General features: G+C 36.4%; 1 long non-coding RNA gene across 1 annotated transcript; it reads right to left on the reverse strand.

Annotated features, from left to right (window-relative positions):
• Window positions 1–18,498: 18,498 nt before the first annotated feature.
• Window positions 18,499–111,626, reverse strand: LOC123385056. Its single transcript, XR_006597056.1, has 4 exons — window positions 111,296–111,626; window positions 39,393–39,552; window positions 39,072–39,144; window positions 18,499–18,552 (listed from the first exon to the last, which is right to left on the reverse strand). It is a non-coding gene; the product is annotated as an uncharacterized LOC123385056 (long non-coding RNA).
• Window positions 111,627–144,179: the final 32,553 nt, after the last annotated feature.

Below are 144,179 nucleotides of genomic sequence, written 5' to 3' on the forward strand. Positions count from 1 at the left end.
GAATGTGTTCCTTTTTTATTTCCATGGATCCACGTTGATCCAGTCTAATCCATCCTTACTACCATCAGATTGAACTTCCTAAAAGGCATGTCTGATTTTGTCACCCCCTTCATTAAGTTTTTAATGTCTTCTGGATCAAGTTCGAGAGCCAACAAAGTGCTCTGTGCTCTAGATGTTACTTGCTCTACTGTTTCACCTCACAATTTTTTTTCTTTTCTTCTTTATGGTCCAGTCACAATGCTTGCTCAATGAATGACAATGAACTATTTAGACCAGAGAAATACTTAGCAATTAATTATTATTCTATCAGGACTCCAATGTTTTTAAACCGTGTATCACATTGTTAGAGCTGCCCTAATGAAATACCACAGACTGGGTATCTTGTCTCACAATTCTGAAGGTAGATGTCTAGGATCAAGATGACAACACTTTTAGTCCTTCTGAGGCCTCTTTCCTTAACTTGTAGATGGACATCTTCTTCCCATGCCTTCACATGGTCTTTTGGTAGCTAATTGTGTCCAAATTTCCTCTTATAATAAGGCCACCAGTCATATTGGATTAGGGCCTGCCCCCTAAGGAACTCATTTTAACTTAGTCACTTCTTTAAACACGTTATTTCCAAATACAGTTACATTTTAGGGTATTGTGGTTAGGACTTCAAAATATGAATTTCAGGGGACAAAATTCAACCCATAATGAACTTGGTCATTATACTTTCCAGCTTGGTTATGAAGATTTAGTTCTTTCCCATCAAGAAAAGTAACCCTAATCTAGGATCTCACTGATATCCATGTGGCATAATTTTCTCCTCAGTTTACACATTCACAGAAATATAGACATTGACTGAAAAATTGCCTGCTAGAAAATAAAGTACTTAAGAAATGTATGCAGAGGAAAAAATTCTATCTTCTTTTCTGAATCACTGAGCTTTGGAGGATTTTTATTTGTCAAAATTGATTCAGATAATTCAAGCTCTATTAGTGGATAAAATATACTATTTATTATTGATATTTTGCTTGCTCCCTCTGGAACTATTTTAATGTTATTTTAAATAAAATAATGTGTAGACAATATGTTATTTTCAACTAGCATTGGTAGCAGTCCTGGAGAGTATATGTCAAAGACACTTTTTTAACGACTACATAGATGGCTACTTAATAGGTAACGGCATTTTAAAATGTGACCTATGTCAATACAAAGGAGAATGTTTGGACCATTTAAAGGTAGATAACTACTGGAATAGTTATAATCACTATATCATATTCAAACATTTCCTTCTTGAAGTTGGAAAACTTTTTTGCTTAATAGCTGATCTTTGAAAAAATAAATATTATATCATGCATTGTATGCCCAATAATTTCCTACTACAATTTTCTCTTTCTCAAAATCTTAATGTCCAAAAGATCAAATGATGCCAAGTTGTCTTCTTTTCAAATACTTGCTAAACTATTCCTTATGCTGCTATCTTTTTGTATTGGGTCATTTTTCAACACATTTCTTTCCTGAATCCTACAGCATATTAAGGATGGGAAGACTATAGTGAACATCTGTTGTTTTTGCTGCCCAGAACTTTCTGATAACCATATCTCAATTTTATTAGTTCATTTGCTTCCATTAGAGTTGAACCTATCTCCCAATACTGTATGACTGACACCTGGAAATTTGGAGTACTGCATTTGCCTGGCAACAGTAATGGTTAGGGAACGGACATATAGCCCAGACTGAGTTGTCAGATGGCAGGAGATGTCGCTCTAATTTCTGGAAAATATATTCCTGCCCCTTTCTGTGAGGCCTGAGATCATATAAGAACTGGAGATCCTGCAATCATCTTGTTACCAGTTGGAACCAAAAATGTGAAAGCAAGCCAAGAAATGACGAATGATGAAATGAGTTCTAGTGACATTGTTTGAATCCTAAAGCCAGCCCTGCCATTGGACTTCTCCAGTTATGGAACCCAATAAATTTAATTTTGCTTAAGCCGATTTTGATTGAGATTCTGTCATTTACAACATTAAGAGTCTTGACTAATACAAAGAAAGATACTCTTTTAACCTAAAAATGTATTGGAGATGTGCCAGCAAATACATCTGCTTTTGGTTATATATGAAACAGAAAAAACTTCTATGACATGCAGGTGTAGGACCAGAAACTGCAAAAAGAACATTGAGTCTCACAACAGAATTTCAGCAGACAAGTGCAAGAAGATCCACATTTGATATTAGACCAGTTAAGAGTTCTTGCTAGTATATAAAGTATATAATGTAAAGTCTGAAGCCATAATACCAAGGAATGTTAAGGCTGTGTACAGAAACATCTATGTATTCACAAACTTGCCCAGAAGGGAATGTTATGTCCCCTCATAATTTGGCAATAATCGTGGCATATCCAACACACAGTGAAAGCTGGATATTTAAAAAGAAGAGGTTGAGGGGTTTAGGTACTCTCAAATGTGGATTGAGATAGAATATTTTTTTGAGAGAGAGAGAGAGAGAGAGAGAGAGAGAGAGAGAGAGAGAGCGCGCGCACAGGGCAGGGGCAGAGAAGGGGAGACAGAGAATCCCAAGCAGGCTCCACACTGTCAGTGCAGAGCCCGACATGGAGCTTAATCCCATGAACCATGAGATCACGACCTGAGCCGAAATCAAGAGTCGCATGCTTAACCAACTGAGCCCCCCAGCTGCCCCTGAAATGGAATATTTTCTATCTCAGTGTGTGCCAGAAGCAAGTTCTCTTTGGTAGAAAATATTCAAAGACGTGGGAGGCTTTGCATGAGATCAGTATATCTCAGGGAAGAAAACATCCAGGACCACTGCAGAAGGATGAGTACATTCAAAGGAAGATTTATAAAGTAGCCAATTTCTAAATCAAAATAATAAAGGACAGCTTCCCACATGCAGCTGACCTAAGTGTGCATGGGAACTATACACTCCCTGCTTTGTGGCAAGCAGTGGTTCAAGTGAGTTTTTTTAATCTACTATGGAGGGAAGGTGTGGAAAGGACTGAAGGGATTCTACCAGGGCAGGAGGGGGTAGAGCAGTTTTTGGTCCTCTCTACCCTCTTCTTGGACATAGGACAACAGAAGGAAAATGACATCATTTTCACAACATCCAGGCAACATGACAGCAGGAACTTCTGGGCAATGAAAAAGCTGGGATCACTTTTTATCTATTCTACTCGAAGTACAGCCCATGGTCAGAGAACCATTTCCAGCCTCCCTTCCACCTTCCACTTCCAAATAGCAATAGAAGTAGAGGGACCTGAGTGACCAATATAGGAGCAAGATATAGAGTGCCAGAAGTAAGATTCTCAATAGGACAAAACAGAATTTAAGTGGGCAGAGAGTTAATAGGAAAAGAGAGAAGTTATATAGAAAGAGGGCTTTTGCTTACAGGGAAGGTATGGTTAAGTAGGTCTTTTATTTTTTTAATGTTTATTTTTGACAGAGAGAGAGAGAGAGAGAGAGAGCGAGCGAGCGAGCATGAGCGGGGTAGGGGCAGAGAGAGAGAGGGAGACACAGAATCCGAAGCAGGCCCAGAGCCCAACGTGGGGCTCAAACCCACAGACCACAAGATCATGACCTGAGCTGAAGTCAGATGCTGAACCAACTGAGCCACCCAGGCGCCCCAGGTTAAGTAGGTCTTGAAGGTATAGTGTTAATATCCTAAGTTCTCTGAATGAAAAAGGCCTGGAAGGTGTCAGGGTGTGGAATGTCTTACGGTATTAAAAAAAAAAAAAAAAAAAAAAAAAAAAAAAGTACTCCTACATCTCTAAAACTCTGTGGACACAATGGATAATATTTTTTCATTTTAACCTACAATAAAGGAATGCCTTTCTTTTCTTCCAATCCAGAGTCTCTCTAGGATCATTTTCAAACACAGACTGTCCTTACTTAACAGATAATGTACTATTCTTTCTTCTGGGTTTTTAAATAAATGATATTATCTGCCTGTATTAGTACTGTTTAGTTTAAATTATTAGTTTATAGAAACTAGAAATGTTTGCCATATGGCTTATATTGTACAAATTCTAGAATCATGATATATAAATAGGTGCTTTTGGTGCTAATTTTGATGTGTAAAATCAAGGTAAGCATTCCTTTTATTTTCAGGAAAAGAGTGATGCTCATTCTCTAAAAGAAGGATAAAATGAAAAGTCTGACAAAGGTATTATAAAATATAACTTCCTTTTAATTTCACCTTACTGACAATTTATTATCAAACAAATTCCAGTGAAAATCATGTCTGCTTAGGATTTGGGTGACTCAGTGAGGCAAGCTGTCATAAACAGATTGTGTTTCAGAAATAGTTATTTTTGGTGTCTTATAAAATGAAACTCAATAAAGTATAGTGTTTTATATCATCATGCTGTGGGTAAGGAGCAAAATGCTTCTTTAGTATTCACTGACTCATACTAAATAACTTAGACTTTGTTTTTTGCATGAAAAATGGCAGCACTTATATTTGTATAGAGTATTACAGGTAACAAAATCCTTATATATAAGTAACAAGGTTACCATGAGTGAGTTTTAACCTCAAGATTATTAAATCATTGGTGAAATGAGACAAAAAGAAAAACACAGTAAACTATGTTTTATCAGCTTATGGGAGAAGAAGGCTCATGTTCCATATACACTACTATTTAAAACCAAATAACCTAGACCCTGAGGAATATACTGATGTCTTACTACTCTGCCATATTGTTTTGTTGGCACCATGGGAACAGATCAAAAACTCTGAAAGGAGATCAGGTTTTTCTTTTCTTTAAAAATTTTTTAATTTTTGTTTACCTCTGAAAGAGAGCATGAGCCAGGGACGGGCAGAGAGAGAGGGGGAGACACAGAATCCGGGGCAGGCTCCAGGCTCTGACCTACCAGCACAGAGCCTGACACAGGTCTGGAACACACAGACCACGAGATCATGACCTGAGCCGAAGTTGGACGCTTAACTGACTTAGCCACTTAGCCACCCCAAGGTGAGGTTTTTCTTGAGGGTAAGTGGACATATGCTCTTATCATACAGGCTTCAGAAAGAAATCAGGACTCAGGGTGCAAGCCTTAATTGGAGGTGTAGAAAAAAATTTCCTTTTTCTCTTTGGAATTAAAAGGGGATTTAGTCTGAATGTAAGGTGTATGGACATTAGAAAATTTTCATGTGGGAGTTCAGATACTCCTGATCACGTGAAAAACAGCGGGCAATGAGAGAGGATAAGGAAATTCTAGAATGAGATGGAATCTACATATTGTTGTAAATCAACTTCTTTATTGTATCTTTCTGGAACCTGGCTTTCTGCACCCTCTTAAAAATATTCTTGAAGGCTGGTCTTATCTGTGCTTTATAAAGTTCACATCCCCGAATTAGATGCTGTCCTATGAAATCTGTTATAGCAGCAGAGGCATGAAAGACAGAGCAGAGGACCCTGTCTAGGGCCAGGATGAGGACAGCAACAAGTAATCCAGGAGCAGGCCTGTGTGATCAAAGATGAGGGTATAGGATGGCCTGCAAAACAGCCTTAGGGTGGCATGACACAGGGACAGAGCAGGAGGACTTCTAGGACTTGGCCTTGAGCACACAAGAGGCAGCACCCTGGAAAACTCCTCTGGGCTAAAAGACACTTTGGGGAGGATGGATTGCTAACAATTACATCAGTGAGAGCTCAACTATGATAATCTGGGCATTAAACATAATTTTGCAGGGGGCACCTGGGTGGCTCAGTCGGTTGAACATCCAACTCTTGATTTCAGCTCACGTCATGATCCCAGGGAAGTGGAATCAAGCCTGGCATGGGGCTCCATGCTGAGTGTGGAGCATTTTTAATATCCTCCCCCCCTTTTTGGCGCTCTCTCTGTCTCTCCCGCCTCCCCCCTGCACACGCTCTTTTTCTCTCTCAAAATAAAAATAATACTAATTTTGTAACTATAGGCTGGCACAGTATGGGAAACTGGTGTTAATTAAATTTTCAGTCATACCCTGTTATTTTCCAAATGCCATTTAGGCTGTACTCTGATCACCTCAAATCTCTACTTCTTCATCTAGTCCACTGCCCTTGTCTCAGTTTGTCTCTTACTACACTATCACAACTCCCAAAATATAATCCCTGCCCATCTTATGTAACACAGACAAATGATCTTCACAAAGTATGAATCTAATTGTGCCAATGTCTTTTTAAAATGTCTCTCTGCTGGTTCTCATTCCACAAGTTATGGTGTATAAAGCCCTTACGAGTTTGGTTGCTGTTCGCATGTCCATATTTATCTTTCAGAACTCCAATATTGCCTCAGCTAGCACATCAACTACTTGAAGTACCATCAATGCTCAATGCTCTTTCTGCCTCCAAGTTTTTGCATGTTATTCCCTCTACCTAAAATGCCCTATCAACCACCCACTTCCATTGTAGAATTTTTCTTCCTACTTTAGCTGTATCTTACTCTCAACAGAACATCTCTCTGGAAAGTCATCTCTGATTTTTGCCCACCACTATGGACAAAGAATGGGTTATGTCCTCAGCTTACCCCCACAGCAGCACTCACACATTAATGAAATTGCCTATTATTTTTTTTTAATTTTTTAAGGTTTATTCATTTTTTAGAGACAGAGCATGAGTGGGGGAGGGGTAGAGAGGTAAAGAGAGAGGGGTAGAGAGAGAGGGAGACACAGAATCCGAAGCAGGCTCCAGGGTCCGAGCTGTCAGCACAGAAACCGATGTGAGGCTCGAATCCACAAACTGTGAGATCATGACCTGAGCTGAAGTCTGATGCTCAACCAAGTGAGCCACCCAGGCACCCCACCCCTAAGATCTAGGCCTTATTCACTTGCTTACCTATAGCTTCTTGCACCATACCAGACACATGGTAGGTACTCAAGAAATATCAGTTAAATACATATAATTTTGTCCTTAGTAACACAACCACTCTGAGTTAGAAGAAATTATTATCCCACTTTAAAATCAGGAAAACTGAGTTCAAGAACATGAAATAACTTTTGCAATGTAGCAGAGATCGTCAGTGACCCAGTCGGATTCAAAATTGGATCTTGTGACTACAAACCCGGTACTTTCTCCATTGCATTGAACTGTCTTATAGTATTCATGTATACTATATCAAAGCATTTCTCTACAAAAGTGTCATTTTGCTAGAGGGCTATAACGTAGGTGTGAAAATTCAACATTGCAGAAATTCCAAACAGAAGAAAGTACATATTTGAACAGGGTATATCAATCTATGTGGTTCTCCCTTAATTGTGTATCAAAATTACCTGGAAGACTTGTTAACACACAGATTGCCCAAAGATGTTAAAAATAGATTAAAGAGGAGCTTTATTTAACTCTGTACCTCTGCAACTCCATTTACGGGAAATCTAGAAGAGAGCTTCTTTACATATTTTCTTTATTTCTGTATGTTCCTTATACGGTATCCTGGTGATAAAAAGGAAATTCTGAATCAAACAGATACTCAGAAAATTGATCCAAAAAAGGCTCAAATCTAGCACTGGCAAGAACCCATTTTGCTACTGCCAAATTTATTCTGGCAGTCCAAAGACATAAAGTAGGGGAACCACAAACATGGCCACAGTGGCCACATTCCAGGCTTTGCTACACTTACTTGACATCTTGAATATTAAATGTCCAGAAACCTTGGATGGGTGGCAATACTCCTCCCACATCCAGGCGTGAATGAGATCTAAATTTGGGAGAAACTCAGAGCTGGAAACCCGGTAGTCTTTACCCTGATCACAGATGCCTAAAAAATATTTGCCAAGGAAATGAACGGACAACACTTCACCACACCGGATATTTTAGTTTAGGACCATAGTTCCTTTTAATTTTATTTTTTAATTAAAAATTTCTTATTCCAAATGTTTGTTTGTTTTTCTGGTTTTGTTTTCTCCCATGCATCTGTTCATTTGTTTAAGTAAAATCATCTAATTTTTACTTGTGTTTCCTCTAGTTATAATGTCACATCTGCTTACCATATTTATTTTTAATTGATTTGTGATAAATGACAATTTCATGCCTTAACCCTTTAGCTTACAGTCTGGACTATGTACAATCAAAAAATCTCCTGCTTTTGTCTAAAATTCTAGGGTCACAAAAAAAATTAACCTTTTTCATGTATGTGTCTTTCTTCTTTTGGCTTAGATACCCAACTAAGAAATTTGTATTGTTTATCCAATGCCTAGCTCAGTGTAGACCTTCAATCGGTGTTTGTCAGGCAGTATTAATGGTGTACTGGGCTGGCATCTGTAGACCAATTTGCAAGATGCTAGCCACGGTGGATTAGAGGAAAATTCTATCAAAAGTCAATAAAAGAACAAATGCTACACATTTTTCATCAGACAGATCACAGGTACCATACTGTCCCCTACACCAAATATTTTCCAACAGTCTCTGAAGAATCCTTGCTTAATAAGCATTAGAATCAACAATTCTCAGGGTGTCAGCTCAAATATCCTTCTGTCAAATGGTCTTCTCCCTGAACCATTTCATGATCTCCCCCCAGGCATGACAAACCTCTGCCCTCCTCAAATGTGCTCCTCTGCTAGGAGTCCTAATTCAATGGATTCTCTCAATCTTTGTTCTCTGCTGATTTCACACATATTAGCAAGAAAAATCTCCTAGATCTCTTTTCTTCTAGCTTCCTACACTGTGATTACAATGCCTTCAGAGAAGTGTCATCAGGACAGTAAGTATCAAGCTGAAACTAAGTATCCTAACATCAATTTCTTTCTTGGAATTTCAAATGCTAAATAATATAACAGCAGTAGATAGATAATATAGTGCAAGGGGTCTCACTGTTAAGTGTGCATCAAAATTACCTGGAGAACTTATTAATACACGGATAGCCAGGCCCCATCCTCAGAGATCCTGATATGGTGGATCTGGGTTGCAGCCTGAAATTTTCCATTTCTTGCAAGTGATATCCATGCTTCTGGGCCAAGGACCACACTTTGAGAACCAGTGTTAGAGAGGAGTACCAATTTTAGAAACAGAGGCTTGAGTTTCAATTACAAGTGTGTTATTTGCTAGCTGTGTGAAATTAAGCAAATACTCAATGTCTCAAGTTCTCAGCGTCTTCACCTACACATATGAAAGATGGCAATTACCGCTTCTTACTGTCATCGTGAGGATTCAATTAAAATGAGAAATATACATGCATATGACAATAACCCACTATCTAACTAAAACAAGTTTATTCTAAAAATGTCCACTCTCTTTTTTTCCCCTTTTTCTCTGGATCAAAAAGGATTCATCTCAAAGCCAGCCCAATTGGTTTCCTCCCAAAGAAAGAACTCTCCATCCTGGGCTACTGCAAAGCCAGTATCACTGACTCAATACCAAGGTAGGTGCTCTTTCCCTTAAATATAGTAATAGTAATCCTTTCCCAAAGAAATCCTGCTAGTTTCCCTGAGAGCTGTCAGAGGACTCCAGCTGCCTCCTAATTACTCTTAAATTCACTATGAAAATAGCCAAATGATAAAAGGTTTCTTTCTAATGACAAACACTTATCAGTAACTACAAAACCACTCGAAGGTGGGTTGTTGAAAAGTTCCCAAACCCAGCCTATCTCTGAAAGCCTTCTTATGTAATGAAAAATTAGCTTGAGCAGAAGGAGACTCTTGTGGGTTAATTCTTAGGAAAAAATAATGTAGGCAAGCAAGTCTTCATTTTCTTTTTTTCTTTTGGGAGTAGTTTTAAATTAAATTAAGTGAAGATATGTTAACCAACAGAATTGTACCTTCTTCAAACTTTTCTTGGGATTTCTGGATTTCCACATCCTATCTTAATTTGATTTCACACTGGCTGTGAGAATGTAATAATTGAACCATAGTAATAATGGGCAGTGAGGGAAGGATGAAAACAGAGGGAAGTAGCTAATAATAATGCCACTTTTCTACTGAGTACTCATTTTGTCCAAGGGATTAGACTGAAACATTTTACATATATTCTGTCATTTGATCTTTCAATAATGCTGTCAGAAAGAAAAGCATTTCATTCCCACTTTGCATATGATGACACTGAGGTTATAAAAGGTAAAGTAATGTCACATAGCTAGAAAGCAGCAGGGCCAGGACTCAAACTTAGCTGTCTAATGGTTTTGCTCTTGATCATTATACCAAACTCTCTCTTCTTCTTGACATTGAAAAAGAGCCTTTCAAGGATCCTTTATTCCCAATGACACCTGCTGAAATATTCAAGGATGAATTTGAACACACACACAGGAGCATATACACGAGCAAATATGACAAACCTTAACAATTGCTGAACCTAAATGAAGGGTACCAAATCATTGTACTATTTTCTGTTGTGTATTTGAACATTTTTATAATAAAAAGCTGAAAGAAAAGAAGCACTCATCACACTCCATAAGGTGATAGCATTGAGATGAAATCAGGATACGGATGTGAAAAGAACAGAAGACAGAATGCAAATAATTCAGAAAAAAGTTCACTGAATGAATTTAAATGTTTTGAATTAATGCCTGTGTGCAACTCTTCACTAATTCCCTTAGCCTTAGTCATTCACTTCCATAACTCTATAGCTTTTAATACACACCCACACGTAAGCAAACTCATAGATACAGAGAACAGATTGGGAGTTGCCAGAGTCAGGTAACAATACTGTATTGCATATTTGAAAATTGCTAAAAGAGTAGATCCTAAAAGTCTTCATCACATGAAAAAAAAATTTTTTTTATTTTTTTTTTAAATTTTTTTTTTCAACGTTTATTTATTTTTGGGACAGAGAGAGACAGAGCATGAACGGGGGAGGGGCAGAGAGAGAGGGAGACACAGAATCGGAAACAGGCTCCAGGCTCTGAGCCATCAACCCAGAGCCCGACGCGGGGCTGGAACTCACAGACCGCGAGATCGTGACCTGGCTGAAGTCGGACGCTTAACCGACTGCGCCACCCAGGCGCCCCGAAAAAAAAATTTTTGTAACAATGAATGTTGATGGATGTTAACTGGACTTGAGATCATCTCCCAATATATACAAATATTCAATCAAACTATGTTGTACACCTGAAATTAATATAATGGTGGATGCCAATTATATAATCAAAATAAAGAGACAAATAAATAAATATCTTCCTACACTTTCCTCGGGGCATCTGCAATCATCATGAAAGTTCGCTTATTCATCTCAATAATAAAAATATTCGTCTAGTGGTCCTAGTGAATTCCCGGAGTACATCCATCTATCTTTTAGGTATAACTTTGCAATTTACATGTTATGCCAAATTGATGATTGTTTCAGAAAATATAATGAACTTTTCTGCTCAAGCCAAGCAGCAGTTTGCAGAATATTATTTTTACAAAGTAAAGCAAAGTCAAAATAAACCAATTTCAATGGTATTGGCTTACCACTACTTGGGTCATAATTTTTTCAGCAGCATAATTAAGTAAAAGTGGCCCTTTTGTGTACAACTTCTTGTAACTGAAGATCCTGGATTTAAATAGTCAATATTATAATCTACTTAAATGAATGTGAGATACATCACCCAAGAGGCTTGTACAATAATGGCTGAATTAAACACTAAAAACAAAGCCTGTCTTTTCCCATATCTATCAACAACATATCTTACGTATAATTGATTCACAAAATATAATAATTCACCAGAAAATTTTAAATGTCTGTAATTATCTTCTAGGCTGTAGGCCCAGTCATGTAATTAGAACCAGAATTGCCTGGTTACAAAAATGTTTAGGGCAAAGAAGACAAATTCAAAATTCCTGAAGACAATGCCCAATTATTTCATTTTGAAAGCTGGTTCTCTAAGAATAATATGGAGTGAAGATAAAAAAAAAACTTTGAGTTTTGGAAGCAGTTTATTATTATTATCCCCGAATCACTCTCTGCCCTTTGGGCAAGTTCTTTGATCTAATACTCAGATTATTCATTTTAAGATGGAAATAATGAAAGCAACTATTAGATAATATTATTACAGTGACGAAACAAAACAATCCACGTAGAATGCATCAAACAAAGCCTGCTGATAAGCGCTTACTGTATGCTACTTCTTAGTATTATCATCACTGTTATTTTCATTCAGATGGACCAGGTCATCTCAAACTCGAAGTCCAAGGCTCAATTCCTCCTCATCCTCTCCATTTTTTCTCCTTCCTCTCTAATCTATATCCTAATTATCAGAACCGTGGTCCCCTCACTCTTGCAAGACTGAAATCCAGGAGAAAACTCATTATTGAATCATAATATGTATTCAGCAATCACACTGTATCAATAACAGCCCTCAAATTTATCTTCTCTTTTTCACGTCCTCTGACACTGACTTAATTCTGGCCCTCGTTTCTCATCTGAATCTTGCAATACTTCCTTTCTCCCAGTCTTGTTCCTGCCAGTGTGTTCCCCACAAGTTTTCCAAAAATACATCTTTAAATAATTATCATGTTGCTGTCTTTTAAAACATTATGCTCTGACTGCTATGAAGAGCCTTCAGGTTTCTGTTCAAACCTGACGAATCAAACGCATGTGATAACCTCCTTCCTTGCTAAAAAGCTCTCTATATTCGTTATCTATGGCTATGAAATGAATAACTGTAGCTTAAAACAACCAGCATTTATCACCTCACAGTTTCTGTGGGTCAGCATCTTAATCCATCCAGGTTGCTATGACAAAATACCATACACTGGATAGCTTACAAACTACAGAAATTTATTTCTCACAGTTCTGGAGGCTAAGTCCAAGATCAAGACACCAGCAGTTTCTGAGGATGGTGAGAGCTGGCTTCCTGGTTCACAAACAGCTTTTGGCTGTGATTTCACATGGCATATGGGGTTAAGAGACCTCCTTGGGTCTCCTTCCTAAGAATGCTAATCCGCATTCATGAAGACTCCATCATCATGATCTAACCATCATCCAGAGACACCGTCATCACCTAATAACATCACTTGAGGAATTAGGATGTAAACATGTGAATTCAAGGGGTATACTAACACTTAGTTTCTAGAAGTTACAAACTTGGGGGCAGCTTACTGGAGTAACTCTGCAGCAGGGTTCCCCACAAGGCTACTTCTGAGCAGGGGCTGCAGTGTTATCTGCAGGGGTAACATTGGCCTTGAAGCTCATCATTGTGGCAGAGTTCAGTACCTCCCAGCCTCTTAGACTGAGGGCCCATATTCCTTGATGAGTATAGATGGGAAGAGGTTTCCCTTTGCTCTTTGCCATATGGGCACTTATAAGGCAGGTTACAATATGGAAACTTGCTTCCTTCAGAGCCAGTGAGAAAACAAGAATGAAAGTGAGGGCTAGAGAGGGGGAAAGTAAAATAAAATTCTAGGTGTTTTGTAACCTAATCTCAGAGATGAAATCCCTCTATATTTGTCATATACTGTTAATTAGAAGTCAGCCACTAGGTCCAGTCCAAATTCAAGGGGAGGAGGTTATATAATAACATCAATGCCAGCAGGGAGAGATCACTGGAGGCCATTTCAAAGACTGCCTACCAAACCCCTTAAATTGATAGCAAAAGGATGAAACAGGAATTAAGCCACCAGGAGAAAGTGAATAGTAAAAGCAACAGAGGCAGACAAGAAATCAAGAAAGTAAATGGACTAACAGTATATGATTTAAAATCTCAGAAAAAGCAGGGCACCTGGGTGGTTCAGTTGGTTAAAGGGCTGACTTTGGCTCAAGGAACAGTTCATGAGTTCGAGCCCCACGTCGTTGGGCTCTGTGCTGACAGCTTAGAGCCTGGAGCCTGCTTTGGATTCTGTGTCTCCCTCTCTCTCTGCCCCTCCCCTGCTTGTGCTCGCTCTCTCTTTTTCTTTCTCTCTCTCTCTCAAAAATAAACATTAAATTAAAAATAAATAAAAGCTGAGAAAAAGCTAAAACCTAAACCCTTAAGATGATTTAGTAACTTAATGAAACTAAAACTTACATCCTTAAGAAATAAAGTCAAACAAGCTATCCAATTCATAAGTCAGAAATTTTCTTCAGCAAACCAATGGTGAACGTACTCCACCAAAATAAGGGCATAAATCATTAAAGAAGAAACAGGAATAAGAAACAATGGATTCAATACTGGCCAAAGAAAGGGATTTTCAAGATGACCATGAGAAACAAGCAAAAGAGCAGAGTTCAAACTAGACCAGGACAGGTTCCGAGAGTACCATGTGCTAGGAGAAAACTAAATGCAGAATGTCTGATGTGCTTGATCATATCCTGGACATGTTCATATTTGTATATACATTTCCATATTTTCCACTCGATCAGACAACTTAGGGATAAAGTGCTAGGGTAGACAGAAAGCTAAGCAAATGAAAAAGTATTATTGACTATATTCAGTCAATATTTAAAAAGCGAAATGCAAAATAAGGAGAAAATAATCATAGCAATGGTATGTCTCAGCTGTAAAAAAGCCAGTTTTTAAAAATAACTATTCAAACAAAAATTGTGGCATAAGTATATTGGACCATAGAAGGAAGTGAATTTGTATAAGTGAGGGAGGGAGAATGAGAGACAGATAAATCTTTGTCTCACATCAGAAGATGTCAATGTCCCAGGCGCCTGGGTGGCTCAGTCGGTTAAGCAACCAACTTCACTTCAGGTCATGATCTCACGGTGAGTTCGAGCCCTGAATTAGGCTCTATGCTGACAGCTTGGAGCCTGCTTCAGACTCTGTCTCTCTCTCTCTCTCTCTGACCCTCCCCCTCCCCCACTCACACTCTGTCTTTGTCTCTCTCTCAAGAACATTAAAAAAAATTTTAAAAAAAGATGTCAATGTCTGAAACATTCTTTTAATCTTGAGTAAAATTATTAAAAATGTTGAGAAATCACATCAACACATTCTTCAAACCCTCCTGAAATCCACTGTGAAATCTAATCCCAAAGACTCAACACCATGTTAATCCATAAAAGCAAAATTAATTTCAAATAAATTTTAATGCAAAACAAATCTTTTTAGACACATTCTCTTTCATTCCAGAGGTTCATTATTGGATGCAACATACTGTACTTGCAAATTTATGTAGGATTCATCATGAAATACAAATGGAACTACTGTCCTACAGGAAAAAAAAAATGATGATATAGTTTTCCCAGTTCTTATACGGCCTTCCATTTGCTTTGTGTGGAAAATTCCCTAGCTTTACTTAAAAGATTTGTTATGACTTTAGGCTAATGATTTAAACTCTTCATATCTTTATTTCTAAAAGACAAGGCAGGGGAATATGCAACTCAAACTTAGGGAAATATTTTGAAACATGATAAAAAGATTAAACGTACAAATTTTAAAAAGAAAGAAATGTTGGTTTATGCATATATTTTGAAATATGAAAATAAATGCCCAAAATCATAGAATAGAAGCTTGCAGGAAGAAATTAGACAGGGACCTGCTATTATATTTTTCTAATCCTGATTTTACTTTTAAAACTTGATGTATGTATTATTTTAATGGAAATAATACTTAATTTTAATAGATCCATCAGAATTAAGCCCATTATAGAAAAGATGGATTTTGACCATCAGACTTAGCTCTTCGGACTTTACATCTTGCATCAATGTCCCACATATACTAAATTATATAGAGTTTCTTAAAATTCATCCTCCCATGTCTCTGTGGCTTTTCTCAGGTCATTCAGTTACTTGGACACTCTTGCTCTCCCTCTGCCCTGCACCTTCTCCCTTGTATGAATCTTGATCCCTTGGCTGGACACAGCTTAATTTCACTTCCCTTGAACTGTGAAGGGTGCAGTGGACCTATGTGTCCTCTGTGCATGACACAACAGGAAATAGTTACCACGTGGTGAATTCATTTAACTTTTATTAATATGTTTCATCTTTGTCAGAAAACATTGGCAGTTTGTATTGATTTGTTTTCAATTTATTGAAATCTGTTTATGAGAGGATTCTTTAAATGTTTCCATTGATCCTTAGGCCAATGCATTTAAATTTCTGGAGATCATATTTGAGACAATTATTAAATAAATCATTATGTGACCTACAAGTTTTGTAATGTAGTGGATAGGAGTGTGAATTCTGGAGTTCAGTTGCCTGCATTCAAATTCAAGTTCCATGACTGTTAACAATGACTTTAAATAAGTTATGTTAGGGTGTCTGGGTGGCTCATTCGTAAGTTTCTGACTCTTGATTTCAGCTCAGGTCACAATACTGGGGTCTTGGGATTGAGCCCCACATGGGGCTCTCACTGACAATGGAGGCTGTTCGATTCTCTCTCTCTCTCTCTCCCCTCCCCCCCGTCCCCCTCCTCCCCATTCATGCTCTAAAATTAAAAATTTAAATAAGTTATGTTAACGCTGAGCTTTCTTATGTGAAAAATCGGGATGGTAATATGACCTAATGGACAGGGATATTTTGAGGATTAAATAAATACATGCAAAGCACTGAAAACACTGCATAGCATATAGAATGTTTATATACAAAACTGTTACTTTTAATTTTGCCTCCATGAGTCATAACATTTCATAGAATACTGTTTATCTCTTTCTCTAGCATGCCTCTGTCCCTTTATACATTTGGTATTCTCTATTATGTTGCAGAGTGCTTCAGAGTTTCAGGAGAGACCTAGCTTATTTGTGAACTATACTGCTTATAAATATGAATGGTCATCTTTTTCAATTGAATGTTTTCCACTTTGAATTCTACTTTGTCTCATAAGAATATACTGATACCTGTTTTTTAAAGTGTTCTTTTGTTTTTCATTTTGGATTTGCTTTATGCCTTCTTTGAATTTTAGCTTTCTGTATCATTTTAAATGTAACTCTGTAAGCATCATACAGATGGGTTTTGATTTGGAAGGCATTCCAAGAAACTCTTTGTTGCATAAACAAGTTTAACTTTTTACATTTATTGTCAACGCTAGTACATTTTTCTTCTTTTATAGTTTATTGTACTTGCTGTCTTTTGAGCTTCTTGGCACTTGTTCATTACATGCATTTTCCTCTGTGTACAAATTCTTAGATTTTTTTAATTTTTGATATTTTTATAATATCCATGCTATGTTTACTTTACAAAGATGTTAAGATATTAAATTTATACTTAGACTTATAATTCTCAATCCTGATTCCCTGGACACTATAAAGAAATTAATACTCACTTCCTGTTTTCTGTGTATATTATCTGGAATTTCATTATTAACATTTTGTATTTCATGTAGTTTTTTCTCAATTAGGTTTTTGAAATTTTAGTAATAGACATAATATTATGTATACAGAAATGTTATTTATAAGGTCTTTTTAACTGAAATTAGTCTTTACTTAAAACTCCCATGCCATGTGACTACAAAAAAACTGACTCTAGACATGATTAAGTAAAATCAGTAACTTCTGAGCTTTATTAGTAATTTCAACTTTAAAATTTATTAGTAGAAAATTGTCCTTTACTTGTCCTTTTCCGTATCCCGGCTTCTAAGGGCATAATGGGAGGAGGGAGCAGGTGTATGTAGCCTCACTCCATCAGAAACAAGTTGTCTTTGGCAGTCATTGAAATTGGTATTTTTGTTTGGCATCAGATTTTAGTTTTTTTTTTTCTATTCTTCTGGGGGAACCATGCTAAAGCAGTGTCATGCAGCCCAGAAGATCATTCATTTTCTAGGCACCACTTGAGAAATGAGATGTCTCCTTTCTGTGCTCAAATCCCCACCATCTTAAAGCGCCCATCCTAGACTTGGCCTGGCTGTGGATGCAAACTTCTAATGTTTGCACTGTTCTCCTATCTGGTCCCTTCATTACATATACAGCAGGAAATCTTGTTGTGCTTCACAATGCATTTTTCCCAAATCTATTGATATGGTATGTATTTTGATTCTAGGTACTCTAAAGTCAAACTATTATTACCTATGCCAGAAGCTTCAAGAATGCATTTTAAAACATAAAATCTCCACATACAATATTTAATGGTCTCCTCTTTCCATGTGCTCGTCCTTCACAGAAGTCTAGGTACTCATGTAGTTTCTAGAAAGCATGGTACGAATGTCATAGAAGTGCCAATAGAGGGACAAAAAATTTAACGTCAAAATATTAACTCAGTGACCATTTTTTATAATTACATTTTATAAGTGTATTGACAAAGTCTATTTTCACTTTATTTGGGTTTGGGTTTAAATGACAGGAGTTTGTCTCTAATTGATTTCTTTTAAGATGACTATTTGAGTACTGTATTTGACTATTCGTGATCATATTTATCTTAGAATGCTTCTGTACTAGATTCATCCATGAGAACCACTAAGAATACATTTTTCCCCCTTAGGGTCTTACTAGTCTGCTAATTTTTGCCTTCTAAAACTATATATGCAGATAAGTCAAGGTCTCTAAACCAAATAAATTGTAACAAAAATTAAGCAACAATCCCATATTTTTATGCATTTACAGATCAAATAAAAAAAGATAACTTATGTTTAAGAATACATTGGAGGGGCACCTGGGTGGCTCAGTTGGTTAAGGGTCCGACTTCGGCTCAGGTCATGATCTCGCGGTCCGTGAGTTCGAACCCCACGTCGGGCTCTGGGCTGATGGCTCAGAGCCTGGATCCTGTTTCAGATTCTGTGTCTCCCTCTCTCTCTGCCCCTTCCCCATTCATGCTCTGTCTCAAAAAAATAAATACACGTTAAAAATTTTTTTTAAAAAAGAATACATTGGATACTTGTTAAGAAAAACCTACGGACAGACTCTTCTTGGCTCTTAGTGCCCTTTATTAAGGTTAAAATATCCTTAATAATTACATAGTTATTTTTTTCTTTTTAAAGAAAAAAAATTATAAATACTAAAGCTTGAGTTATTTCCACTTATATCCAGGTACACATTTAAATATCACACTATTGAAAAATAAACTGCAAAGCTTACAAAGTTCATAGTAAAATTTTATCCAAATATTTTTTCTGTATGAATTATAATAATTCAACATAGCTCAGTGTATAATGTTGCTAATAACAAGTAGAGATAGGCCTGCCCATTAAACCTGCCCTTAATGGAGTCAGAGTTATGATTGAATGCTATCAGTGCTATCATTTTCAAAAATGTGCCAGAACACTTTCCTCTAGTTGAGGGACACAGTTACAAGCAAAAACCCATTTTATCTACCTTTCATAAAGATGACAGCTCCAAATCTCCTCAAACACATGAAAGAAGATGGAAAACAAAAATGTTCTGAGCACTGAAACAAATGTTTCAATACTTAACTTATTTGAATACTTAATGTTTCTTTCTTAAAACTCCAAAATAAATATTAAATTTTAAATAAAAAATGCTTTAAGATTTGCTTGTAAAAATTTTTTTTTTCACTTTTAATGACCACTTTTATTTTTTTTATATGAAATTTATTGACAAATTGGTTTCCATACAACACCCAGTGCTCATCCCAAAAGGTGCCCTCCTCAATACCCATCACCCACCCTCTCCTCCCTCCCACCCCCCATCAACCCTCAGTTTGTTCTCAGTTTTTAACAGTCTCTTATGCTTTGGCTCTCTCCCACTCTAACCTGTTTTTTTTTTCCTTCCCCTCCCCCATGGGTTCCTGTTAATTTCTCAGGGTCCACATAAGAGTGAAACCATATGGTATCTGTCTTTCTCTGTATGGCTTATTTCACTTAGCATCACACTCTCCAGTTCCATCCACGTTGCTACAAAGGCCATATTTCATTTTTTCTCATTGCCACGTAATATTCCATTGTGTATATAAACCAAAATTTCTTTATCCATTCATCATAAAGCAGTGTGGAGGTTCCTCAGAAAATTAAAAATAGACCTACCCTATGACCCAGCAATAGCACTGCTAGGAATTTATCCAAGGGATACAGGAGTACTGATGCATAGGGCCACTTGTACCCCAATGTTCATAGCAGCACTCTCAACAATAGCCAAATTATGGAAAGAGCCTAAATGTCCATCAACTGATGAATGGATAAAGAAATTGTGGTTTATATACACAATGGAATATTACGTGGCAATGAGAAAAAATGAAATATGGCTTGTAAAAATTTGAAGTGAGCATAAAAGTCTACTTTCCTCTGAGTTTCCTTTGCAAATGATCAAATGAAAAAAAACTACTATAAACACTGAAAACTTAGTATATCGATTAGTATATCCATGTCTAAGACCTCCGAATATTGTTTTCACATGTTGAAATTATGGGACAGTGAACATTACTGTATGAAGCAATATTATGGGGAGACCCTTAACTCACTACCAAAAACAAATGGAAGTGTTTAAGTAGAAATTGTTTTTCACAAATAACCTGCTACTCAAAAACATTAATGGTCCAATATGACTCAAGAGATACCACTGGCTGCAAGTTATGGAATAACCTATTCAAATACTTTAAATATTTATTGTAAATACCAAGAAGTCTAGAGGTAGGTACTTCCAAGGTTAGTTCAATGTCTCCTTGTCACCAAAGATCCAGACACCTTCTACTCATCCATCCTGAAAAACTGGCTTCTGTTTTCATGGTGTGGCAACATGGTTGCAAGATACTGTATCCACAGTATCTTTATAGCATATTCTTAAACAACAGCAACCAAATGAGAAGTGAATGTAAGGTTCTATCCTCATAGAAATGTCTTTTCATTAGGGAGTGTATCTCATACTGCATGTGTGTGCACATGCACACACTTACACACACGCAGTTTTTATTTTAGTTTTTGGCTAGAGCTATGGCCTAGCCTTTCCGTAAGGGAAGCTGGCAAATGAGAACTTGACATTTTCAGCCTTTATAATGAGAGGTAAACTTTGGCAGAGTAAAATGGGAAAGGAAATGGTTAGATCATCAAGGCACAGTGTCTGGCATTACATTACTGCATTGAATCAAGTTTTTAAAGTAATCAAAGAATGTAATGGGTTAAGCGTTAAATCATCAAAACATACATTCTGTGGGGTTTTAGTTTTAATTTATTTGGAAGATAATGTTTAACTTTTTTTTTTATGAAATTTATTGACAAATTAGTTTCCATACAAAACCCAGTGCTCATCCCAAAAGGTGCCCTCCTCAATACCCATCACCCACCCTCTCCTCCCTCCCACCCCCCATCAACCCTCAGTTTGTTCTCAGTTTTTAACAGTCTCTTATGCTTTGGCTCTCTCCCACTCTAACCTGTTTTTTTTTTTTTCCTTCCCCTCCCCCATGGGTTCCTGTTAATTTCTCAGGGTCCACATAAGAGTGAAACCATATGGTATCTGTCTTTCTCTGTATGGCTTATTTCACTTAGCATCACACTCTCCAGTTCCATCCACGTTGCTACAAAAGGCCATATTTCATTTTTTCTCATTGCCACGTAATATTCCATTGTGTATATAAACCACAATTTCTTTATCCATTCATCAGTTGATGGACATTTAGGCTCTTTCCATAATTTGGCTATTGTTGAGAGTGCTGCTATGAACATTGGGGTACAAGTGGCCCTATGCATCAGTACTCCTGTATCCCTTGGATAAATTCCTAGCAGTGCTATTGCTGGGTCATAGGGTAGGTCTATTTTTAATTTTCTGAGGAACCTCCACACTGCTTTCCAGAGCGGCTGCACCAATTTGCATTCCCACCAACAGTGCAAGAGGGTTCCCGTTTCTCCACATCCTCTCCAGCATCTATAGTCTCCTGATTTGTTCATTTTGGCCACTCTGACTGGCGTGAGGTGATACCTGAGTGTGGTTTTGATTTGTATTTCCCTGATAAGGAGCGACGCTGAACATCTTTTCATGTGCCTGTTGGCCATCCGGATGTCTTCTTTAGAGAAGTGTCTATTCATGTTTTCTGCCCATTTCTTCACTGGGTTATTTGTTTTTCGGGTGTGGAGTTTGGTGAGCTCTTTCTAGATTTTGGATACTAGCCCTTTGTCCGATATGTCATTTGCGAATATCTTTTCCCATTCCGTTGGTTGCCTTTTAGTTTTGTTGGTTGTTTCCTTTGCTGTGCAGAAGCTTTTTATCTTCATAAGGTCCCAGTAATTCACTTTTGCTTTTAATTCCCTTGCCTTTGGGGATGTGTCGAGTAAGAGATTGCTACGGCTGAGGTCAGAGAGGTCTTTTCCTGCTTTCTCCTCTAAGGTTTTGATGGTTTCCTGTCTCACATTTAGGTCCTTTATCCATTTGGAGTTTATTTTTGTGAGTGGTGTGAGAAAGTGGTCTAGTTTCAACCTTCTGCATGTTGCTGTCCAGTTCTCCCAGCACCATTTGTTAAAGAGGCTGTCTTTTTTCCATTGGATGTTCTTTCCTGCTTTGTCAAAGATGAGTTGGCCATACGTTTGTGGGTCTAGTTCTGGGGTTTCTATTCTATTCCATTGGTCTATGTGTCTGTTTTTGTGCCAATACCATGCTGTCTTGATGATGACAGCTTTGTAGTAGAGGCTAAAGTCTGGGATTGTGATGCCTCCTGCTTTGGTCTTCTTCTTCAAAATTCCTTTGGCTATTTGGGGCCTTTTGTGGTTCCATATGAATTTTAGGATTGCTTGTTCTAGTTTCGAGAAGAATGCTGGTGCAATTTTGATTGGGATTGCATTGAATGTGTAGATAGCTTTGGGTAGTATTGACATTTTGACAATATTTATTTTTCCAATCCATGAGCAGGGAATGTCTTTCCATTTCTTTAAATCTTCTTCAATTTCCTTCATAAGCTTTCTATAGTTTTCAGCATACAGATCCTTTACATCTTTGGTTAGATTTATTCCTAGGTATTTTATGCTTCTTGGTACAATTGTGAATGGGATCAGTTTCTTTATTTGTCTTTCTGTTGCTTCATTGTTAGTGTATAAGAATGCAACTGATTTCTGTACATTGATTTTGTATCCTGCAACTTTGCTGAATTCCTGTATCAGTTCTAGCAGACTTTTGGTGGAGTCTATCGGATTTTCCATGTATAATATCATGTCATCTGCAAAAAGCAAAAGCTTGACTTCGTCTTTGCCAATTTTGATGCCTTTGATTTCCTTTTGTTGTCTGATTGCTGATGCTAGCACTTCCAGCACTATGTTAAACAGCAGCGGTGAGAGTGGGCATCCTTGTCGTGTTCCTGATCTCAGGGAAAAAGCTCTCAGTTTTTCCCCGTTGAGGATGATGTTAGCTGTGGGCTTTTCATAAATGGCTTTTATGATCTTTAAGTATGTTCCTTCTATCCCGACTTTCTCAAGGGTTTTTATTAAGAAAGGGTGCTGGATTTTGTCAAAGGCCTTTTCTGCATCGATTGACAGGATCATATGGTTCTTCTCTTTTTTTTTTGTTAATGTGATGTATCACGTTGATTGATTTGCGAATGTTGAACCAGCCCTGCATCCCAGGAATGAATCCCACTTGATCATGGTGAATAATTCTTTTTATATGCCGTTGAATTCGATTTGCTAGTATCTTATTGAGAATTTTTGCATCCATATTCATCAGGGATATTGGCCTGTAGTTCTCTTTTTTGACTGGGTCTCTGTCTGGTTTAGGAATCAAAGTAATACTGGCTTCATAGAAGGAGTCTGGAAGTTTTCCTTCCCTTTCTATTTCTTGGAATAGCTTGAGAAGGATAGGTATTATCTCTGCTTTAAACGTCTGGTCGAACTCCCCTGGGAAGCCATCTGGTCCTGGACTCTTATTTGTTGGGAGATTTTTGATAACCGATTCAATTTCTTCGCTGGTTATGGGTCTGTTAAAGCTTTCTATTTCCTCCTGATTGAGTTTTGGAAGAGTGTGGGTGTTCAGGAATTTGTCCATTTCTTCCAGGTTGTCCAATTTGTTGGCATATAATTTTTCATAGTATTCCCTGATAATTGTTTGGATCTCTGAGGGATTGGTTGTAATAATTCCATTTTCATTCATGATTGTATCTATTTGGGTCATTTCCCTTTTCTTTTTGAGAAGCCTGGCTAGAGGTTTGTCAATTTTGTTTATTTTTTCAAAAAACCAACTCTTGGTTTCGTTGATCTGCTCTACAGTTTTTTTAGATTCTATATTGTTTATTTCTGCTCTGATCTTTATTATTTCTCTTCTTCTGCTGGGTTTAGGCTGCCTTTGCTGTTCTGCTTCTAGTTCCTTTAGGTGTGCTGTTAGATTTTGTATTTGGGATTTTTCTTGTTTCTTGAGATAGGCCTGGATCGCAATGTATTTTCCTCTCAGGACTGCCTTCGCTGCGTCCCAAAGCGTATGGAGTGTTGTATTTTCATTTTCGTTTGTTTCCATATATTTTTTAATTTCTTCTCTAATTGCCTGGTTGACCCACTCATTCGTTAGTAGGGTGTTCTTTAACCTCCATGCCTTTGGAGGTTTTCCAGACTTTTTCTGTGGTTGATTTCAAGCTTCATAGCATTGTGGTCTGAAAGTATGCATGGTATAATTTCAATTCTTGTAAACTTATGAAGGGCTGTTTTGTGACCCAGTATATGATCTATCTTGGAGAATGTTCCATGTGCACTCGAGAAGAAAGTATATTCTGTTGCTTTGGGATGCAGAGTTCTAAATATATCTGTCAAGTCCATCTGATCCAATGTCTCATTCAGGGCCCTTGTTTCTTTATTGACCGTGTGTCTAGATGATCTGTCCAGTTCTGTAAGTGGGGTGTTAAAGTCCCCTGCAATTACCACATTCTTATCAATAAGGTTGTTTATGTTTGTGAGTAATTGTTTTATATATTTGGGGGCTCCGGTATTCGGCGCATAGACATTTATAATTGTTAGCTCTTCCTGATGGATAGACCCTGTAACTATTATATAATGTCCTTCTTCATCTCTTGTTACAGCCTTTAATTTAAAGTCTAGTTTGTCTGATATAAGTATGGCTACTCCAGCTTTCTTTTGGCTTCCAGTCGCATGATAAATAGTTCTCCATCCCCTCACTCTCAATCTAAAGGTGTCCTCAGGTCTAAAATGAGTCTCTTGTAGACAGCAAATAGATGGGTCTTGTTTTTTTATCCATTCTGATACCCTATGTCTTTTGGTTGGTGCATTTAATCCATTTACATTCAGTGTTATTATAGAAAGATACGGGTTGAGAGTCATTGTGATGTCTGTATGTTTTATGCTTGTAGTAATGTCTCTGGTACTTTGTCTCACAGGGTCCCCCTTAGGATCTCTTGTAGGGCTGGTTTAGTGGTGACAAATTCCTTCAGTTTTTGTTTGTTTGGGAAAACCTTTATCTCTCCTTCTATTCTAAATGACAGACTTGCTGGGTAAAGGATTCTCGGCTGCATATTTTTTCTGTCTAGCACCCTGAAAATCTCGTGCCAATTCTTTCTGGCCTGCCAAGTTTCAAAAGAGAGATCAGTCACGAGTCTTATAGGTCTCCCTTTATATGTGAGGGCACGTTTACCCCTTGCTGCTTTCAGAATTTTCTCTTTATCCTTGTATTTTGCCAGTTTCACTGTGATATGTCGTGCAGAAGATCGATTCAAGTTACGTCTGAAGGGAGTTCTCTGTGCCTCTTGGATTTCAATGCCTTTTTCCTTCCCCAGTTCAGGGAAGTTCTCAGCTATGATTTCTTCAAGTACCCCTTCAGCACCTTTCCCTCTCTCTTCCTCCTCTGGGATACCAATTATGCGTATATTATTTCTTTTTAGTGTATCACTTAGTTCTCTAATTTTCCCCTCATACTCCTGGATTTTTTTATCTCTCTTTTTCTCTGCTTCCTCTTTTTCCATAACTTTATCCTCTAGTTCACCTATTCTCTCCTCTGCCTCTTCAAGCCGAGCTGTGGTGGTTTCCATTTTGTTATGCATTTCGTTTAAAGCGTTTTTCGGCTCCTCGTGACTGTTCCTTAGTCCCTTGATCTCTGTAGCAAGAGATTCTCTGCTGTCCTGTATACTGTTTTCAAGCCCAGCGATTAATTTTATGACTATTATTCTAAATTCACTTTCTGTTATATTATTTAAATCCTTTTTGATCAGCTCATTAGCTGTTGTTATTTCCTGGAGATTCTTCTGAGGGGAATTCTTCCGCTTGGTCATTTTGGATAGTCCCTGGCGTGGTGAAGACCTGCAGGGCACTTCCCCTGTGTTGTGGTGTATAACTGGAGTTGGTGGGCGGGGCCGCAGTCAGACCTGATGTCTGCCCCCAGCCCACCGCTGGGGCCACAGTCAGACTGGTGTGTGCCTTCTCTTCCCCTCTCCTAGGGGCGGGATTCACTGTGGGGTGGTGTGGCCCGTCTGGGCTACTTGCACACTGCCAGGCTTGTGATGCTGGGGATCTGGCGTATTAGCTGGGGTGGGTAGGCAAGGTGCACAGGGGCAGGAGGGGCAGGCTTAGATCGCTTCTCCTTAGGTGATCCTCTTCAGGAGGGGCCTTGTGGCAGCGGGAGGGAGTCAGATCCGCTGCCGGAGGTTTGGCTCCGCAGAAGCACAGAGTTGGGTGTTTGCGCGGAGCGAGCAAGTTCCCTGGCAGGAACTGGTTCTCTTTGGAATTTTGGCTGGGGGATGGGCGGGGGAGATGGCGCTGGCGAGCGCCTTTGTTCCCCACCAAGCTGAGCTCTGTCGTCAGGGGGCTCAGCAGCTCTCCCTCCCTTTGTCCTCCAGCCTTCCCGCTTTCCGAGCAGAGCTGTTAACTTATGACATCCCAGACGCTAAGTCGCGCTTGTTGTTGGAACACAGTCCGTCAGGCCCCTCCGATTTTGCAAGCCACACTCGGGAGCTCTGCTTGGCTGGCGAGCTGCCCCTCCGCCCCGGCTCCCTCCCGCCAGTCCGTGGAGCGCGCACCGCCTCGCAGCCCTTCCTACCCTCTTCCGTGGGCCTCTCGTCTGCGTTTGGCTCCGGCGACTCCGTTCTGCTAATCCTCTGGCGGTTTTCTGGGTTATTTAGGCAGGTGTATGTGGAATCTAAGTGATCAGCAGGACGCGCGGTGAGCCCAGCGTCCTCATAAGCCGCCATCTTGCCGCTTCTCCGATAATGTTTAATTTTGAGGAAATGAGAAATAAAGTTCTTAATCTTATGTAAATATATCAGATTGTTTTCAGTAACTTTAACATGTTTTTATAGTTTAGGTATAAAATTTATCAGCTTTCAAATCCCCCAAAGATCATCAAAAATCGGTTTCTCAACCCAAGTTAGATTTGTTAGTTTCACTGCAAGGGAGAGCACCACATTGACAGAATCCTAGTTGCATCCCAAAAGTGAGAGATCAAGGAAGGAGACTTAGAAACTTGAGACCAGGATTCAGGCTCAGACAAGAAACCAACTGGTATGAAGCATAGCTTGTGACATAGAATTGGTGGATGCAGCAAGGTGAGTGTTTTGTTATTAGATCTTATATAATATGTGAGTCCTTGACACCAGCAGTCATTCTGTTTTTCTGATAGGAAAGCTGTTTGCCCACAGGAGTAAACTGTTTGCCCAGATAAATTGGTTTACAGCAATTTCCTGAAGTAAACGGTAAAGTGGTTGTGTGTGTGGTGTGGTTTATGCTCTTACCATCCTGGAAAAGTATCTCCTGAGACAAAGAGTTGTGTCATAGCATCATGATTGCTACAAGTTCTCCATTCTCCCTTGTAATTCTTATACCTGTGCTGAATAATAAATCACTATCATCTGGGGACACAATCAATCCAATTCTGGACCATTCTCTGTGGAATATGATCACATAACAAGTTTCTGCTTGTGGTCATTCAATCTCCATGAAGTTTATGCTTTCCTATTCTTTTTGGAATATGATTGTTTAGGGACAGTGGCTGTGTACCAGCATTCGAGACTCCAGAGAGCAAACATTTGAGGACCTCAACATAGCAAGTACTAAGAAAAGATCATGAGCAGAGTTTTTAAAATTTCTTCCAGCCCAGAAGATAAAAGTGCCCAAATTAAACCAGGAGAACAGATCCTTTCACCAAGCTAAAAAGCTCACAGAATGAGATATTGGGGTATTAACCAAACCATGTTGAGCATTTTGTGTGCATGTATTATGTATACATAAATATGTATGTATATCTGAATGTTTGGAGCTGAATTGGTTCTCCCTAAAATTCATATATGAAAGTCCTAACCCTAGTACCACAGAATGTGGCCATATTTAGAGATAGGGCCTTTATGGTGGTAATTAGGTTAAAATTAGGTCAGTATAGTGGGCACTAATCAAACAAACCAGTGTCTTTATAAGGAGAGGGGACTTGAACCCGAACAGCTGCACAAGGAGGATTTGTGAACACACAGGGAGAAGATGGCCATTTACAAACCAGGGAGAGAGGTCTCAGAAGAAAGCAACCTTGTTGACACTTTGATCTTAGACTTCTACCCAACAGAATTATAACAAACTAAATTTATATTACTTAAACCATCCAGTATGCAGTCTTCTGTCATGGTTAGGTAGCCCTGGCTAACTAACAACATATGCTGATATTTTTCTTTAACCTTTTTTTTTAATGTTTATTTTTGGGGGGGAGGGGCAGAGAGAGCAAGAGCTAGACAGAGAGACAGGGAGACACAGAATCTGAAGCAGGCTCCAGACTGTGCGGTCAGGACAGAGCCCAACACAGGGCTGGAACCCATGAACCATGAGATCATGACCTGAGCTGAAGGCGGATGCTTAACCTACTGAGCCACTCAGGCACTTGAGTATTTTTAACTCTTAAAACTTGATTGCTGGATACTTGATTTATTTTTCCAAACTCAAGAAAAGAAGGGAGACACCCCCATCCCCATTTCCTTTTCAGTGAAATATTTCCTCATGTTTGTTGTCAACATGTATTTTGCCCTTCTAGGTGGAAGGGTTGTTTAGGATGTGTTTACTATGGAGTTTTAAGAGGTCTTTGTATATTCTAGATACGGATCTTAGTCAGACATGTGGGTTGCAATTAGTTTCTCAGTTTGTAGCTTGTCTTTTAATTGGCAGTCTTTCTCACAGTAAATGGCTCTAATTTCAATGAAGTCCAATTATCATTTCATACATCATGCTTCTGGTGTCATCTAAGAACATTTGACCCAAGCCTTAAATTTTCCCCTGTTATCTTATAAGAGGTTTATAGTTTTTGGTTATCTATTTTGAGTTAGTTTTGGAGAAAGCTGGAGGTGTGGATCAAGGTTCATTATATTTGTCTACAGATGTTTAATTACTTGTGCACCCTTTGTTGAAAAGACTATCGTTTCTCCACTAACTGACTTTTACACCTTTGTCAAAAATTAAAATCTGTATTTGTGTGGGCCTATTACTGGGTCTAGAGTGCTTTTAAATAAGTTACTGGAAGTGGTTATATTCATTTTTACACTAGTTTTGTCACTTTGGTATAGGTAGGTATACAGTGTCTATATTGTATTCAGATAATCCTTAAAGACTAGTAAAATTACAAAATATATAATAAGTTTCTAAAATAACCTCTTTAAGATTACTAAGCAACCTTTTAGCACCTGGACTAATTTTAAATGTTTGTTCAAACCTTTTTTGATCACTCTCTTCTCCATCCAAATAATGAAATAGAAATTATATCCTACAACATGAGATTACATTCACAACATAAAAGTTCTGTTCTCCAATTAGATGAAATATTCAAAACAGTGATTGGGAAAGCTTTCGTATTCTACTGGAATGATATGATATCATTTGGAACATCATGTAATTAAATACTAGAAATGAGCTATTGTTGAAATAAGAACACTGTCTAAATGAATAATCTTTACTTATACAATTCTTTGCAATGTTCAAACATTGGCCAGAAAAGTTTGGCCTTGTAAAAATGATCAGAAATATAATTTTTGCCATTTAATTCTCTATGCAGAATGAATCTAAAAGGACAGAGAAATTTTTTCATTGATCTTAACATAGAGGAACTTTAACTGAATAACTCTAGGGGAAAAAAAAAACAGCCAGCACTATTAAAAATCAAGTTTTATCTACATTCCCCAGCAATTTATAAAGTGTACCATCTAACTCTCTGCAGAGGAGAAGAGAGACAGAAGCAAGAAGTCTAAGCACTGTCCTTCTCTTCTCCACCAAGTACATTCCCCAAATGCATCGTTTAGTTGATGCCCAGGTTTAGGACTGGTTGTTTTCAGTTTTCTTTACTTCGATCTCCTTCTAAAGAGTTCAGATTAAGGAAATACTTGTGCAACTCAGCAAATGGAGAACTGCTTACTCTCTTTGAGCCCAAGAGTCAGTACAAAGCTACATTAATAGTATGTAAAACATGAGTGACATTTACAGGAATCCTTCAACTTATATAAGAGGATTAGAACTATCACTGCAATTCCTCCAATTATTACCATTATTTATCTGTGACAGTGAATTTTATGTGTTGACTGGCCATGGGGTGCCCAGATTAAACATTATTTCTGGGTGTGTCTAAGAGAGTGTTTCAGGATGAGATTAATATTTGAATCTGTGAACTCAAAGTCGATTGCCCTCACCACTGTAGAGGAGTTTCATCCAATACGTTGGGGGCCTAAATAGAACAAAAGATGGAGAAAGGAAGAATTGGCCCTTTATCCTAGATCACTGCTTGAACAAGGAAATCTTATCTCATCTTCTCTTGCCCGTGGACTAGGATTTACAAGTATCAGCTCTCCTGGTTTTCAGGCCTTCAGACTCTGACTGAGTTACACTACTAGCTTTCCTAGGTCTCCAGTTTATAGATGGTAGATTGTGGGAAGTCTCTACATTGACAATCAGATGAGCCAATTTCTCATAATCCCCGTGTCCCCTCTCAGAGCAGGGTTATGTTTCTCCAAAGTACCCCAACAAACATATTGCCCTTTTCAAGTCACCTCCAACTGTTGCAAGTTCCGAGCAAAGTTCTTAAGTTACTCTTTTATATTATAAATGAATATGGTAAGAAATAATTAAAGTGATAGTTTCATCGAGATCTCATTCTTCATACCACACTGCTAAAGAAGCTCTTAAACAGATAAATTCTATAGTAATTACAGAACAGGAACTATCTCAGCTTTTATTACAATTATGGTCAGATTAACTGTGCCAGGCACTGTCTGACACCCCTTATCCGTACTTGACAGGTAAGAAAATGAGTGCCCAAGATCACACTATTACTAAATGGCAAATCCAGTTTGCTCAGGCAGTCCATCTCAAGAGTGCATATCCTCAAACTATATGCCTCAAACCACATAGTCTCTAGTGGAAACTGTTCCTTTTATAGATATGAACCAATCCCTATAGACGTTTGGATTTTTAATCTTTTGTAGCAGAATTTATTATTATCAATACCAAATGCTCATTATATTTTACCCTAGTATAATATGCTAGAAACTACTTAATATAATTTGAGTTATTCATTTTATAAGTCACTATAATATTAGAATTTGATATCTTTATTAGGCTCAAATATCACTTAGGTTCAGAATGACAACTTAGAGTTTATAAGTAACTATAAATCAGAAGTCTGCAATGATTTGAATCTTTCCAATGCTTGAAGGATAAATGTATACACACACACACACACACACACACACACACACACACACACACACCAACCATTGCCATCATTGTATCCATTCCTCATGTTAGCTGTATGTATATATCCAATGTATATGAGTCTACATACATACATGTATGTACATACATATGTGTTCATATGTGTGCACATTTATATATGCCTATATATACAACATATATACGCCTGTATATACAACATATATACATATATACTCACCTACTTGGAAAAGTAGTATCAATGACAGCCTATTTTCTAATATGTTGATAAATGCACGACATATAAGTGTTTTTTTCTTTTTGTATTGATGTCCAAATAATTTGGTCTCACTATATATTCAAATGTGTTAGAGAAATCTGGTAGACTTGAATAGTGCTCTCTCCCCCGGTCTCCGCAAAGTTATCCGATTAGCTGGAAGTGATTGGCACGTATGGCAAACCCAGTTGCGGTATGTTTTCTAAAGAGAATTGCTAGTTCTGTAAATACAGCACTTAATCTTCTATACTCTGTTATTAAACTTAAGCTCCGTGGACTACAAACTTGAGATCTAAAATTTCCTCCCAGCCCAAGAATTAGCAGTAATCAAATGCAAGATTTTCACTAGGGAGAATATACTTAGTTATATTGGAAATTTTTCCTAATTTCTCATATAGCTACTTAAAATAAAGCATATTTTTTTTATGTCAAGATGATACACTAATGATGTTTTAGAGCTGTGATGGACTTTAAAGATAAATGTCCACATTATATAAATGAATAAACTAAGACCTCCACATAGTAACTCATTTATTCTGGATGCACCACTAATTAATGGCACATAAAACAATGCCTAGCTAGAAAAGTGCTTGTTCCACAAAGCCTGCTCTTCATCCACAAAGAAAAAGAATTTATAAGTCCCTGGACCCTTAGCAAGATGATCAGAGAAGATTTTCTGCAACTGGCCTTTGGGACTGAACTGGCGTATTAGAAAAATGAAGAGCAGACACATTTATTACAGGGCAAATCAAAGGTGGGGTCTGTTTTAAATAACTAGAATCATGACTAATATTAAGTATTCATTACGTGTGAGGTGCTGTTTTAAGGATTTTACAAATATTGTCAGTTCACATTAACAATTTTCAGATAAAGTAACTAAATTACAGTGACTTTAAATAACTTGCCCCAAAGTCACCCAGATTTAAGGGTCTGGCTCCAGAATTCATACATTCAACTACCGTACTCTGCCACTGTGAGTAGGTTACAGCCTTTGTCAGAACAGAGGCCTTGACATCTTACGATGTGTCAGAAGCTGGTTCCTAACCTTGAATGTGATAGGCACATGGAAGACATTAATTTCGTTTCCACTGAAAAGCAATGGCTGGGTAAGCCGAAGCCTAAACCAGCGGTCTAATACGTTTTCAAGCATCTTACAGTCCTTTGGCTCTCTGGCCCCAGAGTGGCAAGGATGCCTCAGCATTGTAATTCTCTAGGACTCATTTTGATCCACTGATCCGTCCAAATTAAAGTAGATCAAACAGCCTTGACTCCTTTCTCCTAGGCCAAACCCAGGCTCTGGGAGTTATTACTCTGTAGGTAATCAAGGACAGTATTTGTCCTACATTTGAACAGAATTTTCCTAAGCTGCCACTCTGGACCTGATTTCCATCAGACCCTGCCCTGGCTCCTTTTGGCTTGAAACATGGAAAAAGGAAGAAGTGGAAAAATCTCAATTCAAAGAATGTAACATTACAAAACAAGAAAGTTCTTCAGACAAAGAAATACCTAGCAGCCTTTTTTAAACAGAAACTTGTAATGCTTCCTTCTCCCTCTGCCCTCTTAATATACACAATAGGCCTGAGATTTAAGTATTCCATTTTGCCATTAGCCTTTTATCCTTGAGATGGAAGAAAAGGCCAAAATATTTTCATTGCTTTCTCACATCCTAAATTTCAAAGTGATCCACTATTACTAGATAAATAACAAGTTTGCTAAATTGAATTAAAGAGACCATAGGCCATATTAAAATATCAAGAATGAAAAAAAAGTCTAAAGTCTACCTTTTCCAAATTATGAAAATATTTCACAGACTATAAGAGGTCTTTTACCAATTTTTCCATTTATGGCTATAGGATAAAAATCGTTCTATAAAGTATATTCAGATATATTACAATAGGTTAAAATTTTTCAAAGTATTTAAATTAATGGTATTATCATTATATTTTCTTTATCAAAATTATCTTGATACCCAGGAAACAGCAGCTGTGAGAATAACTTTTCAGGTTAACCACTGCTTATTTATATATATATTTTTATTAAATCAAAAATCATTGCTCAATGGTCACACAGCATAAAGTTATCTCTTCTGTATGGTCAACCTAATTTCTAATAAGAAGTACTATTAAAAACTATACCGAGATGGCATTTCTCAACTCATAGGCAAAAACCCAAAAGTTTGACAATCTACTCTACTGGCAAAGCTCTCAGGAAACAAGCATACTAAAACCCTGCTGGTAGAAATACAAAATCGAACAACATTAATGGCAAAGAATCTGGTAGTGTCTAGCAAAATTTCATATGCATTTCCCTTTGACCCTACAATCTCAGGTCTAGGTATCTATCCAAAATACATACTGGCAGAAATACAAACTGAGTATTCACAAAACTATTCAATGCAGCACTATCAAAACAGTAAAGAGCACAGTCCACTCAAAAGTCTCCCTGTAGCAGATATGTTGAATAAAATATGACAGTGTTACTCAAGGTATAATTCATGCTCTGAAATCAGCAAAATCCCCAGGGCAGTTCATTTTATAGGACAAATACTCTGGCCCCTTTAGCAAAAAAAATTAAAAATGGAGATGAAAACTATTACTGAAAAGGACTCAAGAAACATCAACCATTTATCTATATGCACAGGGTTTAATTTCATCCTTATTTAAACCAATTGTATGTTGTAAAACACTGAGGAAATGTAAATAACAATATATTTGGATATTAGATGGATATTTGGATATTTGAAGATGTTAAAGTTATCAATGATTTAGATGGGAAACTTGATTTGTCATGATTTTTAAAGATCAAACCAGAATATTTACAAATCAGCTGACAGAATATCTGAGATTTGCTATTAAATAATCATGTGGGAGACACTGGATGGGGCTATCACTAATAATAAGTGATCGGTCCTCCTCATTATTGAAACTGGCTGAGGGGTATTTCACATTCTTTTTACTAGTACCTTTAATATTACATACGCTTCAAGTTTTCTATAATAAAAGTACTTTTATCTCTATGTAAACTACAAAAGTTTCTTTCATGCACTTTTATTGTTCTATCTAAAGACCATGCACATATTTCAAAAAGTTGGTAATTTTGGTGGTTTGTTACTTTTCAGTTTGGCATCAACAGTCCCATACACATGAAATAATTCAGAAATATTCTATGAGGAATAAACAGCAACTGAGCATTCAGTCTTTAACATTTATGATGAGAGACCTTATATGATAGGAGTTATGAAGAACCCTATGGAAATTTAGAGTCCTCAGGAACCTAGGAAATATCATACAAAAAACACAAGATTTTGTTTTATATTCTTTCACATAAAGCATATGCAAATATTTAGAATAACCAGAGTATATTAAACAGTAACAAGCAAGACTCATGGCATGCCACTGACTTTTATTCCTAATAAGCTCAAACACAAGAAGTAATCAAAACGGATAGACTCTAGCTGTATCTTCACACTGTTACTGGAGAACCAGCCTGTATAGATTGCTTGTGACTCACATTAATCAATGATTTTGCTATTGGGAGTCATGAAGCACAACTAGATCACGGAAGAGGTGCAGTATGTAAACAGATCATTCTAAGAAAGTAAATAGCCCTTATAAAAAGCTAAGTAAGGTCACAAGCAAGCGTATCTGTATAGTACTCAGCTAGCAATGGGCCAAAGAAAGGTGTTTACCTTTAGAGAGACAAAGAAATGCCATGTACCTTAGATACTGCACTTTTTTCTTTCTTTTTGCACTGTCACTTTTAACAAAGTCCGAATCAGTTATTTCTTCAGAAAACAAAGATACTGTGGCCAGTAGTCACACGCCATATGTGGCTATTTAAATAAAAATTTCAATTAAAGTTAAATAAAATTTAAAATTAAAGTTTTGAGTTGAACTAGCCACATTCCAAGTACTCGATAGACACATGTAGGTATAGGTGCAGCAACCCTACTGGATGGTACAGATACAAAATATTTCCTTCATTGTAGAGAAGGTTCTATTATACACTGCTCCTATAGGAAGTTCCCATAAACAAAACATTTTAGGACTTGTAAACTGTTTTCATTCTTGAATCTAACTAACTGCTTAGTATTTTTACTTACTCCATTTTATTGTTAATAACCTGATTTGCCTGATTATAACTCAAAGTAGCCATTTGGGTGAGGAGAGTACTTACCTCTTTTTAACATGTATACATGTTTTATTGGTTACTGTAAAACTTTGTACATTCTGCTTTCATATATTTATGTGTGAATGCGCATTTAAAAATATACATATTTATTACAAGCAAAAGATGATGAAGTCCTTGAATCTCCTTTACTGCTCTCATCATGAGCTCCATCTCAGCTCATGAATTCGCTCATTCTAAAAATCAATGGAATCGTCTTTAATGGCTCTCTTTCTCATACAAGACTTTCCTCAGCAAACATTGTTAACCCGCTCTCCAAAATATACCCTGAATTGCACCACCTCAACAAAAATCACAATGATCCAAGTCAAAATATATTTTTTAATTTACTTTTTAAAATGAGTTAACATTTATAGATGGTAAAGCACATAAATCTTAAGTTTACAGCATGGTTTCTACATATATATATATATATATATATATAAATTGTATATAAACATATAGGTATAAATTCTATATAAAATACAAAGCTATATAAATTCTGTAAAAACCTATATAGATACCATTCAAATCAAGATCTATAACACTTCTAGCACCTCAGCAGGCTTCCTCACACCCCACCCAATCAGCAGTCTGTGTCCAAATGCAAGGCCTATTTTAGGATTAATGTTTTGCTTATTCTTAATATCACTTAAATCATACAACACAGACTTTTTTTTTCAACGTTTATTTATTTTTGGGACAGAGAGAGACAGAGCATGAACGGGGGAGGGGCAGAGAGAGAGGGAGACACAGAATCGGAAACAGGCTCCAGGCTCTGAGCCATCAGCCCAGAGCCTGACGCAGGGCTCGAACTCACGGACCGCGAGATCGTGACCTGGCTGAAGTCGGACGCTTAACCGACTGCGCCACCCAGGCGCCCCGGACACAGACATTTTTTAACTAGCTCTGTTCAGTTGCCACTAGGTCTGAGATTTATGTTATACATAGTTGTATTTCCTTTTTTCCAAAAACGTAATCAAAGTGGTAATGAAGGTCCAAAATGAAAAAAAAAAAAATCCTATTTTAAAGTTCCATTTTGGAAATATGGAATTTATTTATTCTTGTTGTTGTTGATGGGCTATTAGGTTGTTTCCAATTTGGAAGATCTTATGAATAAAGCTTCTATTAGCATTCTTGAGCATATCTTTTGATATCCAAATATATTCATTTCTCTTGGGTAGGTAAATAGAAGTAAATGTCTTGGTCATACGACATATATAGGCTTAGCTTTAGTAAATACCACCAAGTTTTCCAAAGTGGTCATGCCAGTTTACATTCAACATCACTGTATGTATAGGTCTATATGAAACTGCCCCAATATCCTGCCTGAATTACCTATAGCAGTCTCCTAATTGGTCTCCCTTCCTCAACACTTGGCTTTCTACCATCCATTTGCCACACAACAATCAGAAAACTGACAGCATACCTGAGGAAAGATTTTAATAGAAAAGTAAACCATGTGGATAACCAGTCAAAGAAAGAGCAAACGTGAGTAAACTGAGGCCATCTCATGACCTATCCCTTTGAGGAAGGCAAGGAGGCCTCTGTGGTTGGTGGCAAGTGGACAAGACAGGAAAACAATGGGAGATGCAGTCACAGTGGTAGCCAAGTCCAGATCATGCAGGTCATATTGAGAAATTTAGAATTTTTATGAATGTGATGGAAAGTCATTGGAGAATTTTGAGTGTAGGAGTTACTTTAAATCAACTGCATAATTTTAACCCCCAAAACTACACCTTAAAATATTCACTTTACATATGCTGTGATTTCCTAACCCATGCAAATTAAAGAAACTCATATTTTCAACTTATCTTTGTGAATCAATAGTCCTTCAAAAATTGAAGAGATAAAAATCATGCATATGGAAAATCACCCTGAATAGATCACTGAAAGAGATTAACTTGTATATATTCCCATATCAAGTTGGTCAATTACTACAGCAATGGCTACTCAATTTCAGTATAGATTATTAAGGTTAAAAATTTCCTAAAGCAGTGGTCCTACTGTGGATTTTAGAAACAATTAACAGGGCATCTGTGTGGTTCAGTCTGTTAAGCATCTGACTCTTGGTTTCAGCTCAGGTCATGATCTCACAGTTGTGAGATAAAGCCTAGCTCAAAGAGCTGAGCCTATGTGGGATTCTGCCCACCCCCCACCCCCAACGCCGCCCCTCCACTTGTACACACACACACACACACACACACACACACACACACACACACACTCTCTCTCTCTCTCTCTCTCTCTCTCTCTCTATTTTTTAAAAATGTTTACCTATTTTTGCGAGAGAGAGGGGGAGGGGCAGAGAGAGAGGGAGACACAGAATCCAAGGCAGTCTCCAGGCTCTGACCTATCAACACTAAGCCTGACACAGAGCTGGAACACACAGACCACGAGATAATGACCTGAGCCGAAGTCAGATGCTTGACTAACTGAGCCACACAGGCACCCTTCTTTCACTTTCTCAAAAATACATAAACATAAAATAATTATCATGTGGATTACAAATATCTATTTACTGATATTTTCAGTTTGCAGCTGCCACAGATCCAGTCTACCTTTCTCTAAACAGAGAAAATGTACCTACCCTTTAAAACTCCATCGGTACTCTTAGCCAACAGTTCTTAAACCCTTCCAGTATCCAGAGTCAACGGAGGAACACTTAAAAATAATTTATACCATTAAAAACTTGGTCCCAAAGTTCATATGGGAAGAAAAACATGCAAAAATAGCCAAGAGGGACACCTAGGTGGCTTAGTTGGTTGAGCACTGGACTCTTGATTTCAGCTCATGCAGTGGTCCCAGGGTAGTAGGATCAAGCCGTGTGGCAAGCTCTGAACTGAGCATGGAGCCTGCTTAAGATTCCCCCCCCCCAACCCCGCCTTGCTCACACTCCCTAAAATTTAAAAAAGTTTAAAAAATAGCCAAGAACATACACCCCCACCCCCACCCCCCCAAAAAAAAATAGAAGGACTAGCCTTACCAGAAATTAAGGCATACTGTGACACCTCTATAATTAAAACAGTGTGGTGCTGGAGTACAAATGAAAAATACACCGGTAGAATTGAATAAAAAGCCCAGAAGTACACTCAAGTGCATATGAAAATCTGATTACGGTAAAGGTGACAGCTCAAATTACTGGAGCAAAATAATAGCAACATAATAATAACAATTTCTAATCCCCCTCCCATATCTGAAAAAATCTTACTCTCTGAGGGTGAAAACCTACAGTCTTTAAAATTCCTCAACAACCACCCTGATATAGCCATCCTGATATAGCTCCTATGTTGTTTTTTTTATTGCAATTATAACAAATTGATACAAACTTCATGTCTTAAAACAACAAAAATGTATTACCTTACAGTTCTGGTGGTCAGAAGTCTGAAATGAGTCTTAAGAAGCAAATCAAAGGTTGTCTTCTTTCTGGAGGCTTTAGGGGAGAACACAGTCCTTGTTTTTTCCAGCTTCGGGAAGGGGCCCATGTTCTTTAGCTCTTGGCCAAATCACCCAAACATCTAATTCTGTTCTCACATCTTCTTCTTTGACGCTGACCCCACTGCCTCCCCTTTATAAGGCACTAACGACTCTAGTGGAGCCACCTGGATAACCCCTCCATCCCAAGAGCCTTAGCTTAAACACACCTGCATGCCCTTTACCCACTTAAGGTAAAACACTTACAGGTTTCAGGAATTAGGACCTGGCCAGCTGATAGCCATGAAATCTGTTGTGAAATGTTGTTTTGCTCAAGGTATATGCAGACAATCTGGCCTCACGCAAAAATGTAGTTAGAGAAGGCAGACCCCAGACATCCTTGGAGCATACTTTGAAATTCCCCGGCCTAGAGAAAATTCAAAAGAATGAAGATTAGAAATTAAAGGATTGTCTTCATTTAGAAGGGAAAACAACAAAAGCAGGAGGAGAAGAAAGAGGACATAGGAGCAGAAAATTAAAGAAAGGAAACAAAATAATCAGAAAAAAGGGGAGAAAGTAAAAAAAGAAAACAGCAGGTGGAAAAAGAGACAAAATAAGGAAATAAGGAGAAAGGACAAATAGAAGTGGAAGAAACACAACCGAGGAAGATATAATAGACTGAAAATAAGCATAGTATGGTAAGACTATATTAAAGTAATGGTGAGAGAGAGTTACAAGAAGATTTCAATAGTATTAAATGCTAGAGAATACTTAAGTGTTTTTAGGAAAGTTCAATTGATTTGGTGACAAATATTATAATGATTATTACTATAATCAATATTATTGGTAATCCTGAGACATAAGTTCGTAAAATGGGATCATAATAACAAAATGAAAACGTTGCATTCTGTAAAGATATAAGCATAGATTTTTAAGCTATATTTAATTATGTTTAATTCATTTAAAAATTTTAGTTCCAATTAAAGAGTTAGACGTGGCAATCGCCCAGTGAGTTAAATGAAAATAATTTGGCACAACTTCAATATCCAATAATATGGCTTTAACTGGGGAGTAAAATTAACAGTCCAACAAGAGGGAATTAATTGAAACAAACTAAATGTTTTTCACACCTAAGTATACACTGAAAACAGAGCCAAAACAGTAGGAGATAAATAAATGGTTTATAATTTTTAAGTATAAATCACTGGGATCCCTAAATGCACTTCCCTTTTATAATAAATATTACTTTCAGATTAATTCTAAACTTGACTTGTTATAAATGTGAGGCTTAGTACAAAATAATTAAGGTAAAAACATGTTGAAAAGAGGTGTAGGAAAATCACATGCATCCAGATACTGTCATATCTCCAGATATCCTTGTCACCTAGCAGACCCTAAGACCTGACATTTACTACCTGCTTGTACTCACCGATCTTTGTCCCACATATTCCCCTAAGTTCTTCTTTCTAGCTTATCTCTTTTTAAAAAAAAGTTTGTTTATTTTGAGAGAGAGATAGGGAGAGACAGAGAGAGAACACAAGCGAGGTATGCATAGAGAGGGAAGGACAGAGGATCTGAAGCGGGCTCTGTGCTGACAGCAGAGTCCGATGTGGGGCTTGAACTCACAAACCATGAGATCACTGCCTGAGCCAAAGTGGGATGCTTAACCAACTAAGCCACCTAGGCACCCCTCCAGCTTATCTCTGAACTCAGGCAAAAGACTCAAGGGGCACAACATCCCCAACAGAAAAAAAACTACCGTTCAAGCAATAACAGCTGCTCAGACCACCCAGATCAGTTTGAATTTCACCCCCGACTCACATCTGCACCGATTCCATAGAATGATCTCTAAAATGGGTGACAATTACCTTTACTTCATTATAATATTAACATCTCCCCCAAAGAGGAGCACAATCCTTATTTACCTAACATACAGTGTACGTATCAGCATATTTCTTTAAGGTCCATGCATGACCTTACGCTTGCTGCCACATATGATGACAAGGCTTCCCTATCTAAATATGCATCCTGACCCTAAATAATAGGAACCCCGTCACCCTTGCGTGGAGAGTCATGGCTTTGTAAGTTATTCCCCATGATCTCCTTATTTGCCACAGATAAAGTTTACTTTGTGTGACAAGTCCACAAGTTTTATCTATGACTCACCAAAGAGCAAACTCATGTTAGTTCAATTACACTACCGCTGGTAAAACTTTGACGTTAATATTTCCAAATCCCATTCTATGTGTAAGTTTTATTTATTTTATTTATTTACACTATCATATTTTACATAAGGATTTCATCAATTGTGGGATCTTCAAAGTGTTCTCCCTTGACACACTACTGTTAAAGTTGTTCCTTCCAGTGCACTGGACTTAGATATTCTGGGTTTTCCAACTAATATCCAGCTGTTTGGTAGTAAAATTGGCCTAAGTTTATGTTACAAATAGCAACATACATATAATAAACTTAAAATTGACTGAAGTACAAAATTGAGGGAAATCTAAAACTAAAATAAGTAGAGATCCATAAAAATTTACAAAAAGCACAACAGGATACACCCAATATGCCAATACTCAAAACACTAGTAACTGAGACTCAGGCCTCAACAATAATTATCATGTTGATCAATTTGTTTTCTCCTAAATTGCTTTAGGCAATTAGCAGGGGAAAGCGTTAGGAGGCTGGAAGAGAAGCAAAAGTTAACTTCACAATACTGTTCTCTCCCAGGGGATGGAATAAATGATTTCTCCAGGAACTAGATTTATAGGGAAATAAATTGCACTCTATCACTGCCCAGATTGCATTCTCTTAACCTATGGGTCTTAACAATTAACCCTTTATAATTAAAAACAGGGATATGGCTGTACCCCTGGGTGGAGAAAACCATCATTCTCTCAGGCTACTCCTACTCCCACTTCCTAATTGTCCTATACCAGAGAAAGCTTTTGTGAATATCATCTGGGGACCACTGGATATGGTTTCGCTTTTGCCTCAAGAAAATATTAAATTATTAAGTCAAAATATTACACAAAATTAATTTCAAGGCCACACTGCCCTCATAGGCAAATAGAGTAAAATAAAATAAAATTGCTTCCTACAGTAATTCCTACCCTACTGTTATATTTTGTCACAAATACTGATAATAGCGTCTTAGAAATTAGATTGAAATTTGTTCAATGATGGCAGAAATACCTAAAAAGACAATATTTCACTATTTGACAGTTAAATACTATTTTTTTATGTTTATTTATTTTTGAGAGACAGAGAGAGACAGCATGAGTGGGAGAGGGCAGAGAGAGAGAGGGAGACACAGAATATGAAGCAGGCTCCAGGCTCTGAGCTGTCAGCACAGAGCCCGACGTGGGGCTCGAACCCACGAGCCGTGAGATCATGACCTGAGCCGAAGTCAGACGCTCAACTGACTGAGCCACCCAGGCGCCCTTGACAGTTAAATACTATTAATTACTCTCCCCTGTATCAAAGCCCAAGAAGAAGTTTAAGTGTCCAGAATTTAATTCCACTTCAAAATTACTAAAAGTTCAAGAAATAAAGTCCACAATAACCATCATCAATTTCTTACTGGTCACTCTCAGCCAGAGGGGTCTCATAGAATCCCCAGTAATTATTCTCTAGACTATTTTTCCTAGGAATGGAAAAAAGTTGTCTTAAGATTCAAAGCTGAATTCATTGAACCCCAAATCTATTTATGTTTTAAATTATAAAGACCTTAAAACCATAGTCCCTGGCACATACTAAGAATAATCAATAAAATTATCATTATTATTAGATGTATGTATTGTTGAAAACAGTCTTAAACAATTCCCACAAAATTTAAAGAACAAAAGCAATTCCCAAGTGTCCATAGGCACCATTATGTTATATTCTTAGTATTATCTTTAAGCCAATATTGACCAAAATTCCTGTTATTCAAAGGAAGTTTCAGACCACAAATGTCATGAGAATAAAGGAAAAATCCTCTTGGTTTCACCTCAACAGCATGTAAATTAGTCCGTGAAGACTGATGGAGCTCACCATCTATTAGTTTAATATCAACAAATAGAATAAGTGGTTAATTATGCCACCATGTTTATCCTATGTCAGGAGGTGGAGAAGGATGGTGGGGACTCCTGAAAAGTGACACTCACGATGACTCATTTTCATGTAAAATGTGGAAGTCTACGGTGCCGGTGCCGATGCCCACAATCCCCGTGTCTTGCATGGTAAGGTCCCTGCTTCCCCATCTGGCATTCTAACCCACTTACCATTGCTTCTTGCTCCATAAATTGGCTATCCCTGATGAATCTCCCAACTAAAGAATTTTCTCCTATTTTTTTTTTTCCCAGCTGGAAGATTGTCATCAGCAGAATCCTGAATCAAAGTTCAACGAATCCTTCTGAAATTTGTGTTTCGAAATTCTGAAGAGGACCATAAATCTACCTCAAAAATTTCCCTTTTGACAACTTTTCCATTTTCCATGCCTTGAATAATTTCTACTACTTCAATAGTAGCAGAAACATCTAATTTTGCCGTATCTTTTTTCTGCTTTAATGGGATATCCTCCGTGTTCTGTTTTTCTCTGTTGTTTCTTTTAGGCAGACTTCGCATTTTAATCTTTTCAAGTTGTCCCTTCTCTTCTAAGTGTATGTTTTTTCCCCCTCTTTGCTTTTTGGTCAAGATAATACTTTTTAAGTTATTGCTAATATTAAATATTCAACTAACCCAGGATTAGATTCTGTTAATGTCCTGCCTGGTTTCCCTTTAGTATATTTCACATTCCCTATGCCTTTCCTTAGAGTCCTAACTACATACGTTCCCCTGGTGTGCTATCAAAGGATGTACGTCATATTGAAACGAATCTAAAACTCATAAGGTAAGTCACAATAATCTTCTTAGTCCCCTTTCAAATCTATCCCATTTTTTTCTTATCATGTTAATATGTACCATTCCTTGATGAATGATTAGCCTAGTGCTATATTTATTGACTTCATGCCTAAAGTTTAACAGGGAAAAATCTCAGTCCTCCTTTGAACCAGGCTTTCTTGGGAGAATCACTTCAGTTTACTTCATGAGGTCACGCCTTTTCTATTAGGTTTCTCTGACCCAATTCAGCCCAGTAATAACTCACATATTGCTGTCTTTATAATATCATTTTAAAAGGAGTAAGTTCTGAGTATGTCTGTTAGAATATGAATTCTATGAAGAGCAGGGATTTTTCTTTTTTTTTTTTTTTACTAAAAAGTATTGCAAGTCCCTAAAGAACTATTTTTCCAATGAATAAATAAGTCTTTATTTTTAGTCTGTCATATAGATCTAGTGTGACTTCAATGACCTTGCCTCCCTTTAAGTATGTCTCTTTAATAATCCTTATTACTTCCCAGTGTGCTTACTGCTATTTCCAGAGTTAAAATAACTTCCTAAGCTTCGTTCTTCTAACATCTTGAAATTCCTCTGGTGTCCCAAGTTCTTGTACTCTTTGGTGCCAATGGATTCTCCACAATAAAGCATCCACAATGGGGTTTTTTTGGTTTTTTGTTTGTTTGTTTGTTTACTAACTTTGACCTTGGCATGTGTGGTGCTCTCATTCAAAGTTTATTCTACTCATTTCAAAAAGAAGCAATATTAATATTGAAATAGAGCCCCGTTTCATTTACCTGTTCAATAAACATTCACCACTCCTCTATGACTGAATTTGCTAAATGTCTCCTAAAGTCAAGGTCCACAGTCGAGGCATATATAATCAATAAATGACACATGATTTGAAGCCATGTGCCAAAAGAAAGATGGGAGTGGCCCTACAACTAATGGGCGGGCTACATAAATTCAGTAAGTTATCTAGTCTACAGTGTTTTCTTCTTCAGTCCTAAATATAGCTAATAATGAGATGAAGTGGGACAATCATTTTGGCTACTTATTAAATATGTCAACTTAACGCTCAACACTAAAATTATACAGCAAAAGCTTCAAGCTCTAATTATTGCTTTGTAGCCCATGTGACATATTGTTTGTCTTTGTAGTTTAAAGTCATAGCTTGTGGGCTTTGTTGAGAAAATACAGTGAGGAAAAGGTATCCCAACAACCAAGCGTCCAAAACCTACATACTGCTCCCTCAGAGGTAAGCCTCAATGAGACTAAGAGCCTCTCTCTCTCTCTCTCTCTCTCTCTCTCTTTTTTTTTTTTTTTTTTTTTTTTTTTTTTTGGTTCTCTGGTGCCTGGCTCAGTTGTACCCACTTAAGCTACTTCTGTTATTCAAAGTCAAACACAGAGGCATGGCTAATCCAGTTGGATAAAAACAGCCACCATTTTCTCCTCCTTTGAAAAAATGTATCTTGAATCTTATCACTAAGTACTTAGAAATGTTGCACATACTTATTTATCTCACTGATATTTATGGAACACATCCTAAATGCCTGAAAGCACATTAGGTGCTAGAAATTAAATGGTTCCCCAAACCACATGGCTTTCAGTCCAGTCAAGAGTGAGGCACGGATGGCTGGGTGTCTCAGTCAGTTAAGCAACCAACTTTTTTTTTAATTTTTTTTAATGTTTACTTGTTTTTGAGAGAGAGAGAGAGAGAGGCAGAACATGAGCAAGGGAGGGGCAGAGAGAGAGGGAGATACAGAACTCGAAGAGGCCTCCAGGCTCCATGCTGTCAGCACAGAGCCCAACATGTGGCTCCAACTTATGAAATGTGAGATCATGACCAAACCCATGACCTAAGCCAAAGGCGGATGCTCAACCGACTGAGCCACCCAGGCGCCCATGACCTACTCTTGGTCTTCGGTCTCACTGTGAGGTAGAGCCCTGTGTCAGGCTCTGGGCTGACAGCACACAGCCTGCTTGGGATTCTCTCTCTCTCCCTCTCTCACTGTCCCTCCCCTGCTTGCTCTCTCTCTCTCTCTCAAAATAAGTAAACTTAAAAAAAAAAAAAAGAGGCATACAGGGGTGCCTGGGTAGCTGGTTAAGTGTCAGACTTCGGCTCAGGTCATGATCTCATGGTCTGTGAGTTTGAGCCCCGCGTGGGGCTCTGCACGGACAGCTCAGATTCTGGAGCTGCTTTGGATTCTATGTCTCCCGCTCTCTCTGCCCCTCCGCCTCTTGCTCTCTCTCAAAAAATGAATAAACATTAAAAAATTTCAAAGAGGCATACATTAAATAAATAATAACACAATTATCTATAGTATTTTATCAGTGTAGAACACAATTTTTTTTTTCACATTTCATTGTAACTCACTTTTCTATTGTGTCTCACAATGAATGGTGTTTTACAATCTTTGAAAGCCAGGCAGCAGTCATCATGTAGTTGTCATGATCAGCACAGGACACAGCTGCCCACTGTTGTCACTCAGGTTGGAAAATGTGTGTTGTTGGAAATACACTGGTGATTTCCAGTGACATTTTAAATGACTCCCAAAAATCACACAATGATTTGCCCTAAAATTAAAAATGTTATTTTTATACCAAAAAAGAAAGACAGAGAGAGACAGGGTAAAACAGTGTAAATGTAATATGAGAGAAGAGGTAGTCAGGAGTCAAATAATGATAGTAGCCTATAGGTACATGTTAGTGAATTTGAATTTCATCATAAGTGCAATGGTAAACCATTGAAATAGTTTATTTAGGAATTAACATGATCCAATTTATATTCTAAAAGTTCAATCTGTCACCACTGTAGAAGCTGACTGAGAAATAATACCAGAAAGGGAACCACTTAGGAGCCTATTAGTAATGTAGGATGGTTGAGCAGAGGAACGATCAGGAGAAGTGTACAGTTTGAAATACATGTGGACACAGAATCCACAGGATTTGATGGTGAACTGAATTTAGGGGGAGAGAAAAAGGGAAGTGTCAGGATGACTCCCAGGTTTCTAGACTCAACAGTCGGGCGTATGATTTATTGCACGGTTATGTTTACTGAGATGGATCAGATTGAAGGAATGCCTAAGACCTGAGTCCACTAATATTGAAAACTGAGGACAAAAATACTTACAGTAAATTTTATCACTTCCTCATTATGTTAGTCAAGGCAGTTAGGAGATGGAAACTAAACTGGTTATTGGAAAAGATAAATTCTACTATACAAATTATTAACCAGTAAAATGGGGTTAACTACTGAAAGTAACACAAGTGGACTCTGAGGGAATCTAGAGACATATACAAAAAAGCAGCCTTTTCCTCTAGACTGAGGATGAGAAATAATAAAAGAACTAAGAACCAGGAGACGCCACAGCCCAGCCAATGCTGAGATTCGGACTTCCGAAAGAGCGCGCGGCTGCCACAAAACTCACAGCCCACGGGTGGTGACGAAACTTGTCAGAAGTCTCCGGCTGACAACAGTCTGTACAGGCGACCAGCCGTCAGGATGTGGGCAGACTGGAGCCCTCAGAAGGGCTGCCGATGAAAGAAGATGGCCTGAGAGTATAGCTGGACCTGTCTGTATAGGCCCCTAGAAGACCGGCTCAATCATAAAAATAGAGACCTTAAACCTGAGTCTTCGATGGCTATCACCTGCAGGACCACTCGAGGCTCTCTATTGGTGAAGCTTAGCATTTGGTCAGCTGGCAAAGTGGCTTAGAGAGCCCAACTCCAGTATCACGAGACAAGGTAAATAAGGGTAGATGAAAGACAATACATTTATAAATGGTATAGTCATTTACGTTTTAATTCTTTTGATAATAATTTACTACAGATATATCAGTTACCTTAATTTAATCTACCATAATTAAGGCGCCAGCTGAATATAATGCTATCCCTAACTAACAAAAACAGATGTCAAACACAAACAACCCTTGACATTGGTAAGGAAAGACTTTATTAGGAAAAAATAAATATTGTAAGGGAAGGCAAGAAATTATCATAATGTGGGGAGGGGATTACAGCAATGGGAAAAAGCTCTGACCACAGATCAGCAAGTGTCTCAAAGTTCAGGAAGGAAAGGGTTTTTCTGATATAAGGAGTAAATAAGGCTAAAAGGGAATCAGAATGAAAGGATAGGAGATAGTAAATCAGAGTGTGTTTTACCATTGGGTCCTCAAAACAGCTTGAGAGAGGGAGTTAAGAAAGCTTGTACGATGAGTCAGGCTGAGGGTAGCAATGTCTAAGGGCCTGGGGGAAGGAAAGAAACTTAACTGAAGTTTGGTTAACAAGCATTTTTTTCTGATTGATCAGCAGGACAAGAAGTTCAGCTAATCATTTAGAAGACAAAAACATATGGGAATTTGGAGAGTCTGTGTCTGGCCCTGTGATAGGTAAACCAGTCTTATCCAAGTCATGGGGGGAGGTATGGTTCTCTGCAGTAGCCCTTTCCAGAACATAAAAAGGTTGGAGGACCTCTTTAACCTTCATTCTTCCATGGTCATAGTGCTCAAAATTCAACACCATCAGTATTGATCTGTTTGGAAAATAAATACTGTCCTTTTTAGGATTGTTTCTATAATAAACAACTAAACCAAGTAAATAATTTATCTTAATTCTTCCTAGTAAACATATATTAAATTCTTAAAGTTAGAATACACAAAAAGGGACACTTTCAAATTACTTGAACCATACAGATCAAAAAATGTAAGAGAAAAAAAAAGCTAGACCAACAAAATTATACATAAGACTTTCCTATAAAAGCATTCTTTTGTACCAGATTTTAACTAAAAGAACTATAAGCTAAGTATTGCCTACTGCTTGGGACTCAGGACAAATCCTAATGTCACTTATGCAAAACAATGTTAAGAAAATTAAATCCATAATTAGAGCTCAGAAAAATAAAAAAAGAAAGTTAAGTTCAGAGTTCAACCAGGAGCTATATTACTCAGTGCTTCCTTAGCTCAAATTCTGAATGACATCTCAAAGGAATGGCTGTCCTTTTGCCTACCATGCCTCTCTTTTTACTGTTTTCCCACACAGGCTAGAACAGAGAAAGCCCAAACTGCACCTATTTAGAAGCAGCCTATCTATCATATCCTATCAGTATCTGGAGAGTGTTACTAAGAGTATTTCCATATAGAATGTTAATGTGACTAGTGCTGTAGTAACAACGAAAATGCTGATGATAATGTTGTTGGTGATGATGATGTTGGTGATGATGATGATGATACAAAAGGTACATGCCCTAGGAAACCATAACTCTGAAGAGTGTTATCTTTCATAGGGAAGAAGAGATTTTAACATCAATCTGAAAGCCCACTATAACGTTAATCCTGATTTTTCCCCTTATTTATTTTAAACTGCATCTCAATTTTAACTGTCATTTATAAGAGGACAATATTTTTCAACCCAGAGAGGCTATAGCCAGGGAGAATTAACTTAATTTGTGAAGCCCTTTGTAATTTGAAATTATCCTTAAATCATCCCTTTCAACCACTCTGGTAAGGAGATATATCCAATGTCATGCTTTAAGAGCCAATTAATTTTTAAAGTCAGAAAGATATAAAATAGGCATGTACCTGCCCTGAGAGAATTTTGTTTACTACTCTGCCTTACAGAAGGTTCCAAGTTTAGAATTAAAATTATGCTTGCCTTACTGTCAAAATATATTTAAAGTCACAAACTGTAAATTAGCCAGAAAAATGAGAATACTGTTTACCTCTCTTTGTTTAATCCTCAGTAATAGGCTTTTATTCTGTGTGACCGAAACCCATAAAGAACTTTATTTCTTTTCCTTTGTCATTACAATTAGCCACATACGCTCAAATATACCAATTAATCAAAAGCAAAGGCCGTGCCCTATTCCTTTTTCTATCTGACCAGAACAAGGTCAGTCCTCAGTATCTGTAGCAGTGTGCAACTCTACACTCTTACCTGGACAACACTCAAATCAGGGTCCGATGGAGTCAATTTTTGAGAATGTAATTCACTTCCATATTTCCTCTACCAGTTATTCCAGAGTACATTTCAATAACTTCTCTTGTCTCAATATTCTTTTTTGGAGAGTCAGCACTTAATGCTTTCTTCCACTGTCCTAAACAAATCATTCTCTGAATAACACGCATCTTTCAAATATTTTTAGTTTATTCACCCAATTCCATTTGCAATGAATCCATTTCCACATAGCGACAATAGACCCTGCAATTATTTTAATTACAAATTCATTTTGGTTTGACCACAAAAACTACGTAAGTTTCTATATTTGACACATGCAGAGAAAGTCATTTTTAATTACAGGAAATGAGTGGAGAGAATAGGTTGCTACTAATATGGAAGATGGAGGTGCAAAGGAGGATCTTAGGAAAGCTGAATTTTATAAAATATAAGAACAAGGGACCCCCCCTCCCCCGCCAGATAACTAGAAACAACTGCAGTTTGGTGAAGAGAAAGTTATAATAACCATATGGAATGGAACTTCTCATTCTTCTGACTGAAAAATGTCAAATGAAGAGAATTTTGCATGAAGCAAAGAAAAGGTGAGGCAGTGGAAGTAGGTAAATGTGTCAAGCAACAGAGGAGACCTAACAGAAAAATAAACGGTCATTTTTATTCCCTGAACAAGCTTTATCCTTTGCAGATCCCAAAGTTTTGGAGATGTGCACATTGAACCACTCTGATGTAATTTAACCGTCTCATCCTTTTATATTTCTTGCCTAAATAATCCATACCAAACTTTATTCAGCAGATTCAACATTTCATCATGAAAACAACCTCAGAGAAAGGAAAGAATACTCTATGCATTCATGAGTATAGTAGCCTCAGTTGTTAAGTGCCTAGTAATCTACTTGGCTGAAAGCTGCTATACAATGTAAGCCTATCATTTACATAAATAGATTACATCTACAATTGGTTTGCAGAAGTTTCTTAAAAGATTTCCACCTCTTAATTATTTTCTCTGAGCTCCTTCTTGCAATAACCATTCATTATTGACAACACTGTAGTGCAATTCTTTTTTCAAATAAAGGGTTTTATTGATTTAACTAGCAAAACACAGTAACTGAGAGACCCATGGAGAAACTTCCATAATGATAAAGAAAGAAACAACAAGCAAAAAACAAAAACCCCAAAAGATAATGAAAGGCATCTAAACACGCATGTTTTCTCTCATGTATTTTGCGTGGAAAGAGAAATCTTCCAAATATAGATAAACTGAAAGGAAAAGAATGTTCACTTCACTTTCTCCTTTATTTTCCTTTATTTCATTAGGTATGGTACTTTAAAAGAGGCTACAGACATTATTAGTAGGAAAACTGGAAATGAAATTTCTCGATGGTTCATGTTTGTACACATGGACTGCAGCTCTGAGATCTTGAAAGATGGGATTTTAGAGGCAAAAGGCTTTCCAGGAGTATTGTGACAGACTCAGAAAAAAAAGAAAGTTGTATGGCTGACTAGTTTTTTGTTTTGTTTTGTTTTCTTGTTGTTTGGGTTTTGAGAGTTTTTGTTTTGTTTTGTTTGCTTTAAGACTGGCTAGCCAGAACAAAGAAAATTTTAGATTGCTGTGTCAAAAGCCTTCTACTAGTTTTCTTCATTTAGTAAGAGAAAAAATGTGTTTTTCTTTTGCTATACATGTTTAGTGCAAATAAAGTAAAGACATGAAGGGAAAAATCTTTCTTTGAGAGATAAGATTAAGGAAGCAAATTTTTCACTGAAGTGAGATATTACCTGAAGATTATTTGTTTGTTTGTATTGTTTTTATTAAGAATACATAAGGTAGGAGTTAACAGAAAAGTTAAAGACTTAAAGGTGGGCAAAATTTGTGTTTCCATAATTAATCTGTCTCATTATTCTGAGACCTTACATTTTGTGTACCCACTACTGCATAATTTCACTTCAGAACTTTTACCTCCTATTGATAACTTATGATAATTTGCATTTTTCCTGTATTTGATGGCAGGGAAACAATCTGAACATACTTACGTTTAATATTATCTGTGTACTGCCTGGATTTCAGAAAAGGTAAAAAACATGGGGTATCTCCTATAAGAGTTATTTATTTTGAGGTTAACAAAGTATAAGGAATTATTTTCTGCAGTTCTTACTCGAAAACCCAAGATCTGAAATCACTTCAATGTAAGAATTCAATGTTTCCTCTGGAGATTAAATTGATATGTCTCACATATCATAAGAATAACACACATAAGGGGCACCTGGGTGACAGTCTGTTAAGCGTCCGACTTTGGCTCAGGTCATGATCTCATGGTTTGTGGGTTCGAGCCCCACGTCAGGCTCTGTGCTGACAGCTCAGAGCCCAGAGCTTGCTTCAGATTCTATGTCTCCCTCTCTCTCTCTGCCTCTCCCCTGCTTGTTCTCTCTCTCTCTCTCTCTCTCTCTCTCTCTCTCTCTCTCTCTCTCAAATGAAGAAACATTTAAAAAAATAAATTTTAAGAGTAACATACATAACAACATAAGAATAACCTGTATGGCTTAGCTAATTTCTACAGCATTAAAAAATTTTGAATGAAAGTCAGTGTTGAAAATCCCATGGCAGTTAAGCACAAATTCAGATCATAAGAACATACTTATTTAATATTTTATTTCTTTTAATTTATTTTGGAAATCTTGTTGATTAGAATCCAAACATACTTCATATAAATTAGTATTGAATTTATTTTCTCTTGTTATTCCTTCAACTTAGGGACGGTGTGGTTCAAAATCAGAGAACATAGGAATCATTTTACAATAGTTGTAAAAAGTGATACAATTTTAAAATTAAAAAGAAACTCAAGAGATACTTTAATTCAGAAGCTATACTATTCAACCAGAAATAAATTTTAAGTTATCATAAAATATCCAATTTGGATATCTTTGGTTATGTTTTCATATGAACTAGAAAAAGCTCACATCCAAATTAATATTCCTTTATATGAAGGTATTTTTCTTAGCTTAGTCCTTATAATTATAATTTCCTTATAATTCAGGAAATAGCTGTAGCAACTTTTTTCTAGATATGTCGCCTGAGGCAAAGAAAGCAAAAGCAAAAATAAACTTTTGGGACTACATCAAAATAAAAAAGCTTATGCACAAGGTAGGAAACAAACAAGAAAACTAAAAGGCAACCTACAGAATGGGAGAAGAAATTTGCAGATGACATATCCAATAAAGGGTTAGTATCCAAAATATATAAAGAACTTATATAAACTAACACCCAAAAAAACACATAACCCAATTAAAAAATGGACAGACAGAAGACAAAAACAGACATTTCTCCAAAGAAGACGTCCAGTTGGCCAACAGACCCATGAAAAGATACTCATCATCACTTATCATCAGGAAAACACAAATCAAAACTACAATAAGATAATACCTCACACCAATCAGAATGGCTAAAGTCAACAAAAGAAGAAACAACAAGTGTTGGTGAGGATGCAGATAAAAAGGAATACTTGTGCACTGTTGGTGAGAATGCAAACTGGTGTAGCCACTGTGGAAAATAGTATAGAAGTTCCTTAAAAATTTAAAAGTAGAACTATCCTATAATCCAGTAATCTCACTACTGGGTATTTACCCAAAGAATACAAAAATAAATATTTAAAGGGATACGTGCACCCTGATTTTATAGCAGCATTATCTATAATAGCTAATATATGGAAGTATCCTAAGTGTCCATCAATTGATGAATGAATAAAGAAGATGTGGCATACATAAACAATGGAATATTACTCAGCCATAAAAAAGAATGAAATTGTGCCATTTGTAATGACATAGATGGAACTAGAGAGTATAATGCTAAGTGAAATAAGTCAGTCAGAGAAAGACAGATACCACATGATCTCACTCATATGTGGAGTTTAAGAAACAAAAGAAATGAGCAAAGGGAAAAAAAAGAGTGACAAACCAAGAAACAGACTTAACTACAGAGAACAAACTAATGGTTACCAGATGGGATGTGGGTCATGGAGATGAATTAAATAGGTGATGGGTATTAAGGAGTGCACTTGTGATGAGCACCAGGTGATGTTTGGAATTGCTGAATCGCTATATTGTACACTTGAAATTATGTAACACTGTATGTTAATTAACTGGAATTAAAATAAAAGCCTAAAAAAATAATTCAGAAAATAGATACCACTACCTACCATGTTTGATTATTAAGGATCCCTAATAAAGGTTAATAGAATGTCCTAGAAGAAACTGAAGGGGACTAGGGTGCCAACATGATTCTATTATTGCAGTTATGATTTTCTTAAATGAAGATATTCTAGAAAAATAACTTTATTTGTTTTTGCATTTAATAAGGCATTAACATAGTATTTTGTACATAGAAAATACTCCACAAATATTAGTTGAAGAATACTTCTGGTATTGCATTATTTTTCTATTGCTGTGTAACAAATTACTACAAACTTAGCAACACCCATTATTATCTCACAATTTCTCTATAAGAGGAATCTGTGTATAGCTTGGATGGGTCCTCTCCTCAGCATAGCAATAACCAATGTGTTGGCCAGGCTGTGGTCTCATCTGGAGGCTTGTCTGAGGAACAATCCACTTGTAAGCTACTTTAAGTTGTTGACAGAATTCATTTCCTTGCAGCTGTATAACTCAGGGTCTCAGCTTTTTTTCTGTTAGAGAACGCTTTCAGGTCCTAGAGGCCATCCACAGTTCCTTGCCATGTAAGCTTCTTTAACATGGCTGCTTACTTCATCAAGTCCACAAGGAGAAGGCCCAGTATCTATTTGAAGGGCTTTTGTATAATTAGATCAGATCCACTCAAAATAATCTCTCTTTTGATTAATGCAAAATCAACTGATTTAGGACTTGAATTACATCTGCAAAATCCCTTACCCTTTGCCATATTCTATTGTCTATTAGCAAGTCACAGATCCTGCCTATACTCAAGGAACATGAACATCAGGGTATAAGGATCATGGGGTCTCCCCTAGGATCTGTATGCTGCAGAGGTGATATGTTTCACTAATATATCATGAGACTTACAATTAGACAAACAGACCCTTTCCATTCTTATATGTGTGATTTAGGATAAAACATTTAACCTCTTTAACCCTCAGTCTCCTCACCTTTAAAAAGTGATAACTATTTTGCATTATTATCAGTATGAACAAAAGATTATGAATATGTAGGAATTTGTAAATGGTTGGTAATGACATTTTTATAGTCTAGCCATTGTGTGAGGTATCAGAAGTGAGACCTGACTTTGTCTTAAGAAAATTCATTAAATTCATCAGACCTAAACTAAACCAAAAGTATCTGTCACTAATGGATTCCAACTTCTTGCTTCCCTCTCTGGTTTCAATTGAACATTAGAGTAGACCCTTTGCACAAGTAAAGATGAACTATGGTCTACTAAGAGCCTATAGTTGGTCAGGCTTTGTGCTAAATGATGAGATAGATGTGAAGACAGAGACCTAGAGAGACATGTTTGTATGAATATGTAGACTATATTCATATACATAAGGAGAGAGAAATATTATTATTCCTATTTCACATGAGGACACAATCCATGACTCTTAGGAAAATAAAATAACATATTGGTTGTCACACACAGTAACCAAGAACAAGAGAATTTAAGTTAAAATTTTTCATTTAAGGGGCATCTGGGTGGCTCAGTCAGTTGAGCATCCGACTTTTGATTTCAGTTCAGGTCATGATCTCACAGTTCATGGATTTGGGCCCTGCACTGGGCTCTGTGCTAACAGTGTGGAGCCTGCTTGGGATTCTTGCTCTCTCTCTCTCTCTGCCCTTCCCCTGCTCGTGCTCGCTCTCTCTCTCTCTCTCTCTCTCTCTCTCTCTCTCAAAATAAACTTCAAAACATCTTCATTTAAATTACAACTCTCCACTTAACAAATTATTTAATCTCTCTGTGCTAATGATAATAATTCTTACCTGCATGGATTGTTACAAATATTAGTTTAAATGACATGTAAAATATTTTGTGCTTGCCTAAAATGCAACAAGTGTTAGTTATTAATATTATTATAAGGATTTGGAATTGGGATTCAACTTCAGGTTCTGACCAATAATAATTATCCTTCCCAATGCCATTGTAGAATTTGCTAATTCTCCTTGAAACTAAAACTACACTCAGGAGAGTACCTAGCCCAGACGTGTGAATTGCACCTGCAACTCTAATAAGCTGGAAGTTGCACAGCTGCCCAGGGTTGAGCCCACTCCTTCCCAAGTGCAGCTAGAGATTTCAGAGTTCCAACATAGAACAGGCAGACCTCATTAAGGGCCTGTAACCTGGAAAACTTCATTCCTACTCCTAGAATGAAATAGGGAATTGCAAACCATCTAGGGGGCTTTTTGTTTCCCCAATTGTCACGGAAGTGCCTGTGTCACATGTAGCCTGGAGTCCTCTCTCTCTCCATAGGAGAGAGGACTCTCCATATTATATTTTCTAATACTTCAGTAATTTTCACTCTTTATACCTGCAACCTCTCTTAACCAGTTAATATAGTTCCAAATGAAGAAGTACCTAATAAAGAAAATACAAATTTAAAAAAAAAGTGGTATTACCTCAAAACTCAATCTCAGTACCACAAGTCTTTACAGGAAACAAATTTAAAAAAATGTATCGACTTAATATTAACCATCATCCTTGGTGTATGTTAAATATTTCACATCATCTAGTGCATTAACTGAAATAGTAAATTTCATCTCCAGAATTTACCCTGAAAATCAATTTTGATATCTTAAATTCTAGCTTCAAATATAAATGGAAAATAGTGAAGGACAGTGAAGAGCAACACAGAAGTCACATCCATTCGGTTAAACTGGTCTCTGGGTCAGGTATGGAAATAGGTATTTGGTTATCCAGGTTGAACTTTTTTTTTTTTTAAACTGGCAGCTGTGAATAACATAATAAAGAAGTCAAAATGTGCCTACCATAAAGGAAATGAGAAATCAATAGAAACAATTGTCCTCCTCCCAACTTCACACACCTAGCTCGATTTACTTTCTTCATAAAACTTACCATCATGAGAAATGCTCTTACTCCTTTATCTGTTTGCTAATTTACTAATCTGTTATTCTCCACAAGAATGTGAGATCAGTTAGAACAATCATCTCACTTGTCTTGTTTAGCACTTTATTATTAAAATCTAGAACAGTTCCTTGCACATAGTATAAGGTCAGTTGACATTTACAGAGCCTCTTTTAATGGCCATTAAGTCTAAGAAAATAATTTGCCATAAACTCCATACTCATTTGCTTCATGGCCATGTGAGTACTTGAAAGTATCTGAAGGTAATTTTGATGATATTGAATACTTTATTTGTAGAAGGTGATAATGACAAATATCGAGTCAGGTGTCAGAAAAAAGCTGCAAAAAATTCATATATAGAGAGCTGTGGCTATTCTGTACTTCAATTATATTTTCTATAAGTTAAAAAATAATTTTATTCTCATCTGAAGATTGTTAAGGAAGAACTTGAATTTGCATGTCTTATTTCTAACAATTGTAAGTCTCCAGGTCACCTGAATGGCTCAGTTGGTTAGGCGTCCGACTTCGGCTCAGGCCATGACCTCAGAGTCTGAGAGTTCAAGCCCCGCATCAGGCTCTGTGCCGACAGCTCAGAGCCTGGAGCCTGCTTTAGATTCTGTGTCTCCCTCTCTCACTACACCTCCCCTGCTCGTGCTCTGTCTCTCTCTCAAAAATAAAATTAAAAAAAAAACATTAAAAAATTAAAAAGAAAAAAGACAACTGTAAATCACCAAAAACTCGTCGGATTTTGGCTTTGGAAGGAACCCTGGAAATCATGCAGTCTACTCCCTTATTTTCTTTTTTTTTTTTTAATTTTTTTTTCCACATTTATTTATTTTTGGGACAGAGAGAGACAGAGCATGAACGGAGGAGGGGCAGAGAGAGAGGGAGACACAGAATCGGAAACAGGCTCCAGGCTCTGAGCCATCAGCCCAGAGCCCGACGCGGGGCTCGAACTCACGGACCGCGAGATCGTGACCTGGCTGAAGTCGGACGCTTAACCGACTGCGCCACCCAGGCGCCCCTACTCCCTTATTTTCTAAATGTGTGAAGTGAAACCTGGAAAGGCCTGGCAACTTGCTTACCTTACTGAAGTCATAGTTCTCAAAAAAGGAGTAGAAGCATGTTCTCCTGACACTCAATCTGGATTTCTTTCCGCTAAATTTATGGCCTTCTTAGCAAAACTTTTTTTTTCTTTTTTTAACGTTTATTTATTTTTGAGAGAGAGAGACAGAGTGTGAGCAGGGGAGGGGCAGAGAGCGAGGGAGAGACAGAATCTGAAGCAGGCTCCAGGCTCTGAGCTGTCAGCACAGAGCCCGACGCAGGACTTGAACCCATGAACTGCGAGATGATGACCTGAGCCAAGTCAGATGCTTAACCAACTGAGCCACCAGGCACCCGACAAAATTATTTTTCTAACTTCAATCCTGCTCCTCAAGTTCGGTTAGTCTGTGTGCATGTACATGTGTGTGTATGTGTGTGCGTGTGTGTGGTGTGGTTTTTTTTGTTCTTTGGGGTTGTGGAACTTTTTTTTGTTTGTTTTTTGTTTGTTTTCTGTTTTTTGTTTTTTTGCCTTTTGACAGTTGTATGCATATTTCTTTTCACAGTACATCATCACTGGTGCATTTATTACCACACATTTTGATGCTTTATACTTGGCTTCAAATATTTACGGCAGATGCACTGTGTGATGCTTTGTCAGTTTTTCAATAAAGGTAAAGACAGCAACTGAGGTATGTACCTATTCTATTAAAAACAGGGCAGCAAGACTATCAAGTTTTAAACTACTTTTGATGGCTGGTATTAGGAAGCCCTGTCAGAACAAAGGGAACTCAAATTCTGATTGATTAGTGTTGTCTGGTACATCACAGTCAGCTGCCTTAGACCAAGGGTCTTGTGTTAATGCTATTTGCGTGCTACTAAAGTCTGTGGAAATGTGATCACACCATCGCTGTTCTGCAGCCCCCATCACAAAAAATAATGTGATGAATTTCATAAGAGAGTCTCAGGGCGCAAAAATTTTTCAATAAAGAAAAAAAAATGTGACACGGCATGCAATATTTCAAGAATATTGTTTGTTTGCCTACTTCCCTTTTTAGATATTGTCTTCTAACACGTTTCTACTTTATCTGTTTATCATTGTGTCTGCCTCAGCATCTACCGTGTGAGGGATGTTGAGGCTTGGGAAATGTGTTTTATTGTTTTCATTGTCATTTTGTTTCCGGAAAGTATCTGGTAATGTGGAGAATAAAACACTGCACAATTTTGTCCTAGGTTTCTCCACTTCTAAACTTCAACATTTGGTTTCATTTTTAAAAGCTATGAAAAGTCAAATATGGAAAATCCTGTTTATATATAGTATTCAAGATGCTGTTCAGGCACTCCAGTTCTGGGCATTGCTTTATAAATTGTTTACACTTATGTTTGCTTAATTAATTCCTGTTTTCTTGTAGTTCTCATGTTGAGTTTAAAATACAGCAAATATCAAAGGGAGTGAAAAGGAACTAATCGTTGCTCAGAGAATACGACTTCCCAGAGTTTTTATGTGCTGGTACTGGTCCTAACTCCTCAAATCAATTCTCTCAATGGTAAAGACTTTCATGTGTTCAATCAAGATCAATCAGGCCTTAGTGTAGATTCATCCCATCTTTCCAAAGCATTTAATATTCATCAGATGGTGTGCAAATTTAAATACATGTCTACCTTAGGATTTTTAATATTTTTACAAATTATACTTGCTTTAGGGGAGAAACTCATCTGCCAGTCATAATTAAGCTCTCTAGCTTGAAATATACAATTATGACCATGGAATTTATTTGTCTGTTATGTTAATACCAGATGGAATTAAACCTCTTGAAGACATTATTCTATAATACATACTGTTTACCTGGTTCTGCCCACTTTCAGTACAAAAGTTTGATTCTTACAGTCAGAGAAATTCCACTTCAATGATTTTTTAACTTATTGCTGTACAAAATTGATGAATGGATTTCTTGAAACTGAAGACATTTTGATGATGTAATGAGAAAATCTACAGTTAAAGTGTGTGTGTGATATGTAGAAAATTCACAAATCCATTTTCAGTTTCTCAGTAAAGAAATTTGGTGATCCTTAACCAGTGTTAAGATCATTCTATTTTGATCTAATATAGGTTTCTCTCTGAAAGTTCGAGGCATTACTTCCTGTTACAAACAGGTTATAGTTTGTCTCAGGCTGTTTGCAATAGGATGTGCATGTATTATTTTAGGAAACTTGTTACTATTTGCAAACCTATTTGTTGAAAGGACAAAAATCAATTTCCAGCTCTTAAAAAGTAGATGTACTGGGGTGTCTGGGTGGCTGAGTCAGTTAAGCGTCCAACTCCTGATTTCGGCTCAGGTAATGATCTCACATTCATGAGTTTGATCTCTGTATCAGGCTAATAGTGCAGAGTCTGCTTTGGATTCTCTCTCTCTCTCTCTCTCTCTCTCTCTCTCTCTCTCTCTCTCTCCCCCCCCCCCTCTAAGCCCCTCCACTGCTCATGCTCTTTCTCTCTCAAAATAAATAAATAAAACTTAAATTTATTTTAGGAGATGTACTAGAATGACTCTTTGAAAACTGAGAGAGCGTGTCATTCCTTCTGTACCTTTCTCCATAAATATCTCTGAGCAGTGGGTGGGGATGGGAAGGGGAGGGCAAGGCTGACATGACTGTATCACTGCCGAGAACAAAAGGGGTGGTGACTGCCATCCTTGGATGGTAGTTAAGGGAAACTCGTCCGATCTACTGGAATGGATGGCAGCAATATGGGCATCTTGGTGGACTCTCAGGTATAGCACGTAAAAGGTAGCAAGGCAAATGAAGATGATGCCTATGTGTGTTGTTAAAAACTGCAGAAGACCACAGGTTGCAATCTAACTGAAAAGTTCTTCCGGGGAACCTAGCATGAACAGGATGCAATCCTTCACCTTCAAATCATCATGCTGGCTTCTCCTGGGGACTAGAGCCTAGCCAAGCTTCATGCATTGCAGACAATGAAGGCTTAACTATGGCAACATGTGAAGTCAGGGCAAAATGGAACAGAACTAGAGAGACACAAAGTAAATACACAGAATATGGAAGTTCACTTCCATGAAATATGTTAGCCCTTTGGGCTTCATGAACAATGAGACAAGAAGGTAGTCCCACAAGAATAGTCCCATAATTCCAGACACATGAACAGAATTTAATTTTATTTCAGTTTTCCTGTCCCTGAGTGAAATCCTGGGCAGGCCTCCAAACTTATCTCCTGACTCTTGAAAAAGAAAAGCTCTCTGTTCACCTTTAGTTATGAGCCTAACCTCATTTATACAATTAAAATGTAGATTATATGAAATAGAACTCTGAGTAACATTTTGAGTATAAGTTTCTCTCCTTCCCTAAATTGCACATGATGCAAGTGGGAAGATTTTATATGACTAGTACTGTCATAAGGGTCATGGCACATTCTGGACCAGTGAGTATCTAAAGCTAACTCTTTCTTTCATGGAGTAGTGTTATGGTTCTCTGGACTCTCTTCCATTACTCAAGATGTCTAATGCTCTTGGACAGTGTCTAAGCCCAACCAAGGTCAGGTTTCCTTTCTACATATGGCTCAGATCTAGATAAAAAGAAACATAAAGCCTTGGCCAATTTTGTTGGGAATGAGAGTGCAGTTACTTCCCTAATGCAGCACCCTATTTTGCAGCCACGGGCCATTTCAGCCAGCCTCTTGCCTATTAACATTTGTTTAAGTTTATTTATTAATTTGGAGAGAGAGAGAGAGAGAGAGAGAGAGAGAGAGAGAGAGAGAGAGAGAGAGAGGTAGAACAAGCAGGGTAGGGGCAGAGAGAGGGAGAGACAGAATTCCAAGCTGTGGAATTCCGACAGCTTGTGTCAAGCACAAGTTTATGTGCTGACAGCACAGAGCCCGTCACAGAACTTGAACTCACAAACTATGAGATCATGACCTGTGCTGAGATCAGAGGTCGGACAACTAACAGACTGAGCCACCCAGGAGCCCCATTGCCTCTTAACTTTTTGAGGGGAGAACGTGAGTAGGCAAGACATTCAAATATGAATGTGATACTGGTCCACTATGCTTCCAAACTGCAGGCACCATAAATCAAGATCCTCATGATTGGTTTCAAGTGAGGTAAAGCACAATCCCCCCTACTCCTTTTTAAACAAGTACAAACCTCTCCTGAGAAATATCCCAATTCCCAAGCTCAACCTTTGAAGCTGAGGAAGATATTTTGCCAAAGACTGCAAAGCTGCATCTGGATCTCTTCATCTGCAGGTCTAGCAAAGTGATGCCTCACTTTGGAGTGCCAGAGCACTCGCTATACCTGGTATTTTAGTCTTCATCTTCTTGAGACCATTTGGGAGTTCTGGTACATAGACAAATAACTGAATATAATAGCACTTGCACCTTAAGTTAGGAGAACTAATTATATTAGTTTCCTTCCTTTTAATATGTTATCCAAAATGGTGGCCGCCAGCCTCCTTAGTTGCAAGAAATGTCTGGGTATTGTTGCATTCTTTACTGTCAGCTTTCTTATTCTGTTCCTGCTGATCACAAGCCATATTCTTTCTTCTCTAGTCAGCATTCCCATTGTCCTCACAGCCTTGCCTACAGTGATAACAGTAGAGATGTTTAAAATCCTTTGTCAGAAAGATTCATTTCTTGCCCAAGGTAAGTTATGAGCTGAATTATGTCCCCCAAAATCTCATATGTTGAAGTGCTAACCTCCAGTACTTCAGAATGTGACTATATTTGGAGATGAAACCATTAAAGGGGTAATTAAGGTTAAATGAAATTATTGTGTGGGCCCTAATCCATCATAACTGCTGTCCTTATATGAACAGGAGATTAAGACACAGAGAGGCACAGAGGAAAAACCATGTGAACATTCAGGGAGAAAATGGGTATTTAGAAGCCAAAGAGAGGCCTCAGAATAAATCAACCTTGCTGACACCTTGATCTTGGACTTCTAGCCTCCAAAACTCTGAGATAATAAATTTCTGTTGGTTACGCCATGCAGTCTGTGGTACTTTGTTATGGCAGCCTAGCAAACTAAGACAAGGTCCATGCAGGAAACATGTCCACATTGGCCAGAAACAGGGGCAATATGACATTTATTTTGCAAGTCCATTAAAATAGTTTTTTTCTCCTGGTCTTCACACTACAGCAACTCAGGAAGGGCTTTTATTTAATCATCTCAAACTCATTATCTTATAACTCTGACAGTCTATGCAGCACAGCAGTGAGTAATTGAATATATCAATATTTCCCTTAAAGAAAAACAAAGACATTTTGTAATGAAGAAGGTATATTTTTAAGAAGACAAAACAAATTTAACACCTATTAAAATAGCTATTAAATTTTAAATATTTGTGTAAAAATTTGCTTAAATTAGAAATGTGGAAGAAGGAAATGAAGGTTTAAGCACTCAACTGCTGTTTAAATTCTGTGTTATTTGTGGACAATGAGTTAAATAAGAATCTGTTTTCTTAATTCTACATATTTAATTACAAATGTCTATACAGATTGAAATGAACTTTTAATTATCATTTAAATATATTGATTTCTGTGACTTAGGTTTACTTTCAACAAGACAGCATGTGTAAATCACAATTTTTGCCACTGTGTTGATAATAGTAAAGATAAACCATAAATAACTTATATCAACAATTAACTCCCATATCTGAAAGAATTATTTCATTTCCTGATATGTTCAAAGATAATATATCCAGCAAAGAAATCAACTGAGTTCTTGGGCTAACACTAACCAAAATAAACCAATTATGTTTTTTTGAGTCAAGAAAACCCTTATTAAATTTTCTCCTTAAGAATAAAGGCAGTTATTCCTTTAAAATGGTTTACAGAATTTAGAAAAAGATCTAGCTCTGGCATACAAGATCTATTTAGTCCATGAATAATAATAATGAAGTTAAAGAGCAAGAAACTAATTATTACCTAATCAATTCTCTCATACACATTTCTATATCTTCTCTGTGGTAAAGGCATTTCATTTTTCTAGTGGCATACATATTATTAGAATTCAAGGAAATCATTTCATGTTCATTGCCAAAGACAAGTCTTCTCTTTTGGAGTTAGTGATTTTTATCATAATTGATCCTCCTTGAAATCAATTCCTCTGTTAAGGTAACATTTGTTAAGTAAGGTCAGACCTTTAAAGATCCATGAATATTCAATCTGATTTAAAGGTGGTATTCTTTTCCAAAATATAATGATTTCTTAGTAGCTAGCAGACATTTTACAGTTGTTGAAATAAAATATATTCACATAGGCACCTTAAGGATAAATAGAAGCATGCGAAGTATAGAACTCTCCTAGATGGCAGCAAAACAATAAATTATATTAAGCTGAAATACACAATTGGGAAGAACATAGTAACAAAACTTGGGAGATAATAAAGTAGATAAACAAGTTTGTATATGTTATGCTTTATATGTACACCAGGGCATATGCTACTGGATAGAATTTATGATTTAAGTCATGATTTAATATAACTCATAGTGATGAAATTAAGCATATTAGATATATGTCTACCTTGAGAAAACCTATCATTGGAGTTTAAAAACCTGCTAATTAACTTGTACCCCAATGTTTATAGCAGCACTCTCAACAATAGCCAAATTATGGAAAGAGCCTCAATGTCCATCAACTGATGAATGGATAAAGAAATTGTGGTTTATATACACAATGGAGTACTACGTGGCAATGAGAAAGAATGAAATATGGCCCTTTGTAGCAACGTGGATGGAACTGGAGAGTGTGATGCTAAGTGAAATAAGCCATACAGAGAAAGACAGATACCATATGGTTTCACTCTTATGTGGATCCTGAGAAACTTAACAGGAACCCATGGGGGAGGGGAAGGAAAAAAAAAAAAAAGAGGTTAGAGTGGGAGAAAGCCAAAGCATAACAGACTGTTAAAAACTGAGAACAAACTGAGGGTTGATGGGGAGTGGGAGGGAGGAGAGGGTGGGTGATGGGTATTGAAGAGGGCACCTTTTGGGATGAGCACTGGGTGTTGTATGGAAACCAATTTGACAATAAATTTCATATATTGAATGAATGAATGAATGAATGAATAAATAAATAAATAAATAAATAAATACCTGCTAATTATAAGTCCTATGTAAACTGAAATTAAGGCCTTTTTTTTTTTCAAATCCCAGTGCATAGTTATACTATACTATCAACAAAATACTTCCCAGTTAATTATTTCTGTAACGGGTACTCTATTGTCCAGTGACTAGACTTCAGTCATATCTGTATGTCCACTTTCTTTGTCACTTTTATCTTAAATATGTTTCTGAATGTCCAAGTGCTATTTTAACATGGAGAAAGTTTTAAAATTTTAATCTGGAAAATTTATCAGTCTTTTCCTTATAATCTTCACCTATAAGGCTCGGATAGACTTTTTTGATTTGAGATCAGCTAATTACTAATGTTTTCTAAATTTTTAAATTCATTGGTTGTGTATTTTACTTTTAATAGTTTAATTCATCTGGGATTTGGGTGTTTGGGATATAACAATGGTAAAATTTGATAATTTGTTTTAAAGACCACTTTTCCACGCATTTGTTGAAACTTTTAATTCTTTCCTATAGTGTGTAATGATGTCTTTATTATATACTAAGTATATAACAAATATTTGTCTATTATGTTAATATATGTATACATATTTAGTTTGGGAACAATATAGTTTAGTCTTTTCTTTTGATCTGGCTTCTAATCCTTGTTCAGTTTTATGCTATTTTCATAATTGCATTATTTTGTTTTTATAATGTAACATATTTTTATACCTGGCAAGGCAAATCTATCCTTGTAACATTCAAAAACATTTTAACATTCTGTCCTTACTATTTGTTTCAATAATTTTGAGAATGGAGTTGAAGAGGGGGGGAAATGGCATTTCCTTGGCTTTCCACTAAACCAATACATTTGGGGTTAACTGATTTTTTTAATAATTTTATATTTTATTTAAAGATATGGCATGTATCTTACCTTATTAAAACCTTCCTTACATTTCTCAATAGAGTTGTGTGAAGAACTTCAAACAAATACCATGTATTTCTTTTCAGAGTAGTTTCTAATCATTTATGATTTATTGTTGGTAGTGCTTATTACTGTTTCCACACTGTAACTTCTGAGTATAGCTGGCATATAAAAATGCTCTTAGATTGTATATAACTATCTTAAATATAATCAATATATTAAATGTTCTCATTATTTCCAGGAATTTTCAGTTGCTTCTCTTTGGTTTTTTAACCAAAGTAGTGGCACAGACTACTTTTGTCCCACCCAATGGTCCTTCTCAACTCCCTTACTAAGAGATCCCTGATTTTATTTGATGTACCAATGCAGATTTAACTTATTTTTATTTTAGAGAGAGACAGCACAAGTTGGGGAGAGGGCAGAGAGAGAGAGAGAGAGAGAGAGAGAGACATAGAGACAGAGAGAGAATCCCAAGCTGGCTCCATGTTCATTAGGGAGCCCAATGTGGGGCTGGGTCCCATGACCATGGGGTCATGACCTGAGCTGAAATCAAGAGTCAGCGCCCAACCAAATGAGCTACCCAGACGCCCCCAATGTGTATTTTAAAACTATCTCTCAATCTCACTTGGGGAGCACAAATGATCATGGAACATAGTTTGTATAAATGTAAATTCTTAAATGGAGTTTCTCAAAAAAAAATATTTAAATAGCAGGAAGATCACCTAGCCATGATCTTTTTTTTTCCCTTTACATTTGTCCTGATTTCTCTTGCTCAAGCTAAATAATGATGACTAGGTCCAGTAGCTATCTTAAAAAAACATGAACAATAATCATGCCCTAAGGAAGATGGAACAAAAACTAGAAGAAGCCTCATTCTCTAATAATGTCAGGAAACTCATACCAGTACTGAAATTCCTACTTCCAGTAGTCTTTTATGTACAGAAATAATAATAACAATAACATTATTAACAGTAATACTGTTATTAACAATAACAATAACAGTAATAATAATAAATAAGTTATTATTTTGTGTAAGTAACTGTTTCTTGGGACTCTCAACTAAGATGCAGTTTCTAACAAATGTAACGTTGTATCAATTGTAAATAATGAATTTATTTTAAAATTTACTGTGTACAATCTTATTACATTGGCAGGATGTTACAGACCATGTTAAATAATAATGGTGACAGCTTCTTGGATCTGGAATTTGGTTCAAATGTATCTCCAAGTCTACTTGAGTCTTGCCTATCTACTGATCCCCAATCTTTAACATACTCTGCCTCACATTCTGGTGAGCATCCTTAGAATTAACAAGTCCCTGTATTTGTTGCCAAACTCAAATTCCAAGCTTTGGCTCTACCTTGCAGAGGTCACTATTCATTCATACTCAAAGTGATTGAAATGATCTCACTTTAACCCTTCTTCCATTTGTACCTGCAGCGAGTGTGAAGGAAAGTAACACGGGGGATCATGATGTAGAATGAAGTGTTGCTTATAATAGCCCGATCAATGGTCTGGAAGCTACATAGAATTCTACTACCATTTGAAGTTTAAAAATAAAGGTGCTGAAAGAAAATTAAAACCTGAGATATAAAATGTGAAAAATTGTATCAAGTAAGTGAGATAAAAGCTAGCATTTAGCCTTTGATGAAAAGGCTTCAGGAAATTATATATGGTCATGAAAATATTACGTTTCAAAAGACCTTTTCAAAAGAAATAGTACAAAACTATCTTTTGAGGCAGTTTTGTGATTATGAAAGAGAATTATGTCCTACAGAACAATACACCTAACAGCTGAAATAGGAAAATTATTTTTTACATGTAAGTCCTCTATCAATAAGAACAAATATTAAAGCACAAAACAGAAAAAAAAATTCAATCAGATAATAACTCCATTAAGAGTGATGGTCTGAAAAATGAGTTTCAATATCTCCTGTACTGAAATTCTCAATCAACCACCATAAAAACAAATTATTAAAAGTATTATTAAAAGTAAAGAAAATGACAAAATGTATAAGAACTAACAGAAATTACATAAAACAGTAAGTAATGCATGAAGCCACGCATGTTTAGAGATGTTATGCTTAAAAGGCTATAAATAATAAAAACATATACTGGCTAATTATGTGTATAAAAATATGATGCATGGAGTATTCATTTATGACAGTGAGGAAATGGTTATTTCAAAGACTGGCTTATTTTCATTTCCACTGAATACTCTTCCTCTCCTACATAAGGACATCAGAGAAAAAAGAACACTGTAATCTCCAATATTAAAAGAATTCTATGCCTGGTGTCAGAGAGAAAGGGGGAAAAAAAAGACCAGCAATTAATTGTACATGAATTAAGAAAGCTGATTTCTCTCCTCTCAGCTAGGGAAGAATTCAAGTAGGCTGAGAATGAATGAGAAGAGCTGTGATAAAAAGTGAGTGAGAACCCACGCAGTGCTGTCTTCCGTGCCTATCGCCTCCATCCCAGTACAACCCTCAACTCCTGCTACAGAAGAAGAGCAAAAAAGAGATGTAAAATGTGAGCCCAGAAAAGTTATCTGTTGAGTACAGAGGGACAAAATTGGAGTTTGGCGATTTGGGAGATTTAACATTTCATCTTGTCTCTCAGTACTTCCGCTTTGTCTACAGGCTAATTCTGCACAGGGTTGAAGTTAGGTTCATTTCTAGCCATCTTCAAATGCCCACCCAAAACAATATTCACAGAAAGTGTGTTTCTTTGGTATTAATCCTCAGTATACTTCCTCTCATATCTCAATAGCCAGAATTTTTTCTTATGTCCAAAGCTAAACAATTACCCTGAAGAATGAAATCATCCAGATCGCCAACATGGTAAATGATATGCTGGGCCATGTCCCAGGCAGGGATATCAGTGTTTTTTGTAGCTTTTCCTTTTTTTCAATCAGATGCTAGTAAACAACAGAATCACATTAAAATTATCTACTCTAATCGGTGCCTACCACAAAATCTTGTAATGGTGATTTGTCTTCCCATACTACCTGTCTATAGGGAGATAATATATAACTCTAAGACAGAAGTGTCTGGGCCCTTTCACAGTTATTCCTCACTCGAAAGTAACAAATTCACTTGCTGGTTTCATTTTAAAAAGACAAAAGAAAGATGGGTGTTATAGCCAAAACTTCCTGAAGCCAGCCTTGTCAAACCAATCTCCTCCAAGGAAGTATTCCAGGAGACTACTTACAAGATGGGAATAGAAAAGTGAGAATAAGAGTATGCATTGATTAGGTGGACCAGTATTAAAAGCTTTCTAAAAAAGCAGTCTAAAAAGGGTGAAGTAGAGATCATGATTAAAGCTGAGGTGAGGCTTCCCTCTAGCTCTAATATTAAGTGAAAGTGTTGGGATTCTGCCATGTTCTGCTCACCTCCGTGCTACAAGAACATGAAAGTTTGGCATGATTCTTAGAAATCTATTGTTTCTATATTTTATAGATGTGGGAATATATATTCAGATACTGCATGCCATTGAATCTAAGAAGCCATTGATTTTTAAACATACCATTATTTCATGTAATATTAAGAAATAAAACTACCAATTAAATCTTGACATTACTGTTGAGAACATAAAGGATCTAAGATCTTAGTCTATTTGGAACGTGACAAGTTAGCTGTCCCCAGTTTCACAAACACTGGTAGAGAATATGATAGTCCTGAGTCTGAGATAAAGGACAGTTTATTATTCACAATTATAGCAATAGCCAGAGTATCAGCATACTTGTGCCAGTTCCCCAATTACCAGTTAACGTAGAGCAACATAAAGAGGACCATATGACACCTGCTCACAATAGTGGGATGCATTACCGACAAGGAACTATATGGAATCATAACGGGACCCGAATCTCTTATAATGGGTAGTCAGATACTTGGCAACCATATCAGATGAGTAATTTTTAGGTCTCATTACGAAACATATATATTACTTGTAATATGATAATTCCCAGCTCATGAGATTATTTTGAACATTAAATAAGACAAAATGCATACATGTATGTGTAAGGTAATTGGCACATAATAGCATTTAAGAAAGGTTTATTTTCAGGGGCACCTGGGTGGCACAGTCACCTTGATCTCACCTCTGGTCATGATCTCACGGTTCGTGAGTACAAGCCCCACATCAGGCTCTGCACTGATGGTGTGCAGCCTGCTTGGGATTCTGCCTCTCCTTCTCTCTGACCCTTCCCCGCTTGTCCTGCTTTATCATTTACATTGAATGCAAACCTAAAATATCATTACTTAAGTTAACCTTTTTCGACAATGTCTCCTTTTAAAGGAAGATATCTCTAATAAGTTTTAAATTTTTGCTAAGAATTATTTCTATTTTTTTCTAATGTCACCCAGTATTCATCATAGGTGCTAAGCACTTATATTGGGTGACAGCTGCATTTACAATCTCCATGGTACATTTATAGAAATGTGCCACAACAACACGTACTTAACATATATAAGATTATACACACATTGGGGAAAGCTTTTAAGTAACGATTAACCTAATATTTAGCATATCATTATACTTGATAGCTGTATTTTACAGAATTTTTATGGAAGTCACAAAAAGTATATTTCATGACTCCAGAAGCTTCCAATAGTAAGATTATCTATTCTGAATATAAATGGTGTCCTCAGCTTCCCTATGTCATCTATAATCTTTGGTTGTAGATATGGCCTTACTAGATACCAAGAAAATGATGCCTCCAATTAAGGGTTTCCTTGTTATTCAGTAAGTCAAAGCCTTCTTGTCATCCACTACCTCAATATTTTCAATGTTCATAGCACTCAGATCTCTAGTTATTTGCTATCTGTATTCTCTTTTTCTTTCTTACTAGGGTTTCCATCTGTCAATTATTCTTTAAAACGACCATATCAAAATGGATTGCCTTCTCTTTCAACATTGTGCGAATCCATTAGGGCACAGGTTCCTGTCAATATGGCAATAAAAGAAAAGGAAGAAAAGAGCAGAAACACACACACACACAAACAGATACACATCCACACAAAGTCACCAACATACAAGACAATATCAAAGGTAGTGACAAGAAAAATTCAGTTGTGCCACTTCTCCCTTTCCCCAGTGTTAAAAATTGCATATTTAGCTGCCTTCCTTCAACTAACTAAATACCCTATGGAATAAACGGTCTTTAGTTTTTATCAGATGGAGAGTGATGAATCCGTAGCCAGCTTCTAAATCAAAAGGTGAGAGAAGACAATGTGTGTCTGTTGGCCTACGGCAATGGTGAGGCACTCTTAGGCAGCCTTATGTAGACATCCTCATGAAAACGTGCTTAAGGTTTCCCAAATGAAATCCAGACTAGCCTGACAAACTCCTGCTGTGAAGCCATGGCCCCGCACAGTCTACAACTGCTGATCACAATGTCACTGCCTCATCTGTCTTGTCAGAAAGACAGCACTTCATTGAACAGAAGCTTATTGAGTGCTACACTTGAGCACAAAGACAAGTGATGCCTTTACATCCAATTCCTTCAGGAAGCTGTGGTGTTAAATATCTGGCTTCATGTTTTTAAAAAATTCAGGAGGGTAATTTCAAATGGCACTCTCGTATTAAAAAATAATCAGAAACAGCGGATGTGGAATTAAGCATTTAATGGCATTTGAGGCTAATTCTTACCCCCATATCTCTAAGAATGTTCTTCCCCTCCCTGGGAATGCCCTTTCTTCTCTTTACCTGTTCTGCAGAGGTCATTTTGAAGCTCACATCCTCTGTGAAGTCTTTCCCAGATGTTTTTAGCCATATTGGTTTCTCTCATCATTGAACCTGAACTTACCATTCACAAGGCACATTTGACTATTCAGTCTCTTTCTAGTTATTCTGCTAAATTATAACTTTCTATGAAAATAATATATTTATAGAATTCTTTTAAATATGCCTTTCTTTATATGCTAGGAATAGAGAGCTGGAATAAAAACAAGAACCCTACCCACATGGAGGTTACTTTTTATTTGAAGGAGACAATCGACATGCAATAAAATATATTCAGATAGTTATAGGTGACATACAGCAGAAATTAAAACATAGCAACGTAATTTAATTGCAGAGGTGGCAGTATTTTCTGTTGGAGGATTAACAAAATCCTGTAAAAGGAAGCAATATATGAGCTGAGTTCTAATTTATGAGAACGAGCTCAGCAGGCATTGATCGAGAAGGTTGTACCAGGCAGAAGGAAGAAGTTAATTGGTGAGCTGAATTTTTTGTTTCCTTTGGAAAGAAAAAAAAAATGTAGCTGGATCTCTACAATTTGACCCCCATTATACTCTTGCTCTATAGCCCTGCCCCTAGCCCTTCGGTTTATCGTTTTAATCTCTCTAATTAGGTTCACTTATCTTTTCTTCACCTCCCGGAGTGGGTAAATACAGGAATGGAATTGGGCTAATCTAAAGAAAAATCAGGAGAGGAGAGATTAATGAGTAAAAATGATGTTAATAAAAATTAATGAAAAAATGAGAAATGGAAATAAACAAATTTGACAAACAAGGGAGTTTTCTATTAATATGGAAAAACAAAATGATTTGAGGAAAGCCATATCTGCCCCATTCAACACCCTCTCTTTTCATGGTGACTTGTTTAGCAAACATACAGCAGAATCTTTGAATCATACTTTTCTACGCAGAGCAGATTTTGCTCAGACTTTTTTTTTCCCAGCAATAAAAACATGAAATTTTAAATAGTAAAGACATGACCCAGTTGGGACACAAAGCTTGCTTTAAAGACTTATATGGGGGGGCGCCTGGGTGGTTCGGTCGGTTGGGCATCCGACTTCGGCTCAGGTCATGATCTCACAGTGCGTGAGTTTGAGCCCCGCGTCGGGCTCTGGGATGATGGCTCGGAGCCTGGAGCCTGTTTCCGATTCTGTGTCTCCCTCTCTCTCTGACCCTCCCCCGTTCATGCTGTCTCTCCCTGTCTCAAAAATAAATAAACGTTAAAAAAAATTAAAAAAAAAGACATATGGGGGGAGGGAACCTTACATTTCTGTCCAATTAAGGGAAAAAACAAAGGCCTAAATTTTACAATCTCACTTTTTGTTTGTTTTTATACAATGAAATATGCAATTAATTCATAGGGAATAGGTTCTCACAGCTCAGGCTCCTTTCCATTGGTTCTCACAAAGCGTGCTTCTCTGGGTGAAGCTGGTTGGTACTTTGAGTGAACCCAGGAAACTTTCCGTTTGGCTTCCTTCTTTTTTGATCATTTTCCCTATTGAGTTCCTCGAAGCTATCATGGTTCTTAGAGTGTGTATGCTCAATACATACATTGACTCTTTTGGCAAGAATCTTGCCTCTGTTTGTTTATACAACAATGCCAACAGCATGCATACAAAACATGGTAGCCTCTTTTATTTTCATCATGGTAACCTTTGTAGGGCACTCCTTTTGGAACAGTGCCCATTCCCCTGATGCTGCAGCATTGCCTTACTAGTAGATTCACATGTATATGGCTAAACAAATGATTCTATATTTTTTTAAAGACCTAAAGTATACACAAGGAGTGTTTTTTTTGTTTCCCTTTGTGTTGGTCATTCTGGGGAATCATCGGAAAATGGCAGTTACCATGGAAAAGAGCTCAGTGTCTTGTTTTTTGTTGTTTTTTTGTTGTTGCTATTGTTGGTTTTAGCCTACTCAGGTCCAATCAAACTTTTAACCTATGAAAAACAGCACCTATTGTTTCACTGTAATGTTGAGGAGAAGTACGTGGAAACGTATCTATGAGAGATGTCCCATTTTAGAGAAAGCAGGCCAAGCAAAGATATTAAAATGAAACCCAGTGCCCTTGTCTAAAGAAGAAAGTCATAAAGGGAGCCACTGCCTATAGACTGACTCTTATCTTTTGACTAAGGTAATTGTGGATTATCATCCACTTTATAGTACATAAAGTCATTGTAAGCCTCCAGGTTGCTAAAATCCTTACAATACCAAATAATCTCTCTTTAGATGCTATTTACCCCTCCTCTTGATGAATTCATTCAAGAATACTATGTGCACATACATTCTAATCAGCTCAGGGGAGAAAAATGGATCTACGCTGTGATAACTGAAGAGGAGAGTGAAATGTCAAGAGGAGTTCCTCCACTATAAAAGTCATTGTTTGGTTTTTGGTTTTTGGTTTCTTCTGATTAAGGTAACTGCTTTGTGTAGCTTCAGATCTGGAAAGCCCTTTCGGCAAATAGTTTAAATTGCACACTTTAATATTTAAGCAGGAAAGTGGTTGCAAGATTTATAGCACAATAAAATACCAATTGGTAACATACTGTGTTAGTCAAAATTATTATTAAGAGCTACTTAACTAGGTATTTCCCATTTCACATCTTCATTAAACACTTGTAGTACTTGCTCTCTCCTAAGTCTCTATGTCTCTGAGGTGGGAGAGTTGGTTAATAATATTTTCTCTTTATTTCCTAGATGCATAAGGACTATCTAAATTTAAATTCATTGAGATGATTTAAAGGTTTTCCCAAAGAACAAAAAAGAAACTGAAAATGTCTTTAAGAATTTGAATAAGGGTTCATGTTAAAAACAAGCCTGTTAAAAAAAAGTTGAAACTGTACATCTTAAAGAGCTTATCTACATTATGCTTTTAGGAATCTTGTTTTTATATTTTCTTTTAAGTAATTCACGGAACATGTCAATTGCATAGAACTGGAGAAAGCATTTTAGGTGAGCAAAGAGCAGGTACAAAAACATAAAATCATGAAATAACTGAACTATTACAGTAACATATATACACACACCATAAGAGTTAAGACTTTTCCCTGAGGGTAACTGAGAGCCGCTGCATATGAGCACTGGAACAGCATGATCAGATTTCATTTCAGAAAATATAAGTTCTGGTCACAATGTAGAAAAGGGATGTAGAAGGACAAAGCTGTATGCAGGAAAATGTGAGAGGGACAATAGTCGAAGAAAGAAAAAGGAATGTCTGAGATCGGTGAACGGAAATAGTGCTAAGGCTGGAGAAATTGTTAAGAGATGCGATCAATAAAGAAAGAAATATACAGACACTTCCAAGATTCTAGTCATTTTTACTAAACATCTATTTACTGATCACAGTTTGTGTACCTCTCAATATTCACCCACAACAACCTATTCATCACGGAGACTTCTTACAACATAAAATGGATGTTTTAGATGGTAAACCTTTTTAATATAAGGAAGTATTTTAACAGACCATTGCCGCATTTTTGTCTCACAAAAACGATGCCATTATTTAAAAGTCTAAGTAAAATGACTAAAGGGAGGAGATGTGTTGTGTTTTTCACCACCTTGCCTCCATCCTAGGGTAGCTGATAAACAGATGTTCATTTGTGCCTCACTCAAGTCTGACCTCTATTGTTGGATAGTTAAATGATGCCTCTCAGCAAGCTAAACATCTTCTTCAATGCTTTTCTAGTTCTCCTAAATGATTCATCCAATTAGTCGATATTTTACTTCCTCTCTCCCTGTCTTTTTCTCTCATTATTAACTATCTCTAGGGCCACTTACAATGTACTAGTTATAATGTATAAATGCACAATAACATGTTAGGTAGATTTCAGCCAGTGAATTACTTTTTTCTGTCTTTTAACCCTTTGGAAAAGTAATATATGTCCCTCTAGTTTTCTCCCTTCTTTCTTTCCATCTCCTCTCCTTCCTTCTTGCTTTTTTCTTTGTTTCTTTCTCCTTTCTTTTTCTTTCCAAAAATATATTTCACTATCTAAAAAAACTTTATCAGTTCTTTTGAGGAATGTTTCATTCTACAGTCTCCTGTTGCTGATCCATAATGTATGTAAGCCTATTAAAGTCTAATATTTCCTGAGGTAACAAAATTCATTTCACTTTAACCCGGCATTTTCCAAATATATGCAACCTGAGGGTTATTAGTATATATGTCAACACCTAACTAAAAATAATCCAAGAAATGCACTTGGGAACAATTATCAGAGAACTCTAAAAATGATTTGCTTATGAAAATACCTGAACAAATACCAACATGTTGTTGCTTTTTGTCCCTAAGGAGAAAATTGTGTAAACGTGTGCATGTGTGTATGTGAAGAGGCAACTTTCTATTACCTATTTTAATGGGGACATAAAAACAGATGAATTTTAGTCTGTGGTTAAGGTACTTCTTTTGTACATTTTAATATATGGTGTCATCTATGATACAGTAAAAAACATTATAATTTCTGGCATCTATTTCATTAACTGTTACGTAATTATTATTACACTGCTTTTAGCTGGAAAAAAAGTGTATTTGTTGTATGTGATTACATCTATTTCTCTGCATGTATCTTTACATACAAATGCACACTGAAGTTTGGCTATGAAAAGTGGAGATAAAAATACTGATGCTCCTATAAAGGCTGTAAAAGACTGGAGGAAAGCTGAGGCTGAAGGCTGCCGCTTTGAGTTGTAGAGGTGCTAGCTACATAAGTATGGTTGAAAGAGTTCTCCTTTTATACAAATAAAAGGATCAGTGATGCTAGAGGTTCCTGGTACAGAGCCGTAATATAGAAAGGCCATGAGTAATGGATTGATATCATGGACTCTGACCAATTAAAACCACAGCAATGTAGATGGACCACAAGGATCAAAATATATTATTTCAAAGGGCATTGGTTTAAGCTTGGAATGCAAGGACAGGAATCATGAAGATCAAGGCTGTGGCCTTCTGACCACACTGTCTACTGCTGTCCTTTTGAGGCAGTGCAGATCTGAACAGAATTAAGTCTCCTCTACATGACCTCTCTTAAGCAAGAGGGCTAGAGCAGTCACTCTGACTTGGTTGCCTTAATTTTATCACTTCAGTCTAAAGTTGGGCAAATGACTTAGGGAATTTATTTTAAACTCTGAAGTTTTAGGACAAAATTAGTGTACATTAAACACATTTTATGGACCAATTGGACAGTCAACAGTTTTACCACAATGCAAAATCACATTTCTTCTCAAGTTCACTACTTTCACTCGCTGACTAGTGAAAAACGATAATTCTTATAGCCCAGTATGACCATACCTAGAAAAGCAGGGAAGGATTTAAGAGAGAGGAAAGACTTTCATAGTCATATTATCCTTAGATAACATATCCCTAGATATGATATTCCTATGATATGAGATGAGAACAAACATTTATTATTTTATAATGTGTAGCATTAGAGATATAAGAGTAGTTTAGCTGGGTGTTTACGCCTTGGCATCTCTCAAAAGGCTGCAAACATTGTGACAGCCAGGGCAGCTGTCCTCTCAAGGGTCAACTGGGGAGGATCATTGCTTTTAGTCCTCCGAAGATTTATGCCCAAATTCACTCACATAAGCTGTTGGCAGAAAGAAGATCTGCTTCCAAGCTCATTTATGGGGGATCCTCCAAAGGGCTGCTTTGGAACATGAAAGCAGAACAAGCAATATATATAATAGAGGGAGGGAACCACTGGGAGCTTTCTTGGTGGTCGCTACTACTACAAAACAGAAATTAACTGGCTCCTCAAAAAGTTAAGTGACTTAGTCATTAGAACTTGGGTCTCTTGACCAGTTTGCATTCAAGTGTCTATTTCTAAGAATCACATATGGCTGCTTAACATTTTTGGACAGTGAGGTTTTTTGGCAAGATCTTAAAAAAGTGGTTATAAGTAACATCTGAATAATGAAGAGTATGGGAATGGTTTGGCATAATAAACAAAAGACAGGATTCTTTGAGTTTATCATGGTGAAAATGACAAGGTTTGCAAATTTTAACAAATGCAATTTTTAAAATTCTTTGCTACATGGTATAAGATAGCGGTGGTAACCTTATCCTACAAATATCAGTAGTTGAATATGTAATATTTGTAACCTTTGTGGTATTGACATCGCTGGTCCAAAATTTCCCTATCAGAGGACAAATAGACATTTCAGAAATAGATACAGTTGCACTGCAACACAGAGTTCATCTCCAGTGTTTTGAGAGAACATCTGATTCTATTCCAGGTATTCCAATGCAAGAATCTCTTATAATTACAGAACTATCATCATAAAAATTGCTCTCAGAAATCATTTGGATAGGATCATTAAATTTACTTTTTAGAGCCTGCTCAAGGGAAAGGGTGGGCTAGTCACAGTGCACAGGAAGTGCAAAAACCCATGAATTAAAGAATAATTTGTGTATTTGTACACAGAGCAAAGATGCCCAAAAGCCAGAAAGAACAGAAAAAGAAAGAGAAGTTTGGAAAGGGATGAGATCAGAGGGACAGTAGGTAGAGGAGGGACGCTCATGTAGGGCTTTGTGATGTGAGGTACCATATGGGGCAGGTCGTGTAGGGCCTAAGTGATATGGGATACCATTGAAGAGTCATGAGCGCAGAAGTGACCTGATTTTACTTATCTTTTTAAAAGCATTATTCTAGCTGCTCTGTTGAGAATAGACTGTAGGGTAACAAGGGTGGCAAAAGGGAACCAGTTGGGAGGTTATTGCAATAATACAGGTGAGAAATGATAATGGTTTTGAACATGGTTTATAACAGTGGGGACAGTAGGAAATGATCAGACTTTTGAAAATAGAAGCAGTAAGCCGAAGGTGTCAGATATAGGCTGTAAGAAAAAAGGAGGAATGAAGGTGATTCTAATATCACCATTTTAATAGAAAAATCTTTCCTTCAATTAAACCACTGTTAACAAATGGAAGCAGTCTAACTGATTGAATCAAAGGTGTTAAACTCAGATCCCTCACCCAAGGCACCCTTTTGACCCTAATGTCACTCGGAAGACCTGTAGAACTCCTCAGAGAACAGTTTGAAAAACTGTTGGTACACTTTTCTCAATCTGTGTCTGCCTTTTTAAAAAATTATCCCTGAACTGAGGTTGAACTTAGTTTCAAACTTTCATTCCAAATGATTACCAAAAACATAATCTTATTCAATCTCAGACAAAGTCACTTCAGGTTATAAGTAGTCAGGTTTAGAACCATCTGCAGCTCCTTTTAACTACGGATTTGACAATGCCATAGTGACATCAGTGGAGAAGGTAACGATATTTGCTCCTATTGCTTACTGTGTCACCATTTGTAGCTACTGCAATGTAAATTATAGTATAGTCATAGGTACCTCTCCATTCATCTAAGTGCCCCAAGTTAAATGCAGTTTACATAAGTATGGCTCTTTCAACTGTTATGTCGCCTTACATTTGACTGGGGCCCAGTAAAATGCAACTATATTCTTATCCCAATCTCGTGCCATAGGAAACTTGGTAGGGCTACTTCAAACCCTACTTGCCATTTACAGCTAGAGTGATTATCTAATTTATCATCTGAAACTGGGACATATTGTCTGAGACAAATGATACTGAAAAGCAGATGTAAATCAGGACTGTCCTGGGCAAACTAAACTATATAATTATTCTATGTCCAACACTGATAGCAATCTATCTTCTCTGTTCTCATGCCATAATGGCATAGTAAATGCCTGCACTGCTGAAGATTTCCAGGTTTTACAGACAAATCTGGAGAGCATGGTTTCTCAGATACCCAAAGTTATCTGCCAATTTTATTACCCCAAACTTGAATGGTAACATTCAGGAATTGAGGGGTTAAAGCACCACTTCCTTTACTACTCACTTTCCATGACTGCTGTGTTTAAAACTCAGCCCAGACCTTTAATCTCTTCTGGTGTGGGAGCAACTCACTTGGGGTCTTACACACTCCATCTGCTATAACAAATGCCATAGACTGCTGTCTTATGAACAAGAGAAATTTATCTCTCACAGTTCTGAAGGATGGGAAGCCCAAGGTCAAAGCAGATTCAGTATCCAGTGAGAGCCCACTTCCAGGTTCATAGATGGCCCCTTCTAGCTGTAAATTTACTTGGAATAAAGGGCAAAGGAGCTCTCTGGGGTCTCTTTTGAGGGCACTAATCCCATTCAGGAAGGCTCTACTCTCATGATTTAATCACCCCTCAAAGGCTCCACCTCCAATTACCATCACATTACAAGGATTTAACATATGAATTTTGGGGACACAAACATTCTGTAACATCCAGGACGTATTTTTCCAGATCTCTTAATTTTACCTGTGTTCTATTACTTGGAAATCAAGCATGTAGAGTTTCTATTTACTGGCTTTGCAACCGTGACCTCATGAACAACTGTGACCTCATGACTCAAAATGGGCTCATGTATAGGATTAAAGGAAGAGTGGGGTAGAGTAAAAACACAACAGTAATTTATGCTATCAATCACTAAATATGGTTCAAATAAAATCCTTCTCTAGATGACATTACTTATATCCTAGATCACACAGCAAGATAACAGCAATATTGGGATGATAATCAGTTCTCCTAATGCCTCCTCTATTGGACTTAATTCTTTGATGATACCTTTAAAAGCATTGAATTGTCTTGTTTTTATTCTTGTTGTTGTCCCTAAACTCCTACCAAAAAATATTGTATCAAGGTTTTAAATCTCTAGGCTTTATAATATTCACAATAGATTAAGACAAATTCGAAGTGTCTGCACTCTCTCGGCATATGTCAACTTCTTGATTTAATGTACTATATTTTTAACTCACCTCACTATATTTTAAAGGCTACTATAAAATATGTAGTGAAATAATTCAATCAATTCATTTAAGTTAAAAAAAAACAAGGAAATCTTTATAGAAGTTAATAGTGCTATAAAGGCTACAGCGATTTCAAAAAATCTTCTCTATTTCAAAAATTATAGAGGTTTTATCACTTACTGGGGTTAGTAAAATATATCCAACACCTTACACCAAGTTTCGGAAGTTTAAATGTACAAAGGGTTGCATTCTTTAGGTTAATAACATCTTGTAATAATTAAAGGTTACACTGTTTAATTTATAAAATAACTGTTAATCAGAAAGGAGCAATTAGGAACATGCTTTGTTCCTAAGTGTAGGTAATTCATAGCATATAAGGCTAGAACCATCCAAGCCATGGATTATCAACATAAAAAGGAAATAACTCACTTTGCAAATATGGAAAAATAATCTAAGTATAAAATTAGGTTGCACTTATATCTATGTAAACTCCTAAATTTTTACTTATGAGTTTTAGTCAAAATATTTTCTTGATTCTATTTGAATCGACATACACAATAAGACTAGAAAGAAAAGCAGATGTTAAATTGAGCAACTGAATTTCCCTTTTAGGAATAAGTCAGTAAATTTTCTACAAAAGTATAACAAATTAAAAAGGTAAATGAAAAGTGACTATTTCAAATTCTCTTACTTATTCATATGTTCATTTGTTTGACTTTTTTTTTTTGGTATGTACTGTTGCTTAGGTCCTACTCTACTCTATCTGGACTAAAGTAGTGAATAGTACAAAGTATCTGAACTCAGGATAGTTTAGAATCTAATTAGGGAGTTCATTTAAATAAATTTAAAAATAATTGTTTAGAAATATAATGTGAAGTTGTTTTGAGCTATGTATAAAATAAAATAAAATGAGTAAGGGGATAAAAAACTGAAAGGTGTTAGAGAGGAGGGTGCTATTTCAAATGTCTTGGTCTTGATCCATAAAAAGAGCCTAAGTCATGGATTAATGTTCAAATGACTTATGAGGTAAGTATTCTCATGAGAAGGGGAAAACTTGAAGCAGATAGGGCAGAAGAACAAAGCTTAATAAGAATGTAGTCTCAGCTAGAGACTAGCTTCAATCTGATCCCATGGGAAAGCTGGGGGATATCAACGCACCCAGAAACTTGGCCTCACATCCCTGCCAGTTAGTGAATGGCCAGTGTCTCTAGATTTGCTACCGTGAGGAGAGGCTAAATTCCAAGAGCTTCCTCCCGACCTTTCCTTCTAGCTCTCATTCTACAGATCAAAGAAGTGTGAGGATTGTACCAGTAGCTAAATACATTCATTTAGGTACCAGAGAAATGAGCATAGGCTGAGCCAAGGTGGATCCAGTGGACCCACTATGAGATGAAACTGAGCCCTTTTTATTAACTGATCCCCCCTCTAATGGGGGTGGAGGAATGAAAACATTTTGGATCCCAAATATCATTGTCAACTCACATCCTGCATCGTAGAGTCCTCTAAACATCTATTCTTCTAGTTTGGGGGCATATGGTTACCCAGATAAATGGTCATAGGTCATTTTGGGGAGGGAGTCGGTACTGCTGTTTAATGATTTCTAAATCTTAGAATTGGCTCATGTCTAGGATATGAGCAAGAAATCAGGACTTTCCATTGGGGCAGGTGACCTTCACTTCTGTTTGCCCCTTCCTGATCTTCGAATTTTATACTAAGCACTTATCAACTTATCAACTTGCCACTTACCAACTTGTTCCAAGAACAGGAGAGTTCCCTTCACATCTTATCAAAAGTCACAAGTCATCTGAATTTATTTTCAACCCTTTTTTTTGTTTCATTAGTGCTACATAATTAATGTTGCTAAATGATAATTTTCACATTATAATTTTAATTCAACATACCACCTAATTTTTTTGAATTGAAAATAATATTCCTTAATGTAAAATAATAATAATTATCTGCTCGTGTTAGGCACTATACTAGGCAATGTGTTTGCTTAGAACCAGAAGAGTCACATTCAATTGCTGTGGTTTTGGAAATCCAGAGGCATATTCTCTCAACCCCACTCTACAGACTGTAGATATTCATAGTACACTATGAAAACAAAAATATTTGCCCGATATTACCTTTCCGTTTTAAAGTTCACAATTAAAGATATTTTTTGAAAAACATAAAATCCCTATTTAAATTTATTTACATAATTATATTCATTTGAGCAGATGTCTCACATGTGTGCTATTTTAGAATATGTTTGTGTATATATGTGTACATATAGTGTATATATATATATATGCATATGGAGAGAGAAATTAATACATAAGTGATGAGTTGGAACATTAAAAATGGTCTAATGACAATTTTAATTTTTTTTCAACGATTATTTATTTTTTTGGGGACAGAGAGAGATAGAGCATGAACGGGAGAGGGGCAGAGAGAGAGGGAGACACAGAATCGGAAACAGGCTCCAGGCTCCGAGCCATCAGCCCAGAGCCTGACGCGGGGCTCGAACTCACGGACCGCGAGATCGTGACCTGGCTGAAGTCGGACGCTCAACCGACTGCGCCACCCAGGCGCCCCAAACAATTTTATACTAATAATCATTTTGTTAGCTTATAGAAGAATGTTACTTTTTTCCCCCTCTTTTTAAAATTCACTCTACTATTCTGGTCCTAAAATAAGATTTTTTTTTTTTTAGTTTGAATTTAAAACTGGCCTTTCCAACACCATGACTTTTCTTGCTTTGGAAAAGGCCTCCTCATAAAAGCTACAAAGGACTCTCACACTTCGAATAGTTCCCTCAGACATTTCGATAAGTGTAAATGAATTTTTTAATCTTCTGGCAGATTCATAATGCCCCACAGATGTGTCCCTGGCTAAGAAAATCACATAGACATCTATAAGAGGAATGCTGTCCACTAACAGCTGCTATATTGCTTCCAGTGTCTAAAGTGCTGTTCCCAGCTGCCATTTCATTCTTCCTAGAGTGCTTTTATGTTACAAACTTCCAAGTTTAGGAGAGCTTCTCTTATTACAGCAGTTCAGGAGCATCTTCCTTCTGACAGACTCCACTGCATATGACTTGAGACTGAGAAAACGGTCACTGAGTCACTTTAAAGGTAACTTGTCAGGAAGAAAGTCCAGGATGGCCAGGAGGGGTGAATGGAGGGAAGAAGGAAAGGCTGAGAGCGGTTTACACAGAAGCAAGTTATTTACCTGTTGTAGGTAGAATGTATTTTTTCACCCAGAAAGTTCTGTGTTTTCTAAGGAAATATTACTGAGGCATGTTCTTCAACAATATTTGCTCTGAGGAACCTGATGGGTAGACGGGAAATGGAAGAATTCAATCTGAACATTGCCCAGTGGTACAACTAAAAATTTCTCATCTATGAATCATGTCTTCCCATAAACTCTGTTTACAATATCAGATCTTTAAAGTTAAAGCAATCTATAATGCTATGGTTTAATATGAATTAAAATAACATAATTACATAGAGCAAAAACATTTATTGAGCATGACATTTGCCATTTCCTGTTACCTCTACTGTTATACCTTTTTTTTTTAAATGAGGCATGGCTAAAAAAAGTAAATTTTATAGGTTATCGGTTTCGTTTTTTTCTTTCAAGCGTCAGGCATTTCATTTCAGTGCTTCACTTTTCAATTTCTTTTTCTCATTATAAAATGTATTCATTTTAAAGATCTTGTACTTTAACAGGTATTCACTTCAGAGGGCTTTTCTGGAATGGATTTTCTACCAGAAAGGTAATTTATCATATTGAGTACTGTCTCTCAAGCTAAAAGGAAATTGGTAGATAATAAACATTCCAGTGCACCCTTAGTATTTGCAAGTGCAGTCTTTAAAACAAGATGGATACAGTTTAAGCAGGTTGAACAATGGTGTGGTGCAGTGGCTAACATGTGTGTAAATTTGGTCCAAACCATTTTTGGAAGTTGGCTGTCTTTCTTGGCACACTATATTAAGCATTTGTAAAGCCTGAAACCTAGCCATGCTTTAAGATAACCAGAAGTGCTACTTTTATTTTATAATTCATATACCTATGATAGATACATTCTATTTTAAGAAATCCTGACATGAATACACCTTTCCAAATACGTATTTTTATAAAAAAAAATACAATTTAAATTGTAAATATGTGATCCATTTACAACACTTCATGTTTTTCGAAATTTTTAATAAACATTGATTTTATACCCAAGTGTTTGGAAAGGACTGTTAAGGATTGCATCTGACCTGTAAGGAGGTGGGAAAATTAGCATGTAAGATGCTTGTTTCAATATTGAGGGCTGGAGCGCCTGGGTGGCTTAGTCGGTTAAGCCTCCGACTTCACCTCAGGTCATGATCTTGTGATTTGTGAGTTCGAGCCCCACATCTGGCTCTGTGCTGACAGCTGGGAGCCTGGAGCCTGCTTCCGATTCTGTGTCTCCCTCTCCCTCTGCCCCTCCCCTACTTGTGCGCTCACTCTCTCTCTCTCTCTCTCTATCAAAAATAAATAAATGTAAAAACAAATTTTAAAAAATATTGAGGGCTTAGTTGGGGGGAAGGTCTGCATCTCCTCTTGCATCTAAGTGCCAAATTATATTTTATAAACGTACATTTAATGAGAGACTGGATAAAATATTTTACAAAAGCATTTTGACTGACTTCCTGAGCCTTCTCCATCATTCCAGTTGTACAGAAACTACTGGAACATGAAGGACTGTGGCACAATCACTGTATGCTGAGTGCCACGGCCTCTCCAGACCTTCATTCACTCATGTGACATACATTTACCAAACATGTCCCGTTGGCCACATATTTACTTTCATATGATATGAATACAACAGTTAAGAGAAACAGGCTTTACCCCATGGAACTTAATTCTATTGGGATTTTATTTTTAATTTTCTTAGTTTTCTCTTTTTCTTCTTCTAAACAAAAACAAATATTTCAGATGGTGACAAGTGCTGTAAAGAATATTAAGCAGTGGAAAGGGACAGAGATTGGAGTGGGGACTGGTTGTTAACTATGATGATGGGCGCCTGGTGCCTCAGTCAGTTAAGCATCCAACTTTGGCTTAGGTCATGATCTCACAGTTCGTGGGTTCAAGCCCCGCATCAAGCTCTGTGCTGACAGCTTAGAGCCTGGAGCCTGCTTTGATTCTGTGTCTCCCTCTCTCTCTGCCCCTCCCTGCTCACGCTCTGTCTCTGTCTCTCTCTCAAAAATGAGTAACTATTACAGTCAGGGAAAGCCCTGCTGAGGAAATGGCTGTGTATACAGAAGGAGTGAGTCACATCAAGAACTGAAGGTGTCCTGTTCAGACAGGGGAGGTAGCACAGCCAGGGAAGAGGAGACAGTGGGGGATAAGAAACAGACTGGGTCAGTTGGAACCTTGTGTATCATGGTTTCCAGTTTCAGCTTATTCTCAGTGTAAAAAGGAAACGCTGAAGTCTCTCAGCAAGGAATTATCATGATGAGACTTAAAAATTTTAAAGATCACATTGCTGAAAAAAATGCTCAGGATTCCAAGGAGCTGTGAACACAGTGACGACAAACATAACGTTTAGAATATTTATTTTTATGTTTGCATCTCCACTGCCCAGCATAGTCCTAGACATGATGACAACTACTCAATAAATGTGAGTTTAATTACCAATTTCAAAGTAGTTATGAAAGCAATGCACAGAAGACAACCATAAGCCTACTCCTGGTGGTGGTCTAGTTCTTTGAGGAAAGATTTAAGTGGTTGGTCTGATACTGTAATTAGGCAAACATGTTGTCTAGTCATCTGTACGTTGTTTACTAAAGACTTCCCTTTCTAGGACTACAAATCCCATAACAGGGTATTACCTCGTTCCACATAGTCCAAAAGGGAAACTGTCTGTCCTCTTAGGGACAACAAGGCAGTTTCTTTACACTCACAGAAACAGCATGATTTGTAAATATGGTTTTCTAACACTTTCACTCAGAGTCCACTGAGGACTTGATCTGCTCAATATATACTTTACTTAAAGGGGCACAATAGTAATACATCATAAACATTTCTGAACATTGAGCATATGAGAGACATAAGGAACAAACAACACAAGAATTTCTCATGGTAATCATAGGGTCAAGCCTCTATCTGAAGTAAAAGGGTAATTCTATTTCGAAATGTATTATGTGATGGAATGTTTACAAACTTGGACCCAATTTCTGGCGAAGCTGATAGCATATATTTAGAAATTACACGTTTTTAACAAAGTCATTACATAAGCATTCGTTTTTTTCTGGGAGTGTTTTGTATGTGAGCTCCTTCCTCATGCCTCACTCACTTTCAAACCACCCGGTTTCACTGTTCGGAGAATAAAGCTCTTATTCATCACCACATGCAATTTACAACACTGATGTTTGGGTGGATGTTTCTTCTCTAAAAATGCACATGCACACATTGTTACAGAATCTACTGTCTTCTGAAAGCGATCTTGAAATGATAGCTACCGGCTCTGTTATCACTCAGAAACCTGAGGGCAGCAGCCTCAGCTGCCCTGAAGCATTCCCTGAGTCACAGACACTGTCCTTTTACTCTCTTCCTCTTGGCTAATTTGGTCAGTTTTTCAATTCATCCCAGTTGTCAGTTTATATGAGATACCAGTATCTTTCAAGTGTCTCTTTGTATCATGCAAGGTGAAAAAAATCCAAGTGATGACCAGATTCTTGGGATCAAAAATATAAACAACTCTCCAGAATAGAAAATAATAGAAATGGAAGAAAATATTAAAGACAGCAAAAGAAAGATAACTAGGGAAAATTTATAGTTTGGGAATCATTACCCTGCCATTATTCCCTAATTGTAAACTATGATATATGTTAGAAGAGATTCCACAATATCATTCAGTTAGTAACTTTAGTCCTGTTGAATGCCTACCATTTGCCAGGCTTAACACTGGTGCTAGAATTAGAGCAGTGAGCAAGACAGGATTTCTATTTCATAAGGAGCTTACATTTTAGTAGATACATACGGATAAAAATGTAATTCCAATGTAATGAGAGAAATGTTATCAGGAGAGAAGTATGGATTAATTAAATACCAAAAAAAAAAAAAAAAGGTTTTGGTAGTACCTAAAAAGAGCACCTCACCCAGATTTGAAGGTCAATAAAGACTTCCTGTAGAAAGAGTTATCTAAACTGAGACCTTAAATATGAATTAGATTCTTGGCAGAAAGGGCGCCAGGCCAAAATTTCAACTTGTACAAAGTACCAGAGTAAAAAGGAACATGGACTTTTTCAAGAAATGCAAGTGTAATTTAGCTGAAGCAGAGAGTATAAGAAGTGAGCAAGAAAAGAAAAGGGTAGAGAAGCCGACATAAGCTGTATTAAATTGTGCAAGGAATTTCATTCAATCCAGTGGTCACCAGAAACACTGAAGAGTTTACAGAGACATCATTCTGTATGTCGAGTTAGGAATGAACTGGAAAGAGGTGAATTGGAAGAATGGCAGAAATACTAACTAGGAAATTTCCATAATATTCTAGCCAAGATCTAAGTTACCATATTCATATTGAGAGTGGAAAAAAGTTAATGGCTTGCATAGATATTGAAGGGATAGAACAAATTTTATTCTCCCAGGTAATTCACTAAATATCAGAAGATTGAAGAGTTATGAATGACTCCCAAATTCCTGACTCAACCAGAATCTACATTCTCAACAGGTGACACAAGTGTGTACATATCAGACAGAACCTCTTTTCATAGCCTATCGTATTTCCCTAGCTACTCAGCCTATTTTTTGAAGAGTTTCTCATTCTTCAACAAATCTAAACCCCTGTAACTCTCTGTTATGGACTGAACTGTGTTCCCCTCACATCCATGTGTGGAAGCCATAGCCCCAAATGTGACTGTATTTGGAGGTAAGTCCCTTAAAGAGGTAATTAGAGTTAAATGAGCTCCTAGGGTGGGGCCCTAATCCAATATGATTGGTGTCCTTACAAGAAGAAGGGATTAGGACCTATAGAGAGAAACAGAGAACAAGTCATGTGAGGAGAGAAGATGGTCATTTACAAGCCAAGGAAAAAGGTCTCAGGAGGAACCAAAACTTCTGATGTCTTGAGTCTCAGATTTTTTCCCTCTAGAACTGTGAGAAAATGAATTTCTGCTATATAAGTCATCCAGTGTGGTATTTTGTTATAGCAGACCTAGAAACTAATACAGCCCCAAATCAGAATTCAACTAAAAAGCAAATTCCCCAAAATCATATAGGAAAGATATCCCATTTATGAGAGATTATGTTAAAGTCCAGGTATAGTGGGGCACCTGGATAGCTCAGTCTGTTAAGCTTTTGACTCTTGACTTTGGCTCAGGTCATGATCTCACAGTTCATGGGTTCAACACCCACGTCAGGCTCTGTACTGACAGTGTGGAGTCTGCTTGGGATTCTCTCTCTCTCCCTCTCTCTCTGCCCCTCCCCTGCTAGTTCTCACTCTCTCTCAAAATAAATTTAAAAAAGAAACTTAAAAGAAAAAAGTCTAGGTATAGTATACATGTTTAAAAACATAGCTTTTAATGAAGGATAGCAAATACTATGTTACAATAAATACTCTTTCTCAGTTTAATGCCATTAGAAGTAATTTCACGATTTGTTCAGGCCAATGTAAAATGTCTCAAGAAACTAATCATGATAACTTAGGTTAACACAATAAAATCATTCAATTAATGATCTTATGCAGTGGTTATGCCATGGATTGTCTTGAGGAAGATACCATCCCCCCCCCACACACACACACGCATACACACACATACTCCTCTCCATCAGTCCTCTAATAAGAAAAAGATAATACAGGCTTGGATTTAAATTAAAGGATAAATAAATAAAAATGTAAAAATAATAATAATAATAATGATAATAATATAGCTAACTAAATAAATAAATACAGCTATGAGGTAAATTCACTAACCTATCTTCCAACCAGATTTCTGGCCCTCAGACTTTACTTCATAAAACTTCTAGCACCACTATGAATCTCCTGCAGGCTTTTAACTTTGTTTGTTTGTTTGTTTGTTTTCTGGTAGCTGTGTAGCAGTCGGAATACTACTGGGTTTCTGAAATTTAAAAAATGGCCCAGCATCTTATCAATGAGTCATATTACTTTTCGGGGGGGGGGGGGGGTGGAATACTTTATACCAGTGATTTCTACCTTCATAAATTCATAATATTTACTGGGAAGATTAAAGCTCACATATTAGATTTTTTTTCAAAGAGTTACATACTCTATCCAGGATTTCCTAAACTGTTTGCACCATTTGTTAAAAATCAAGTAAGAGTAGCAATTGTAACACCATAAAATCAGAATTACTAAATTTACAAATATCTTTTCTCCCATAATATTTTGAAAATAAGAATGTGGCTATTTAATAAAATTTGAAAAGGGTGTCTTTAAAGTAAATTGCCATACCAAAACCTCAAATATTTTAGGGTCACTTTTGTATTATTATGTGGAAATAAAATAACAATTGAAAAAATTCCCTTCTCTGCACTCCTACAATGCATTTTACCGTTTTTAGAATTTATTATATGTTTGAATTTTAATAGTTACTTGCAATTGTCTTATGTTTCCTAATATAGTAATTTATGAAAATTACCTTACATTGTTTGGTTTGATTTCTACATGCACAGTATCATTCAAAATGGCTCAAATACAATATATACTTCTAGACTGGATGTAACCAGCGCGCGCACACACACACACACACACACATATATATATATATGTATATATATATATATATATATATACTCACACATACTCACTGAAAATCAAAAGATTTTCTGTAGACAGCCTGATGATTCCAGAGAGACTCCAGGAACATACTTAGTATTATTCCTGTCAGTTCAAAAATGAACTATACACTCCAACTAGTCTTCATCATTGATGTAAATCTTATCAAACAGCTATTACTGAGAAGGAAACTAAGCTTAAATTACATTGAAGAAAAACTCCACAAGGAGTTTTTATTCTTTTTTAATTATTAACATCAAAGGGCGAATTTAGTGGCATTAATCCAGGCTTGAAAGAAGGCACACTACCTTTGGAAAAGATGGTTCCACAGGGATCAATTTATAAAACCAGTGCAACTAAAAATGTAATAGCATTCAACAAGTCTACAGCAAAAATAGTTGAAAACTGCTGGTAGAAAATAGTCTAGTCTTTTTCCAAATTAGTGGTGGCTCATGGAAAATTAATTCAGGGCTCCAAACTATTGTTCAATGGTGGTCAGAATTTCTGTTCTCTTCTATACTGCATCATAAGGGATACTGCTCTGTGTCTAATCCACTGAGAGTGTTTTGGGGTATGTGCCTGTGTGTGTGTGTATGTGTGTGTGTGTGTGTGTGTGTGTGTACAAAATAATAATGGAAATAAAAATGGGTCACAAAGACAAAGGCACAAAAATTATTTTACTATTAATGCAACAGTTATATGACAACATCTTCAAATTACAGAATTTATAAACATTTAATATGCAAACCACAATGTAAATAGCATGTCAATCAAACCAGGAACTTATGTGCTTGGGCTGATGGAATTTAAATCCTAAGATACAGAACAGACTCACAAATATTGGCCCCAACACATCCAGATGTCTAGTTTTTGTCCTGCATATTCAGATGGAGAAAATAAAGCATAAAATAGGGCAAAAAGTAGGAGTTGCATAAAATGGGAGTACTAGAAGGACACAAAATGAGGAAAATGAGGGCAAGTCATAGACTTGCCACAGAGAATCTTGAGGGGCTCTCATGAGAGAGAAAGGGTGCTCTATTGACAATGAGCTAGCCACTATTAAGAACTGGGTGAAAAAGGGGGCGCCTGGGTGGATCAGTCAGTTAAGCATCTGACTTCGGCTCAGGTCATGATCTCACAGTTTGTGGGTTCTAGTCCTGTGCCGGGCTCTGTGCTGACATATGGGAGCCTGAGGCCTGCTTTGGATTCTGTATCTCCCTCTCTCTCTGCCCCTCTCTCGCTCTCTCTCTCTCTCTCAAAAATAAATAAATGGTTAAAAAAATATTTAAAAAAAAGAACTGTGTGAAAAAGCATTACTGAGAGATCAGGAGAATGGAAATCAAAGTCAAGGTTGTAGAACTTAGTATGTTCATGGGCAGCCAGCCATTGTACAGAGTATACGGACTTTCAAACACCAAATTCTTCCTGCCTCCAGCAATCAGGACATTTTCTAATACCATTTTACCTTGCAGACTAGACTGTTTCTTGTAACAATTCACAGAACTTTTATAGATGATGTGAAACGACGTTGCAGTTTTGTTTCTAAAACTAGCATGCTATCAGAGCAACCCAGGCCTCTTATTAATATTCACTCCCATTGATACAAAGGGATATTACATAATGCATAAGATTTTTCAACATCTAAAAGCACTATATTTCTTTGTCTGTTATGAGCATTAGCAGCTCACAAGAACGGTGCCACACAAGCAAATGGCAAGCGGTGACACTTTCAACATGAACAGCTTAGCACTCTAAAACAGGAGTATTAGAAACAGTTAGTTAACCATTGCTTGAGTATTTAGTATAAGTCAGCAGAACATATTCATGTAAAAAAAGCTAACATGGCAATACCATTCTCTTTTTACTCATGTGTATGTATTGATGTTAAGATTGAAGGTATGAATATTGAGTTCTTCACTAATTCAGTTGTGGGATTATTTCTAAAATCCACCAAAAACCTGACCTAAAGAAACCAAAATGCGTCCCTAGTTTTTAAAATTAAGGATTTTTTTAAAAGATTGTAAACTTTGAACTAGAAAAATGCCTTTATTGTTGGCTACCATCATAAAGCTATACGATTGGCAAAGATTCTTCTCAATGAAATGTGGCATCACAGATGGAAAAGTTTAAGGGTTTGTCTTGCACAGAGAGTAGGTGTTGGGATCACAGTGTCACAACATTTCTGATAAGCTGCATGACACTTTTCTTTCTTGCAAGCAAACCAGGTGATAATTTGGAAATTTTGCACCTATCTTGGCACTTGTGACAGTATTTGTCACAAAGTTTATACAACAATATGCTTCCAGTTTGTAGCTCTGTAGCTTGCATGCGATGCTTGTGTTTATGGTGCCTCCTACATCAGTATCAAAATCAATATGAGATCTAGTACACATACACACTATAAAGAAATATGTTTCATTTTCCTTAAGTTGCTAAGTTTTAGTTGTTTTACTATTTAATTCATTTTTTCCCCTCAGAGATTCACAAAGGAGATTCACAGCTTCTCTCAAATGTTTGTAAACTATTCAGAGCATTTTCCTTCACAAGAAAATTCTGCACTAGAGATTTGTATCCTAAATAACTGTCACATGAATTTTACTTCAGAAACTGGGACATTTTTTCCAAAGATATTGTTTTTAAGTTAAACAAACTATTGGATTTTATGTGAGTAATAGGATGTACCACTACAATTTCAGCCCTAGAATAAACAGAAGACATATATTTTTATACCTTTTGTTATAAAACATATACAACAATGTTGCCATTTTATTAGATAATATGGCCAGCTGTCGCATTAACACTAAATCAAAAAGCTGTAAAATTTCTAGGGTTCTTTAACAAACTAAATTTCTTTGCATTTGCTGTATCTTACTTCCTCAATGCAAAATTTCTTTACTGACTTGAAAATACAAATGCTCATCAACCCAAACATACCTTCTATTACTCTCCAACACCCAGTACTGCTTTGGTAACGCAATTTGACCTGTGCTGTCCCTAAGGGAAGTTCTCTCCTATCTCTGACCTTGACCATGTTCCACTTCACTTTGGGAATGCCCTAACTACACTCTCTAAGGACCCAAACAGCATTCCTTTGATAACATACACACATAAATGATGTTATTTCAAGGAGTAGTAAGCCAGTCAAGAAATATTATTAATGCATGTTATAATTATCTAACTTTTTTATATTACATGATTTTGGAAAATTAAAATTTTATTAAATAAAATCTTGTGTAGGTTCGGAGACTCTTAAAGAAATAGCTTAGTAAATTCCTAGCATTTTACTATATACTAATAGTATGCTAGAAATTATGAAAACACAAATAATTTACCTTTAAAGCAAAGCATTGGGTAAAATGATAATGCATATATGTGCTTGCATATCAGGTATTATCATGTTAATTTAAGTTGATAGCTGCCCTAGGCTCACTGGCTCCCTTTGACTCTAGTCTAGTGTACCGAAGGCAGCTTCAAAATAAGAGCTCCCAGCTCTGGGATAGCTGTGCTCATTAGGCTTCAGAGTTTCTTGACATGTTTATTCACCCCGAGAGAAGTTCTCAGGAACTTCTTTAAGGACAATTTCACAGAACATTTGATTATAAAATGACCCTTCTTTTGACCTAACTTCTCCCCTTTTGCAAGTGAAAAATGAACTTGGAGAGTTTGTGGGATTGCCAGACAGGAGGGGGGCATGGAAAAATGGAATGGGTAGGAAGGAGATTACAGGAAGTGAGTAGGAATGAGCGGTTGATGGCCTTGCAGTAAGAATACCAAGTTTCAAGAGTGACAGAGTCAGAAAAATACAAGAGGGGTGACAAAAAAAAAGACACCCAAAAAGAGAATGGAGTTGCTGACTGGTATCAGAGCAACTAAAACAATGCCATTTTTCTTGTCCTTAAAAGTAGCATGGCACACCAAATAGTAGAATATTGGAAGTGGTATAACAATCACTACTTCAGACATAACCCTTATCCTTGGATGAAGAGAAAGAGCTGAGTTTGTGCTCACTTTGAAGGGAAGAGACCTGGATTCGAGACCTTCGCAAAGACACTCTTGAGGGAAGGTAAACTGAATCCCAACGCAAGTTGGCCAGCTGGAGGTCAAGAGACTTCTAGTCAAAAACTCTGCAAATACATTTGAATGTGTCGGTTCTAAAAATATTTAATTCGGTTAATTAATTCAACACAAATAATGACTGGCACCTTTATATATGAGAGAGGGCGAGGTGCAGGAGGTATCGTTTTGCTACTGGCTTGCACGGAGAGTAGATCTACTGAGCAACCTTTTTAAAGTTCTTTGTATTGTATTTCTCTTCTATTGTTCCCCAGCCTTCAGTAAAATCTTGTTAAACATTCTAACCTGTTCTCAGCGATTCCTGCGGGGAACTAAAGAGCCGGCTCTCTGCCCAAACTGAAAATGAAGCAGTTTGGAGCAGCAGCAGCCACCTGAGAGAAGTGAGTCTTAAGACAACGGGTGAGATTGCATGCTATGGAGCATGTGGTAACCCTTGAGCTGGGTGCAGAGCAAGATTCTAGAGCCAGATGGCCGCGTGAGGTGGCAGTGACCAGAACAGGTGTATATGCATTCTCTGGAGAGCACCAGAAGTTCTAAAGGAAGGACATCTGGCAAAAGCCTAGACGTAATAGAGTCAGCTAGAGTTTCAACTACATACTATGACTTAGAGGGAAAAGCCATGTGACAGACTGACTAAATTCTAATTATCATTAGATTAGTAATAACTGCATATATTATATATATTATAAATATGTATTAACATTTTTAAAAAGAGTAGATGGTCCAAGACTTATTTTCATTTTGGTGCATTTTAATAACTTAATATACCATGGCTTGAAAAAAGTTAAATGATGCATAGTTCTCATACTAAGTAACTGTCATTATGTATTTACCTATTCTTTTCACCTTCTAAAGTTCAGAGCTTTTTCTCAGTAAAATCTTTAAAAATAAAACATTATGTCCCAAATGCCTAAATGGTCTCCTGCAGTTCACCTACTCGGTGGCAGGGAAACAGCTTCAACTCAGCAGCAAATCTAGAAATGAATCTATCATTCCTGGGTGTGCATATGTGAGCAAGTGACAGAAGACAAGAAGCAAGGAAGAAATAAAACGAAAGGAAACAAATGGAATGATAATAGAAGAGAGAGTGTTCCCCTTCTCCTTTCCTCCGTTTTTTTTCTAATTTTTTAACGATTTATTTTATGTTTTGAGATACAGAGCATGAGCAGGGGAGGGGCAGAGAGAGAGAGAGAGAGAGAGAGACAGAATCAGAAGCAGGCTCCAGGCTCTGAGCTGTCAGCACAGAGCCGGACGTGGGGGTGGAACACATGAACCGCGAGATCATGACCTGAGCCGAAGTGGGAAGCTTAACCAACTGAACCACCCAGGCACCCCATCTTTCCTCCATTTTAGACACCAGTGCAGCTCTAGACACATTTTAAGTATTAATGGATTCTACTCTGGATGCCCCTTCAGATGTGTAAGCACATAGGAATTACATTCTATTTTAAATCCCCTGCCTCTTAAAAAGAAGTTGTATCTTCTTGGACATATGGAGCTTATACATCACTCCAGAAAGAATAGAATTTCATAGGATATTTCATATTTACACTTAAGAAAAACTGACATGAGAATTCTTACCTAAATTTTGTTGGTAAGGACTGCAATAGCATGCATATTTTTCCCCTTTGGCTATATAGCGTCCCAACAAAATATAATACATTTAAGATGAAAAAATTATACTACAGCCTTGTCCCTATCATACATGTTCACTAATTTTGTGTTTCAAGGTACATTTTCTAAATTTGTATTTTAGGAACCTTGCAAAGCAAAGAAACCAAAAAGTTAAAGACTAAATTACTGTGCTTGTAAAATAAAAATATGACCTAATTATAATTATTATTATTATTACTTAGAGTTGCTTCACAGATGCTAAAAATAAAAATTGCCAATGACTATTTTAATAATTTCAGAGCTCCTACTCTGTGTGTAGGATCTTATACTGTGGCAGATTTACTACTATTTTAATGTAATGGAACATAGTTATATGTTCATAGAACTATGAATTTATTCTAACTGAAATTCTTTGATATTCAATGTAACTGTAATTTTTGCCAGCAGTAGTATAAAATGTAAGACTTTAAAAGTTGTGTACCTTACACTTAATCCTTTAACTTCTTTCCATTTAATTTACCTCAGCAAGTCACAAAGTAGTTAGATAAATTTCCTTTCATTTGCAAAGACTGAATCAATTCAGAAATATGGGTTAGAAATAAATTGGATTAGAATTTTTGTCTTACTTTATTCATTTTTGTCTGTGACAACTCAAGTTTTTAACACCAAAACTTTGTTGAAAATTAAATTTGCATTTTAAAACCTGATTGTTGTAATCCCCTTGATTCTTAACGCATTATTTCACAAATAGCTTACATTCTACTCTATCATTTACAAAAATATCCTCCTTGATTCTTTATTATATTCTTTTGCAATTATATCATATTTTATCATAGAATCCACAAATATTCCAAATTCTAGCTGTGTTCCATTGGTTAAGAAAGAAAACATTACTATTTCCAATGTCCCTTACTTACACAAAGGTTCTTATTGAATTTGATGTTTCAAATAACACACTTGACAATTTTATTGTTGTCAGTGATAAGAGTGCAGCTCAAACAAAACAAATGTCCTTTGCTGTCAAAGACAAGGATATCTCATGTCTCGAATGCCATCACAGACAGGAAATTGCTAGCATGGGTTTGAAACAGGGATTTCAGGACAGAAAAGGCAAAGGCTTCTTGACAAACTACATTCTTTAAAAATTGTCCATCAATCAAAGGAAGAAAAATTCTTTAGATTAGATGTTAACTCTTCTAACAGATGCATATGGTTATGCAGTTATTCTCTATACAAAAAAAGCCCAAGAATTTTAATAATTACAAGGGCATATTGTGAAAAAAAATAAGCTTTATTTATTTTGTTGAAATACTGTTCATTAAATTGTATATAATAAAATGAAACTATATGGAAACATGCATGGTAACTATAACTTTAAGTCATGTTGGTTAAATGCAATGACAAAACAGGTAAAATTTTGAAAAGAAATAAAACTTGACTGTCTAATTTTTTAAATGCAATCAGAATTTATAATGCATGTATTAAGTGAAAAGGGCATGTAATAAGTAAATCACTCAAATATTTTAAAGATCACACACTAGAAAAACAGCTTTGTGTATATTCCTTCCACATTTAGTGTTACTAATGTCTTGTTACGTTCTCTGGGGTGAAACCACAATTGACTGGTAACTGATTATTCAATCCCTTCTGCTTCCAGAGCAACAAGACATTTTATTGCATTTTCTTTCCTTTGCATCTTGCCATAGTCTTTTTATCAAGATATACTATGTCAAGTGTGCTCAGCACATTTTGAAGAAGAAAAGTCTCCAATTTTCAATTGCCTCTGGGATGTAGTCAGAAAATTAATTAAATGTATTATATCATATTATTGACTGAAGGACTTCAGTGTCATCATTTACATTTCTCAAAATATTGCTACATATCACAGAGGCAAATCTTATTTATGAAACAAATCCTAGCCCATGAGAAATTGGGTTAAAAAGTAGTTGTTCACAACTGAGTAAGGTTTAATCAATAATTCTTGCTAACTCATACTACCAGTAAGTTACTGCAGAACTCATATATATTTCATGATAAAAAGATATAAAGTAAAAATGAAAAAAAATACCACAATTCTTTGTCTCTGAAATTAATAGAATAAGAACATAAAGATTTAGGAAGCATTTGTATATTCTGGGCTCTGTGTGAGTGAGGTGTTAGATGAATTAGTTAACAAAGAGCCTATGCTTAAACCTGTAACTGAACTGGAAAAATATTGTCACTAATGGAAAAAAGGGCAGAGGCTTTACATCTTTCCCGTATTCCATCTCGCTGTGAAGTCAATGGGGCGAGAAATATAGGCAAGTACAGAACAAAGATTCATGACTGAGAACTCACTGAGAAACAGTTTAACATCTTAGCAAGAACAGAGAAGGCATCCCTAGTCATTAATTATCAAAAAGTCACAATAAAAAGCATTACATTGAGCCTGTTATGCACCAAACTGGTAGTGCTTAGCCGGAGGCAATATTATGTAGGACTCTGAGCTGGGATTTGGGTGTCAGACAGCATAGGCTCTTTTTCTCGTTCTGTCACTCCAATGTTTTATAACCCTGGCAAACCCAATTAATCTTTCTTAGCCTTCATTTCTCCATATTGACAAATGGAGCTAATAACTACAGTACTGAAGTACACCTACGCCTGCAAGTCAATTCCCGCTGCTTCAGACGCTGCACTGATGAACCTTGTATATTGACTTACAATAACTCCCCACAAGTCATCAATGGATTAAAATCGCCATGGAACTCTTAGCTATCAATAGTCTTCTTAGGATGACAAAGTAAAGACCTGCTCAGAGTGATGACTTTGAAAGTTTTACAGTAAGTTAAAAGTTATGTACTTGCTAATTCTGCTAAGGAGAGAGGACCCATGATTTGACACCCCCCTCCAAAATGTACATGATGGCCCACATTAGGTACACAAGTTCAAACTGTTCGTGTAAGTGGGCATGAACAGTTGATAGTATTACCCTCTATGTTCAGACAAAAGTATGTGAATGATATTGACTGGAATGTTTTGTCCCATGGTACTGATAGAACTTTATATAAAATTTCCAGGTATTCATGTCCCCAGTGAAAGTTATTTCTTATGAAAAAAAGCTACAGGTAGAACATATGACTTGATTTTGCAATACGTATCTAAGGATCAACAATTTTTCTAATTAATTATAATAATTTGAATTAAGAAAAGGCTGAAGAAAAATATATATTTCATTGTTATTATATCCTGAAAACTAAAAAGGTCAAATTGTTTATATTAGCATACTGAGACTTATTCTAGAAAAACATTAACAGTCATAAAAGTAACTACTATGCTCTATGCCTCTCAGATGCCAATCAGCCTTCTTTCTGTTCTGTAACCACTCCAGACATGGTCCCACGTCCTGATCTTTGCACTTGCCGTTCCTTTGGGTGGTATGCTCTTCCTGTAGATGTTCAGGTGGTTGAATCTTTTTTATTATTCAATTCGCAGCACCTCTGTCATCTTTTCAGAGTTCTTTGCTGACCACCCTCTCCAAAGTGCCTGCCCCAGTCGCATTCTATCACAGGACAGTGTTTATATCCTTCAGAGCACTTACTGATCTCAGAAGTTACCTCTCTTAAATCACTAGATACATATTTATATCTGTCTCCAATACAGTCTAGCCAGGATAGGAGACATCCTCAAGATTAATATGAAGGGATTAGAGTGGGAAGATTCTAGACTTAATTGCTGGTGGCCCTTTTTAGAGACCGGGTACTGAGGGCCCATTTATCTTCAGCTTTAAGCCTTATATTCAATTTGAGGCCAGTAGAGACATTCCAGAGAGCTTACATTGACATTGTTCTTTAACAAGAAACTAACCTATGGTCATGAATAGGTGAACTTAGAGGTAGGGTAGAGGGCATAGTTTTCACACTTTACCTTTGGCTGAGAAAAACATATCTCATTCCAATTACAATGTTAAATACTGTTTACGGAGGTTTTGTTGTTATTTTTTTTTCTGAACTAGTGGCAGAGATTCAAATTTCAGATAAACCAAAGTCAAAGAGAAATTAATAATTGTGTTACTATCCTGTTAATAGTTCATTTATTGGGGCGCCTGGGTGACTCAGTAGGCTGAGGGTCTGACTTCAGCTTAGGTCACAATCTCACAGCTCATGAGTTCGAGCTCCACTTCAGGCTCTGCACTGACAACTCGGAGCCTGGAGCCTCCTTCAGATTCTGTGTCTCCCTCTCTCTCTGCCTCTCCTGCACTCGTGCCATGCCTCTCTCTGGGTCTCAAAAATAAATAAACATTAAAAAAAATTTAATAGTTCATTTATCGAACTTTAATTCAAAACCGTAAATGGTCATGAATAGATTTTGTAGAGATATAACAAATTTCAAAACCTCTGTCAATTCTTTGTGTTATAATTGAACAAATGTTTAATAGAATTACTCTTTTCACTCAGTAATTAGTAGAATTATTTATATCTTCCATTTCTTCCCCAATACAGTTAGATCCATTGGCTTAATGTTTTGTTTATTTTCTTTAAACAAACAGAAACCCAAGTCTCTGGAAATCAGCAAGTAGAAGGCTTCAAGGAACCCAAGGAGCATTCTCTTTCTGTCTCATATATCTGATTCTTTCTGATTATCTGTTTAAATAATTTTTCTCAGCATACATATTCTCTTTGCTACTCAAGCCACATAAAAATGACCACCAACTGCCCCTTAAATCCAGTCACATGGAGAGAGACCAAATTGCAGACCAAATTTTAATCTTTATTTTTGTCTATTTCTCCAGCCCAACTCCAAACTCCTCCCACTATCCAACCTCCACAAAAAGTTTTTAATTGTCTCTGCACTGTCCATTGCCCATCCCTGGACCGAAGAAAGGGCTATCAAGAGTTTCAATAACAGGGCACTTGGGTGGCTCAGTTGGTTGGGCGTCTGACTTCAGCTCAGGTCATGATCTCACAGTTCAGTTCATGATCTCATGGTTTGTGAGTCTGAGTCCCACATGGAGCCTTCTTCAGATCCTCTGTCTCCCTCTCTCTCTGTCTCTGTCTCTCTCTGTCTCTCTCTCTCTCTCTCTCTCAAAATAAACATTTTATTTTATTTTTTTAAAAAAGAGTAATGGATTCTCTTTTACAGTTAAGGGAATTCTTTGGACAGTAGTGAAATTCCCAAAGATCTATTGGGTCAAGGTCATGAATCTGGCATGCCTTCCTAAGGTATCTGGATTTTTAACAGTTGGTAATTCATTGCCATTTAAGGTTTCTATCTAAAATTTGGCAGTGTCATATCTGTTCTGTAACAACAGTAACAAAAATTAATGGAAATGGAGAAAATAGTTTAGAACTAGACAGTTTCTAGAGATAGACATAAGAGTCAGGAAGCTATTTTCATAGTTTAGAACATACACAGAGTTTCTAATTTAAAGCAATGTCAGTGAGGTTGTGATCAGAGAAGACAGATTTGAGAGATATTTCAGGAAGAATCTTGACAAGGCTCAATGAATGATTATGAAAATTAAGGGACAGGTAAATGTTAAGGATGACTCTCTGGTCTCAATTTTGACTGGTAAGTTAGATGGTATTTCCATGCATTGGAAACACAGAGAGTATTCCATGCTGTACAGACAGTCAGAAGAGCAGATCTGGATTGTGGACAGGATGAGAACAGTGAGTTCAGGGAAGAAGAGAGAGGGAATAATAGATAAAAATCAATATAAAACTAGGCAGGCATGCTCTGGCTGTAAAACCCAAGATTCACCACAAAGAAGTATGAATCTCTTTTTTTTTATTATTATTATATGAAATTTATCGTCAAATTGGTTTCCATACAACACCCAGTGCTCATTCCAAAAGATGCCCTCTTCAATACCCATCACCCGCCCTCTGCTCCCTCCCAACCCCCATCAGCCCTCAGTCTGTTCTCAGTTTTTAGGAGAATCTAACTCTTTATACATTGACTAATCAGGAGAGTTTGATTACAGGTTTTCCTGAGAATGTGGCCCAAGGATATGTGCCATCATACTGGTAAGCATTTTTCAAAAATCTCCCTCATGCTCTCAAATTTTATTTTCAAAATACTAAGAATCTCCTTTTCCTTCTATTTTGTGTCAGCACAACCACAATGTCACACTGTTCACCTTTCACTACATTTCCTCCAAGTCTTGACACATTTCCAACCATGACTAGTCCCTTGGAAAGCATCGTCCATCATCCATTAACTGCAATTCTTGACATGAGCATTTTGCCTAGAATCCAAGTAAATAAAGTCTTCTTATAACATGTCAAAATTTGACAGTTATCAATATACATAAATACTAAAAGAAGTGATAAAACTAATTAAAAATAATAGAGAAAAGTTTACTGAATCAAGCTGGGTCCCATGTGAGAGGAGAAAATGAAAGGGCCCTAAAAACCAGAAGACAAGAATCACTGGCAATTATCAAATAAGCAAAATAGAGAAATTACTTTCAAAGACTAGAGCTATATTAAATTAAATTTGAAGAATCAATACAGCAATGTTAATATATAATATTGATAAGCTTATTTCATTCATAGATAAAAGTGAATATTAAGTCACATTCAGCTCGTTGCTAACTTTCAGTAGTTTTAATTTTTAAAAATGTCCAGATAACCTTGTATTTGTCAAAAATATCTTCACACTTGGGAATGTGAACAAACACCATACTCACAATTACTCATATAAACTCAATGGAATCTATGTATTCTTTGAAAAGTAGACTATCTCAGAGAATCTGTTAGGAAAAAAGTCATGTAATTATAAACCTTAGCATGTTATCAAATTAAACAGACTCCTAGTTATAAATGTGTACCCAGAAAGCATCTTGACAAGTTTCTATAAATCCAAACAAACTTATTTGCCACGCCAAAATTGAGCCTACATTCTTGAACCTGTGTTGTTGCTCTCTCTCCATCCCTCCCTCTTTTCCCCAACTTCACACACACACACACACACACACACACACACACACACACACACACACACACATTATTCATCTTTAAAGATGCTTTATATCCTACCATTAACCTAAGAAAGAGTATATTTGCTTATATTTTTTAAATGTAGAAATACCACAGGATGCAATCAGCACAATTCAGACTGTGAGAAACTCTGTAACACAAACTATGTTTTCTTCAACAAAAATTGTAAGAAAAATAATAGTGACATGGAGGTAGAAGCTATAGCTATAGTATGAGACTTAAGATACATGACCACCAATTGCCATGCATGGAATTTATTTGGATCCTGACTTAAAGAATAAAATTTTTAGAAAGAATTAGATATAAGTATGAGAATTTAAACAAATCTTTGTATGTTTCATCATATTAAGGGATTCTAGTTAGTGTTTTATATAATAATAGAGGTTACATTTTTAAATGAGTTATCTTTTAGAGATATATTGAAATTACATATAAATGATATAATATGATATATAGTGTGTTCTCTCCAAAATAATCCAGGAGAAAGGAATAGGAATAGGATGAGAGTATACTTGAACCCAAATGGACATGAGGTTGGTAACTATAGAAATGATGAGTATATGATGTTATACTATATAATTTTCTCTTCTTTTGAATACGTTTAATTTTTTTCAGAATAATATTGAAATGTTAAAACAAACAAACAAAAAAAACAAACAAACAAACAAACATTTGTCTGGGTCTAACCAGAACAAAAATCAAAAGAGAACATAGAGTAGAAGCTCTAAGGAAGTTAATGGCCAAGGGGAAAACATCAAGAAACCTGTGTCCTTCCCTACAAACTGCTTGGTCAAAGTCAAGTTTTGTTATCTTTTGCATATTCTGTCTGGAAGAAGTGATACATCTAATGAAGCTAATGAATTGAGTGGAAATAAAGAAAGGAAGTATAAAGGTATTTTAAGATCATGAGCTATACCTTTGTCCAGAGGAACTGAACATTGAAATAGAACTTCTAACAAAATTACAAAGGAATAAGAGCAGAAATCAAATCTGTAATAATTATTTTCCCATAACTTTATCTGAAAAGAAGAACTGAGGAGGGGACACCACATGACAAGAGAAAAACAGATCAACAGTTGTTCTGGTTTATATTTACTCATTCGGTAGTAATGAAACTAAACAAACTAAACTACCACAAAACTGGAGTGGCCATAAAGAGATGTAGAAGGAGCACTGACAAATGTCCCAATTTTTGTTAATCCATCTTAGTATGTGGTCAATAAAAGAGAACCTCTAAAGTCTATGAGTCAACAAAAAACATGTTTAAGCATATTATGTATCACTTACTATCAAGATATACTACTATTGAAAATTCTGTCCTTGGGGCACCTGGGTGGCTCAGTTGGTTAGGTGTCCGACTCTTGATTTCAGCTCAGGTCATGATCTCATGGCTTGGCTCGTGAGTTCAAGCCCTGCATTCAGCTTTGTGCTGACAGTGCAGAGCCTGTTTGAAATTCTCTCTTTCTCCCTCTCTCTGCTCCTCCCCCTTCAAAATATATACATAAACATTAAATAAAACCATGTTATATGTTTATAAAGTTAACTTCAATGAATACCAAAATAAAAATGTAAACTTCCCATAATAGCAGAAATAGAAAAAAAATCAAAAAAATTAAAACTAAATAGCAAATCTATAAGCAAAACACAGAAAATATAAATGATACTCTGACACATAATACATATACAACATACTACTATGATAGAAGTTTTCTTTTCAACATTTCATAAAAACTGATCATATGGGGGGTGCCTGGGTGGCTCATTCAGTTGAGCTGCTGACTTGATTTTGAGTCAGGTCATGGTCCTAGGGTGGTGGGATCAAGCCCCGTGTCACACTCCATGCTGAGCATGGAGAAACCTTACGATTCTCTCTCTCTCCCTCTGCCCCTCTCCCCTGCTTATGCTCTCACACTCTCTCTCTCTCTCTAAAATTTAAAAAAAAAACTGATCATGTAAAATCCTCAATAATTTGCAAAATATTTTTAAACTACAGATTCTATTAGCTCACTATGTAATCATTCTGAAAAGTTTTCGAAGTTAGAAAAAAAATACTTTATCACTTGGAAATTTTAAGACTTTATCTTAAACACTCTTAGGTTACAATACAGTTAACAACTATGGGGTGTCTGAGTGGCTCAGTCAGGTATTTGTCTGACTTCAGCTTGGGTCATGATCTTGTGGTTTGTAAGTTGGAGCCCTGCATCGGAGCCTGGAGGCTGCTTCTGTCTCCCTATCTCTCTGCTCCTCCCTTGTTCACACTCTGTCTCTCTCTCTCTCTCTCTCTCAAAACAAATAAATAAACGGGGCACCTGGGTGGCTCAGTCGGTTAAACGTCCGACTTTGGCTCAGGTCATGATCTCACAGTTTGTGAGTTCGAGCCCCATGTTGGGCTCTGTGCTGTCAGTTCAGAGCCTGAAGCCTGCTTTGGATTCTGTGTCTCATTCTCTCTCCACCCCTCCCCTGCTCATGCTCGGTCTCTCTCTGTTTCTCAAAAAATGAATAAACGTTAAAACATTTTTGAAAAATAAACAAACAAACAAACAAACAAACAAACATTAAAACATTTTTTTTTAAAGAAAACACTTGGGGCGCCTGGGTGGCTCAGTCGGTTAAGCATCCGACTTCAGCTCAGGTCACGATCTCACCATCCGTGAGTTCGAGCCCCGTGTCGGGCTCTGGGCTGATGGCTCAGAGCCTGGAGCCTGCTTCGGATTCTGTGTCTCCCTCTCTCTCTACCCCTCCCCCATTCATGCTCTGTCTCTCTCTGTCTCAAAAATAAATAAATGTTTAAAAAAATAAAAAAAAAAGAAAACACTAAAGAACCTAAATGTCTGGTTATTTAGAAAATAATTGTAGAAGCAGTTAAAATTATTTAGGAATATTCTATTTCTCCTTTGTTGGTGGGCACATTGTACACACATTTCCCATTCCACACTTTGATATTTCCACATTGATAAGCATTTGTACAATTTCACTGATTAAGTGTCCTTCCATTCTTCACTATGTATCACATCACTGCTGTCATAAATAAAATTCAATAAATGCATGTTTCTGTTTCCAAGCCCTGTGTTCTATTCTATTCCTTTATTTAAATTTATTTTTGAGACAGGGGGAGGGGGGGCAGAGAGAGAAGGAGACAGAATCTGAAGCAGGCTCCAGGCTCTGAGCTGTCAGCACAGAGTCTGACGTGGGGCTTGAAGCCATGAACCGTGAGATCATGACCTGAGCTGAAGTTGGAAGCTTAACCGACTGAGCCACCCAGGCACCCCTATTCTACACTTTATGGGGGTATCTGTTTTAATGACTATAGGTTTATAATAAGTCCTGATATCTAAAAGGACTAGTCTTTTATTCTTAATTTCATTCTTCAAAAACATCTTTGTTATTCTTGGTCCTTTACACTTCCATGTTTATAGGGACATAAAGATTTTATTTTGTGTATTGTTATATTTAGAATATATAGGTGGTATTGTGCTGAAAAGATTATTATGTTACTTTTGCTTTTTTTCCCACAAATAACTATGTTTCTAAGAGTTATCAAGTTCTTCGTGTACATCTAGTCATAGTTTCCAGCTGCCCCAGGATATGTTGGAGTACACAACCACATTACACTTATCCATTTTCCCAGCGATAGTTAAATTGCCTCTAACGCTTTGCTATTACAAATCACCATCAACGTCTCCTTACACCCTGTGTAGAATTTCTCTGGGACATACCCCTAGGAGCTGGGTTTCTGGGATGTCGGGTAGGCATACTTCACCAAGTGATATAAAATGTCTTGACAATGAAGTTGAGCCCACCGACACTTTCAACATTAGTATTCAAGATTCCTTTCTATCTACATATCTTCTAGCACTTGGAATTATAAAACTGTGTATCATTGTTTCTCAATCCGATGAGTAAAAAGTAGTATCACATTTTGATTTTAATTTCTGTGATTGCAAAGAAGTTTGAGCATCTCTTCATATAACTATTAGCCATCTAGTTTGCCCTCATTTGTATTTTATAACTTGGCCTTTATTGAGGCTTTGCTATCTTTTTCCGTAACACAGGATTCTCACAAAGAATGAAATTATATTGATACCTTTTTATCAATAATATTGAATCTTGGAACATAATACCACACAAGGACTATTATTTTGATCTTTGAATTCAATCCAAACAACCCCCAAAATTGAGACATTCAGATATTCAAGAAAAGGAACTCAAAAATGGGGAAAAATGAATCTTAAAGCACAAATTCTTAAACTAGAAAGCAGAAGAACAAGCAAACTAAGTAAAAAAACAAAATACATTAATAAAGCCAAATTGGCTCTCATCACAATTGCATATAAAATTATAAGCATTTTTAATTTTTATCATGAGAAAAAAAGAAGATAAAAAGTGTCATTAGGCATCTATGCAGACACAACTATAACTATGATAGAAATCTAAAAAGTATAAATAACTATTATATATAATTTTGCCATCCACGCATTTGAAGATAAAAATGAAATTATCGAATTCAATATTCATAAAGTCAAATGATTATTTTTCATTAAAAATATGAGGAGGGCAAATATTACTAGAGACTTTCTAGTAAATTCAGAAACAAAATAATGAAGTTCTAATCAATATAATAACCAATAAAAAATAATGAGTGCGAATACTTAAAAGAAAATGAAAATTATCATTTGTGCAGATAACATAATTTTATACCTAGACAATAAAAATATAAACTCAGGCCCTAATAGATTTACTAATTATCAAGATTGTCATAAACTACTCAAAAGTGAAAATCAGTAGCTTTTTCTATAAATAATTACAACCAGATATAAAGAAAATAAACTGTTGGCTTGGAAGTTATCACTCCATTGTAACAGCAAGTAAAAAGTTGAGAAGGCTAAAAGGTCAGTAAGTCTTCTAGGATCCTAGAAAGGGGTGTACACATAGGGCACTCTGCTGCCCTCAGGACTAGAGAGACAGGCACCTACAGGAAATGGCAGCTTCTTGGAGCAGGGACTCAAAGTGCAGGAAGAAGTACCAGGATAGAAAAACCTGAACGGTAACTGACCAACTGCCAGACCTCAGCACATCTCTGACCATTAAAACTCCAATGGGACTTAATCATAGGGGACCCCACAATACTGTGAGATTTGCCACCAGGAGCATGACTGGGTTTCCATAGCACATCACAGAGGGAAATTCCCTTTGGCCTATAGCAAGGGAAGGTGGGGCTGGGGACAGCCATTTTGAATTATACCACAACATCGGGTTCTTCTTAACCAGGCCTGTCCTCAGGTGAAACTAGTGAACCACAGCCTAACCTGCTCAGTTATTTATTACCCGAGCCTAACTGACCTGGGGAAAGAATTCCTAACTCTGGAACACAAGCTAGAACACTTCCCCTCCCCCACATCCCTTACTGCCACATTAATAAAGGCCTATTTACACCAGTTCCTTTTAGCCAGTACATCAGGTCCAGGTATCAAGAAAAAATGACAAAGCATCCCAGAAGGTAAAGGTCAGTTTGAAGAACCTGAACAAGCATCAGAACCAGACATGGCAGAGATGTTGGACTTCTCAAACCAGGAATTTAAATTTCTTTTTTCAACGTTTATTTATTTTTGGGACAGAGAGAGACAGAGCATGAACGGGCGAGGGGCAGAGAGAGAGGGAGACACAGAATCGGAAACAGGCTCCAGGCTCTGAGCCGTCAGCCCAGAGCCCGACACGGGGCTCGAACTCACGAACCGCGAGATCGTGACCTGGCTGAAGTCGGACGTTTAACCGACTGCGTCACCCAGGCGCCCCAATCAAACCAGGAATTTAAAACAACTCTTGTGTTAAGGACTCTAACGGATATAGTAGATGGCACACAAAAATAGATGGGCAATGCAAGTAGAGAGATGGAAATCCTAATTTGAAAAGAACCAAAAAGAAATGCTAGGGATGAAAAACAATGTAACAGAAATGAAGGATACCTTTGATGGGCTTATGAGTATACTGGACATAGTTGAAGAATGAATCTCTGAGCTTGACGATATATCAATAGAAACTTTAAAAACTGAAAAGCAAAGAAAACAAGTAGTGAAAAAAATAGATAAAAAAATATTGCAATATATTCATGTATCAAATCAACATGTTGTATACCTTGAATTTGCAATGTTTTATGTGATTATATCTAAATAAAAGGCAAACTTTAAAATTTTTCCTTTTTAAATGTTTATTGTTAAGAGAGAGAGAGAGAGAGAGAAAGACAGAGCATGAGCATGGGAGGGGTGGAGAGAAAGGGAGACACAGAATCCAAAGCAGGCTGTAGGCTCTGAGCTGTCAGCACAGAGCCCGATGCGGGGCTCGAACTCACGAACAGCGAGATCATGACCTGAGCCAAAGTTAGACACTTAACCAACTGAGCCACCCAGGCGCCCCAAGAGGCAAAAATTTTAAATGTAAAATTCTAAGAATAAAACTAATAAGAAATTTACAAAACTTGAAAATTTTTTTTAAAAACTATGAAACGTACTGAAGGATACACTTACACTCTTTCTCAGTCTCTTAAATGATGAAAAGAGTCAACAGCATGAACATAATTCTTTCCAAATTCACGTACAAGCGACAGGAAATCTCAACCAAGATTCCAACTTTTGAAAAAATATGTTTATTCTGAGAGAGAGGCAGAGAGAATCCCAAGCAGGCTCTGCACTGTCGGTAAGGAGACTGATGTGGGGCCGAACTCACAAACCATGAGATCATTACCTGAACCAAAGTCAGACCCTTAACCAACTGAGCTACCCAGGCACCCCCAAAATTCCAACTAAAAAGTTGTAATGGAATTTGAAAAGCTAATTCTAATGAATGGAAGATATTTGTAAAAAAGAAAAGCCACCTTTTTTGAGGGGAAAAAAAGAAATAATGTATGATTACATGTTCTAGTAAAAGCTTCTAGAAATACAGAGTTAAATGAGGTGTTAAGAACAGAGATAGGTAAAGTGGAGCAATAGAACAGAAGAGACATTCCAGAAACACATTCATGTTATACATAAGTAAGAAGTCGGTGCACTTACTTTTTAACTTGTGAGATCAGTAGGGAATATAGAGTTTAACAAATAGGTTAGAATAATATTCAGCCTTAAAAAAGAATGACATTTTGCCATTTGCAAGGACATGGATGGAGCTAGAGAGTATTATTATGCTAAGCAAAGCAAGCCAGGCAGAGAAAGACAAATACCATATGATTTCACTCATTTGTGGTATTTAAGAAACAAAACAAATGAGCAAAGGGAAAAAAAAGAGAGGCAAAACAAGAAACAGACTCTTAACTATGGAGAATAAACTGATGGTTACCAGAGGGGAAGGAGGTCAGGGGATGGGTTAAGGAGGACACCTGTGATGAGCATCAGGTGTTGTATGAAAGTGTTGAATTACTATATTGCACAGCTGAAACTATTATTACACCGTGAGTTAACGAACTATAAACAAAAATTTGAAACATTAAAAAATAAATAAAAGAAAAACTTAAAACAAATGAAAAAAATTAAGGAAATACAGTGATAAAAAACCAAATAGGTTAGAAATCATTGAGAGGTTTTTTTTTTAAGTGAAATACTTCACACTACATTTAACAAAAAATTTAGTATCTTAACAAATTTATGAAAGATATGGATAGCTAATTTTTAATTATTTGGAGGTAACAAATTCTAACAAAACTCAGAGGCCATAAAGAAAAAGACTGACCTGTTGAATTACATAAAAATGTAAAACTTCTAAAATACAAAAGAAATTATTAAAAAGTTAAAAGTCCAATGTCAGAAGAAAATTATTTTTAATTTAGATAATACACAATAGATTAATATCCTTAATATGTAAATTACTTCTAAAACCAAAAGGAAAATATAAATTACTCATTAGAAAAAATGGATTAAGTTTACGATATTTCAGACAAAAGCATATAAGCAGCCACTAAACAAATGAAAATTTGCTCAGACACACTTAATTTTTTTTTAAGTAGGCTTCATGCGCAGCATAGAGCCCAACGGAGGGCTTGAACTCACGACCCTGTGATCAGACCTCAGCTGAGATCAAGAGTCTGACACTTAACTCATTGAGCCACCCAGACACCCCACACTGAATATTTTTAAAACAGATATCCATTTTTCCATTGCGCAAATAAGAATATGTATATTTTTTCAATATAAGTCAGCGGATGTATGTTGATTCCGAAACTTGGGAGCTTCCTGGGTGAAATCTGAAACTTGTCCACGAACACGGAGGGCAAAGAGGGACCGAGGAGAGAGGCAGGCCACCCCAGGTTGGTTGGTGGCAGTTTAAACAACAAGCGAATTTCCTTACCAGGTTTATCTTGGGTAGCTGCGAGACGAGTAGATCTCTGCCAGAATCTTAAAAGCTTCCATCAGGCCTCAACTGGGTTCAGGCATGAAGTCCAGGCGGTCCCAATAGCACCTTACTCTCTTAGGGCTATGTACTTGAAAATAGCTCTGGCTGGGGGAACCACGGAGGCAATGTGTATTCCAAGCGCCGGGGAGGAGGGGGGTGAGGAGCCACAGAATGCCCGGATCTACCTCTGGGGTCAACTAGGGGTCACGTCCTCTTGAGGACCTCCTCTAACAATTTATTGAGTAAAAATGTGTAGAACCTTGATGAAAGGCAATTTTCCACTATCACCTCCAGAAATTTATTCTTTAAAATATTCCAATATTTTTACAAGCTACCACTTGTTTAAAGAAATAAATTAAACGCTATATAAATGCCCATCAAAACAGGTAAATGGTTATGTAAACTATGGTTTTCTATATTAAGAATACTATGTAGCAATTTAAAAGAATAGGAGATCTATTCTGAATACAAGAGTTTCTCTGCCTGTATTGGAATTTAAAATCAGGTGCAGAGGGTCACCTGGGTGACTCAGTCTGTTAAGCGTTCAACTTCGGCTCAGGTCATCATCTCCCGGTCTGTGAGTTTGAGCCCCATGTTGGGCTCTGTGCTGACAGCTCAGAGCCTGGAGCCTGCTTTGGATTCTGTGTCTCCCTCTCTCTTTGCCCCTTCCCTGCTTGCACGCATGCGTGCTCTCTCCCTCCCTCTCTCTTTCTCTCTCTCTCAAAAATAAATGAACACTAATTTTTTAAAAAATCAGGATGCAGAAAAAACATTGACAATTATTAATTTTATCATTCATTTATAAATGGATAAATCATACACTGGAGGCACCTGGGTGGCTCAGTCGGTTAAGCGACTTCGGCGTAGTTCATGATCTCGCAGTTCATGAGTTCGAGCCCTGCATCGGGCTCTGTGCTCACAGCTCAGAGCCTGGAGCCTGCTTCAGATTCTGTGTCTCTGGCTCTTTCTGCACCTCCCCGACTCATGCTCTGTCTCTCTCTGTCTCTCTGTCTCTTTCTCTCTCAAAAATAAATAAACATTTAAAAAAAAAGAATTGAAAAAAAATCATACACTGTGTGTGTGAGAGAGAGTATGTGTATGTGTGTATACACGTTCTTTTATGGAGACATCTATATAGGTATGTGTGAAATGATTCACAGCAAACTGACAACAGTTGTAGATAGAATAGGAAAGAAAGGTGTTTTGATCTTGTTCCTGTTTTGGTTTTGGCATCTATACAGTTTAAATCCTTTATAATAAAATGTAGTTACGAATTATTTAAAAATTAAATGAAGTTTATTTTTAATGTAAGTCAGTTAAAGCCATGATCTTGAACACATCTGAAATCCAAAAACTTTAATTTTATTACATGTAAAATGAATGGGATTACCTAGATATGCTCAAAGTCTGAAAGGTCTAGAATGAAGTCCAGTTCCAGTACTCACAATAAAATGACTCTGAGATTCAGTTTCCACGTGAGTAATAGGGTTAAAAGGAAGTAGCTAACTTTCAGGTCTCTGTGAAAAATCAAATTCCTACAAAAACTGCAAAAAGTAAAAAAAAAAATAATGTATTATAATTATTATAATCTTGTAATGCCATGGATCTATCAGTAATATATCCTGTTGTCTAAAAATAACATATGTACTATTATATAATATATACTATATATACACTGTATAATATATACAATTATATTATATATATTTACATACACACACATATATATGTGTGTGTGTGTATATATATATATACATATAATTTTCCTTATTCTTACAATATCAACTTGTTTCTATAATATGCTCCTCTGTCCTTTGGTAACCCTAAGCCTTAAATGCAAAGAGTCTGTACTAGCAATATTTATTATATATATATATGTATATATATATATACACACATATATATATGCTAGCAATATTTATTATATATATTAGCATGAAATTCTATTTCTAAAGAAACTTCATATACCTAGAAATTATTCTATCTTTATTTATAAGTGAAATGTACATTTTAATTGAACTAGAAGTACTGATTTCTCATTTTTGAGAGAAAAAATGGAAATAGCAACTTAATTTCTTGGAATAGTTTTTACACATCATGGACGATTAAGTGGATGCCAATTGATTTCTCCTCACTTGATTGTCTCCATGTCAAGGTAAGTCTAGCCAGCCTCACCTCTAACTTTCTCATTCCCCTAAGCTTTAACGAACTGAATCTTCCTAATAGAACAATTATGGCCATATAAGTAAATCAATCATCCTTCCTGAGGCATGGGCTTGCTTTTACTTGTCTGGATCAGAAAGGCTGAGGATAATGGACCATTAAGAACTGTACTTTCCTAGCCACAAAAAAAATCATGAGGCTTACTGGCAAAGAACGGGTTTTTAGATGAGAATAAAAATCTTAAGAGGGTCAATTTGTTTATAATTTGCTTGGAAGAATGCCCTTTCCTTTAAAGTCCCACGCTGACAGAGTTGCTTATTTTTACTTCAGAACAATTATTTTAAATTAGGACCATACAGTTATGGAATTACTGACACTGGAAATCTTTTATAAGAAAAAACAAATCACCTCAGATTATAAACTTTAACATCAGATTAATAACCGAAAGCTATTTTGAAAGAAGGAAAATGTATCTCTGTACAAGTTAATGTTAAGTCATATCCAAAATCTGGAGAAAGAGTAAACATTTCAAGCAGAATTCTACTTGATTTTTTTTTAATTCCCCAAACTAAGCAGCGTATTTGAATTGATATTTTGCCAAACTCGAATTAAAAAAGAAAAAATTCTCCACTCCCAGTCGAACTCAGCCATTTGCAATAAGAAAAATACGTATGTGAGCCTACAGTACTAGAAAATGGCAAAGGTGAAAATGTTTCTCCTCTGTAAGCGGTTCATCTCTCAGGTCCCTTCTCCCTAGGCAATAATATCAGCAATGAATTTAAGACAGCCATACTGCAGAGACCTGAAAAACACTCTCTGATTACTTATCAAGAGGAGAGTGTGTATGAAAACTGACACACTATTCTATAGGAGCACATAGGAGTTATGCCCTTTGTTCCCCAGACCAGCACCATGCCTCGGTCCACAGTGATAGCCTGTTTGGGGACCACTTTCTCTTTGATCACTCTTTCTTTCTTTGCAGGCAACCACTCAGAAGCGGCAGCACAATGGCTAGAAGCACTTTCTCAGAGAGGCTATTTGTTTATCGGACAGGCGGGCTAATGACACCAGTGGGAACCGTTGGTGGTAGATTTGCATCTCACCTATGCATATTAGCCTGGTAAAATCAGGCTTCTCTGTTTCATAAAAGGTCCTACACCTGACAAAGTGACCTGCATTTTGGCAGCCATTCCTTCAATTCAAAGACTCTACCAAAAAGCAAATGCCCTTGCATACCAAGCAACAACAACAACAACAACAACAACACATTCAAGGGTGCCATAAGGTGAGTTTTCATTTTTTTCCTTTGTATATTAAAATTGATAGAGTTAAAGAGAATAAAGTATTGGATGAATTCTGTAGCAGTTTAGAAAGCTTCTGCCATTATTGGTAAAGGGGATGCATAGCCTTGTCAATAGCTCACAGTTTTTGTTTTCTTCTTTTTAATTAATAATGATTCCTTTCAAAAGTTTTGTTAATGAACTATTGTTATGTCTAATGGGCTATGTCTCATCAAAACTGCATTTCTAAGGCACAGCTTCATGGTCTCAAATTATTTTCAAAACTATTTCTTTACTTCCCCAATAAATTCTTTTTTTTATAATTTCATAAATATAAAGTGACACACAGATGGTAAATATAGGACCATAATTTTGTGGGTGAGAAAGCTAAATCCTATGTGCAAGTTAAGGATTTTAGAATCCCAGCTGTTGACTCAGCTGCAGCAGCAAAATCTCCCACATGGGTATTAGTGGTAGCTACCAGGTGCTGAGCTCACTCACCACTTCTGCTTCTAAGAATGACCTGAGGTGACCCCAGTTTGAAAACCAACTTGTTTGCAAAGTATCTGTTGCCTGAAGAACAGGAATCTATCACCCTGAGCCAACTACAAGGAAAAGTTACTTTTCCAAGGCACAGCAGGAAGCCATGTAACAATACCACTTAAACTAAAATCCCTTAAGAATAAAAGGTCTATGTCTATTTTGTCTGATGCTCTGTACTCTGTCTAGATTAACAATGCCTTAAAAAAGACTGCTTGGAACTGGGAGGCTGGCAGAGTTATTAGTCATTTTCAGAACAAACCTAAGAATATTACACTGCTGGGAGTTTGGTTTGTTTCTGCATGTAGCTCTCTAGTTGACCTGAAGAAGCTGCAAGTTAAGGGTATGAGGGATCTTTACACCAATGTAAAAGGAGGAAGAGAGAAAAAAATTAAAAATTATAAATTATTTACACCATTTTTGTTTCTGAAAATTACTCCCCTTTGACTAATCATTTATATCTGTTTAAAAGAAATTTTTTTTAAGTATAGACAGAAAAAAAAAAAAGTTTGGCCACACAATGGAATGAAAGAAGCAAATAACTACCATTCCCCTAGGAGTAGGAATTCTTCCTTCTAAATTTGGAGCATGGCTAGCCTGGCAGGGTCAGGATGTATTTTAACAGTGGAAAGGTCCTAAGTAATTAGATGAGCACTATAGACAATCTTATGCAATACACTGCCCTTTTTAATTGCTCACTTATTCGAGACATGCTGATGTGGCAAAGAAGTTTCTGGGTGTCTTTTTAAAGTAAAAATGAAAAGTTTATAAAACATGTTTTTTAAAGAAAAATGGAAGTAGGTCTTTTACAACTGAAAGAATTCACATTTGCCCATACAAGGCAAATCATGTGGGTCCCTCCAATTTTGTTCAATTACCTGCAAATTCCCTTCCTAATATTCTTGATTCTTTTAATTCATTAATTTACTAGATCTTATTGAGATCCTATAGTATAGGAGGTGTTCATCTAAGCACTGGATACAGTGAAGAATAAGATCTATATGGTTTCCTGCCCTAATAGAATTTGTGGTTTTAGAAGAGGAGAGAGATACCAAATAGATAATTGGATTGATAAGTTAGGGAGTGAGTGAATGAATGAGTGAATGTCAATTTTGATACAACCGTGAGGGCAGGTTTTAAAAAAGAAAAGAAAAGTAAATATAAGGCGATGGAAGGAATAATAGAGAGCCTATACCATCTGCAGGTGAAGAAGGCTTGCTGAGTAAAGTGACATTTAATAAGGAACCAAATGACATGTAGGGTATCCAACTGAAGAGATAAGGGAAGCACATTCTAGGAAACCAGTTCAAACAGTTGAGGCCAATGGAAGAAAAGTCATAATATTTGCACAAGAGAGTCCTTGCCCTATCAGAGAAACTTACACATTTAAATTTGTAAATTTAGTGTAAAGATGGGACTTGCCCAGTTAAGATTTCTGTGGCTTAAACAGTTCTCAGAGGTCTTCAAACTCTCAAAATGTTTCATCAAATAATTCCTTAAGAAATCTGATTCTTGGGGCACCTAGGTGGCTCAGTTGATTAAGCATCCAACATCAGCTCAGGTCATGATCTCACAGTTCGTGAATTTAAGTCCCACATTGGGTTCTGTGCTGACAGTTCAGAGCCTGGAGCCTGCTTCGGATTTTGTCTGTCTGTCTGTCTGTCTCTCTCTCTCTGACATCCCCCACCCCTCAAAAACTAAATAAACATTAAAAAAAAAAGAAATCTGATTCTCAATAAAAACAAAAATAGAAACAAACAAGATTAGCTTTTACTCAACAAATATGGTATTCTATAGAGAATTGTTTACATACATGGACTTTAATTCTGCATTCTACTTGGAAAATTTCAGTTCACATAAGTGAACTTAATAGACTTTGTTTTACGGGTCTGATGTTAAGAATCTTAAGTTGCTCTCAACAAAACTGTAGAAAGATAGAAACTGCACATGATATGCACATACATAATTTCAGGGCATAATTTTTAAGATAGGCATGATCAAATAAATAATAGAGAAGACATCTCTGTTTAGTTTTATACATGTTGGGAAATTATGAGCTATAAATATTTCTGTATTCTTAACAAAATTATATCCATTCAAATTTCCTCAGTAAATATGTATTACATACCTATTACCTGCTAGGTTGTGTGGTTGGTACTGGAATTGGAAAAATAAATAATAACCTGCACTAGCCTTCTATTAAGAGGTGATAGCCGAACTACCTGAAAACTCAGAATCTTCTTTAACCAACTTCAAGTTTTCATAGGTATAATTAATATTATAATTTTTCTATGCGTGATTAATAGTGTGTTAAACGCTATTATAAAGAAAAGCTCAGAGGGGGCACGTGCGTGGCTCAGTTGGTTAAGCATCCAACACTTGAACTCAGCTCAGGTCTTGATGTCAGTGTTGTGAGTTCAAGCCCTGCCTTGGGCTCCATGCTGGGTGTGAAGGCTACTTAAAACAAAACAAAACAAAACAAAACAAAACAAAACAAAACAAAACAAAACAAAAAGGCTCAGAAGCAAAGAGAGGAGAACCTTCTGGAGGATGTGGTGAAATCATTCAGTCATGAAGGAGTAGATGAGTGTAGGGAGCCTAAGCAAAGACTACATGTTTTACACAGAAAGAGTAGCATGCATGAAGCTATGAATGTGGAGGAGAACATGGAACACTAAGGTAAGAATGAACCAGGGGAGACTGCCTCTGTGTAAGTAGGATCAGAATGAAATTAGGCAATTATATCTTTACCAAGGTCTTAATGAAAGATGAATCATGGAGGTATGACTATAGATGTAATTCTACTTTTTTTTATTTATATGTTATCATTTATTTATTTATTTATTTATTTATTCATCTTAATTTAAATTTTAGTTAGCTAATATACAGTGCAATATTCATTTCAGGAGTAATTCAGTGATTCATCACTTACATACAACACCCAGTGCTTATTACAACAAGTCCCCCCCTTTTTTTTAATAGCTCAATTCCTGTTCCTCACTTCTTTTTTTTAAGTTTATTTATTTATTTTGAGAGAGAGAGAGAGAGAGAGAGCATGAACAAGGGAGGGGCAGAGAGAGAGGGAGAGATAGAGAGAATCCCAATCATGCTCTGTGCTAACAGCGCAGAGGCCGATGCGGGGCTTGAACCCAAGAACTGTGAGATCATGAACTGAGCTGAAATCAAGTGTCAGACATTTAACTGACTGAACCACCCAGGCACCCCGGTTCACTTTTTAATACCCATCACCCATTTAGCCCATCTCTCACCCATCTTCATTCATCAACCCTCAGTTTATTTTCTATCATTAAGAGTCTCTTGTGGTTTGTTTGCCTCTCTCTTTTTTCCCCCTTTCCACGTGTTCATCTGTTATGGTTCTTAATTTCCACCTATGAGTGAAATCATATGGTATTTGTCTTTCTCTGACTGACTTATTTCGCTTAGCATAATGCACTCTAGCTCCATCCACATCATTGCAAATGACAATATTTCATTCTTTTTGATGGCTGAGTAATACTCCATTTTGTATATATACAACATCTTTTTCACTCATCAGTCAATGGACATTTTGGCTGTCTCCATTGTTTTGGCTATTGTTGATAATGCTACTATAAACATATGGGTGCATGTACCCCTTTGAATCTGTATTTTTGTATCCTTTGGGTAAATACATAACAGTGCAATTGCTGGATTGTAGGGTAGTTCTATTTTTAGTTTCTTGAGGAAACTCCATACTGTTCTCCAGAGTGGTTATACCAGTTTGCATTCCCACCAACAGTGGGAGAGGGTTCTCCTTTCTCCACATCCTCACCAACACCTCTTGTTTCTTGTGTTGTTATGTTTAGACATTTTGACAGAATTGAGAGGTACTCATCATGGTTTTGACTTGTATTTCCCTGACTATGAGTGATACTGAGCATCTTTCCATGTGTCTTTTGGCCATCTGGGTGTCTTCCTTGGAAAATATCTATTTATGTCTTCTGCCCATTTCTTAACTGGGCTATTTGCTTTTGGGGTGTTGAGTTTGATAAGTTGGTTATAGATCATGGACACTAACCATTTGTCAGACATGTCATTTGCAAATATCTTCTCCCATTTTGCAGGTTGTCTTTTAGTTTTGTCTTCCCCAAAAGAACCACCTGAGAGGGTGCTATGAGTACACAAGAAAGAATATTTGTGGAGTAGACTGACAAAGGATGCAATTTTCTCCAAACAAAAAGGAGTCTTCAAAATACCTACAAAATTTCTGGCAATAGAAAAAGTTAATTTTATTTTTTTAATTTTTTTTTAATTTTTTTTAACGTTTATTTATTTTGAGACAGAGAGAGACAGAGCATGAACGGGGAAGGGGCAGAGAGAGAGGGAGACACAGAACCAGAGGCAGGCTCCAGGCTCCGAGCCATCAGCCCAGAGCCCGACGCCGGGCTCGAACTCACGGAACGTGAGATCGTGACCTGAGCTGAAGTCGGACGCTTAACCGACTGAGCCACCCAGACGCCCCAGAAAAAGTTAATTTTAAATACATGCCAGAGCCAGAGCACACAAAACCATTCTTTTAGGGTATCATTCAAGTTATTATAATAATCATTTTTAATTTTTTTTATGTTTATTTATTATTTTTGAAGGAGAGAGAGACATATCACGAGTAGGTGAAAGGCAGAAAGAGAGGGAGACACAGAATCTAATATAGGCTATAGGCTCTGAGCTATCAGCACAGAGCCCAGCGTGGGGCTTGAACCCCTGAACTGTGAGATCACAACCTGAGCTGAAGTCGGATGCTTAACAGACTGAGCCACCCAGATGCCCCTATTATAACAATCATTAATCATATAATGATAGCTAATGCATATAGAGAGTTTAATATTTGCCAGACACTGTTGATATATACACACACAAATACACGTGTGCACATATCATATTTTATCAATTTCAGTGTGTCCACATTCTCACATCATAACACTTGAAATCCAGATGCATTTTACAATCAGTATACTTTTATGATTAGCCATTAGCCAGTTATGGCACAGTTATCATTGTCTGTGCAGACCTTTATTTGGTCGTTTCCATGACATGACTGGACTACTGCCCTCCGCCCCTTAATATTTTAATCAGTAAGCCATTTAAGGATTATTTGAGGAAGAAGGAAAAGTCCTGATTACCTGCTTGTCTAAAACACTTTTCTTAATATCTTCTGATAAAATTAAAATGACACCTTCATCAAAACTTGAAAGAAGGGAGTCAGCCACTTGGAAGAAAATTCCATAAACAGTAATGGAACATTCTTTTAAGAAATGCCCTATCACTAATGATGTTCATGGCATAAAAAAAGGAAAGTATGTAGAAACACACAGACGTTAATGACAGTCAGATAGTGATTCCAACATGTTAGACTGAATGTGAAAGAGTTTTAGAACTACATTAATAAATTTATCTCACTTATAGCTTCCTTATTTATATATTAGAAGGGTCAAAAAACTAGATATAAGTAGATACAAAAATTATTTCAAAAATTATAAAATAAACAGTCTAAATGATTTAAAGTAGTATTGTGTCACATTTTAAGGGGCAACATTTGTTTTCCCTTTTTTGTGGTACATCACATAAGTATGGTTTTACGATCATTAGCATCTTAGATTCTGTTAAATATGTTGTATTATTTCATTTCTCACAACAACCCTATGAAATAAGTGATATTTTCCCTTTTTTTTTCCTTATCAAACCCTTAAGGTCAGAAATAAAAGTTTATCAGTAGGGAAAGAAATGAGAGAGAAAGAGGAAAAAATCAGAATAACAGCTTCCCAAAAAGCAGGCAGTGCATCCGCAGAAGCTGAGGGACCTGGGAAAAGTCTTAGCTTTGAATAAATACTGAAGTGTCAGTTAATATAGTGAAGCTGAGACTTTAATTAAGGCCATGATCCCAAACTTGCTTTGCTATTGACACTAACCAAAATACTTCTATCCATGAAGAGTGAAAAGCCATCCATTTACTTCCAAAAGTAAGGAAAGTCTATCCTGCTTGACCAGGGGGATAAAAAGAACAGTGGCAGATAAGACTAAATTTGCATTTATGATTATACTCCATGAATTCTCCTTGTTTAATGTGCCTACTAGACACGGAGTCAGTTCCTATTTTGAAAGAAGTCTGTTAGATTAATTAATGTAGGTGGCCTGTACTTGGCTTTCTTCCTTGTATAGATGATGAGACAGAGAGAAAGTGATAAAGAAAGAGATAGAAAGAGAGAGAGAATCCCTCCCTCACCAATAGGCCACATTCCTTGAATAGAGGACACTAATTGATATTTTTAGGTTATTGGGCAGGGCCCAGTGATATTTTTGCCATTAGGGTATATAGATAGCAAGTCACTAAGGCAACTAGAAGCTTCTTCTCTGCACCCCCCCCCCCAACTCTTGCCCTCCACCAATATGGTACAACTTCAGAAAGGTATATATAGGGTTTTGTTTTGTTTTTTTTTTTTTTTTTTTTTAGGGAAGGATGTCTTTTTGCTACATCCACTTTTCAAATCTATGTTTACTTCAAATTTCACTGTGCTTCTCTCTCAGAACTCAGTGAACTCACCCCTGAGGCCACTTGCAAACTCTTTCCTAGAGTAGTTCCCCGGCTTGAGCCTAAGGGTAAAAGTCATTGCTGCCAGCCTAATTATTTACAGGAGAAAGAAAGAGGCAGCTCTTTAATGAATCACTGTGCTGATTGCTCCCTGGCCCACTCTCACTTTTACGTGTTGACTCTGACCTTGGAGTTTCTACAGAAGATCTATGCTTATGTCTAGTACCAAGCACTAGTTTTCTTTTCTTACTCTTTCAGCTTTATCACTTGATTTCTATTCTCTAAGAATTCCTTAACCTTTTGTGGTTCTAGCGAACCTTTTCTTGATTTCTAATGACAGTATTGCCGTTTGTTGCTTATAAGGTTTTTCTATAATTTCAGTAGAATCCTCAGGGAAGAGGAAATAGTTGCCTGAACTTAGTATTTGGAGACTCTTTTAAATGGTCGAATTCAGCCAGAGATATTTTTCAAATGATTGCAGCCATTCATAGTAATATATTAACTGGATCTATGATAGAATTTGAATGGTTATTTTCTAGATCTGGCTTAAAACATTCAAATAGGTTATAATTTAACTTTTTTTTTTTTTTTTGTATGGAGGCATTGGTGCAAAGAAATAGACAGCAATTTTCCACCTTCTAAGAATTAAGGCAAAATTAAAATGCCTTTTGAATCTATCAGTTCCTTGAGAACATCAGATGTAAAAAAAAAATTTTAATGTTTATTCATTTTTGAGACACAGAGAGACAGTGTGAGCTGGGAGGGGCAGAGAGAGAGGGAGACACAGAATCTGAAGCAGGCTCCAGGCTCTGAGCTGTCAGCACAGAGCATGACACGGGGTCTCAAACTCACAAACCCTGAGATCATGACCTGAGCCGAAGTCAGATGTTTCACTGACTGAGCCAACCAGGTGCCCCCAGATTATTATTATTCTCTTCATTTCTTTCAAAAAAAAAATCTGTAGAGAGAAGCCTCATGATTCCATCTGACCACAGACTAGAGCTAGAAAATAGGAAACCAGGACCACTCTCCCTGTCTCTTTGGTGGCACTTTTCTCAAGCCTGACTCTTCTGGTCTCCAGTAGCTTCAGCTTACGTGTGGCTTAGGTACGTTGAACTCCACCTCGACTTAAGGTAACTCACTTGGTAGCTCGCAGATAAAATTTAGCTCTTTCATATTAGTCATTGTGTTTTCTTTTGTGACTTGCAAAGGGCTACTCACATGAGGTTAGAGGTAGCTGTGGTATAGCAGACTGACAAATGAACCAAAAGTCAGAAAATCTCAGTTCAAGAACTCAGATGCTCACCCAATCATTAAACTTCCAAGACTCATTCTTTTCCTGTAAAATGAGATTAATAAGAAATTTCAGAGGGAGTTGTCAGAATCACATTATGCATTTTTAAAAATGGGGATGGCATTATAAAATCTGTATAAAGCTTAGTTGTTATTATTAATTGGAAAATGTTATCTTTTATAGTCAGAAGTGACATCATCTGGGCATAAGCTTAATGTAATGTAAATTACAAACATAAAAGAGGACCCTTTTTTCTTTCCGAATTTGAACATAACTGGACACAATTCAAAATATGCATTCACCACCTTCGGAAAAAAATACCCCCTGTTTTCTGAAAGTAATGGTTCCACTTCCTCACTAGTAAGCTAAGCAGGAAAGGTATATACAGGTCAGATGTAACAAGTTACACTGTAAAAAAAAAAAAAAAAAAAAAAAAAGAATTAAGTAACTCCTGACCAGACCAAGGGATTTGCTTTCTCTAGAAGAATCTTTCAACCCCTGAAAAGTGAACTTGTTCAGAAGTTCAGAAGTTCAGTTCAGCTAAGTACCCCAAAAATTTGGCAGTTGATCCAAATGTTATTTGAACCTTTAGAGCACATATAATTAGACTGGAAATCTTATTAAAACAGGATCACTGTCTGGTACTATTTCCACAAATTTTGCCTCTTCATATAACCATAACAGAGGACTAGAAACATATGTAAAAGTAATTGATGAAAATTACCCACATTTTTGTGAAATACAGGACAAGACTAAAGTTGGATCATGCTCATGTATAAAGTTCAAGTTGTTTTAAAAGCACTCCCATGTGGCAGCTCAAGAGGGTGAAAAGTGAATGGTTCAGGTGATGGCTTTCTCCTAAACTAAATTGTGAAAGCAGATTAAAACAGCCAAGTTAAAAAAAAATGAAAAAAAAAGAAATTAAAAACAGCCAAGTAAAGAAACCCACCAATTTCTTACGTACAGTAAAAGAGAGAGAGAGAGAGAATCATCATTCCCCATTTAAAATCCAAATATATATATGTATATATACAGAAATATACCCTGGTGCTATTATATATGTATATATTAAACATATGTTTATATTTACAGATATAAATATATACATAGATATAGATATCTATATTAGGAATATGAGTCTTTTTATAGGCTGATAAAAACCCTGGTCAATGATTATAAAATTCTTTAGAACAGAAATCATACTGTCATTTAAAAGATATCAGCTAATTTACTCCTTTTAAAAAAAAACTTTTTATAAGCTTATTTATTTATTTATTTATTTATTTAGAGAGAGCAGGGGAGGGGCAGAGTAAGAGGGAGAATCCCAAGCAGTCTTCATGCTGTCAGCTCAGGATCCAGTGAGGGGCTTGAACTCACCAACCTGGAGATCATGACCTGAGCTGAAACCAAGAGTCAGACACTTAACCAACTGAGCCACCAACTAACTGCCCCAGAGCTAATTTAATTCTCATCTCCATTCAAGTGAGGACAACATGCTTGCAAATGTAGGATATAAATTTCATTCCCCTCTCTTCCCAAATAGTACTCTATAGCATAACTACATGTTACTATCTAATGATTTCATTCTAAAACACAAGAATGACATGACCTTCAAAAAGCCTAAAAAGTGCTCCCGATCCCTGCATGAACTCTGTAAACTCTACCATTACCTAGAGGGAAGAAAAAGAGGAAATTTTTTTTATCGTCACTCCATGTCAAGTTTTGTTTTCTCATATTATTTCATTCATCATCAGTCTAACCTTGAATACAAAAATGCTGTGGGATTGTGCACATAAATGATAAATATTATTAAAATAACTGTGCAGTACAGAAAGAAGGTGTGAAGGCAGAGCCTACAGCTTGAAGTCAAGCTTTATTGCTTATTATTCCAAGTGTATTTTGGTAAATATAGCCTTATGACATCCTACTTCTCAACCCATAGGAGAGGGGGAGGAAGGGAGGGACCGAGAGAAGGAGGGAAGGAGAGAGATTTCTGCAGTTTGTCCACCCCAACTTGCTTGGGTCAATGTATCCGTTAGTATTATGGTCACCTTTATATAACAGCATAAACAGGGCTTACAGAATTACATGCAAAACAAAACAAAAAAAACCAAAAAAACAAAAAAACGTGTAATTCTCTCTAATGAGTAGTCCAGGCTGGAGATAGCAGCACCACAGTCACGCAGTCCCCAAATTTCTTCTCCCTTTTTCTCTAAAATCCTTGCTTCCAAGATCTTGAGGTTACATATTTCCTTGAGATCCAACAATTCTCAGGGATTAAAATTTCTTATTACAGATATTTTTCTTCCATAAAGGATACAAGTACTTACGTAAGGATTGTCTTTTATTTCAAAGAGCTTTCTTTGTAAGTCATGCTTTCAAGGTGCCATCCTGTATATTTTTATTTCCACCTTATTCAGGGATACTCCTTATTTCAGTTGGAAACTAAAAAAGGCTCATCTTGGAATACAGATTTACAGGGTGTGAAAGAAATAAAATCGGGGTGCCTGGGTGGCTCAGTCAGTCGAGCATCTGACTTCGGCTCAGGTCATGGTCTCACGGCTTGTGAGTTCAAGCCCCACACTGAGTTTGCAATAATAGCATGGAGCCTGCTCCAGATTCTCTGTCCCCCCCCTCTCTCTCTGCCCCTCCCCTGCTAGCATGCCTGTGCTCTCTCTATCTCTCTAAAAACTAATACAAAAAAATAAGAATTGAAATCCGTTCTCTAATAATTCAGCTTCTTAGGCGGGCAGGTGGCAAACACTCTGACTGTTAAACAATTTGTTTCCAAATCATTTTACACAATTCATTTCTGCAATAAAGTTTAAAATTAGTCCTTTTTTTCCCCAAAAAAGACAATGAATGAAGAAATCCAAAGTAAATTTTTCAAAATCATGTAAAACAACAGCAAAAATAAACATGGAACACAGAGAGGAATAAACTCACCCTATGTAGTCTTTATTATTATTGCTATGATGATGATGATGATGATGATGATAAAGTACACATGATCTTTAACACTTTAAGCATCTTGTTTTATTTATTTTAAGTAATCTCTACTGCAAATGTGGGGCTTGAACTCATGAACCAGAGATCAAGAGTCATATGCTCTTCTAACTGAGCCAGCCAGGTGCCCCCATTTACCCCATGCAGTCTTAATGCAGAAAGCTCACTCTACCTATAAGACTACCCACACGCTTTTAGAAACCCACCAGGGTATGTTCTCAAGGCATATTTTAAGTGGGTATTTGGCCCCAAATTTATGTGTAGTACAAATCCTCTCCATTTAATAATTCCTCAATGTTATTCCAACTGTCAAAGTAATTCACATATAGTTTATATATTCATAAATTTCACTCAAGAATTCTTAGATACAGTTGGCTGTCCCTCTCTTAACACTGACAAAAAAGACCCTAAGATGTGATATAGTAGGTATAGAGCCAGAACTGGCCCTTGAGAGAATAGGAGAATGTCTTACTTATCTTAGAGGTACATGTTTACTCATATCAATACCAAAAATAAAAAAATGACCTAAGGACTAAAGCCATTTTGATTTTCCAGGAAGCCTGTCTCCTTTACATCATTGTAGCATACTTTTGAGAGACTGTGAGTTTCATTTACTTATTGTCATAAGCACAATTATTAAAACCATCATCTCACCTTAAAATTTACTCAATTATTTTAACTTTATTGTTTAAAAAAATTTTTTTAAATTTCCTTAACTATTAAACAGCCTCTGAGGAAGGTGGTAAATCCTTGCCCATCATCAGTTCAAAAACTTTCTTCATATTGAATTGAGCTAAAAAAGATTTTAAAAGTACCTGGGAAATTTCATAACAAAATGATGTTTTCATTTTCTATTTTGATTATTGATGTGTTCTTTGCAGAATCCCTAGAAATCCTACTGGTGTATAGGCCTTAAACAGACACCTGTCAGAGACAGCCAGACCCACCAATTAACAGCAAATCTTTTTTGCTGCTAAATCCTGGCAGCAGACCCTTTCTGTAGAAAAGAGCCTCCAGAAATCTCATGAACTGCTTTTTCCTTAGAGGGCAAGAGAAATGAACCTCTATATTAGCAGAAAGACAATATTAAACAGCTGCTCACAAGTATCTCTCCAAAAGCACTTGATTTCTATAATAAACAGAATTAAATTGTGTCCATTTCTGGTCCTAAACAACAGGGCTGGGCTTTCCAATGTAGACCAGGCATATAAAACCTCACTGTAAAATCCAGCCTCTATCATAAATGGGATAGTCTAGGGAAATTCCAGATTGAAATGGCCAGCCAGAGCTTATTAACCAACTGCTTTAAAAGGACACAGGCAAGTTTTGTTTTAATTATTTTTTATCTTTATTCCTGGAAACAAAATTAAAAACAAACAAAAAAACGTTTTCTTTGACAAAACAACAGGGTTTTTCTTCTTTGATTTTTTTTCCTTCCTAATTTGGAATGATGATAAAATAAAAATCACTACTCTCGTTTAAATGCCAACACATGTCATTTGTGCCAAAGAGGCTTTATCTGTGTCCCAGCCCCATCAGTTAAAATCCGCAAATATGAGGGACTGGGAGATTTCGTGCTTGACCTGTTGAGCGGCCAGTGAGCAAAGAACTTCTATTCTTTCATATGTAATCCCTGTTGATGACCTGATTGCACAAAAACCCTGGTGACAATAGCTGGATTGTTTCCAGGCTCCTTATACCTTCCCAAATTCCTCAAGGCTCAATTGTTATTTTGCTCTGGGTGCCCTGAAAACATCAGAAGTGAGCTCTTGGATCTATCCACCTAGGACATGATTCCCTTGGTCTATTTAAAGGACTCGCTCTTCAAATACTTGAATCAAAGAAAGCAGAGGAAATAAAGTCAGAGAGCCCATAAGAAATTTTTTTGTATGGCAAGAGGCCTGAAGGGTAGACATTTGGGAAGGTCTCTTGATTGTCTTGGGATTTTCTCCTCTTTAACTATGAATAGATTCGATCCTGAACTACAAGAAAAATACAATAGTGATTTAAGCTTATAAACCTGCACAAGCCTTATGCCTCAGGTTCTTAACTCAGGCGTGAGAACCTAATAAATAAAGGATAGCATCTTTTAAATAAATAAATAAATGGGGCGCCTGGGTGGCTCAGTCAGTTGAGCGTCCGACTTCGGCTCAGGTCATGATCCCACACTTCGTGGGTTCGAACCCCGCATCGGGCTCTGTGCTGACAGCTCTGAGCCTGGAGCCTGCTTTAGATTCTATGTCTCCATCTCTCTCTGCCCCTCCCCTACTCATGCTCTGTCTCTCTCTCTGTCAAAAATAAATAAACATTAAAAAAATAATAAAAACAATAAATAAATAATAACAAGCAAACAAATAAATAAACCTAATAAAGAAGGATAGCTTCCTGAATGAGGACCTGGCCATTCAGAGACAAGCACCACAATGCAAAAGGCCTATTTGTTACCTTGGGCCATCTGAATAAATGAAAAGTTTAGTTCTAACATGAGCTACTTGCTTAAATAGTTAAAAACAAATTATCTTAGGTGTTGCCAAGTTCAGTCAAAATGTGTTCAACTCAATTACTAACAGGCCTGATTAGCAATGAGTAGAAATCATAGCAAATATTTGTAAAAGTGTGTTTTTTTAAAGCATAAATTTGCTTTCATAAAATATATATGCATGATTGGAATATAAAAAAAAATCATAAGTGCCAGGACTTTCCAGATCCCTGAGCAAAAAAGTAAAATTAGTAACCTCAATTAAAAATTATTTTAAATAAGTAATAATGTTTTAAAAATCATATATGTGATAATGACTTTCATATTATTTAGTGAATTTTGCATTTCCTCTTGCTATTATAAGACTAGAAATACCTTGAAATTAAAAAAAAATATCCTATAGCACTATTTAAAAATTTTCAATTGGGTGACATTGAGAATCTCATAACCTATTTTATTCTACCATAAAGATACTTGGAAAATAAATAATTTATTTCATCAAATAAGTATAAGAATGAAAGACGGTCTGAAAACTTACATACTAAAAATTCTAAAAATGAAGAACTATTCAAGTTGAATTAATTCTATTGCATACATAAACACGTAGATACATGCATAAATGAACAGCTCTTCCCATTATTTGTCCTTTGAATTCTATTATGTTTAGAGAACATACTGCAAATAAACAGACACATATGGAGGAAAATTTGTATTATATTTGTGTCTACAAGTGTGTGCACACATGCATGCATGTGCATGTGACACACGTGTGCGCCATACACTTATATGTATATTTCAGTCAGGATGCAAACGATAGAACCCTTTCAGGCAGGTTCCATAGAAAATAAATATATTAGTGAGTAGGTGGTCCCAAGATTCTCTGGAATCATGCTCAGAAGCTACATAGTTAGAGACATTTCCCAGAAAAATAATAGAAGCTGATCATGGACACAGACATTAGGGTCTCTGCTACTTAGACTCCAAAAAACTGAAATCTCTTCAACAGGCTGTGCCACAACTGCCAGAAAGATCCCATGAGTGCCTCCCTCTTCATATCGCTCTCTTCCAAACAGAATTCTTAAATAGTGTGTCTGGTAGCATTTAGGTCACATACCCATATTTTAGCTATAAGAGAATCTGGAAAAGTAGAATAAATACTATCCATTTTCTAGCCTCCCAGCATCACCAGATATTTTTCTTGCACATTTAAATTTCAAACTAGAAAGTGCCCCACCTAACATATTGCAAAACTATTCTTCATGCATATGAAAATACAAGTGCCCTTATTCTCAAAGAGTGGCATACCCAAAGCCTCATAGGCTTCAGTATCCAGTTCCAAATCAAAGATAGTATCTAGATGATAGTCATAACTCTTCTAAGTGTATGATAATGCCATCTTAATGTTTCCTAACTTGTGAACTAAATTGTAAAATATAAATATATAAATATAAATTAATAGGGGAAAGGAAGAGAAGAAAGTATTTGAAGGTATGTAAATACGTGTAAGATACTGCAGGGAGTATGAATAGATACTATATTCCCCATTTCTGGAATTGTTCATTATATCGAGTTTTGATTTTCTTTTTCCATTATATATTTGAGGTTTCTTTTTCCTTCAAACCATTCCTCAGTTGTTCAAGGTTCTTATTTGTGACAGAAAACCAAATTGTATTTCTTAAATACAGAAGCATTGGTGGTCCTTCTGGTGTGTTCCTATCAATGGTAGTCTTCCATTCACTATACCACTAGCTATAATAACACTATTAAGATGAGAATATATCCTATATTTCAAATATTTATTCCTATACCCATTGTGTAGTCCCTCCTTATCTTTGATAATCAGGATCAATCATCCTATCAACATTCTAACTCCCATTACTGGTCAACTTATAAGAAGCTTGTAATGATCACGAAGCACTTTCAGCTCCTAGTTCTATAAAAATATAGTTAAGTGTCAGGGAGAAGCATTATTCACTTGGCTGCTAAGACTTCCAAACCAACAGCCATGAATCATAATTTTTGCCAATAGGTCATAAGGAGTAAAAGTAGAGGTGATACTCTGACTCCTAACATCTTTGTTCCCAGATTGTTGGAAGAAAAAGCACCATATACTAATTAGTGTCACATAACATATGCCACATTCTTCAAGGTGGCATACCAGTCGTGTCACAAGATTGGTACCATAATGTGTATTCAATAATCTTTTACACATCTATCAAGACAAGCTGCTTTTGGGTGATAGAAGTACATAGCTGGACCTCTAAGTTTAGTATGTCTAATTCATCTATGCTGTAATTCTGTCCCTGTAAAATCAGTTCCTTGGTCAGAAGCAGTGGTACATTGGCTATCATAAAGGCAGACAAGATATTCAATTAATCCACAGATATTATTCCTGGAAAAGAAAGAATGTAACTTTAAATATCCAAATCCAAAATAGTAATTTATTTCAGTGAGTCCAAATCACTGTCTAATTCATAATAAGTAAGTTGTCACACACAACAATGTGGGTTGTTAAGGGTTATATCAGGGTTAAGGGTTTTGCTGTCTGAGACTTCTATCACTGGCAAACTGCAAATGCAATATAATCAGTAAATGGCTAGATCGTGTTAAGGGAAGGACATGTTGATTTGGTACATATTCTCCTCATTGAAAGCAAGAATGGGCCCATTCAGTATTGGCGTAATTACTGACATTTATTAGTGAGGTCATCTTTTGTATCTGAATATTAATAACCTCCTTCACAGTGAGAGCCCTTAGTTTATCATTAGTGTGGGAAACAAATAGTCTCACATTCTAGGTACATTTTGTCCTCCATCTAAATAGCTCTTCCTTAACGTGTCTTGTCAGCAGCCCTCTGTTCTCATTTCTTCTGAGTTTGAGTCCATGCTGAATTATTAATCAGTATCCATGAATGGGTGTAAAAGGTACTTCGGGTCTTATTTCCTTCTAAGTGGGCAATGAAAGATATTGCCCAAAATTCTTCCCTTTAGGATATTAATTCTCCACTGTCTTTTAGGTGCATCCCTGAGTACTATTCTAACACTGCGGAGGTCCATATTTCTTATATACCATGCAGGATGGTCTATAAACCAAAGCAAGTTCAACCTTTTCCTTCTTTGTTAATTAGTCATTGGGAACTTCTAATGAGATCATAGGAATAAATTAATGAGATGGATGAATTCACTTGATGATGGAGACTTACTATACATGCCCAAATTTATGATTTGGTACATCAGGTAACACCTCATACATAATGGTAGCTCCTCTTCCAAATGAAACTCAAATAGATGCTTTGAATTGGCAGAGCCTTCTAATTCCATGATCTAAGTTGCAAGGGAGGCTGGGAAAGTCAATACCTGGTATTTTCCTTGAGGAGACAGGACTTATAAGGAAGAAAATCACCCCAAACATGAAAAGGAGTGTTCAAAATGTGGTGAATAACCACTAAATATGAAAAATAATCATGGCAACATACTCATAGATCCTAGATGCAGATAGAATTGTCATCCAAATTAAAGATATTGAGACAAAGAATCAAATAACAACATATTACATACTTTTTGGTAGAAGATAGTGGTAAAAAAATAAAAGAAAAAGCTAAATTGTCTGATCTAGATATTCTTTCAAAAGAAGTTCAAAAAATCCACTGGAAAGAGTAATTCATTTATCTGTGCTATTTATTTAGAGCATATGACATGATGACTTCATTGCTAAGCACTAAAGTTAGAACATTGCCTGCATTCCAGTAGGAAAGCTTAAAGAATCATATAATTTGAAGTCAGACAGAACTCTATGATACAGACCCTCAAAGCATTGCCAAATATGGAGCTAGTCCCAACAAATGAGGCAAGTCTGTTGCTTACTGAATAAAAGTGAGCAGAGACAGCAAAATTAAAGATAAAAAACTCTATTAAAAAAGAGAGAGAATTTTGATGTCATCACAAAAATGTGTCCAGAAATGCAATGAGCTATATTGAATGGCACTAATTTCTAATCCATTCCTTCATAGTGATTAAAGAACTTAGTGAGATGTCTTGGTTCTTTCTGGTCTGTAATGTTTTCTAGGCATTGCTTTTGCAGTGCCAAAAGCCAGAAACAACGAAAGAATGAATAAAATGAAAATGACAGAGTCATTGATTTTTTTGGTCAACAAATTCCAAGTTGATAAATTATTTCCAGGTTAAGCTTCCAGTCAGGGTATGAAATGTTTCTCTGGCTAAACTTTTTTTAAAAAGGCACTATATCTCGCATCATCTTATTTTATTTTATTTTATTTTATTTTATTTTATTTTATTTTATTTTATTTTATTTTATTTTATTTGCTTGCTTACTTGGGAACATTTTTTTAAATCAACCATATTGAATATAACTGACAAACAACAGAAAGCACCCATTTTAAGTGTATAGTTCAATGCATTTTGGCAAATGCATACAGGCATGTAGCCACCACCATCATCAAGTTATAAAACACAATTATCACTCTAAAGTAATCCTGTGGTCCCCTTTCTGTTTATGATCCCTCCTCCTGCCTCCTCACCATCTTTTATTTTTAACCTACAAAAACCCCTAACATTTGTATTTTCAATTATTTTTTAATCTAAAAAAATGGTATATATATCCTAAACTTCTAGATGGACATTTCATTGTCTCTGCCTCTCTGTAGCCTCCTAAATTTGTCTTCTCATAACAGCTGACAACAGTCTTCACAAGGCTAAACTCACTCTACACTTAACCATTATGTTTGTCTGTCGTGGAATGTTGTTAAATCTGTAGGCGTATATCTCTTTATGCCTGCAATAGGGAAAAAAATCATTTAAATCTTTATATCCCTGTATTTCAAATATTATTGAATATTATTTGTGCCACACATTATATTTAGTGTCAAAATATGGTGCTGAAAAGATTAGACAATGTCCCTGCCTTCATGTATATTACAATCTAAGGAAGTTGAATAAATTTACTATAAACAGACCCAATATTCTATTGAATCCTCTAGTATATCATGTACAATTTTGACACCAAAAATATTTTAGCTGTACAGAATTTTCATATATGTTATATGCATATAATTAAATCTATATAATCAATAAGTCCTTTCATAAATAATAATTGCATATTGAATTATTAAATTTAACATTTATTGACTTCATTCATTTGGTTGGTTTGAAGAAGTATGATCTGTATGTATATACAAGAGAGTGGTTTTGAAAACTAGTTCTAAGAGTCTTCTTTCATTGAAAGTAATTAACAAGATACATTATATGGCAGCCAAACACTTCCACCAACATCTCTTCATTTTCTCCCCCGTATCTGCCAGCTTCCTTATCAATTTGACAGTTGAAAAGATTTTTAAACGCTTCTGTTATTTCCCATAATATTCTGACATTTAAAAAAAACTGTTAAAGATTAAACTTCATTATAAATGTCTTTCTTCTGAGTTAAAAAAAAAAGTCAAAATCAACTCTACACAAAATACAGAAATGGCTCCACTGAATGTGTGCAAGCCAGGCAGCAGAACAGGCACAATCTGTATTATATGTTGCTCGATGAAATAGAAATGGATGATAAACTGAATGAAAAAAATATATACAAGCAAAGATGGAATACAGCCAGAGAGCTAGTAAATGGAAGGTTGCAATTAAGCAGGCACCTAGTGGATTAGAGGAAATTAGACCACTGCTGCTGTGTTTCTGCTGCCAGCACAGAATGCTTTTTAACTCAAAATAGTCAACAGCCTACCAAGAGGACTGTAATTATATATTTTTAATTTTATTTCACAGGGTATGATTGCAGACAAGATAGAATCAACAAAAGTTGAGAAAAGGGCCTATGACTATCAATGATACTAAGCTTGATAAGTATATCAATGTGAGAAGAGTTATTAAACTTTAAGTTTGAAAAGTTAGATTGTTTATTTCTTTTCATCGCAGTCATGTGACAGCCAGTCAAAGCCTCACAGATAAAAATCAAAAGGTAAATATGCGAAGAATTTCATTGCCAGCATCCTGCACAAGAAACATCTGGCATCATAATCCTAAAATAACATATATAGAGAGCAAATGCCTCGAGCTGAATAAATAAATTCAAAGCATCTCAGGCTAGAGTATCTACATTTTGAATTAACTCAGTTTCCTTTGGAACTTTGACTGGGGGCCGGCTTTCACGGAAACTAAGGAACTCAAAAGTTTCCAGACTTGTCTATTAACTCCCTCTTCTCTTTATGCCAACCCTGCCACCCACCAATGGGTCTATAACTCCCATTCAGTTATTTACTTCCCATGGGCTCTTTCAATGCTAGTTCCCCACAATATTCCCCAAAATGGCTCTGGTTTACTGGCCTTAATGTCAGAAACAAACCCAACAATTTATTTTTTAATGTTTATTTATTTTTGAGAGAGACAGAGTGCAAGCAGGGATGCACAGAGAGAAAGGGGGACAGAGAATCTGAAGCTGGCTCTGTGCTGACAGCAGAGAGCTTGATGCAGGGCTTGAACTCATGAACTATGAGATCATGACCTGAGCTGAAGTCAGATGCTTAAAGCATCTTAAAGGACTGAGCCACCCAGGCACCTCATGAATCTGACAATCCCAAGACTTAAATCACTGATTTACATGCTACTCATTCTAAGAAAACATCTACTTCCAGCAAGTATTATGACAACTGCAGATTGAGTGGTGGAGGATAGTTAAAGCAAAGACTTCAAGAGATTGGAGACAAAAATTCCAGAAATCAATGCCTTGTCTAGTAATCTCTGGCCATCCTTTTTTCCTCCTCCCCCCCCCCACCCCCAGCTCCAAACGCCACTGCTCAGGTTATAAATCTGCCTGCTTCCTCTTCCATTGCCATCACCAATTTTAACATTATGAATGGTTTGTTACTGGTTATAATTCAATCAACCAAGTTGCTATTGAGCACTTAAAATTATATAATTTTAGAATTGGAAAGCACTTTAGAGACGATTTAGCTAAATACTTTCATTTAAAATATGATGGTATTGAATCCCTGAGATAAAAATCCATTTGCATAGGGTAGCACAAGTTAAAGCTGGAAGGTCTATGTCTCCCAATTTTCAGAGTAGCACCTTTTTTTGAAAACAGTGAAAATGGAAACAAAGAATCGTTTCATGCTGGTCAATTCACGGAAATGAAAATGATTATTGAATATGTATTTTTCTTCATTTAAAAGAAAAATAATTTTATTAAGACTACGAAGAAAAAAGCATATTCTATACATTATATTGTTAACAGAGGTTATTTCTGAGGAGGGAGATAACTGAAAAATTTCACTTTCCATGTTGCATATGTAACCGGAATATCCCACAGTCTTTCAGCCTTCCAGAGTTACCCTTTATTAACATCTTCACAAAATCAACTCAAGCCTCCATTTCATAAAACTGGAACAGGTTCGTTCCTACTCTTGCTATCTCTGAACCTTCCTGAGATACCATACAAAAGGGTCACAAAGGAGCACATAGACTTGTCCAGATACTTTGTTTTAAATCCCTGTTCCTGACTCAGTTTTCCATTACTCAGTAACACCCAATGCTGCCGCAAGTTGCTTGGGTTTTCTATGTGTCATTTTATCTGACATCTTTTGTTTAATGTTTATTATATGCCTAACAGTGGTGTAAGAACTTTATATGCATTAACTGATTTGATCCTGAGTACAACTCTATGGATTAAGTACACTTTACCTCCATTTTGGGGCTTAGGTAAATGAAGCACAGAGAGGTTGGTAGTTGTATTGTTGGAGCCTAGATTTGAACCAAAATAAGCCTGGCTACAAAGGCTGAGATCTCAAACATGTCTGTACTGCTTCTATTTCACTTCCAAAGGTACAACTAACATAATGCTGTTATGCAAATCTTCTACCAGATTCATAGTATGCTGGAGCATAATTACTGCAGCGCAAAAAATAAAAAATAAAAATTTAATGACAGCATTGTTTCTAAGTTCCTAGACATCTCTGCCACAAAAAAATCTTTCTTTTATTTGTTCTCCAATTTCTCACATTAAAAAAATTTTAATGTTTATTCATTTACTTCGAGAGAGTGAAAAAGAACTTGAGTAGGGGAGGGACAGAGAGAGAGAGACTGAGAATCCCAAGCTGGCTTCGCGCTGTCAGCACAGAGGCTGATGCAGGGCTCGAACTCACAAACCATGAGATTTCACAACCTGTGAAATCAAGATTTGGATACTTAGCCAACTGAGCCACCCAGGTGCCCCCATAATTTCTCACGTTCTTATTCCCCTTTTAGGGTCATCTTTTCCTCTTTTTCCTCTTGACTTGAATCGTTGGAGCAAACCAGTTTTCTTTCTTTAGTCTTTTTTTTTAAATTTTTTTAAATATTTATTTTTGAGACAGAGAGAGACAGAGCATGAACAGGGGAGGGTCAGAGAGAGAGGGAGACACAGAATCTGAAACAGGCTCCAGCCTCTGAGCTGTCAGCACAGAGCCCAATGTGGGGCTCAAACTCACGGACCGTGAGATCATGACCTGAGCTGAAGTTGGACGCTCAACGGACTGAGCCACCCAGGTGCCCCAATCTCTTGAGTCTTTAATAGACAAAGGACAGCTCAAATATCATATTATTGTTTTGAATAAAAACTATTTCTCTTTTGTCTCCTCTCCACAGTAGCCTGGGCTTTAACCTTCATAATCAAAACTCTATTATTCTGAGTTTCCTTTAAAGTTTCCTCTTTTTAAAAATTTCTACTTTTCCTTTTAAAATGAGACTGTGAATATAGTTGAATTTCAGTTGACATTGTTCTTCCCATTGCATGGATTTTACAAAAGAGCAGATTGTTTGGAAACTGGAAGAAATTATTCTAAAGTTATGAAGTTGGATTTACACTTAATTCTTTAAAGTGTCAATATGGAAATTGACACGTTTTCTAGCCACTGAAATGTAATACTGTGATACATTCTACTGGAATAGTAAAGAGTCCTTTCTGCTTTTTCATTGTGGGTATAAATGAAGGACTCTACTATAAATCAAATGAACTTATGTCTGTTAAGCTATGGGATATTAGGATATTCATAAAGAATCCAAAACAAACAAACAAAAAAGTTACTTGCATGAATTTTTTTTTCTTCCAACTTTTTAAAAATGTTTGTTTATTTATTTATTTATTTTGGAGAAAGAGCACAAATAGGAGAGGGGCAGAGAGAGAGAGAGGGAGACACAGAATCCAAAGCAGGCTCCAGGCTCTGAGCTGTCAGCACAGAACCCATTGTGGGGCTTGAACCCACGAACCATGAGGTCGTGACCTGTGCGGAAGTTGGATGCTTACCTGACTGAGCCACCCAGGCGCCCTGATGAATTTTTTTAATGTAATAATTAGAAAATGTTCATCTACTATGCAATCATCATTTGAACTATTAAAAAATAATCATGTATAATTATTTAAGATGTTTTTTGCTTTTGATTACTAGCTTAGAATTTGATGAAAACTAAAGACTCTGGAGAAAAGTATACATACATGTAGACAAAAAGAACTTTGTGCAAAATAATGGAAAGTTGATCCACTTTAGGGTCCAGGCATCTACTGGTCTCTAGGTTTAAATTCTAGTGTCATGTTAAAATTATTTTTAAATGTATATTTTATATAGTTTATTAATCTTACTTTTAGTAATGAATATCTTTTTCTAAATTTAAAGTGTATTACCATATTTACTCAGATCAAAGTTAACTTCAATTGTAACAAGCCTCCTTATGTTTCATGAAGAAAAGAATCATCCACTTTTAACTGTAGGATACCACTGATTGCAAGATGTCTACAGGTTTCAGAGATATTAAAAATGTTTTAAAAAGTGCATCTTAGGAGTGCCTGGGTGGCTCAGTTGGTTGAGCAGTGGATTCTTGATTTCAGCTCAGGTGGTGATCCCAGGATTATGGGATCGAGCCTGGAATTAGGCTCTGCAGTGAGAGAATGGAGCCTGCTTGGGATTCTCTCTCTCTCCCTCTGTTCCCTCCCTTGCTCTCTCTAAAATAAATAAAATGAAAAAAAAATTAAGTGCATCTAAGAATCAATGAATTATGGTATTTCATTTTTATTTTAGATATGAATTTACTTCAAATAAATGAATATATGAATAGTAGGTCTTAGAGTCTTTGCCATTTTTCTCTATTATTTTCCAACACCTGAGTTCACTTTCCTTCAGAAATTCATACACGTGTACCTGATTTTATTGTAGACCTATTATTTCTGAAAGATTATTTTAGCATGTCCGACCTTATCCTGCAAGCTTCCGACCTCCTTCTTGCTTAAAATGATATCTCATGACCTTAGCCCACCCACTGTAGGAGATAGTATAAAACAGGGAAGAGGCCAAACAGCCTTCAATTTCTAGAATCATTTTTGTTCTCCTATTACCTAGAAGTTGAATTCTATCTTCTGATATTTTTCAGTTGGATGTCTTTGGAGTCTAGGACTGAGATGTCTACCAGACTACACCTATTTTGGTCCTGTCTCCCTTATCAGCATTATGTTGAAATAAAAGGCTTCTGAATCTTTGATCCAAGTCTTTGCCTCAAATAAGTCTTAACACCACCCTTGCGATATTTTGGTCCTGCTTCCTTATTAGCATTATGTTGAAATAAAAGGCTTCTGAATCTTTGATCCAAGTCTCTGCTTCAAATAAGTCCTAACACCACCCTTCTGATCCATCTCTGCCAGAAGTTATCACTAATGCTGACATTAACCATGGGGCTGGCAAGGTTTCCAATCCCCAAACCATCTGGATCATGGTTTTGGAATCGGATGGCTTTTCCTTCTTGTTTCTTCATAAGCTACATTTCATATCATTATCTCCATTGTCATACACCAAAGGTCAAGAGTAAGTAAACCAAGAGAAAGCCGGAAAAGTTTAAACAGTAAAGTACAGAAAGCACTTAGCCATACCAACATCTTGTGGTTTCTTTCTGCTCGTGTCCAGAAAGAAACCACAGGTGGGAATGTTGACAGGAATTAGGCTAAATTATTTGTGTTTTAATATCTTTAATTTGCCAAGGGCTTGAGAAGTCACTTGACTGATAAGATCTATCCAACTCATCAAATGTGTAAATAGTAGAAAAAAATTACTTCAATCTGAAGTATCTTTAAACAAAGGAGGGCAATTAATACTTTAGATAATTAACTTTCAATGTAATTTAGAAACTGAAAATATTATACAGGAGTTGGGCACTAGCTTTTTATACTAAAAACTTGAATAATGGCTAAGAGATTTTGACATAGCTAAGTAAAACCCACAAATGATAAGCAATTCATAGATGTAAAAACGTATTCGAAGTATTAGCAGTTAAACCAGAAAATCAAATATAGGAGAAATATAATTTCCTACATTATGACATTTATCTAATAACAGAAATATACTAAGAATTTTAAACATTGAAAGGTGTCGATGCCACTACAGAATTTTTGTGTATGTTAGATCATTGACTTACATTACTATGACTTCAGGGTTTATATGCATGTGTATGCTTTACAGTTTTCAGAATCACAGCAGTACTTGTCAATTCTAAATATATATGTGTGTGTGTATGCAATATATATATGTATATATATGCATGATATATATGTATACATATATATGCATTATATATGTATATGTATACATATATATATGCAGTCTATCTTCATTGTTCACAGATTTCATATTTGTGAATTTATCTACTTGCTGAAATTTATTTGTAACCCCAAATCAATACTCTTGGTACTTTTGCTGTCATTTGCAATCATACTCATGCACAGAGCAGCAAAAAATTTCAGCTGCTGGACATTCACATTCCCAGCAGAAATTAAGGCAACACTCTGCCTTCTTGTTTTAGCTTTCATACTGTAAATGTGTCCTTCTTGCAGTTTATGTAGCACCACATTTTTTAAAAACATTTTCGTGCTTTTTGTTGGTTGTTTTGCTTTTTAAAATGTTCCCTAAGCACATTGGCAAAGTGCTGTGTAGTGTTCCTAAGGGCAAGAAGGCTGTGGTATGCCTTAAGGAGAATATACATGTGTTAGATAAACTTCATTCAGGCATAAGTTATAGTACTGTTGGTCATAAGTTCAATGTTAATGAATTAACAATGTATGTTAAGTAGGATGTCTTTAAGCATAAACAGAAATAAAAAGAAGTTAAATATTGATCAGCTGATGAAAATGTGATCAAAGGCTCACATGAACCTAATTCTGTATTTTTCCCTGGGTGCAATGCTTAGTATTCACTAATCCTTCAGTGTTCAAGGAGATTTTACAGAACATAACTACCACAAATAACAAGAATCGACTGTATGTATGTGTGTGTGTGTGTGTGTGTGTGTGTGTGTAATGGAATGCCAAGTTCAAAGGACATCTGTTTTTCTTCAGTTTTCCACTACTCAAGATTTCTTCTTATTTGATGGAGAAGATTCTCCTATTATTTAAGCCTTGGTTGGCATGTAAGTTGGCAAGCTGAAGAGATTCAGATATTGTCTCTTCATAATCTTGGCAGTAAGGGTATAGTCACCTGACGTAGTTTCAGTCTTTTGAAGTAAGATATTGAATGTTGAGTTAGGATGTGAAGACAAAGGTGTGGTTTTCAATATATTCTCAGTTGGCAACCATCAGTAGTAATAGTATTTGGTCACAAAGACCAGACCAGACCAGACAACTTTACAATGTTTCCAGAGCTGGGAATCTTGATACTAATGCTTCCTTCTTTCCTGTCCATTTTCTGAGCCTGATTCACCAGTCTTCACAACAAGATGGGCTGATACATTTCCAATAAATTTTTTTTCTGATACGTTAGCCAGACCTTGTTTTTGTCGCTTGCAACCCAGAATCCAGACTGATGTAACTATCATATGCCAAATGTTATGCCAAACACTATCAAGTTATATTGAAAATCTATATGAATTTGGGATTATTTTAGAAAATATAAAACATATATGAAGTAAGTGTATTTCCCTTAAATGATTTATCATTTTATGTCTACCCTTTGTCTAATATTTAATCTAAATTATATTGGAGAGAATGAGAATTTTTAAAAGGTACTTAATATATTTTAAAAGATTAATATGTAGTCAATAAAACTATTAAAATCTATATCAAAGGCTGAGAATAACCTTGAATTTGAGTCTAGATGTTAAATTATTTCACCGATAAATTGATTTAATTTTCACTTTCTTAGAAAGACCTTTCAAGATTTTTTACCTTTCTACAATCTTCTGAACCTTAGGGTTTGACATTTTCTCCTGCCAAAGTATCTTATAATTATAAAACATCATAAATTACTTTTCAATTCCATCAAAATGTATAAAAATTTATCTTACTAGGAATTAAAAGTTAATAAAGTCAAACAACTCTTCCATAGATGTTTCTTACAAATATAAGTTTAAGTAACTTGATAAAATCTGTATATTGATTTGCCACAGATAATTCAGTGTTTATAGGGTGATTTTCCTGGCATAAGGCATAAAGCCTTTTGCTTACACCCTCTTTCCTATTAAGCTGCATATTAAGTACCTAAGCCACCAAAAACATGCCTTTAGATAATTTTTGCATTTTATAAGCTATTCAGTGTCATGGTGCCTTTGGTTTGGTTTTGTTTATTTCATTTTCACATTTCAGAAGTGTTGAATAATAAAACTGTTTTCACAGTTTTATGTTACTCAAAAATTGTTTATATCTACTTGCAATTTCTCTCATTTCTTAAAAAAGATGGCTCTTGGTCCCACATGTTGAAGAGTTGAAGGCCCCAGGAGGAAGAAATAAGAGTTTTGTTACTCCTAGATTAAGCTTATTACTGAAAGCAGTAAGAATTACTCTTCACATATTGGAAATACAACTGTCAAGTTCTAGAAATAACAGTCACCAACCCCACCTGAGATATAAAGCTGACACAGTCCCAAAAGAAGCCTTGTGGTTTCTGAATGTCTTGGCAGCTTCTAAAGCCAATGTTTCTGGGTATTTGTAAACTAAGTGAGCATATCAGGCCATCACTGAAATATGCAAGTATGTCATCTATTCATATAAAACCATTAAAGTTGAAAAGGAATTATACCAATGGTAACATGATGACCAACCAAAATGACATGGCCTTTCTTCATCCACACTGTAGAAGACGGAAAAGCCACAAGGCCAACCAGATATTCTGCATCCTATTATCTACACTCTCTGGAAAATTTCCCCTTTCACTTGCAATTTTTTAGACATCTTTTCCTGGAAATATATTCAAATTCCTAAAAAATCAGTTTTATGTAACAGGATATTGGCATTATTTTTCCAAATGTTTTCAATTGTCCAATAAGACATTTTAACAAATATTGTTAATCCTAAGTATTGTTAACAAATATTATTAGCATTGTTCAAGTGTCCATAGCACCCAAAGACATTTATAGATTTAATGCAATTCCTATCAAAATTCCAATGGTATTTTTTTACAGAAATAAAGACAACCATCCTAAAATCCACATGGAATCACAAAAGACCTCAAACAGCCAAAGCAACCCCAAGAAAGAGTCCAAAGATAAAGCATTACCTTTGCAATCAACTAATATTTGACAAGTGAACCAAGAATAATTAATAGGGAAAGGATAGTCTCTTAAATAGTGTAGCAAAAACTGGACAATCACAGGCAGAAGAATAAAATTGGACCCTTATTATACATTGTTTACAAAAAAATAATTCAGAATAGACTTAAACATAAGACCTGCTCCCAGAGATAAAAAAAAGGGGGAATAGCTACTTGACATCAGCCTTGGCAATGATTTTTGAATATGACATCAAAAGCACAAGCAAACAAAGCAAAAATAAGTTAGACTAAATCAAACTGAAAAGCTTCTGCTTGGCAAAAGAAACAATTAACAAAATTAAATAGCAACCTATGGAGTGGAGAAAATAGTTGCAAATCATATATCTGATAAGGGGTTAACATCCAAATTATATAAAGGACACTTACAGCTCAACAGCAAAATAATTAACAATATGATTTATAAATGGGAAGAGGATCTGAACAGACTTTTTTCCAAAGAAGACATACAAATGGCCATCAGGTATGTGAAAAGATGCCCAACATGACTAATCAGGAAAATGCAAATCAAAACCACAATGAAATATCACCTCACACCTGTCAGAATGGCTACTATCAAAAAGACAATAGATAAGAAATGTTGACAAGAATGTGGAGGAAAGAGGAAACTTGTACACTATTGGTGGAATGTGGATTGATTTCTGCCACTATGGAAAATAGTACAGAGGTTTTTCATGATTTTATGATCCAGCAATCCTGCTTCTGAGTATATGTCCAAAGGATCTCAAAGAGATACCTGAACTCTAATGTTCATTGCAGCATTAGTCCACAAAAGCCAAGAAATGGAAACAAGCGAAGTGTGCATCAGTGGATGAATGGATAAAGATGTGGTACATATATACAATAGAATATTATTCCGCCATAAGAAAGAATGAAATCTTGCAATTTGCAAAAACATGGGTGCCCCCTGAGGATACTATGTTAGAATAAGTCCAAAAAAGCAAAA

The sequence above is a fragment of the Felis catus genome, chromosome B1 (genome assembly GCF_018350175.1).
Source record: "Felis catus isolate Fca126 chromosome B1, F.catus_Fca126_mat1.0, whole genome shotgun sequence".
NCBI classification, from domain to species: domain Eukaryota; kingdom Metazoa; phylum Chordata; class Mammalia; order Carnivora; family Felidae; genus Felis; species Felis catus.